General features: G+C 43.3%; 1 protein-coding gene across 2 annotated transcripts; it reads right to left on the bottom strand.

Annotated features, from left to right (window-relative positions):
* Positions 1–82,913: 82,913 nt before the first annotated feature.
* On the bottom strand, positions 82,914–143,489 carry ANAPC1 (anaphase promoting complex subunit 1). Of its 2 annotated transcripts, none has more exons than XM_056852624.1 (48): positions 143,408–143,489; positions 142,047–142,283; positions 141,486–141,647; positions 141,071–141,122; positions 140,799–140,902; positions 139,397–139,479; positions 138,174–138,247; positions 135,325–135,473; positions 132,092–132,312; positions 130,736–130,945; positions 130,082–130,177; positions 128,770–128,860; positions 128,003–128,068; positions 125,952–126,095; positions 124,054–124,194; positions 122,711–122,771; positions 122,037–122,224; positions 120,804–120,878; positions 120,050–120,315; positions 118,836–118,927; positions 117,702–117,850; positions 116,694–116,772; positions 116,555–116,591; positions 115,201–115,271; positions 114,549–114,727; positions 113,658–113,884; positions 112,376–112,494; positions 111,010–111,281; positions 109,655–109,889; positions 107,492–107,583; positions 106,884–107,018; positions 106,491–106,573; positions 105,785–105,863; positions 104,992–105,066; positions 103,201–103,277; positions 102,078–102,168; positions 101,009–101,062; positions 98,623–98,816; positions 96,918–97,004; positions 96,623–96,740; positions 95,129–95,206; positions 92,995–93,062; positions 89,967–90,105; positions 88,091–88,177; positions 85,669–85,764; positions 84,979–85,177; positions 83,753–83,887; positions 82,914–83,286 (listed from the first exon to the last, which is right to left on the bottom strand). In XM_056852624.1, exons 2-48 carry the CDS (start codon positions 142,257–142,259, stop codon positions 83,171–83,173), a joined length of 5,859 nt encoding a protein of 1,952 aa, XP_056708602.1. In that variant the 5' UTR covers positions 142,260–142,283; positions 143,408–143,489; the 3' UTR covers positions 82,914–83,170. The 2 variants fall into 2 exon arrangements, with proteins under 2 accessions (XP_056708602.1, XP_056708603.1); XM_056852625.1 differs by having other exon boundaries at positions 135,325–135,470.
* Between the last annotated feature and the right edge of the window lie 690 nt (positions 143,490–144,179).

Raw genomic sequence — 144,179 nt, 5'->3', positions numbered from 1 at the left:
AACCGGGTTTGAGTCCCCACTCCTCCAGATGAAACCTGCTGGGTGACCTTGGGCCAGTTACAGTTCTCTCAGAACTCTCTCAGCCCCACCTACCTCACAGCATGTCTGTTGCGGAAAGGAGAAGGGAAGGTGATTGTAAGCCCCTTTGAGACTCCTAACAGTAGAGAAAAGTGGGGTATAAAAATTAACTCTTCTTCTGTTTTGTGAGCTAGCTAGTTCATGTTTGCAAACACAACATAGAAACATATAGTTGGAAGGGATCCAAAGGGTCATCTAGTCCAGCCCCCTGCTCAACACAAAAAATTCACAGCCCCCCCACTCCCCCAGTGACCTCTGCTCTATGCCCAAACAAACAAACCCACTCTAAGTTTAATTTAGTTACAATTTCATTCAAGCGTTTCAAATGTGCAAAGAAGCAAGAGGAGTAACCTACCCTACCACCTAAACTGTGTATTTCCTTTCTCTTGGTGCTTCAACAGTATAGTATAAGAGTGTCAGTCTAGGACCTGGAAGATCCAGATTCAAATCCCTACTCTGTTTGAAGCTTGCTAGGTGCCCATGGGCAGGGCCATCTTAATGCATGGGCCCCATGGGCACTCGCCCAGGGGCCCCACGAGCATAGGGGCCCTATGCTAATCTGTGTATGTTAAGTGACTTGCCATATATACTAAACTATAAAATAATATTTGCTGCAATGTTATTGTGTTACAAATGGACATTGTGATTTGTCTCTGATTTAGTATCCCTGGGTTAGTATTGCAGTCACCTCTGCCACAGTGCCACCTCACTTGTATGTAGGCCTATGTGTATGGATCTCGTGCTGTATAACTTAATTTAGTATATATGTTACGTCATTTAAACTCAGTTGACATTACTAACATTAGACCTACTGTAGTACTATTAATAGCAATGACATGATTATTGGATATATTTATACATTTTATATGAACCCAGGTATAGGGCTATGCATAGATTATTAGTGATTGAACCTGAGATTCAATCACAACATTGAACACTTGTACGGTAATCATGTAGTGGTTATTTAAGATTATGAATTTATTATGCACTACTAATAACCAGGTATTGATAGTTTGTGAATATATGAATGGATAAGCTTTTTAATTGTGCAAGTTGGGGAAATTGTTGAATGTAGTCTGGTAGACCTATACATAGATGAGGCTAGATCAGTGCCAGACACCCTACTAGATCTAGGTCTTGTCCAGCAGTTCTGTGAATCAGCACACAGTAGAGAGTTTGTATTAAGAATAAAGACTGTTCGTACAATTAAAGCAGGGGTGGGGAACCTCAGGCCCGGGGGCCGTATGTGGCCCCTGAGGACATTTTTTGTGGCCCTCGGGAGCTCCGGGGCCCTGCTGCAGAGGCGGGGCGCAGGGTGGCCCTCCCAGAGAGTGTTCCTGGCGCCATGGCTTACAGTGATGCTGCGGCGCCCTTGGACCTCCTCTCGCCGACTGTCGGCTGTTGAGCAGCGAGAGGGAGGGGGAAAGAGGCTGGTGGATCCCGGCGGCAGAGCATGCATGCAGGAGCCGATTGGGCTTCAGGGGGGCCCTTTTGTGGACTCTGGGGAGGAGAGGGCATGGAGACTGGGCCCGGTCACGCGGGGCTCTGTGAGCCGCTGTGTGTGTGTGTGTGTGTGTGTGTGTGTGTGTGTGTGTGTGTGTGTGCAGGGGAGGCTGGGGCCGGTCGCGCGGGGCCAGCGGGTGTGTGTGTGTGGGGGGGAAGGCTTTTCTCTCTTTTCTTCCTCTTTTTCTGTCACTCTTTCTCTCCCTCTCTTTCTCCCTCTTTTTGTCTCTTTGTCTTCCTCCGTCCTTTTCTTTGTCTCCCTTCGTCCTTTTCTTTCTTTCTCCCTCTCTCTCCATTTCTTTCTCCCTTTCTCCCTCCCTCCTCCTCTTTCTCTGTTTTCATTCCTCCCTTGCTGATCGACTGTGGGCTGCGCCCCCCTGGCACCTCGTTTGCTCGGGCCCACTGCTGGCTGCCCTTCGGCCTGGGAGGGGGAGTGGGGGCACCCTGTAAGCCTTCTCTGTGTGGCCTCCCCTGGGGTTGCCAACCTCCAGGTGGTGGCTGGAGACCTGGCAAACCTAGCCTCTTCCCCCCCCCACTGGGAGATCTACACCTGGTATGGCCCCTGAATGATGTCATAAATGTGCAAATGGCCCTTGGCAGGAAAAAGGTTCCCCACCCCTGAATTAAAGGAATGACACGTTCATTATGGAAGCAGAATGTTTAAATATTTAGGTCTTGTTGCAAGCACACATATAATATAACCCTACATCGGACTGGTGTGGGACTAAATACTAAATATTTAAGATATATATTTCCAGGTGAATAACCGTTTCAGCAGAAATGAAACGTAATGTTTTGAGTGGAGCACAGAAGAGGAAGAGAGCTGCAGAGGAGAAGGAGAAAATAGGAAAACTTCCAAAATTAACATCGTGGCTCAACACAGGTGCAACGACAGCCACTCATACCATTCCTTCAGATATAGTATCCACATCTACATCCATTCCTGCTACCAATCATCCAGTTTCAGCAGACATACCATCATGCCTGTTGCTGCTGGTGGTGACATTTTACAAGAGGAAATACCCAAATCTGTAACAGTAAAGGAGTTTGCAATCCAAGACACAGATCCGGGGTTCTGGAACATTAATGATACTAACACAATAGATTACTGGATTTGTAGTGGGCCCTCATCATGTCAGAATCATGATAGCAACCTTTCAAATTCACGCAGAGTGTATAAAACAGCTGGAGTAGAGAATATGAAGGCAAGGTATTTATCAAACGATGTGTTCAAATGTGAACTGCGGAATGGCGAGTGTGTAAAACGTGAATTCACCATCCCAAGGTCGCTTGTACTGCTTTGTAAGTTGCCTATTGTCCAAGAAAGAATCTCCCTTTGCTACATCGGGGTTCAATGACTGGAAGCACAGCAATGTTGTTGTAGAATATGAAAATGGAGAAGAACATTGAAGGTGCATGACAGCATATTTGATAAGGCATAAAGAAACTGGAAGTGTAGATACTTTATTACTTGAGCAACATTGCTCAGAGCAGGAATATTGGCATAAAGTGTTGACGTGTAGTTTCTGTAATTTGCTTTCTTGCCTCCAGAGGTTTGCCATTTCGTGGAGAAAATCAGATTATTGGGTCAGCAAAAAATGGCAACTATTTAGCTATACTAGAGCTGCTGAGTGATTTTGACCCTTTCTTGGAAGAACATCTCAAAATGTATGGAAATCCTGGAAAAGGGAATCCGTCATATTTATCTGCAAATATTTGTGAGGAATTTATTGAATTAATAGGACAACAGGTTCTTTGTACTATTCTTGAAGAAGTAAAAGAGTCAAAGTAGTATTCAATAAGTGTAGATTCCACTCCAGACATCTCACACACAGATCAACTGACATTTACTGTCCGATACATTAAAGGCTGTGAGCCTGTGGAACATTTCTTGATGTTCATCCCCATCTTTTCTCATGGAGCAAAGGATCTAACAGACACTATTGTGGATTTTCTTAATGAGAACAACATTCCACTATCAAACTGCCGTGGTCAGTCATACGATAATGCCTCAAATATGTCTGGACGATATACTGGATTGCAAACACGGATTCATCAACTCAATGAGTTTGCCATCTATGTCCCCTGTGCTGGACACAGCCTGAACTTGGTGGGAGTAAAAGCAGCAGAGTGTTGTCTACAGACTGTAAAATTCTTTGACTTTGTTCAGCATCTGTATTCATTTTTTGCTGGTTCTACTCATCGCTGGAATATATTGACATCATCTGTAGGAAAAGATTTTGTGGTCAAGCGTCTGTCTGACACACGATGGTCAGCACATTTTGATGCTGTTCATGCTCTGTATGGGGGTTTCGAGAAAATAAAACATGCACTGGATTCTCTATCAGCTGACAATGAACAGCAAGTGAATACAAGGTGAGAGACAGAAGGATTGAGCAAAAAAATGGAAAACCTGGAAACAATTTTTCTCACAATTCTTTGGAATGACATGCTAGAAAGAATAAACAAAGCAAGCAAGGTCCTGCAATCACAGGATGTGAACATCCTTGTTGCCACGAATCTTTTTGAGTCTATGAAAACCTATCTTCTGGAAACAAGAGACAAATTTAGTGAATATGAATTCAAAGCCAGGAGTATGTGCCCAGATACAGATTACAGTGATGGGAAAAAATGGGAACGAAAACAAAGTTTGCGTCTTAGTAGATATGATGGATCAGAAGAGGTACTTCTCAGTAAAACCGAAAAGTTCAGGGTGGAAACTTTCCTCCCTATTCTGGACACTCTAATCTTTGAATTGACAAAACGTGCACAGGCTTATTCACAGATTGGAAATCTGTTTTCTTTCTTCAGTGAATTGAAAACCATTGCCTCTGATGCACTAAAGAAAAAGTGTGAACATCTGGCTAATATGTATCACAAAGACCTGAATTATGATTACCTTTTAAATGAATGTGAGCATCTCAAGCACTACATGGGTCTTGATGAAAATTGTGAGACTCTCCCTGCACTGTACAGAAAAATAATTTCGGACAATTTGAAATCTGTATTCCCGAATGTTGAAATTGCACTCAGAGTGTTCATGTGCATGATGGTGACCAACTGTACAGGAGAACGTTCTTTTTCAAGACTGAAACTTATAAAAAATCTGCTTCGTAGCACAATGGGGCAGCATCGTTTGAACTGGCTTTCACTCATGTGCATGGAAAATGACATCCTGAAGACCATTGACTTCAAGCCAATAATAAAGCAATTCTCTGAAAAGAAATGCCGCAAATGCTTGTTATAATAAGAAGTTCATAGTAATTTCATACTCTAATCTGTGTGGTTTATTGAGCATTATTGTGTTTTCAAGCCTTATGTATTGTTCAAATGTTTATCCTGTTGATTAGTTGCTGCTGTACAGCATGTTTTTAATGTTTTAACACCAGTTTTGTTGAAGTGCCAATAAAATAAATATATGTTTAATATTATCGACCATTTACTTTTCATTCCTGTGAGTGGTTGTCATAGGGGCCCCAGCACACTGGTTTGCCCAGGGGCCCATAATGCTGTTAAGACAGCCCTGCCCATGGGCCATTATCTCTCAACCTAACCTCCTTCACGAGATTGTTGTGAAGATAAAATAGAGGAAGAGAAAAATGTATGCCATCCTTAGCTGTTCGGAGGGAGGGCAGTATAAAAGTGTACTAAATAACAATACTGGTTCTGTGGGATAGCTTCTGAAGTTATTGAACACAATCTTTCAGAAGCAAAACACAACACTCTGCTCTCCTGTTCTGATAACAAGTGTGAACATTACAGTACAGGAATAAAGCACGCATTCCTGAATAACACCAACAAAAGCATCTCACACTATTCTCTTACGTTCATGTGAAAGCACAAAGAATTCTATTGTGTATTCTAATTTAAAATGCAAGAATTAAAACAAACTTTCAATAGTAGATTATATTGTTCTTGAGTATACGTGTGTGTGTGACAGGTTTTTCTCTAGCAAAAGTGTTCTTAATCATTCAAACTATCCTAAGTATCAAGTATTTTTGACTGAATTTTATCACGAGATAAATCACCTGGGGAAATCTTGCATAATTTACTTCATGAGACACAGAAAATTCTGCATTTATTATCACGAAAAAATCTCATGCTGGAGTTTAAAATGTGCTAGATTTTTTCCTGGATACGGCTTTCTCTGTACAAAACATACGTTCTTGTGATTTCATCATTTGTTACAAGGAAACACCATTATAAAGTTACAATGAGGATTTATCCGTCAGCTATTGGGCCAGATTGAAACATGGAAACTATACCTTTTACAGATTGATATGCCCAAAGTAGTTCGGCAGATAATTACACATTTTACCCTCAAAATGCCAGATGCATTAACGTTATGTAAATCATGCTGAGTTCCTCAGAAGGATATAATCAACGACATTAGATGGGTTGATAAAAATAGGTTTATTTAAAATGTGATTAATTGTTTAGTTGCACAAGCAATTTTAAACATCTAGCTGCTCATGCAGAAGGCAGATAATGATCACTGTAAGGTGAGTAAGCAACCATATACCAGCCTGGAGAGGTTTTTAATTCCACTATGATAAAGGAAAAAGTCAGACATTTGCAACTCCCTCTATGCCAGCCTTGCAAAAACAGAAAAACTGTGCTGGCTGGACACTTCGTGTTTCAGATGTCTTAAAGTGATAGAAGCTCTCAGGGTTTTTTTTTTAAAAACTGGCTATGAATAAACTAGACTAAAATAAAATGATTGGAATAGTGGTTAGAGGTTAAACTATGCTATGGGAGACCCAAGTTGGAATCTCCACTCTGCCATGGAAGCCTGTTGAGTGACCTACCTCACATGGTTGTTGTGAGGATAAAATGAAGGAAAGGGAAGTGATGTTGTAAGGTGCTTTGTGTTCCCATTGGGGAGAAAAGCAGGATATATGTAAATATCTAAATACATTAATAAAATTCCATTAAAATTTAAAATCCACTTTAATATTAAGTTGTTATTTTTAAACTACCACACTGCAATGCGGGATTAATGCACATTAATAGAAAGTTATTTGCCATTTGCTTACCTTTAATTTCCTTTCTGCAGCTCCCATCAACATTATTGCAGGTCAATCACAATACAACTGCAAAGTCAACCACTTGTCCTGGGAAGGATAACCATATGAGGTCCCATGTGAATCTGCCAAAATAAGGGGGGAATGAGGAGATAAAGGAATAACATTTCCCCACACTTTATAGTCATTTACTGTTTCAGTCTCCCTTTAAACAGACAAACATTTGTCTTCATAAGGGAAGCTGCTGAAGAAAATTACAAACTGGGATTAAAACTAGGTCTTAAAAAAAGAGGAGGGGTAATGAGTAAACAAATTGATAAAAATAACTCAAAAGTATGTCTCTGCTTTCCAGTGAACTTTGAGACCCTTGCAGAACAGAGGCCTGAGAAAAAAATGTCTGTCATGGGAACACTGAGAATCAATGTTTCCCACATGAAATTTAGCATCACAACTGCTACTGACTTTTGAGGAATCTAGAACTGGACCTGATTTAGGGAAATTAATCCATGTAACTATGAATATATAAAATGTATAATTGCAAACATTACAAGCACACCCCAAATAAAACCAAAGGCATAACTAATTAAATGTATGCAACTGGACATCCCAGTGAATGCCGAGCACTACCATTACAACTGCCAGCAACTGAACAGCGACTGAGGAAATCTTTGGTTCAAACCTTGCCTCTGTGATTAACTCACAGAGGGCCTAGATATGCTATATATTGTTTATGGGTCCACCTGGTGTGTGCTCCATATCCTGTCAAACAGATGTGTGGTGCAAGTTACAGACTAAATCTTAATTCTCAGGCATGCAGTGATCCAATTGGGACTGTGGTGCACAGGGAGAAGGGGGGGGGAATTAAGCCTCCCCTTGCAATGGTTTCCCAACCAAATAGAGTAATTAACAAATAAATAATAAATTAAAAACTAAAAATATGATAGATGAAGAGTGAGTAAAGAAATTGCTATTCTGTGAGGTGGGGGTGGAAATTATTGACAGACACTAAGAAATCGTTTCATAGACCCAATTATTATGAATTTTCCTGGCCCAGCGAAGAGGACTACCCAACTCTTATTTGCTGATAAGTGCCCCAACTCGACTGAAGCAGTCGCTGAATATTTGGCAAAAATATTAACCATGGATCCTTGTATTGACAAGTAATAGCTTTGCCAATTGTATGTGTTACTTTGGTGTTTATAATGAATTTTACTACTGTATTATACTGAACTCGATAAGTACTGTATTACCCTAACCTGCTTCTTTTATGCCATTAAAAGTTTTGATATTGATACTGATTGACAGACACCCCTACATTGAAGAAGAAAAAAAATAGTGGTATTAAAAAAGCTTATTCATACACTTTTATGTTTTTAGTGGACTAATATTAACTGGCTGGTAACTGAAAAAGTGAATTCTGAGTGTCAGCAATCCATACATAATGATACCCAGAATTCACATTTTCAGTTACCAGCTGGTAATATTAGCCCAATAAAGACATAAAAGTGTATGAATATAAATAGGATTGAGAAAACCTCATGAATATTTCTAAAATATTTTCAAAGGATATTTGAAAATACAGTATCAAGACACAAAAAAATACCAACAATAGGGTTGGAGCCTACCAGCTTTTTTGCTTAATGTCCTCCCTTACTCCAGCCCCTGTCATGTGAGTCCCCTGACAGCCTTTCTGGTGGCCAAAAAGGGTCTCTCTCCCTCCTCTTTACCTAGCAGAAAAGCTGCTAGGATCCAACCCCCAATATAGAAGGCTTGTAAAGTTTTCAGAAGTAAAGGGAAGAACTGTAAAAAATATCATTAAAAGAGGTGGGGAAAATACATGAAGCAAAGCATAAGCAAAGTTTAAAGGGAAAAAACGTGGGACCTCATAGCAAGGGAAGTTGTAAGGAATAAAAAAACTGTATTATTAACATTTCAAAATTACAGGGACACGAAGATAGCCGCAAAAATATTTAAGTAGGGAAGGGAAACTGGGGGGGGGGGACTTGAAACTAACGCCATTTATGCACAGCTGTTTCTTCCTGGTCACACACACACACACACTACTTTGGGGGTTTTCTTTGATTATGCATGTATTTTCCAGCTGTCACAAGACAGCTCGCTCTCCCTGCGCATTTTGCCCAGGTTTTCTGGATGCTGGATAAACATGTACCCAGAAAATGTGGGCAAAATGCAGGGAAATGCAAGGGTAGAGTGATGCAACATCTGAGGTTTGGAAAATACATGCATAATCGAGGCAAAGCCCCCGAAGTAGTCGGCGGGGTTACCGGAGGAAACAGCCATGCATAAATGGCCTGTGTTTTCCTACAGATAGTAAAGAAAGGGAGAAGAAGGAAAGTTGGTTTTTATATGCCAACTTTCTCTACCACTTAAGGGAGAATCAAACCGGCTTACAATCACCTTCCCTTCCCCTCCCCACAACAGACACCCTGTGAGGTAGGTGGGGCTGAGAGAGCTCTAAGAGCGCTGTGACTAGCCCAAGGTCACCTAGCTGGCTTCATGTGGAGAAGTGGGGAAACAAATCCAGTTCACCAGATTAGCCTCCGCCGCTCATGTGGAGGAGTGGGGAATCAAACCTGGTTCTCCAGCTGAGACTCCACCACTCCAAACCACCGCTCTTAACCACGACACCATGCTGGCTCTCCATTACACAAAATTTGAATACGATTGAGGGTAATTAGGGAGTGTAAGTGAATTATATCTCGAAAGCAGAACTTTTTTTTAACGCTGGGAAAGTGCCAAAAGCAAAGAAGATAGCACATCCATGCCACATATGTGTAACACCTGTTAACAGAGCAGGACAGCAGAAGCAATATAAGCTAAATCAAATTTACTACAGAAAAGTGAATAAGCAAGCAGACTGAAGAGGTTGTGTTTGTGGAGCAGAAAACAAAAACAAACAAAATGTAGAAAACAGCAGTGTGATGTGTTAAACACACCCAGAGCCCCTCAGAGTGCCTGCTTCAGAATCTGTGGGGGGGGGGTTGAGGTGGGGCTGGGCTTTCCTCTCTCCTGCGATTCTTCACAGGCCACCTGCTTGGTATAATCTGCATTGCAGATGTGAGAGGCTGAAAGATGGTGGTTTGTGTAGGACAACATCGGAAGCGGAGACCTCCACGCTCATGCAACACCTGCTTACCCAGTGCCCTCGACCAGTGCTCTGAGCATGCCTCTTCTACTAATAAACTCTTCAAGGCAAAAATCGTATCTAGGTGCTATAGTGTAATTGTGCCCTATTTTAGTATGGAACAAAAACCAAGATACAGATGGCTTCAGTCTCTCCATTAATAGCATTGTCCTCTAGGCAGAAGATGATGTGAGTTTTTCAAAACACAAATGTAGCATTGACCATAATCATATCAGGCTCTTTCCCTCAGCAAGACAACTAATTCTGTTCTACTAGTTTCAAAGTGTAGCTGCCTCTTCAGATGTGTAGGGTTTCTCTTTTCCCCCCGTTATCCTGGCAGTTACCACATGACGTGACTCTTAAAAACTGTATAAACTTGGCTAGATAAGCCTCTTTTTTGCTGCTTTCTAGGAATTTCTTGTGAATCCTGAGGTAAGCGACTTTGTGATTTATCTTACAGTACCACACACATTTATCTTCTTCTGGCTAGGATCCATATATTGGTCTGGTTCTAGCTGAGAAGGCTTGTTTGATAAAGTGTGGCACCATGTACCTCCTTCCCGTGGCCTTCAACTGTGGCGCCCCTTGGCAGAAAGATTTAAATGCATTTCTTGTTATTTTATTTCCAGCATTTCCAGCCCATCCTTCAATGATAAAGATGTTCAAGGAGGTTCACCGTGAAAATCAAATACAAAACAATTACACCCAATCAGATTAACAACAATTGTCTAATAATAGCTCATAATATCTTAAAGCCAGCAAAAGCTCTAGGAATTTGGACTGCAATTCAAACACCAGGAAGAATAGAAAAGTTTCACCTGCCTTTGAAAAGAAGGAAGGGAAGGAGACAGGTGAAGCTCTAGGAGAAGTTCATTCCTCAATATTAGCATGCCTATTGAACACGCCCTATGCTTGGCAGATTCCAGTCTTGCCTCCCTCTGAAATGGCTTCTTGAACAAACTCTCAGTGGCAGATTTTCAAATGTAGAAGGGTTTCAAATGGTGGTCTGAGACTAACAGTGCATTCCTAAGGAGAGTTACTCCAGTCTAACTCTCCTTAGGAATGCACTGTAAGAATCCCTGTGGTTGACTGTTAAGATGGCTGACAGAGTTGTTGCAGTTAGGGCCACTAGGCCCTATAATAAATCCAGCAGCATAAAAACAGAGGAGTAGAAATTTAAAAAAAAAATTAAAACACTAAAATGTAAAAAGCAGCAATCACAATAGCAAAAACGCTCAGTTTCAACACATTGCTAAATATTACATTATCCACTGATAAACATTAATACCAGCAAAGAAAAGGAAGGGAAGCATAAACATATTTTCACCTGGAAAGACAGCAGTTTTTGTAGCTTATGAACCAGGGTGCCAAGATCCTGGAAGGAAGTTCCAGGGTCTTGGCACCACAACAGAATGTGTTGTTGCAGATTATAGCTTTGCTCATGTTCCCATCTTTCTTGAAAAGTAATATGAGCATTAATGCAATCGGGGTGGGGAGGGGTTCAGGGACACACACACACACAATCTCCAAAGAGCATTCCAGGCAACACTGTTTAGCATCACTATTATTCAGGGAACCTAAACTTCTCTCAAGCAAGTGCTTCTGTAGTAGGAAAATTGCACATTCTGAGCAACCAATCTGGTCTTTTCTTGTGGGTAAAATGTGAGTGTTCTCCCTTAGGGCGATGGATCTGTTCTTGCATTCCATGTGCAACAGGGACCCGTAGAAAGTTACACAACTGTACCTTACTGTATGCAGAACAAGATCACTGGTCTGAGAAACTTTGACATTAAGTAAAAACGGGTCATTCCTATGATTTCAGCACTACCAGGAGTTTATATTAGCATTTTCTTTAAGCTAATATAATTTTCTCCATAGAGATTTTTTTCCATGAGTTGTGGCAAGCATACATTCTTTTCATAAATTAATTTGTCCTTGCAAAGCAAAATGTCAGCATCTTTTTATTCCCCTTTGTGCCTGACATTTAATAGGTTTTTGTTTTCCATGGCAAAAGATACCGCTCTGTTATTTAGGTAGTACAGGAGGAGAGGAGAAGGTTAAGCCAAAAGCAATAAAAAAAAAGCATAACCGCAATTAAATGTCAGCTGATCAGCTTTTTAGAAAACAGTCGGCTCCTTCTCTCCCCTTCTCCACTCTCCTGAAAGCCAAAGTAGCAAATGAAGCACTTGTTTCATGTAGCCAGCTTTTAGCAATGTGTTATTGGTTATTCAAAGGCAAAATGAGATGTGAAACATGAACTGTCTCTCCTCCCCACTGTGGGTCCATTAAATTAGAGAGACAATACTGTAGTGCTTAGTTGGCATCTTTATTGCAAGATGTATCTCATTATTATATACTAGAGAAATGAGTGTTTGTAATGAACCAATTAGGCAAAGAGACAGCTGTTCAATTTGGATTATTATCCTCCCATTTTATAGTTAGGTAAGTAGATCCTTCCCAAGGTCGTACAGTCATGGCAGAGCTCAAAGAGGGCCTCTGGAACATGCCACCATATGCAAATGAGAAGCTTTCATTTTGGAGGCGCAAGCTTTGGACACAGCAGAAGAGGTATGTTTTTTCTTGCTAACACTGCGCCATAAGATGGCATTCAAATGCTCAAAGTATCCACACATAAACAATGTTTATCACTCAATTGCAAGACAGATGTGTTTGAATGTTCATGGTGAATGGGTAAAATAAGGTTGTATTCTACATTACTGCTGGCTGGCAGAGGCACCAGCCTGTGATGCAAGATACTCAAAGAGCTAGGAGAACACACCTGCAGGTCCCATCCCATTATTACATGCATATAGCGATCGATCGATCGATAGATAGATATCTGTGCAGAGAGGAGAACAAACTCAGAGAGCTGTTATTCAGCTGCGGCTCACTAGCTGGCAAGTAGAATGGCCATGATTCCTTCCCTGTGCGTGTGCCTAACAAAAGTGAATACAGTTGCTGGAGTGGGCTTGAACCAGCATCTATAGCGCTCCATGGCACATCTTTATGCTGTGGTCATGCCACAGCACTACTCACAGTGGGCAGGATGGGATGCTGTGTTAACTTTGTTCCTCCACTAGCTGTGTCCTGTGTAGGCTCAGGCTGAGAAGCAGAGTGGTGCAGAGGTTCAACTCCCCACCATGCCATGGAAACTTGTTGGGTGATCTCGGGTACTCTCTTAGCCTTACAGGGTTGTTGTGAGGATGAAATGGGAAAGAGAGGACCACATGTGCTGTCCCAGTCTCTGTTGAAGAAAACAAGATTAAAAGCTACTAGACTGACGAGGAGACGTAGGTGCAATGCATGCACTGGCTGGCTGCTTCCATCTCTGGGCCAAAGTATGTGTTTTTTGGTACATTGAGTCAGGGTCGCTTTCCCTGCAGCCACAGAGCAGCTGCGGGAATATCATTTAAAAAAATTAGTGGGAGCCTGGGTAGGCTCAGAACAACAGCACAGGGCAGGAGGGACTCCTGCTCCCCCCCATGCAATTTTCCCAAGCCCCACACTGCAGTTCCAAGCCAAATCAGCCCCCCCCCCAGATTTAAAGGATGACATTCCCCACAGCTGCTGTGTGGCTGCAGGGAAAGAGAGTCAAAAAGAGAGCAAAAAAGTATTATGTGGTTTGGCCCGAAGCCATAGTAATGTTTTTGGCACACTGTGCTGAAATGCGGGGGTTGGGGTGGTGGGATTGACATGGACCCTTGTGTAATTGCTCTTCTCTCTCCTCAATATAGACATATATTGGGGAAGGGACTTTCTCTCACACATTTTTCCCTATGCAAGGAAGGGATACTGATTAATGGTATCAGCATTGTGCTAGTGATGCATAGGGGTCTTAAGATGAGGCTATAGATTAACAGACCATTTCACCTTGATATAGAATTTTTTAATGAAAAATGGAGAACCAGAATCCATTCTGCTTTGTTTTTCCACAACCAGGGATTATACATGCAGTGTTTAATGTGCTCATGTTTGCTGCCCTGGGGACCCTATGTCGGTGGAAAGGAGGCATAAAGTGCTTCAAACAAACAAACAAACAAGCATGGTGTGTGATATAGTGGTTAGAGTTGGACTAGGATCTGGGAAATCCCAAGGCTCAGATCCAAATTCTGCTATAGAAGTTTGCTGAGTGACCTTGGGCCAGGGGTTCTCTCTCTCTCTCTCTCTCTCTCTCCCTCTCTCTCTCTCTCAACCTAGCCTACCTAACAGGGTTGTTGTGAGGACCAAACGGAAGAGAGGAGGACGATGCTGTATGCTGCTTTGAGTCCCCATTGTGGAGAAAAGCAGGGTATAAATATCCATGTAAAATTCAGCCTTATATTATACAGCATGCCTCTCTCTCTCTCTCCGCCCCCCACCCCTTATCAATGTATATTTAACACCATTCTGTTGCTGGATCAGCACTAGTATTACTATGGGTGAAGTTGCTCAGAAAGTAAAATTAGCTGTTCTGGATAAATTCTTAGCCAATAGTAGTTCTGTTTTTATTCTTGCCCCTATTGCACTTGACATAATGTGGGCAGTTCACACATAACCAAGCCAGATGGATGTGATACTCTTTTTTTGCAGGTGCTTTGACCAAGAGATGCCAAGAAAATCTGGATCACAAAACATCAGTCTTTTTCCAAGTTTTATAAAGAACTGAAGCATATGTGGCTCAGCATCACATGGTATATTTGACTTCACTACAAAAAAAATAAATCCTTCGAACCACACTCAAAAATCAAACTAAAACAGGAATTTATACAGTACAACTGCAAAATATTAGAGGAGCTGGCTAATGAAGACTACTGCTTTCTATATATCTTTATTTTTTTAAAAAAATGTTCTTGTGCTTTGCTTTTTGAGAGAAACCACATCCTTTGTTTCAATATATTGGCATGGAAATTCATATGCATAATATGGAGATATATTTCAAACAGCTTTTTTATTTCCTATCCAGTGCTATCCTATCCAATTTCCTGTCCATGGCTCTATCATATCCTCTGAATCTGTTTCAAATGAAATTAGGTGCACAGAGCTGCCTTCCACACAGTCAGGATTCTGTTATGTTTTAATTGCCACAGCAAGTGCAGAGAGGCATGTGCATGCGCAACCGAGCCTCCACACAGTTTTCTGCACACTTTCTCCATCAGACCCCTCATGGTAGCCATTTTCCTTGCGTTTTCCCCTACCGCCAGCAAGCTTTTGGTGGGCTCGTTTAAAAAAATGGTAATTGCTATAGCACTCTAGTAATATACCTAGTAATGTAATGCCCAGATGTAAGGGCTGGTTTAGAATACTATGTATTCATACGCACACACATGGAAGCTTTGGGAACGTTGGCATCCACAACTATAAGAGGCCAACAGATTACATTGCTTGCCTGGTACGGCCTTTCACCAGCAGAGAAAACAGATGATTACCTTCATCTTTAGGAATGTGGTTTCTAGTTACTAAGATCACAAGACCTAGCACTTGCTTAGAGACGCCTCTGGGCAATATCTGTAGGCTATGCTAATTAGAGTGGAGTAGACACCTAATGTGCATTGGTGCTTTTGTGTATCAATCTGCTTGTCAGCAGCCATGGGCCTGCCCCATGCGAATGCATAAATGATACTAAGCTTCCTTTGTTTCTCTGGTGAGTAACTCTGCATCTTATTTGTGGGTTATTTCACCCCAGGTCTGTGTTTAGCTAAATAAAGAACTATTGCTTTTAACCTCCTCCTAGTTGTCTTTATTGGACTCTATAAGACAACCAGGCACTTCAGTAATAGCACTCTAGTAATATACCTAGTAATAACCCCCTGGCGCAGAGTGGTAAGCTGCAGTACTGCAGTCCCAAGCTCTGCTCACGACCTGAGTTCGATCCCAACGGAAGTCGGTTTCAGGTAGCCGTCTCAAGGTTGACTCAGCCTTCCATTCTTCCGAGGTCGGTCAAATGAGTACCCAGCTTGCTGGAGGTAAAGGGAAGATGACTGGGGAAGGCACTGGCAAACCACCCCATAAACACAGTCTGCCTAGTAAACGTCGGGATGTGACGTCACCCCATGGGTCAGGAGTGACCCAGTGCTTGCACAGGGGACCTTTTAACTTTACCTTACCTAGTAATATAGCGCTAAAGCAATTACTGTTGTTGTTTTGGGGGGGTTGTGTAAAGCCCCCCCAAAACCTGCAGGTGCTACAGCAAGGGAAATGGGTGTGGCAAACAGCAGTGAAATGACAACACTGCAGGCAGGACCTTTGCAGAGCTAGAAAATGTGCACCTCCCCATCAAGATGGTCTGATAACACTCTGGGACTGTGCTTTTTCCAAAAGAGTTGGCAAATTGCAGGGTTTGAAAAAGAACATACTGAGATTAGGGAAAGGGCAATTAGAGAATGATCAAAGCTCTATGTTGAGCAAAAAAAAGTTTTTAAAAAGTTCTGAAGTTTGGAAGCCAAAGCAGAGAAAAAATCTTTGAGTGGAAGCAGCCTTAGTTTTCATGAAGCAGCACTGTAAATTACATATTGCAGTAACAAATGATTCACACCTGGAATCAGCTACAGCAGTTAGGGGCCCCCACTGTTTATACAGAAGATACATTGATTTGCAAAAGGACTCATGTGCAGATGGCAATGAAAAGCACTGAGGAATGTCTCTGGTGCACTAGAAAAAATGCACACAGAAGCCCAACTGCTTTCCAAAGAAAGAAGGGGGCAAAAACTGGGGAGGATCCCACCTAGTTTTCCACGGGTGCAAGGAGGGAGCAATTTTCATCAATTCCCCACTTCCACAGCAACCCAAAACAAACTCCTGAAATGCTGCTCCTGGGGAACAGGGTACCCCCAGGAATAGCTTAGGAGGGGAACTTGTGGTCTTCCACAGGAGGGAGTGAGGAATGAAAACTGCCCCCCCCCCGCTCCTTGTATCCAGGGAAATCTAGGTGGGATCCAGCCACTATCTATCATGTTCCAGACTCTTTTTAGCACACAGTGATTATCCTGAAGAAAACTTTGTTGCTTGCAGGGCACACAACACCAAACTGTGCTTTTAGTGGGCTTTTGGAATCTGAAGTACCCAGTCTGGAATACAACATTTTAAGAACAATGCTGACAAACTGGAGCAGGCTCAGAACAGAACAACAGAAGAAAAGTCATGCCAAATGCATTATTCTTCCTACTCTCTAATTTTGGATTATGTCAGTGGTTTATTCCAGGTGTGGTGAAATGTCGTACACCCCAGAATTTACATCAAAGTTGACAACAGTTGAGTCTGCACTCTGCATGGGATCAGGGGCTACAAAGCGCCTTTTACAAGCTGACAGGTTTACAAAGGGAAAGTGGGGTGGGTACAACTCCTCTCACAGCACAAGAGCCATCAAGTTCCATAAATATGCAGATTGCCCTGGCTGGGAAGAACAAAAGACAGAAAAGTCACACTTAACCCACAGAGCATGGGAGAGCAAAATGAGAAAGAACAAAATGGGGACAGGAATAGAAAGATGACCCACAATTAGGGTTGCCAGCTCTGGGCTGGGAAATAACTGGAGATGTGGAGGGTGGACCCTGAGGAGGGCAGGGTTTGAGGAGGAGAGTCCACCTTCCTAAGTGGCCATTTTCTCCAGGTGAACTGATCTCTTTGCCTAGAGATCAGTTGTAATAGCGGGAGGTCCCCAGCCACCACCTGGAGGTTGGCATCTCTACCCACAAGATGTGGGCAAAGGGGAGATCATAAAACCCCTGGACAAGAGGAAGAAGCACTCTTAACTCTCTTAAACATCTTACCTTTATTACTGGGAGTGTCTCACACCAGAGAGCCACTGCAATAGGGCCCATGCATTGAACAAAGGGGAGAATCCCCACTCCATGAAATAGGTACTTCAAGAATTAAATATCCTATCCATCTTTTAGGGTTCATAAGAACTAGGGTCAGAGGACTGTGTTTAACTCACTTTCTTCAGATCTTTGCTCATCCTGTTGTGGTTTCAAAATGCCATCTGCACCTGTTCTTTATTAGGTTTCTTCATGTTCTGAACATTGGTAGACTGATCTCTGTACCCACATCAAGCCCAATTGATGGCCACACTATGTGTTTGGGTATTTTAAGCATGGGGCCTGGGTTTCCTGCAGCCCCACAAGGATGGGTACTTTTTTTTAAAAAAGGAGAGCTCCTGCCCACCCCCTGAGCCTACGGGCTTGTTTCCCCATTTTTGCTGCTCTAAACGTAGTATTCTGTGCAGTTCACCAGCAGTAAGAAGGTCTGGGGGGGTAGCGCTACTAGATTTAGCTTCCCTTGGATAGGAACACCTTAGACTTGTGGTGTCTTTTCTAATATTTGCTTTGCCCCCACCTCAGATATACATACAGAGCATAAATGGGTGGCAAACAGGTAATCCCACGCAGCAGCAGGATTAGTATCCTGTGTGAGGTGCATAGAGAGACACAGTGAACCCCAAGGTACTTCAGCTCCTACCTCACAGATCTCAATGGGTTGGATCCAGACTAAATTGGCAATTTCCGCCAATGTTCCTTTCCCACAGTAAACTTCCCCTCATGTCAGTTGTCAGGTTCCCCTGTCTCCAGGAGCAGCATTTTGCTGAGATCAGTGGGTTGCAGTGGGAGGGGGAGACAGGAAAGTTCCATTCCGCCAGTGGGAAATTTCATCTGGGTCGGAGACTGTGTCTCCAAATTTTTTAAAACCCTGCAAATCTGTTGTTTTGCACACACGGTGTGTCAATCACTCATTCCTGCAGGTGAATTGTCATTTCGGATACCCTCAGGCAGCAAGAGTCCCATGGCGCAGAGTGGTATGATGCAGTACTGCAGTCCAAGCTCTGCTCACAACCTGAGTTCGATCCCGACGGAAGTTGGTTTCAGGTAGCCGGTTCAAGGTGGACTCAGCCTTCCATCCTTCCGAGGTTGGTCAAATGAGTACCCAGCTTGCTGGGGGTAAAGGGAAGATGACTGGGGAAGGCACTGACAAACCCCCTCCTCGTAAACAAAGTCTGCCTAGTAAACGTTGGGATGTGACGCCACCCCATGGGTCCGGAATGACTCGGTGCTTGCACAGGGAACCTTTACTTTTACAGGCAGCAGGATGGACTCTACCGTCTGATGCTGGCAGTGGTGGGTTACAGCTTTAGATGTTCCTTCATATTGCAAATTTAATAGAAATAGAAACAAGCACACAAGGTGAAAAAGGTTCTACCCACCTGTGGGTGTCCATGTTTATGTGTTTAATTTAATTGTTTTAAATATTGTACATATGTTTATCTGTACTTTAAAATCACTTTGATTGTTCGCTGCCATGGAGACCCTAGGTTGGGTGGAAAGGCAGCATACACATATTTTAAATAGATTATTTTTTAAACATTCTAGCTGTGCTTATTTTTTATCCGCAGTGAGTTTTTAGCAGAGGGCATTGGTCCAAAATGTGATCCTCCACCTGCCATCTGAAGTAGTGTAGCCCATTCTATTACCTCATGCCATTTCATTCTCCTGCACAAATTCACCAAGGCCTTCTTCTAGGGAAAACCATAGCAACACTCTAGAAATGACCCGTTCCAGAATAAGTAGCTGTAAAAGCTGCTGCTGAAAAGGAAAGCCCTATGGACATTTGTAAAATGTCTTTGCAAGCCTACACTGCAGGAAATGACTAACTATACAGTGGAATGGGTCTTAACATATGCCAAGATTCATCAGGGCTCAACAAGCACTTGTCTTCAATGTCACCTGTAATATCAAGAAGGAAAAAACTGGAACATGCACTAAAAAGGAAGCCAGGGCATCTGCTGGCAAGTGTTCCCTTGGGCAGCTGGGAGAATTCAAGGAAGGAGCCAAAACCCAAACTTTCCTTTGCTGCACAATACTCAAGAGACTTGCTCCCTGGAAATGTAAGGCCCCTAACAATGTACAAGGTATCTATCAAAATGCTGTGAGTATGCAAAAGTGATGTAACTTCTTTCTTCTTCTTTTTAAGCCTCTTGTGACAATTAATACTGTGGTGATATTCTAAATGGTTATAGTAAAACTGTCTCATGCTTATCATCTGTACCGGTGTTGGTCTCTGCTGTAATTGTATTTATTTATTTGTTTGATTTCTAGTCCGCCCTCATCTCCAACGGAAGTCGGGCACAGGGTGGGTTACAACAATTCATACAATAAAACAATTAAAATCTATTGTCTATTAATTAAAATATTAAGCAATAAAAATAACTAATCTAGGTACACAGATGGCACTCAATCAGCAGCAATTGCTGGAAAATTTAAAACAACATTAAGAACCCACGTCAGCATATCAGAGTGTGGGAGAGGCAGGGGGAAGTGGGAGGCCAGCAGTGATGACAACTCGCGGCTGCCCTCAATCATAGCTCTGGCTTATAGGCCCTGCAGAACTCTTTAAGGTCCCACAGGGCCCTCAATGTCATTAAGAAGGGTGTTCCACCAGGCCGGGGCCAAGGTTGAAAAAGCCCTGGCCCTTGTCGAGGACAGCCACACACTCCTAGGGTCGGGGACCACTAACAAGCTGGTATTAGCAGAACGCAATGTTCTTTGGGGGGGGTGATACCAGGAGAGATGGTCCCGAATGTATGAAGGTCGCACCCAAAGAGTGCTTGTAAATGGTTCCTCATCTACTTGGAGAAAAGTGGCTAGTGGAGTGCCTCAGGGATCAGTCCTGGGCCCTGTGTTGTTCAATATCTTTATAAATGATTTGGATGAAGGAATAGAAGGGATGCTTGGACACACCTGGCCAGTGTGTCCAGGGCGGATTCCGGATGGCTGTCCATCCACAGATAAAGCTGGGTGTCATCAGTGTACTGATGACAACCCAGCCCGAAACTCCTGACAAGCTGAGCGAGGGGGCGCATATAGATATTAAATAACATAGGTGAAACCATCACACCCTGAGGCACCACACACACCAAAGGGTGCCACCGCGACACCTCTTCCCTAAGCGCCACCCTCTGTCCCCGAACCTGGAGAAAGGAGTGCAACCACTGAAGGGCTGTGCCCCGAACTCCTATGTCAGTGAGGCAGTAGTCTAAAAGATCGTGGTCGACCATGTCGAAGGCTGCCGATACGGCTAAAAGTATCAGCAGCCCCAACCCACCTTGATCCAGCTGCCGACAGAAATCGTTGGTGAGGGTGGGTTTAAATTGCGGGAGGAAAGGTACTGGCTGGATATTAGGTGTTTTTTTTTACATTAAGAGTTGTTCAACAGTGGCATCAGCTACCTAGGGAGGTGGTGAGCTCCCCTCACTGGCAGTTTTTAAGCAGAGGCTGGACAAACACTTGTCAGGGATGCTCTGGGCTGATCCTGCATTAAGCAGGGGTTTGGACTAGATGACCTCTATGGACCCTTCCAACTCTGATTCTATATATAAACCTCTTTCATGTTACTCATCTGTTACATAATTTATTAATACGGTCACTGACCAGCAAAAACAACAACAGCCACAACGCATAATAAGAGAACTGCAGCAACAGCTACTACTGCTACTACAAATAATCTAAGCCTAAAAATTACATATTACATGTATGAATAACATTTATATAAACATTGTATAACTTGGTGTGACCTCCTTAATATTTTGAGTAATAAAGTATTTCTGTTACTGTTATCCTTTCAGGGCATGATGTAATTTAATAGCTGCAGCTCAGAATTTAGCAGTCAAGAGTGTAAACTGATTTTTCATCAGTTAGGAGCTTCTTAGCCAGAAACTCATCTGGTTGGTCAGGGAAAGTGTTAAGAAAAGGGGAAAGAACCTTTGTGCGGACTTCTTGGTAGAACGAACAGTGGATCAATACATGTTCTGAAGTTTCTATATCCACATATCCTAAAGTTTCTATATACCCACAAGGGCAAAGCCTTTCTGCTATAGGGACCCTCTTATATCTTCCCTCCAATACTGCCGATGGTAAGACCTGGCACCTAGCGAGGGTGAAAGCTTTCCTATGATTAATAAATTCTAATTGGAAAAGATATGCTGCGGGGGAGACTATGTACCTAGATTTTTCAGGTGATAGGAAAAGCTCATCTGTTAATTAGTTATATAGCACATTGGTTTACCAAAATTAAAAAAAAAACAAGAAAAACCTTTTTAGTATTGTTCAGGGTGGTTTTTTTTTTTTTTTTACCAAAATAAAATTTTGTGGCAATGAAGGGAGCCGGAAAAAGCGGATTCCGAATAATGCCAAATTTGGCCCCACCACCATTTCCCCCCTCTCGTTTTTCCTCCCCTCTTACTTACCTGCCTCTGACAGAAATCCAACCTGGACCGCTTCTCTGGACTCCAGAGAAGCAGCGCGGGCTGGATTGCTCTTGGATCCCCACCCCTGCTGAGCTTCTCTGAACCCCAGAGAAACCCACCGGGGGTGGGGTCTGACTGAAATCCAGCCTGCACCATTTCTCTGGACTGGGGCTTCCAGATTTTTCCAATATTTCCGGGTTTGATAAACCTGAACTCAAAAATTACCGATTTTTTTTTTTTTGCACAGCCCTACTTAGTTATAATTTCTCTAAACTAAAAAAGCCTTGTGTTTTGCTCCCACAGGAAGATTTCCTACAACCTTAGTTGTTCTTTTTTGTACTTTCTCCAGCTCTACAAGGTATATTTTTGAGATGGGTGACAACTCTTCCATTGTCCCAACACTTGTAAAAATAAAAAAAGTTAATTCAAATGATTTGGAAATTTGGAAGTATTCGATAATTTATTCTAGTTACAGAATTTGGTTTTCTTTTAATCTTTCTTGCGCAAACTAAACACACAGCCCAGTTTAGGAGACACGCAGAGAGACCTATAAGGCACACATCGTGTTCAAAAGCAAACACAAACTGCGTTCACGGTTGCCTCAGTGTGGTCTGTGACTCCTGGAGGACATGTCCCAACATGCCCAACAATATGACTGAGAAGTGGTTTCTTGGTAATTTCAAAATATTCCTCACTGTTCTGTGAAACAGAGATAAGGGGACTGGTTTAACCAGAACAGCCACCGAGTCTGTGGTTCTCTATCAACAATGATAGACTCTGACCGATTAGGCAGCCCTGAGTTAAAGTCCTCAGCTCAGGATTTACAAAGGACTGGTTTTTAAAAATGGCTTCCTAGCACCTTGCTGCATTCTTGGGGTGGGGGTGGGGGTGAGGACTCAAGGCAGAGCACAATGTTTTAAATTAGAAAATAGACAGATTCCAGGCAGTTAGATGTGTTGGTCTCTTGCAATGAATGCAAGACCAAGTCGTGTGGGTATCAAGTCACAACCATGCCCTTTCTCCAGGGCTTTCTGGACTGACTAGACATTTGAAGTGGAATATTGCTGCTTATGTTTTTGCTGGCTTTCCTGATTCTGTGTCATTGCTGTTCAGTAGTTTTGTTGGTTGCTACACACTGTGATATTGTTATCACATATTGTGGTTTTAAGGTTATTGTTAGCCTTCTTGTGGATCCATATGGATCAAACAGTTGGGATATAAAAATGCAATCCTAAACCCAGTTATTTCCTTGATTTCTGGTCTGCCTGCCATTGTTCTGTCAAGGAGCACTTCTCAGCCGGTCTACTCAGAAGTAAATCTAATATTATTCAGTGGAGCTTTCTCCCAGGAAAGTGTTCTCAGGAAAGACAGCACTAAAATGTCTTAAATAAACTACAAAGATAGATTTGCCAGGTTGCACACTGTGGCAAGCAATCTCTTCCTCCTTGCTTCTGGCCCCACCCTTGTTCAATGGAGCAGTGGGAGCCAAAATGGGGGTGGGGGACAACACAGTCTCCATAGAGATTGGGGGAATTCCTAGAGCATTTCATGACAATGTTTTCTCGCCAACCCCCAAGTGTTCCCAACTGTCAACCTTATATACAGAAGTCAACTTCAGGAAGTATTGATAAATTACTCTCTTATTGAGGAAATACAAAAGAATCCTTAGCAGGGATTCAGCCTATGCAAAACAAGCTTCCTATGACTAAAGAGGAAACTTCAGGGGAAATTATTGTCGAAGGCTTTCACGGTCAGAGTTCATTGGTTCTTGTAGGTTATCCGGGCTGTGTAACCGTGGTCTTGGAATTTTCTTTCCTGACGTTTCGCCAGCAACTGTGGCAGGCATCTTCAGAGTAGTAACACTGAAGGACAGTGTCTCTCAGTGTCAAGGGTGTAGGAAGAGTAATATATAGTCAGAAAGGGGTTGGGTTTGAGCTGAGTATTGTCCTGCAAAAGTATTGTCCTGTAAGTATCAAGATAATGTGCTAATGAGGGTATGGTATGTTAATATGGAACCATTGTATCCTGAAGTGATCTGTTAATGTGTGTAATCCAAAACTAATCTGTATGGCTATTGTTGAATGTTGTCTTTGTCTGGAGGTTTTTCAGGGCAGGAAGCCAAGCCTTATTCATTCTTAAACTCTCCTCTTTTCTGTTAAAGTTGTGCTGATGTTTATGAATTTCAATGGCTTCTCTGTGCAATCTGACAAAATAGTTGGTAGAATTGTCCAGTCTTTCAGTGTCTTGGAATAAGACCCTGTGTCCTGTTTGTGTCAGTCCATGTTCAGCCACTGCTGATTTCTCAGGTTGGCCAAGTCTGCAGTATCTTTCATGTTCTTTTATCCTTGTTTGTATGCTGCGTTTTGTGGTCCCGATGTAAACTTCTCCACAGCTGTGGAGAAGTTTACATCGGGACCACAAAATGCAGCATACAAACAAGGATAAAAGAACATGAAAGATACTGCAGACTTGGCCAACCTGAGAAATCAGCAGTGGCTGAACATGGACTGACACAAACAGGACACAGGGTCTTATTCCAAGACACTGAAAGACTGGACAATTCTACCAACTATTTTGTCAGATTGCACAGAGAAGCCATTGAAATTCATAAACATCAGCACAACTTTAACAGAAAAGAGGAGAGTTTAAGAATGAATAAGGCTTGGCTTCCTGCCCTGAAAAACCTCCAGACAAAGACAACATTCAACAATAGCCATACAGATTAGTTTTGGATTACACACATTAACAGATCACTTCAGGATACAATGGTTCCATATTAACATACCATACCCTCATTAGCACATTATCTTGATACTTACAGGACAATACTTTTGCAGGACAATACTCAGCTCAAACCCAACCCCTTTCTGACTATATATTACTCTTCCTACACCCTTGACACTGAGAGACACTGTCCTTCAGTGTTACTACTCTGAAGATGCCTGCCACAGTTGCTGGCGAAACGTCAGGAAAGAAAATTTCAGGGGAAATTATTCAGATCTCAAGAACACAATAGGCCAAAGTGGATCACATGGTATACCCTAATCTGTATAAAAGCTTCTTGATCAAGATTGCTATTCTGGCCTGGGGTTATGAGGGAATGCTATTACTATGGGCTTGCCCTGCCCCACACATTTTATTTCCTTAATTGTAATACATATTTGTCAAGCAATTCTAGCTTTTAAACAGCTTACCAAATACATATTAATTCATTTGTACCCCACTTTTCTCCCCAATGTGGGCCCAAAGCGGCTTACATTGTTTTCCTCTCCTTCATTTTATCCCCACATCATCCTTGTGAGGTAGGTTAGACTGAAAGAATATGACCAGCCCAAGCTCATCCAGCGATCTTCCATAACACGAGTGGGGATCTGAACCTGTGCCTCCCAGATATCCAACGCTCTTAACCACTACACCACATTTTTTTGCTTCAATTTATTTTGACAGCCTTCCACCATGAAAGTTCCTTCTGGAGGAAAACTCTTCTTAAAAACAAAAAAAAACCACGGCTGTTACACATCCATCCTCCATTCATACCTCCATACCCACAGAGATAATCAAATAAGCACGAATCCTGAATGAGAAAATGTGGGGAGAAGAAAAGAACATGAAAAAAATATTCTTGATATACAGTGCAATCCTAAAAGCACTTTACTGGGAATAAGACCCATTGAATAGATCTGCTCAGAATTGCTCTCAAAATCTTTATTAGACTGTGCATATAATTTCTCCCTATTTCTTTGTGCATCTCTTTCATATTTGGATTTTCATAAGTGTCCTTGTCAGTGAATTCCATTCTAACACTCAGGTATCTGATTTAGTTTTAGCTCTCCTTTTACACACAGTGGGATGTATCCAGACTGGCAGTTCTCCTTTCCTGCTGCAGACGCCTCTCATGTCATTGCTCAGGGTCCCCTATCTCCAGGAGCAGCACTTCATAGAGGTGAGTTGGCTTCAGTTGGAAGTGGGGAGGCACAAATCAGCTCCCCACTGTCTTGAACGCTACACAGTCTTCTTCCAGCAGCCAAGACTTACTGTAATGGCTGAGATCTGGTTCTGTCAAAGGGATTGGCTGCAGGGGTTGGTCTCCAAACCAATCTCTGTTTTGGCCTGTCCTGGCTACCAAAGAAGCACTTACTTAAGTAATCAGACAAGCACACGATGGAGAACAACCCTAGCAGTTGCTTTCCTTTGCACGGGGACACCCATGCTAGAATGGACCTCTGGTTGCTGTCACCACTGCCTTGTCTTGGCTGGTGGAAGAAGATAACCTGCTACCTTCATCTGGTAGTGAAGATAAGCAGTGTTGATACCAGCAAAGAACTTGTTCCTTGTATTCCTTCCATTAAACGTGCAGCTACTGAAATGCTCTTCTTAAAGGGTAGCAGGTTATCACCTAGTGTCTGTTAATATTCCATCTAATGCACTTTGTGTGGAAAATACGTGGCTGATTCACTTTGCCATTTTCTCTACATTGTGAAACAAGCACACATTGCCATTTTTGGTGTGACAAGTAAGTTTTATGAATGCTACAACATACACTAAGGACTGTGACTCACCATCAGCTCCTGGATCAACCCATATTTCAAAGCTTTCCTGGACTGTGGCAAACCATGATCCAGGAAAAAAAATTAGGAGTAAAGATTGTTCCAACATCTGTGCTGCAAACAAAGAATTAATTGATATTTTCTGTGAGCAACCTGTTGTCCCTGTGTTTTATTTGAACCGATATCAACCACAGTTAGCTTACAGCTTCAAACCCTGGTTAAGGTGGTCGTCTTGGTTATTGTTGATCAGAGCCAGAGCCAGGGCCAGTGCAGATGCAATGCTACACCATGGTTAAAAATGGCAAGGGAACAAACAAGAATTCACACCAAACTGAGGAAGAGGAAGGGAGAAAATAGCAAGCATGCTTCTCATCACTTTAAAAAGGAAAAGGTCCCCTGTACAAGCACCGGGTCACTCCTGACCTATGGGGTGACATCACATCCCGACATTTATTAGGCAGACTTTGTTTATGGGGTGGTTTTCCAGTGCCTTCCCCAGTAATCTTCCCTTTACCCCCAGCAAGCTGAGTACTCATCTGACTGACCTCGGAAGGATGGAAGGCTGAGTCAACCTTGAGCTGGCTACCTGAAACCAACTTCGGTTGGGATCGAACTCAGGTCGTGAGCAGAGCTTGGACTGCAATACTGCAGCTTACCACTCTGTGCCACGGGGCTCTCTTCTCATCACTTTACCATTTGTTAATTAGGAAATAATTAAAAACAACTCACGTCTGAAGAAATCAAAATATTCAATCACGCAGATTGCCAAGAATGTACTGAACAGGGTTAATGCTACAGCCTCACTATTCTTGCTTACGTGCACGACAGATGACCAAACAAAAATCCCAAGCCTCTCAAATTCACGTATGCATGGATAACATACCATCACAAAACAACATTTTAATGTTCCACCTTATCATAACCAAAGACTGTACAGCAAAACAGTGACTAATACATTTAAACATAAATAAAATATAAATAGATATAAATTCTGCTCCCTTTAAAAAAAAAAACTAAGCTGCTACAAATGCTTTGCTCAGATAATGACTTGGAATCTAGAGCACTCAGCGCAATTGAGTTGGATCACAACATCACTGGCAGGACAAGTTATACAAGCGTTGCCAAAGTTCAAGAAGAGGACAAGAGCCCTTCCTGTCTCTGCCAGCAGGTAGTACCCACCCAGGCTGTTATAAATACTTCACCCAGCATTCCCAGGACTGCTCGGTACATAACGTCAGTCTTTACAAGCTATTATCATACATTATCAGTCATTACCACCTGTCATTCTGAGAGAAATAATCTGTTTAGCCTTGTTGATGTAATACCTTTGTTCTTCCCTGCTTTGCCAATTGTGAATTTGGCAGACGTGACTTCTAGTCGATTAGATATCTAGACTCTTAAAGGGTGATTACTGTGGGGCTACTAATGGTGAGGTTCTTGCAAGGGGAAAAAGAGTCAACATACCTGCTCTTTGTGAAAATAATAATAGTAAAAGAGAAACTAGGCATCATCTTGGCTGCAAATGTATCTGGAATCTCAAAACATATTTTAGGTGAATTTGTTCAACTCAGTTGAGCAAGTTTTGCAACAGTTACCAAAGTTCAAGGAAAGGACAGAAGGCTCCTGCCTCCCTCCACAACAGGTACAACCTCTCAGGATTGCTCAATATGGCCCATATAAAGGCAAGAAAGGGGGTGCCAGTGACAAATTCTTGTGCAAACCATTTAGCTGCTTTTAAACCCAGTTGAGGGGTCAAAAGAGAAGTCAGGAGTGTTGCTTCAACACTCAGGAAAACAACAGACAGAAACACAGTTTCAGCGTATCTGATGTGCTTATGCAGAAGGTAGCAAACTTTACATTTAACATACTAGCTTAAAGCCTCAGTAAATATGAATCTGGGAAGAAACAGAGGAGAACACAAGAGTGTTATTTCCTTAATGTGCTAGAAAAGTCACACGATCAAAGGGAAACAGACAGAATGCCTGCCTGATGAGATTAGGAAAGCTCCCACTCTCCCAGCTTTCCACATACAGTGAAGTGAATTATTCAGGAGGGTTTTTCTACACAGGTAGTAGGACTGCACTGTAATGAAATGTTCGAGAAAGATTCTTTGGTAAAGAGATAGGGACTATATATATACTGTGTATTATCTGTTGCTGTAAGAATGTTCCTGCTAGGTAATTTCTGTATCATTTAACATGATACATGTTAAAACGTTGAAACGCTTATGCCTTGTTTCCACATCGTTTCAGACTGGTATCAGATTTCTGCATGTTTTCAAGTTTCTGCAATCCAAGCATATTGCATTTTTTTTAATTTGATGTCCCAGCCTATTGGTCATTTTGACTTACATTGGGTAATCCATCTTGAGCAGCATTGAGAAAGGGGGCCTAGAAATAATGTAAATAAATAACTAAATAATATGCTCAGAGGTCTATTTCCTATGTGTGTATAAAGTGCCGTCAAGTCGCAGCCGACTTATGGCAACCCCTTTTTGGGTTTTCATGGCAAGAGACTAACAGAGGTGGTTTGCCAGTGCCTTCCTCTGCACAGCAACCCTGGTATTCCTTGGTGGTCTCCCATCCAAATACTAACCAGGGCTGACCCTGCTTAGCTTCTGAGATCTGACGAGATCAGGCTAGCCTGGGCCATCCAGGTCAGGGCCTATTTCCGATAGAAGCGATAAAATCAGTGCCTGTGCTGCACCATTTCCTCCATTTAATAAATATTCCCTGAATGCAGAAAAATAGTGTATCAGGGAGGTTAGGCCAGAATTCTTCTTGCTAACATCCTGTTTTCTACGTGGAAGGAACTTTTGTATAAGGAGCATACAACCATGAGAAGTATAAGAATCCAACACTATAAATGCTTTAAGTGCAATTAAATGCTTTAAGGATTATGACCCTGACTCTGATGCAGGGAGTAGTTTCATTAAGGACAAGCATAACACATCCGAGAAGGAAACATACCACACTGTTTACTAAAGGATTGTTCTTATAAAGAACTTTCAAAATAGAAAGGCAGGTCATGGCAGTTCACAAACAAAGGTCAATGTGGTGATAAGGAACACTCTATAAATTAGGCAATACATTTAAAGGTCAGTTTATCCTGCCACATTTTGCTCACTTTTACCCAGTCCCTCCTTAATCTTGGTTATGTATCACTATCAATGTGGTATTCAGCTCCTCCAGTCTATAGTGCTTCTTGCTGTATGTCAGGTGCCCATGGTCTCAAACTAGAGACTCTACCTGTAGAACCCAGGTACCAGAGAAGGAGCTGCTGGCCTGCTCTCAAGTGCACTGTGGCACCACCAATTAAGATGGACAGAAGCAGTATTGCAGCAAACAAGTCACCAGAGATCACAGGGCAAAAGTGTCCTATCACGTTCCTCTGGGTCCTACAAAACAGTACCTCCTCTGCCTTGGATGCATGCTGGGGGACCTTGGACCAGTCACTCTCTCTCAGCCTAATCTACCTTGTAGGGTTGTTGTGAGGATAAAACGGAGGAGAGGAGAATGTAATGTAAGCAGCTTTGGGTCCCTATTGGGCAAAAAAGTGGGGTATACATGAAGTAAATAAATAAAACTGAAGGTGTTGTATAAACAATGCCAGAAAAATGAAACAACTGAATCCGACTGAAACAACTGAAAGTAAAAACTTTCCTTCCTTTGTTCCTGTTTCAGCTACACTTGGGAAAATAAGGATCCTTTGATAAGAGAAGAGGTGATAGCATCAGCAACTATAGGAGCTCAATGAAAGTGGATTGTTTGGAATCATGGGATGGGAGATGGGGTGAAGCGAGGAAGAAATAGGAAGTCTAAACAGGAAGAAAGGCTAGTAGGTACAGAAGAGTGGTAGGTAGGCACAGAGGAAGAGGGGAATTTCTCCAGCCTACAAGGAAAGGTGCTATTGCAGAAAGTGGCACAGAGGTACAGGTGAGCAATACTGAGAATAGGAGAAGGAGCCATAGAAGGAATGGAGAGACAACTGATGGGGAGAAGAGAGAAAAGAGGAATAGCAGAGATTGTTAAAAGGTAGGCCAGATGGTTTGGGGGGAGATAAGGTAGCAATGAGGAGGGGGAGGTAGTGTTTTGTGGCACTATGTCACATGAAGATTTTGGTTTGCAGCTCTTAAATTTACAGATTTTGGCAATCCCAGCTGCATCTGATTTATATGATCGGTGCTTCAGACAAAACAATATATATGTGGGTTAACTCTGAAGACACGTTGGCCTTACTTAAATTCACTAACCTTGTGGTTCCAAAGGGAACACAAATTACTGATGACATCCAAGAAACAGAATAGTTTAGGCCATATTCATAAGATGCCTGGCAAATCGGGAGTGTGTTCTTTTCTTTGGACAATAAATTTATGTATGCTCAGCCATATAAACACTGACGTTTTTATGCTTGCTCATACAGACCCAAGTCCCAGTTCACCTGCAGTTCTGGTGGTTTCACTTTCTGATCATCATTTCCCACAATGATAGTATGTCAAAAGCAAACAGGCTGAGGACTTAGATTAGAGGGCTGACCCTGTAAAAGGCACACAGGATCCCTGTGGTGCTTGCTCCTGGGGCTTGCGAACAGTGCTTCAAAAAGGGGAGTTCAGCGTGGGAGTTCAGCACGGGAGGTCAAAGGGAGCAGCTGAGAACCCCACTAGGCCAAGTTTCCTGAGAAGGGACATACAAGCTCCGCATCAGCAAGGAGGGTGGTGTGCTGCTGTATCCTTCCTGCTATGGAAATCAGCACAAGTTCAGGTAAGCACCTTATTTCACTCTAAAATACTTTTGGCTCTCAGGGAGCAGGTTTATTAACTTGAGGCTAGCGTTGCCAACTTTGAGAAGCTGAGGCAGAGAGAGAGGTTTGGGGACGAGACCTTCAGGGACTTACCAGAACAATCCCACTCCTGTGCCGACACCTCTTCTGCTATTGTGGAGAGTGAGAGTCTCAAGGTCGGAAGATGTCACTCTGAGGAGGAGGGATGTGATCCCTTAAAAGGTACCCCTTCCTTGGATGATGGACCAAGGATACCCCTCTGCAGTTGGAGAGGCTTTTGATAGTGGGTGATTCGATTACTATACTAAAGAGAATGGGGTCTATGACAGGCATTTTGACCGCATGATGACTTGTCTGCCTGGTGAGAAGATTGCAGCTAGGTAGAAAGTTAAAGGCCAGGATGTCAAGGGTAGCATTCTCAGAAATACTTCCTGTTCCACTTGCAGGGCCAACTAAGCTGGCACAGATCAGGTGTGGAGGAGAAAGTAGTGCCGAGATTAATAGTTTAGATATGTTAGGCACTGGGGAACATTTTGGGACAAGCCAAACCTGTACAAACAAGTCAGGTTTAACTTGAATCAAAAGGGAACCAGGCTGCTGGTGATTAATATCAAACAGGTGTACAAGCAGCTTTTAAACTAATCCCAGGGGGAAAACCAGCAGGAGCTGGGGAGCCTCCAGTTCAGGGCAAGTCAGTCCAAAGGGATGATTGAGTAAACAGGATAATACTGATAGGAGCATAATAGAACTTGGGAGTGAGAGTAGGATGGTAATGGAGGACCATGTGTGGAGGCAAAAGGGTCAAGGTGAGGGTTGCTGGAGATGGAAACACATTATAGGTGTCTATATGCCAGTGCTAGATATCTCCAAGCTAAGATGGGGAAACTGGAGTGCTTGGTGCTCAATGACAATTTAGATATAGCAGGTATCTCAGAAACATGATGGAGTGGGGGAAATCTATGGGATGCAGTCATCCCTGGGTATGAACTTTATAGGCAGGACAGAGAGGGATGGGTTGGTGGAGGTGTTGCATTGTACATCAAAGAGGGCATAGAATCAAATAAGTTCGAAAATATCAGGGGAATTGACTCCTCAACAGAAGCGATATGAGTGGAAATACTAGGCCCTAAGGGTTACTCAAAAGTGGGGATATACTATTGCCCACCTGATCAAACCCTTGAGACTAATCTTGATATAGAAAAGGAAATATGGGAGATGACTAAAACAGATGATGTTATGAGAGACTTCAACTACCCTCACACTGACTGCGTAAACATGGGCTGTAGTCATGCTGTAAAGATTAGATTTCTAGAAATCAAAAATGGCTGCGCACTGAAACAGTTAGTCACAGAACCAACCAGAGGAATAGTGATCTTGGACTTGATTTTGAGCAGGGCTTAAGACCTGGTGAGAGATGTAGAGGTTGTTGCACCATTTGAGAACCGTGACCACAATGCCATTAAGTTCAGTATTCATGTCAATAGAAAGTAACCCCTAAGTCCAAAACTGTAACATTTGATTTCAAAAGAGGGAATGTTACAAAAATGAGAGGAATAGTTAAAATTAAGCTGAAAGTGAAACATAAGGGAGTCAAATCCCTAGAGGATGCTGGGAAGCTATTTAAATCCACACTAATTGAAGCCAGATAGAATGCATTGTACGTGTCAGGAAAGACAGGATGGATTAAAAATTGGCTAAATAGTGGGAAGAAAAAAACAGGAATAAATGAACAGTTCTCACAATGTAGGCAAGTAAGCAGTGAGGTCCCACAAGGATCGGTATTGGGGTCAGTACTATTTAATTTGTTTGTGAATGATCTGGAACTAGGGGTGAGTAGTATAGTGGCCAAGTTTGCAGATGGCAGAAAATTATTCAGGATGGTGAAAACCAAGGATGATTGTGAATAGCTCCAGGAAGATCTCCACAACTTGGGCAACAATGCGGCAAATTAAGTTCAATGTTGGTAACTATAAGGCAATGCACATTGTGACCAAAAATCCTAGCTTCAAGTAGAGTCTAAAGGGGTCTGAACTTGTTGAGACTGAGAGGGGAAAAGATCTTGGGGTTGTAGTAGATAGGTCAGTGAAAGTGTCGACCCAGTGTGCTGCAGCGGTGAAAAAGGCAAATTCTGTGTCAGGGATTATTAGGAATGGGATTGAAAATAAAATGGCCAATATTATAATGCTCCAGTATAGATCTATGGTGCGGCCTCATTTGGAGTACTGTATACAGTACTGGCCGCTGTATCTCGAAAAGGACATCACAGAGGTGGAAAAAGTACAGAAGAGGGCAACCGAGATGATTAGGGGTTTGGAGCACTTTCCCTATGAGGAAAGGCTGAAGAGTCTGGGACTTTTCAGTTTAGAAAAGAGACAACTAGGGGAGGCCATGATAGAGATTTACAAAATTATGCTAGGGGTGGACAGAGTTGACAAAGAGAACATTTTCTCCCTCTCCCAGAATACTAGAACTTGAGGGCATTCGATGAAGCTGATAAGAAGTAGATTCAGGACAGACAAAAGGAAATACTTCTTTACACAATGAGTGATTAAAATGTAGAATTCACCACCAGAGAATGTAGTGATGGCCATAGGCAAGTGTGTATGTCAAGTGCCATCAAGTTGCAGCTGACCTATGACAACCCAGTAGGCAAGAGACATTCAGAGGTGGTTTGCCATTGCCTTACTCTGCATAGCAACTGTGGTATTCCTTGGTAGTCTCCCATCTAAGTACTAGCCAGAACTGACCGTGCTTAGCTTCTGAGATCTGACGAGATATGGGGAGCCTGGGTCATCAAGGTCAGGACACCACAGGCATAGATAAATTTAAAAGGGGATTAGACAGATTCATGGTCTATCACTAGATAGTAGCCATGTGGACTAAAGGAAGCCTCCACATTCAGAGGCAGAATCTTATGAATACCAGCGCCAGGAGGCAACATCAGGGAAAGGCCTCGGCCTCTATGCTCTGTTGTTGGCTCTCCAGAGGAACTGGTTGGCCACTGTGTGAGACAGGATGCTGGACTAGATGGACCACAGGTCTGATCCAGCAAGACTCTTCTTATGTTCTTATGACTTTGCAGTTTGATTTCACTTTTCTTCTGGATGCTTTGGGTTTTCTAACATTATCTAGAAGCGTAAAGGTTTTTAAAAAGGCATTTCATTTGGAGATTCCCCCCTCCCCTTTGCTTTCCATTTTGAATTAACCCTAAAATCAGACTCCGCTGAAAAAAATGTATAGCACCATTTAGTTACGTCGTATTACAATTAGACAAATGGCCTAAGGCCAACAGTCTGGCCAACTTGTGTACCATATCTCCAGACTGGGGAAAAAACTGGATGCTTGGGAGATGCAGAGCAGGGACAAAATGTGTGTTGTGTAGCTACTTCTACAACTGTGTCCTAGAATTACAAGTTGCTAGAAGCCTCTCACACCACCAGTTTGTAACACCAGTGGCACGCCACGTTGTTCCACACTTGCAATATTAGTTCTTAAAGAGGTAGCTCTGCCTTGTTTCAGCAAGGTGCATTAGTTCTACGAATGATGTGAGGCTTCCTCGAAGCAATGGCAGAGGTGACCTTTTAATCTATGCCAAGAACAAGCCCTGGTTAGTGCTGTAAATCTCCAGCACTCTAGTGCCTTCTGTAGAGCAACCCTAAATCACAGCAGCCACAGGTCTGCCTCCCTCTGTGCCATCTGGGGCCATTTTGGCCTTTAAGGTCACCACAGGAAGATTCATGTTGCTACTTAAGCTTGGGATCTTGAATTTCCCGAGCCTGCTGGAGAAACCTCCACAGACATCATGAAGGTTAGGCCCCCACTGTAAATCTGCAAGTGACAACCACAAAGTTGCCAAATGGCTGGAAAGACTGTAAGGATTCTCTTAATCCGCCACACTGTCTTTTTCTGGCTTCCCACTCCAAAGAAACAGGAAAATGTCCCTTCTTCATAATTGTTTCAATATGTGAGTAAATGAAACCTTACACCGGCACTGGCAGGCTATGTTGTGGCCAACTTGGCCAGCTTTCAAGGAAAACTGGTGTGTGTGCGTGCGTGCGTGCACGTGCGCGCAGAATCAAACTGAGCACAGAACCTGTTTGTGTAAAAGGCATTCAAGTGCAATTCCACCTGTTTGCCCTTGTAATTTGCATGCCACTTTTCTGGGACGGATTCTGCCAACTTTACTCATCATAAACAGCACTTTTACACCCTTCTGTATAACTGTTACCTAAAGCCCAAAGGCACTTGCATACTGAAAACAACCATGTACTTAAACGGTACCACGTGTAAGGAAGCAACAGCTGCTCTTTTCCTTGCAGGGCTCTAATAATCACTCAGCAAATCAACTGGTCACTGCATCACTGTGAGGGAATATAACACCTCTTAGATTCCACCTTTCACAGGGAGAAGAGCCCTGAAAGAAGGCAAAACCTTTAGCAATCCTAATGGCAGGTAAATGATTCTTGTTTTTCATGGTCAAGCCCCTCGCTATGTGCTATTTAAATAAGGCTGAAACAATTTGGGGTAGGTAACTCATGATTTTTTAAAAAATTAAAAAAATTCAACATTAGATTCCCCCCCCATTTTCCTATGTTCTCCTTTTAAAAATAATACTGTCAGAATATTAATACTTAAAGGCCACAAAGTTAAGCATGCTTCAGTGCCTAACTACATATTACAAAGTCCTTAGGACATGTGTGAGTCCATCAGAGGGACTTTCACTGATACATGAGTTGGGAGCTCCTCGCTGAGAACAAAATTCCCAGGTACATGGGGGCCTGATTCAAATCCAGACTATGGCACAAGGGGAGAAAGCCTTCCCCGTTTTTCCAACCTTACAGGGCCTGGAGCTGCTATTTTCCCTGTTGGGGGCCCCAGGTACAGACGGCATGAAGGTTTATAGTATATTGTATTCCATTTTTTCCCCTGATAGGGATCCAAAGTGGCTCACAAAAACTGACATAAACATAGTATAAAACACAACAAAAGACAAAAAGTAGGTGGGATATCCTGTGTTGGTGTCCACCCGGTTAATTGATCTGGATAAGGCGTGGGCTGTGATCCATGGGCTAAGAGCCAAGGGCCAAGAGCTGTTAGGCTCCTGCCCTTCAGCTTACACCCTTGGCCATGCTCAGGCTAAATTCCTGCAGCAGTAGGGACAGAACACTCTTAGATGTTTCAAGCTAGCCACCACCTTCCCTCAATTCCTGCTCCTGCTATATACTTAAGTAAGAATCCAAAGAGCTCTGAAGGCACACATCAGTATTTCTAAGTGTACAACAAGCCTCTCCTAGTTTCTTTCAATGAAACTGAAGATTCCTGAAAAGACTGCTTACTCCCTTATGAACTTGCCTGACCACTATGGTGATCTTCAGTGGTCCTGCATTTGGTTGCCCTCGCCTTCTGAGATTAGGCGGGTGGTAACCCAGGAGAGGCCCTTCTCAAGTCAATCTCCCCAGGAAGAGTCATGTGTCCTCTTCTGTTGCCACCTTCCACCAGTGGGTGAAGACTTGTTTTTGTTTGGCATTCCCTAGGCGATTCCTCCTTCCTGACCAGTTTTTATGTCTTTGTACGTATTTTAGCACTGTTTTTAATTCTTTTAATGATGTGTGTGTGTGTGTGTGTGTGTGTGTGTTTTTCTGGGGGAGGGGGTGATTTTAAAGTTTTTAGAATGTGACTTTATCATGTATGTTTTAATTTGTTAGTCTCCTCGGTGGCCCTTGTAAGGGCAGAAAGGCAGGATACGGATTTTGTAAAATAAATAAAAATCTTAAAAAATTAGTAGCCTACCAGGAACTTTTCGGTAAGGTTAGGACCAGTATCCCCCTGTGTTATCACCTGTGAACATCTAGACCTTAAGCTGTTGTTAAAAGAATGGGACTCGGAGCTTCCTGGCCACCGTTTCTCTCTAAACTGCATATGTAATCCATTATCAAACATATTAAGTAAATGGCTCGAGGGGGAAACATTTGACTCTTAAAGGTAAATAATAAACATAACACAACATTACATATTATATTTTATTGTGGCAAATCATCAAACAACATTTTTTTTCTTTCTCATGGATAATTTCCCCCCTGTTGATAACTAAAATTGCCTTAATTTATATCAACCTATCCTGGGAAACATGATCTTTTTGGGAGCTGGTTCGATTTCTTTATTTAAAAAATGCTGCTTTTGCCAAACAGATTTTTTAGGGAGTGAGAAATCAAAATTAAAGCTGTCAACACAGTAGAGAGCTGTCTCTTCACTATCATAAGGCCTAATTGGTTGAGCCAGAAGAGATACAAAAAGTACCAGTCAATGTATGTGTAAGAATGGCCATGGGGTATTTATTCAGCTTCAGAAAGTATCCATGAAGTGTTACTCTTTCTTCTTAAGATTCTTGAGCTAACAGCACCAACTAACTTTTAGACCCAAAAAGTGGATGGCAGCATGCATGCTCTGTTTTAATCGCTTTCTCTTGTTAAGATCATATTGAAGAACTGTTTGTAGGCAATTCTAGGTGAATCATTTGCCAAGTGGTAACTTACCACAGTGTTGCATAATGGTTAGAGTATTGGATTAGGGTTCGGGGCACCCAGATTCAAATCCTCACACTGCTTTGAAGCTTGCTTGGTGACTTTGGGGCAAACTCAGTCTGACTGTTTGATTTGAATTCTTTTAACCGCCTTGAGCCGAAAGGAAATGTGGGGCATAAATGCATTAATAATAAATAAATAAATAACACTTCACAGGGTTTCAGAGGACAGCTGTGCTGGCCTGCAGTAGAATAGCTAGATCCCACTCCTTTAGCTCAGAGGGGCCCTGACCTGGATAGCCCAGGATAGTCTGATCTCGTCAGATCTCGGTTGCTAAGCAGAGTTGGCCCTGGGAATATCAGGGTCTCTATGCAGAGGCAGGCAATGGCAAATTTCTCAATATCTCTTGCCTTGAAAACCCCACCAGGGGTTGCCATAAGTCAGCTGTGACTTGAGGGCAAAAAAAAAAGAGTCACAGGGTAGTTGTTGTGAAGATAAAATCGGCCAAGGAGAGCCAGTAGACTGCTCATTGGAGGTAAGAGGGAAGAGTCATGTAAAGAGTCTTACCGCACTTCGATTAGAAGCCAGAGACAGGGGGAGTGGTAAGAATCTCATCACCTGACAGAAGTCCTCTGCATCCCGTGTGCCTTGCCACAAAGATGTGGGATGGGAACTGAAAGCATTCTGTTACACCCTAAGCAGCTTCAGACAAGTCAACAGGCAAAGGAAGAAGGAAGGAAAATGAGGCAGCAGACAGAGCTGAGGGACCCAAGGAGGGGAGAGAAGAGGGAGGAAGGAAAAAAGGGGGGAAAGAAGTGTCTAAAAATCATCCTGCACATATCCACCCATTCCACCATCACCCAACTTTAGGGCCTCATTTTCATATACATTCGCATTTTCTTACCATTTGACAGACATTTCACTAGTCTAGCGTATATCTACAAGTGGGCAGCTGGAAAGGTGGGAGGGGAAATGGCCTTTTTATTGCCTTCCTCCTGCAATGAATGTTCTTTGGAGGTGAGAAAGCTTTGTCTGAGCCAAATCGCTTCCCAACAATCTCTTTGGGGGGAGGGGGCTCAGCCATCCTGTTGTTTCTAAAATGATCACTGGCAAAGGGAATTGGGCTCCAGGAAAGGATAGTTGAGAGAACCCCATGGAGCCTAGCCCCACGCCCTGGCAGTTTCCCAGATGCAGCAACAGGGCAGGAGAGGAAGTGAGGAAGATCTCACTGGCTTGCTGGCAGCAGCTGAGTTCCACATGGGCAGAGTTTGTTCTTCTCTCCTTGCAGGTACTTAGCCTTGTTGGCCCATGGCTTGCAACATGGGGCCTGCCCCCGGCTGTTTGGCTGGCCAGGACCAGCCCAGACATACTTGTGCCTTCTTCCATGTGTTTTAGTTGTTTAAACCATTTTATAGTTTAGAATTTTCTGTATGCCACTGTTGGTGCCTTCAGGGAGAAAAGCAGCATAGAAATGCTCCAATAGATAAAATAATCAGTAAGTTTTATTTCCAAGTACACGTTTTTAGGATGAAAACAGAAGATTTATAGGTTTTAATTTACCAGTGAAACAGTGAGAATGCCCTCTAGTGGCCACAGAAACAAAGACACCTGTGGAATCTTAAAAACGAACAAAGTAGAGGCCACAAAACTCTTTGTTGTTTTCACCGCTAGAGAATGAAACAGCTACATTTGGGAATCTGCTTCTAGCAGCCAAAGAAATTCCATGGGTGTGAATAGTGAAAAAACACACAAGAAACTTGTTTGCTTCGTATTCAGAGTTTTCGAGAGGACGTAGGTTTGGGGAGGATTCCTAGGGTTCATGCTTCCAAATACTACCCCACTAGGAAGTCCTGACTACAATATCAGGTAGCTTAAAGCCTGCAGTTGGCAAGAGGCACAAGCAGGGGAGAGAACTGGGAACATCTGACCCAGCTGCAAAAGACCTTGGCTGCATATCTGCCCCTCCCATTTGGCAGGCGACTCAAAACCTGAGTTTAGCCAAAGATCTTGTGGCCTCGGCTTTTAACCTGTGGCTTCCAGACTGTGGCCCTGTGTGAGCAGAATGTGCTCCTTATGGCTCATCATCTCTTAAAGTTTAACAGAGGGTGGAGGGGGGGGTCTCTTGGGTTATTGTTCAGTTTTTCTTCATTTAAATGTGTGCCCCGTAACTCATTTTGAGCCCATAGTGTGGGAGGAAAAGGGGGGGGTAAAAACATTAAAAAACATTTAAACAAATAAATATAAATTAGTAGTGCAACAGGCTGGAATGGCTGCAGTCTGCTGCTGTCACCTTCAGAGCTTGAAGTAAACTGAGAGGAGGCTTGAAGTGTCTGGTGATCAAGAAGAAATAGGATGGGGTGGGATGGTGACTGAAGGGGAAGAGTATGGCCTTATGAGGGAATAGGGGACTTTCCCTGTTCCCAAAAGCTTATAATTCTCTCCAGCACACTCTGTTACAGGATGAGGATGTAATCCATCATCTAATAATATCTACATATCTAATTCTGAACATAGTCCCAGAGGGTATTTCAAAGTACAGAAAGGGGAGATATTTATGCTGAAAACACCCCCCAAAAATTTAAAAATGGAAAGGAGGGGGTTAAAACCTCCCAAAATAAATGCTGAACAAGCTTTCACAAGATTATGGTGACCTAGATCTCAATCACCATTTTGAACTTGCCACACAACCCCATGTGACAGTGGCCCCTTGGTGGGGGGAGCAGCAACACTACGTGCTGTTTTTCCTCGCTCCAGCCCACCAGTCCCGCCCAGGAAGGTGTACCTCCTCCTTTGGCACTCCTGCTGGCTCCAATGAGGGGGTTGTGAGGAGGCCAGGGGGGATCCTTGAGTCCTCCCAGGTATCTTTCACCCCAGTCCCCAGGGCAGAGGGCACATCAGGCATGCTCTCAGAGGACTAAAAATGAATGGAAGAGGGTTGGGCATTCTCCCCTTTTCAGCCATCCTTGGAGCAGTGAGAATGAGCCTCCTGGGATGGCCCCAGCTGCTCCAGACTCAGCCCCAAGGATGCCTGCAAAGGGGGTAACAGGTAGTTTTTATCTTTCTCAAGAGTGGCTGCAGAACTGTGCTATTCTCACATTTACGGCCAACCTTAGGTAACCTAAAAAACAATCTGCATTTTTTTTCTGTGGGTTCACAGTTGCCTGTTTTAATAACATACTGGCTGGCCCCTGTGTCACTGATGAAAGCAATATAATTGGGATACCCACAAAAAAACAGTGGTCTTTACATATCTGGGAGACTCCCCAAGTATGCAGAAAAGTAGGACTTCATCAGTTAGCCAACATAAATAAACAAATCCCTGAAAAAAACCAGCCTGATGAGGATTGAATATGCTCTGGAGAATGTGGAGGTTGGCTTCCTGTCAGTTCAAGCAAAGGAGTGTGTGGGAGAAAAATCAGCCGGCTTAAACTCCTGAGTCTACAGAATCCTGTGGGGAGGAGATCCTGAAGGGCAAGAATGAGATTTCCAACCCCACCACCACCAAGATTCTTTACAGGGGCCCAGTTGGTTGTCTTCTGTTGGGCAAATTAACCAACTGCTAATTACCCTAGTCAAGCATGGCCAAAATAACACGACACAGTCAGGTGTTTGTGATGTTGGCTGCTTTCTACACACCATCTTCTTTTGGGTCAGGTGCTCACCACCCTGCTACCTGATTACTGCAGCCTTCTATTCTCTGGCCTTCTGTGACCACAAGATTCGCCCGGCAAAATCATGTGTTCCTCTTTCAGTCAGACCACGAGATGCCCCTCCTTAAATCCTTTACACTGCCCCCCCATCCCTTTCTGCATCAACCACCCAGACCAGGAGGCTTTAAATTTTGATCTGCCTTTGATTTCTGATGGCCACCAATTTGCTGAGCGGGAAAGCACAAGATCCTGGTCTCTAACATCAAACTGAATTTCAGAAGTGCTTGGAGGGTGTTCAAAGCCCAGTGTAAATGCAGGACTGAGTCCTTGCTGCCCTCCTCATCTCTGTAGCCCAACTTTCTGATCTTATTTTGCCAATATATGCCTAACCATAACCTGTGGTTCCTCAAAATCAATCAACCTCACAACCTTGGGGTCTCATAAATGACTGCTTATTTCCCCCTGCGGCCCATTACTCTTGGAATCCCCTGTCAGAATGCTTGTGTGGCACTATCTCGCTGTCTTTGCTGCACTTCCTCCACAAAACCTAACTCTTCTGCAAAGCCTTTGCTTCATTTCGCAGTCTTCACCCCCAGCCACTGCAAAGTCTAGACCTAGGGCCAAACTACACAATGCACTTGCCTCATAATTGCCAAGGGGACTTGCAGCAAGGCACCAGGTGTGAGTTCCCCGTGGGTAGTCAATTTAGAAGTGACACAGGAACCCTCTGTGCCATTTCCCTAACTCAAAATGGCACTGGCGAGGTGTTATTTACAAGTGCAAAGATTCAATGCATGTTTAGGCCCCGCCCCCCGGATGGGGCAAACATTGCTGCAAGGAATCTGTGTATTCTGATTAGCTTTGCAGAAGCATTTGATTATGCTCAAATGGAGTGTGGCCATTTTTTCGGCTTCTGAGAGACGAGTAGCCTTCATTGCATCAAAAACATGCTTGGACCCAACACCATGTAATCCAACTGAGTCTGCAACACAGTCTATCTTCTATTTCAAACTGCTCCACTTTTACTGTGTACCAAATAGCCAGGCTGAAAAAGAGATCTGACGAACTGAAAGTTCACACACCCTTTTGCGATGCGTTGGTTAGTCCCAATGAATATGTTGTATACAACTTTGGTTCTTAGAATTTTTCTGTGGACCAACACAGCTCCCTTACAAATGTAGGCTAAGTAAATGTATTTACCTGCATTCATCCCTACTTAAACTTACCTCTCCCGTCCCACTCCCTGTACCACAATTTGAAAAGTTAGGCACGAAAAAAAACTTGCTTCTCTTTGGGGCAAAGAGCACCTTTTTTTTATGAAACATACAACATTTCACTTTTAATACCAGTAGCCATCCTAGAGGGCAATTCATAACTGTTGCTTCCTACATTAATCATGGGAATCTGGAGCCTCTATAAGTGACTGAAGATGACAAGACCTGTTTTGTTTTTTAATCACTCCATTCTTTTACAACTGAAATCATTAATCTAATAATCAGGTTTGTGAACACGGACAGCTTGTGGAAATGTAATGAAAATCCAGGAGCCATTCAAACAAACATCTGGAAAAGGCATTTGCGCAGCTAATAAAATAAGTGCATTTTAGAATTGATGCCAGGATGCTTTGTCTCCTCGTAGGGCTTTTTCTTCGCCCTCCCTTTTGTCTTGTTCAGTTCCTGCTGAATGTGAGATCTTGGGAAGATGCACTTTCACACTATTAGCAATCTCCAAAGGGACCCTGGCAGCCAATTAGAGAGGCCAGTGGGGGGAAAGGACAAAAGAACCCAATGCAGAAATCAATATCAATATGAACTATCTGTGCCCTTCTGGCCCAAGTCTTGCAACCCACAGCCTTGCATTTCTTAAGGGATTAGGATACACTTACGAGAAACTCTCCAGTAAACTAAAGATGGGGATGTCTGCGGAAGGCTTTTTGAATTTTAATGAGCAATGTGATCTTTTTACAAGGAAGATTTTCCCGATTGCCTCATTGATACACAGCTATCTTAAGAACAGCCACATTTCTGCCATAGTATTTGGTCCATACATGCTGGGAAAGGAAGAAACAAAACAAAAAACCCTCTCTCTGTTTTCTTCCTTTCTCCCCCTTTTTCAGATTTCCTGTCTTATACCAAAAGCAGTAAACAATCTGCTAAGCTAAGGTTACCCTTCCAATCAGTCTGAATTATTGACTTCTGCTATGAACTATTTACTACAGTTCTTGGTGGATGGTTGGAGACAGACCAAAGCTCTTCTGGGGGTAAATGAAAAACGCAAGTTATCGTTCAAGTTATTGTTGCAAAAAAGCTATTCATCATTGACTCAACAATGCTGCTGATAATTTGTACTTAGCCCTTGTGAGTCCAGACCCCCTGCGTCGTCACTAAACACATGAAAAGTCAAGAGGGGAATTCAGGTGCACCAAGGAAGGATGGAAGACTTTTAAAACAGCAAGAGCAGCTGCTCTTTTCCAGACCTGTACCAAATTAACAAAAGGTGAGGTCTTATATTTTTGCAATGCTTTGCCTTTAGGTGATTTATAGCACATCTCAAGAAGTGTTGAACCAGGGATGGCCAAATCCCATATCCTCTATCACCCAGACACTTGCCCAGAAAGCTTTGAATATGGAGTTGGATCCAGTCAGTTGTTTCATCCAATCTTGCTTAATTCCCTTTCTTTCTTCTGCCCCCATCCCACATGACATTTGTCCATGCAGGTCCCATGATCCCCAGCATAGCCTTTTTGGTGGTCAAAGAGGAACCCTTTCAGGAGGTAGCCGTGCTGGTCTGCTGTAGAACAGTTAGAGTCCAGTAACACCTTAGATACCAACAAGAGTTTCAGAGTATAAGCTTTTGAGAGCCAACGCTCCTTTCGACAAAGAGGATTCCTTCATTCCTATTTCACCGGTGGAAAAGATGGTTGCCTCTAACCCCATGGTAAGGATCCACTGGAACAAATTTTCTGGATTATTAGTGCAAAACTAAAGGCCTGCTTGGGGTACCCTAGGGATATTTATGGAGAATCCTTTGACAGTGGGGTGTATCCAACCCTCTGCAGACTTTGTGGAGCAGGACATTCCCTCTTTCCTCTCCTGCTGCAGTCCACTACACCTCCCACATGTTTAGTTCCTGGGGGTCAGCATACCCACCGGAACAGCACTGGGGGCAAAGTGAGGGTCTGCAATGGGAGAGGGGAATAAGCAAAAGTATGCCCCCCCCATCTTCCAAAGACTTAAGTGCCATTGAATCTTTGGAATACCATGGGTAAATACATCTCAATATATTTATCCTCCTGCTCTTTTCATTAACATGACAATCATAGGGATTTGGTTTTTTTTAATCACTAATTAAGACCTTTGTCTCTGAAAACTATTACATTCAGAAAATCTCAGGTGAATAGACATAAATCCAGGAAAGGTAAGAATTTATTGCACCCAGATATTAGGGACTTTTTCTAGGTGGAATAAAATATGAGTCCAGCCGCACCTTAAATAATTAAATTTATTCCAGCATAAGCTCTTACTCTACTGCTGTTGACCAACATGGGCTACCTGTCTGAAACTTTCTTCTGAAAAGGTCACTTGCCCAACTCACTGCTCAGGCTTCCATATGACATTTAGATGTGTACAAGGCAGGAACATAAACAGTTGAGGGGAGCGGGAGGAGAAAGGTAGGGGTCCTCAGATTTTGGCTGGCATTGGTAGCTAGCCATTATTTGTGGCCAATGGACATGCCTGAAGAATTGGGAGTGAGAAAGGTTTGGCATCCGACCACCCCAGGCCTTCCAGCCATGTAGAAGAAGCACATCTTTCTGCTTCTCAGGGTCTGCAAATCCTAGTGTGAAGTGAGTGAATGACCTGGACCTTTCCTGAGGATGCAGAGAAGTGGGCAGTTCTCTCCCTGCGTACTAGGCTTTGCAGGATTTCTCACTACTACATAACATACAGAACTCTTTAGGGTCCCACAGGGCCTGCAAGACAGAGCTATTCTGCCAGGCCTATAGTTGAGGGCAGCTGCGGGTATCATCTTTGCTGGCCTCCCTACCCCCACCCCCCACCCCATGTTATGTTGTATGTCACCTTGAGGGGCCAACCTGCTGCTGTCTTGGGCAATATGAGTGTAATTTGGTGCCATCTTGAGTTTTGAATTTGAGGTATTTTAATTGGGATTGTACTGTTTTAAAACTTAGAATTTATTGTTAATTTTATTGTTTATTATTGTCAATGTATTTTAAATGATGTTACCCGCCCTGAGCCTGGCCTTGGCTGGGGAGGGCAGGTTATAAGTCGCAAAAACAAATAAATAAAAATATTATTTAGTGCCTTCAAATCCTGACAAAATGAGAGGCAGACCCCAAATCTACACAAACCAGAGGGCTTGGGGGAAGGAGAAAAGTCAGTGTCTCACACCTGGCACCAAACAAAAGAATTCTTCCTCAGGGGAGGAGAAATGTCTCTCATGCCATGCTGGGACTAGGCAGGTGGTCATCAGGAAGTCATTCATGGTCACTAATGTTGACATAAGAGACTGCTTTGGGGGACTCTGAGGGCTAGCTTATACATTCAGAGTAAACAAATGGTAGAGCTTTTTTTTCATTACTAATAAAGTTAATTGGTAAAAAAAAGATCAGCATCACAAATATAATGCCCATTAAGAAATGCCTCACAAATTACAGCTTAGCAGGTACCATGCAATGCTCTTTTTCTCTCTCCTATATGCATCAATTATACACCATGTGCATACATATGGCAGGGAGTGGGTTATGTTTCCCCACTACCAGATGTGATGGGGCAAAAGCAAATGTATCCACACACTACAGAATATATTGCAAATGCCCACAATAGCCTTGTTCAGATGTTTAAAATCACTATGCACATAGGAGGAATAGAGTTTATGCCTGCTGGACCCATTCCAGAGGTCTGTTGCATTCTGAACATCTGCAGCAAGCCATGTGTGTACATGGTACCAAGAATGCTGCAAAAAAAACCCCAAAAAAACAGGGTCCATATTGCATGCACAAAGTCTTGTATGTACTCACTGGTGATGTTCAATGGTATGTGTAGACATTAGGGTTGCCAGATCCCTCTCTGCCACCGGCGGGAGATTTTTGGGGCAGAGCCTGAGGAGGGCAGGGTTTGGGGAGGGACTTCAATGCCATACAGTCCAATGGCCTAAGTGGCCATTTTCTCCAGGAGAAATGTTCTCTATCAACTGGAGATCAGTTGTAATAGCAGGAAGTCTCCAGCTAGTACCTGGAGGTTGGCAGTCCAAGTAGACATCCAAGAGAAAGGCCAGTGGACATGATCCCACTAACCTCTATGCACATAAGCAATTCTGAGTGCTTGAACGGAGTGGATTATAGATCAGTTCTGTATTGAAAAATCTGCCAGTTTGTTTCCAGGTGCCATTCAGGTCATTAACGCATGGCTGTTTTGTCCGGGGAAACTCACAGGCATGCAGCGAATCAACCATGTCAACATGCATGGCCGTCTCCGGCCTGCGCGTTCGACCCAGCCCAGCCTGGAGCTTCCCCAAGTTTTTAAGTCGCTCTGATATTGCAACTTTAACCCAAGCCCCACTACAAATGCGAGAGCTTACCAGAGCATATAGTTTCCAGGTTGACTCACAGCCGCTGGCTTCCCCTCACCTCCGGTGGGTTGGCATGCTGGAGGAGCATGGAGCCATGCTGCTACCCGCCTCCGGCTTCCTCTCACCTCCTGAGGGTTGGCATGCTGGAGGAGCATGGAGCCATGCCACCACCTCCACCCAGCCCCGCCCTCTCTGTCTCCCCAGTAGCGTGCCTTATCGGTCCATGTGTTCAACTTTTTGAATGTGTGATCGATAGGGGAACTACAGAGGAGGGTCAAATAATTCAAAAATGGACCATACACACACGAAAAATACTTTATTGGTATTTGCCAGATATATTTGGGTGTCTGGATGGTATTCAGGATTTTCCAGAATACCAGGAAATGGGTCCTGAAAAATCCTGGCAATATTCGGGAATAACCAGGAACATCAGGAGCCAGCGTTTTAAGGCTCCCAGTACTGGGTTTTAATTTAATTTTAATTTCTGTGTCTTCCTGGGGTTTGGTATTAGCTTGTCATGTTGTTTTGGCTTTGATTGTGTCCTCTGAAATTGCTTTTGTCAGTCTTGTGATATTGTGTTCTTTGCACGAGTTGGTTTGTGTCTGGTTTGTGGTGGATTCTCGGGTTGGACATTGCCTTAGATTCTTGGGTTGTGTAGTGGCTGCATTTTCTGATTTTACTTTTGTGGGGCTTGCAACAGCATTCACACAGTGGCCAATCAGGTGCCTCTAGGAAGCCCCCACACACGACAACTGCAGCAGCATTGTCCTGCCACAGCACCTAATATAACAGGCATGCTCATCTGATCCTGGAGATAATATGAATGAATCATGACTAGTATCCATGAATAGCCCTCTCCTCCATGAACATGTCCACTCCCCTCTTAAAGTCTTCCAAGTTGGCAGCCATCACCACATCCTGGGGCAGGGAGTTCCACAATTTAACTATGTGTTGTTTGAAGAAATACTTCCTTTTATCTGTTTTTACTTTCTCACCCTCCAGCTTCAGCAGATGACCCCACATTCTAGTATTATGACACAGAGAGAAAAGCATCTCCCTGTCCACTCTCCATGCATAAATGTGTTAGATGTTGGTTGTGCTTTTTCTGGAAGGATAAGAAAGCTGCCGAAGCAAACAACTAGGCTCCATAGGGCAGGACTGCTTCTCCTAAAACTAAGATGATACAGAAGTGTGATTAGGGAACCATGGAAACAGCAGCATAATTACAGCCTGGAGCCCATTCAGGGGCACCAGAGCCCTTTGATCTGTCAGAGGTCTTTTGGTCTCTTCCCTGCCTTCCACCCCCCCCCCAACACACACCTCATTTTGTGAAGCATGTATGTCTATGAAAGGGTATTTGTTTGTGGTGGTTTACTTAGTTGGCACCCTTGCTGCTATTGCAGGGTTACTACCCTTGGCTGGTGTTGCAAGTTGGGAATGGACTTCCGTTTACTGTTGTTCAGAACAATCCCTTCTCACTTTCCGTATTACAAATCCACAGAGTCAATCACATAACCCCTTAGTCAAAAGGGAACAGAGCAAGTAGTTATCCTACCAGATGATACATTTTTGTAACCTAATATAACTTCAGGACTCTGAGACAGAAACTTCTTTTGAACAAAGTAAACTTAAAAAAAACACCCTATTCCCTTGCCTCCCTTTATAATTCTAAAGTAGGAGGATCAGAGACTAAAACTAGTCATGATGCATACCTATTCTCTCCAGGATCAGAGGAGCATGCCTATTATCTTAGGTGCTGTGGAACACAGGCAGGACGGTGCTGCTGCAGTCGTCTTGTTTGGGGGCTTCCTAGAGGCACCTGGTTGGCCACTGTGTGAGCAGACTGCTGGACTTGATGGGCCTTGGTCTGATCCAGCAGGGCTTTTCTTACATTCTTAAAATAGGTAATGTAACCGCTTCTCTCTGGAAGTTTGAAATTCTTTATGGGTATGGTGATTTCTGATGGTGATTGAACCAGCTGCGATCAAAATAATACTCTCTTAATTGGTTTGCAAATAGGCAGAGCCCAGCCAAATAACTACAAGGCAAATGTTCTAAATGCCGCAGAAACATGTGGGAGAGAGAGAGGGACTGCTATTAAATGTAAACAAACAGTGCACAAGTGGAACTGTTAGAAATATCTAAGACCAGGGGGACGGGGGACAGTAGGATGCACCAAACCTGGGTATTTGGCAGACCACATTTAAAAGCAGACTTTAAATTGCCCCTATTCTAAGCAATAAGGAGCCCAGTGGCACAGAGTGGTAAGGTACAGTAGTGCAGTCCTGAGTTTGATCCTGACGAAGTTGGTTTCAGGTAGCTGTCTCAAGGTTGACTCAGCCTTCCATCCTTCCGAGGTTGGTAAAATGAGTACCCAGCTTGCTAGGGGTAAAGGGAAGATGACTGGGAAAGCCACTGGCAAAGCACCCTGTAAACAAAGTCTGCCTAGTAAATGTCGGGATGTGACGTCACCCTTTGGGTCAGGAATGACCCTGTGCTTGCACAGGGGACCTTTACCTTTTTTTATTCTAAGCAATACGCTATAGATTCAACCCCACAGGCAGGTTTCTCTCTCCCGTACACACTGCACAGCATATCTGGAGTGCTGCTCATTATAACAAGTGAGAAAGGAAGTTAGAGGGCAGGGCCAGGGAGGGAAATGGCAGGAGCAGCAGTGGCTGCTGGGTTGGGAGCCACACTGCTTGCAGCTCCTAGCGCCTTCTCAGTCTGACAGAACCCTCCATCCAGCTGGAGGGGGTGGGGGGACAACCCTAGGACTCCAGAAGCTGTCTGAGGCTGGCAGAGGAGGGAAGGAATAGGAGGGTGGGGTTGGAGAGAACCAGGTGGTGACTAGAGAAGGTGGGGATCATGGAAGATAAACAAAAAAGTGGGGGAACTGCCTGTGATGTGGTGGAGTCCCTAGTGCTTCCCTGCCATGAGGAGCAATCGAGGATTGGGGGTGTTCAGAGAGCAGGTGCTGAGCTGAGATTGTGACCTCTGAGGCAGTTGGGGAAAGCCCACACGCATCGGTGCCACCTGATCTCCTGTTGGATTTCGCAGGCATTTTCCAGATTGCATCTTGGCATGAAAGATTATGGACAAATTTAAATAATAAAGAACATGGCTTCCCTTCAAGGTGTTTCACATATGTCTCAGTAATTTTAGAAACACCCCTGTAAAGCAGGCCACTATTAGGCACCTAACACTGTGTCTCCAAGGCAAGAAGAAGGGAAAGGGCGTAGAAAGCTTTCTGAGGTCGGTCTGTCGGTCTATATGTGGCTTTCAAGAGTTAAGATAGCACAATACTGCAGAATAGTTACAGAAAACCATCCGTGACCCTAATGTATTTTTTCCTTCTAAGAGGCTGCCTTCTTGGCAAGCTCAGTCACCATGGGTTGCAGGAACAGTAGCAGCCCTGTTACAAAATACTGTTTTGCACCAACACACAAAACACCTGCTTTCTTGTTAAAGTAAAAACAAGCCAATAGTCATAGCAAAACCATGAACGAAAAACCACAAGTGACCAAGCACTTCTGAGTCATCCCCCCCACACCTCCCCTCATACATTGTGACATTCCTCTAAAAAAACCTCTCAGCCACCTGCAGCCTGCACAAAAAGTGCTGATCAGCAAGTCTTTTGTTTGCCTTAAACACCGGTATAATTACATGTCCGTATACTGCCCAGATGGCTGGAGCCTTCTTCAGAAAACAGTCACCCATAAGCCTTAATGATTAAGGAAAACTGGCAGGGGCCTTTTCCCCCCAGGCGGAATTCTGGAACAGCTCCCGCAAAACCATTTTAGCTTTTCGGTCTTCTTTTTTGAAAGATAAACAAGAGCTCTGTGGCCATAACCAAAGTTTTCGGAAAGAAGAACCCACCGCTGAGAAGCTTCCTTCTTCGGAAATGTGCATAGCTGATTCTCCTGAAAAAATTTCTTTCCTCGTCAGACTGTTCGTGTTGCTATAAAGGCCAACTGAAGGGTTTCCAATGATCCTTAAACCTCCAGTGCTTTTGTATTCTTGCTGGAAACTGCGGGAAGGAAATCTGGGCTCCTCTGTGGCACAAAGTTTGGTGTTCAGGGGATGGTATTTTGGAATGGTTCGATGAGTGTGTGCACTCATAAAAGCTAATCTGCAACAGATTACCCGCTGAAATTTTCCAGAGAAGATCCTTTTAACAGAATCCTATGTTCCTGTTAGGTGTTAAATTTATGGTTTTGTCACTGGAAAAGTGGATACAATTTCAATGTACAAAATTTTTCCATCAGTATGTGCTCATCAGCTTACTTCTAGGAGACATAACCCTACTGTGGCAACTGACTTGTCACCAATTAAAACATGCAGAAACTTTGAGTGGGGTAGGAAATTGCATATTTGAAAGCACCCTGACATAGCTATATTCCCTGCATAGAGAAAGCTAGCATTCAGGGAGCTGGCTAACAGGCAAACTACATATTATACACAGCCTGTGATCCTGACACCACTTTTTAAAATGCAAAGCACCTTTGACAATTGAGAGAGAATGGGGGAGGAAGTGGGGTGCTTAACCCTTTTCCTGCCTGTTCTTTTTCTACTCCCAATCACCCTTCACTCCACTTTCGCTTCCCTGCTCTAAACTATTACATGCCTGATTTTTATGGATACCTTGATGGCATGAATTATGAAAATTCTTCAGTTTGAAAAGTATTGATAATTTCTGAGTGAGATAATCTTGGTGTGTAGTTACTAAATACGTTTTTACCTATTGTGAGAACATGTTCAGTCTCAGGCAGTGATCTTTTCTAAGCCTGCTACACAAGATCCTTTCACTACAGATGCTGAAGATTGAACCTGAGACCTTATATATGCAAAATATGTGCATTCTTTCGCGCACACACATATTTAGGGTACTTAAAGCAATGCAAAATCCTACTGAAGCCACATGTAGGCAATGCTTCTCTCATCCCAGCTTTGTTCATGGCCTCTTGTTGATTATTTATTGAGATTTTAACTGGTGGTTTTAGGGGGGAAAAGCAAGCCACATTCAAAGCCATTGGCTAAGAGTTATTTTATATTTTTGCCATCAAGTCACCGCTGACTTATGGCAACCCCTGGTGGGATTTTTAAGCCAAGAGACTTTCAGAGGTGGTTTGTCATTGCCTGCCTCCACATCACACCCCTGGAATCCCTTGAGGGTCTCCCATCCAAATACTAGCCAGGGTCAGGGCTGAGTGTGACTGGCCCAAAGTCAACCAGCCAGCTTCCATGGTGCGAGTGGGGATTTGAACCTGGGTTTCCCAGGTCCCAGTCCAACACCTTAACCACTCTACCACACCAGTTCTCAATTGTTAGGGTATCGTATTTTAAGTTTTAAAACTGAGTGTTTGTGATGGCATTTTTATGAAGGGCATTTTGTACAGATATGTTTGCCGACATTTTAGAAGAGCTTTATTGTATTTATTGATTTCATCATATTTATTTTGTTTTTATTGTATAGTTTTAAATTTTTGTAATCTAACTCAAATCACTAGAAAAATAAATTTATATAACAATTAAAAAAATTAAACAACGGAAAAGTAAAATGTTCATAAATGTGCTTTTGTTTTATAGTTGCAAAGAGGGCAATGTTCAAAAAGACATAAGGGGATATTCCTGATGCCTTCTCTTCGGTTTTCCCAGAAATCCTTGCAAGATCAGTCCAACTACAAATTCTCCATACATTATCTCAGCAAGTAAACATCCTCTCTAGGGAACACAGAAAAAGAGGGTGGGGGAGATACAAGGCTCTAGTCTGGTAATGTTCTTAAGAACAAGGCTTTTAGACACAGAAATATGTAAACAGTCCTGCTGCCCCCTCACTTTAACTATTCGCCCCCACCCCAGCAAGAACAGGAGAGGAGTTAAAGAGTATATTAAGGGTTTATTAAACTGTGAAGCAATTCTTCATAATAACTAGGTCAAAGTCTATTGACTTTGGCTTTTATTGGCAACATGGATTTACATCCGCAGGGGGAGGGATTCTTTTCTCTGGAATGGCAGCTTTCACTGAATTGTCTGGACAATATGGCAGTTGCTTTGTGGACTCTACATTCCCAAGGGTGTTCCTTATGCGCGCGCCCTGGGCATTATTTGAACTTCGATGTGACCTTGTTACTAATTTAGACCCCTTGTCTTTCATGCTTCACAGCTGCACAACTCTTTGATGTAGTGACTTGAATTTCTGGTTGAAGACTGTCCAAGTGACTCAAGATCGTTCCCCCTTTTTTTCCACTATACAATGGAGGGTAATTACAGTTCCAAGCAACCCAGAGCTATACTGGAACAAGACCATCTGTGCTCTTGGCCTTGGACATACAGTACTTTAGTCTCAAAAACATGAAACCAGTTGGTTTTATGCTATCTGATCCTTTCTGCTTCATGCACCTTTTATGAAAGGTATCAGGGTCATGGACTGGGCATGGGAGAACTGTGGTACAGACACCCTTCAGTACACGTCTCAATGGCTGTAATTTCAGGGACAGTTTATAAATACAGGTGCTCATGTCCCAGATTGGCTTCATCCATGTAATAAATTCTGTGGATATAAATAACACGGCATAAGTGTCCCTCCAGGATGGATAGCTGGAAGATGTCAGGATCCAGTGAATGCATGCAGCATGCAAAAGGATCCTAGGAATCTAGCCAGTTGAGAGTATTATAGCAACCCACTAGAAGTCCAGCAAAGAAGCAGTTAATACAAGTCAAACAGCACTATGATGGCTACCTGCTCAGAAGGTTAATTCTAGCCTGGAATAAAACTAGCATTCTGAAGAGCTGAGATAATGAAGGAAGTGGCACAAGCGATTGTGGATTTGCCACTAAGGCTGCATCTTATGTTTGGGGGTGGATTTTTTGGTGCAAAAAAAGGGCTTTGGAGAGCCCTGAGATTTCTTGGAAGATCCCCTAAAACTTTCTTTGTGTTTGTGTGTGCATTCATGAGCAGGGTGTCCATCAGTTGGTTTTATATTACCCTTTTGCTTAGTGATAGCAAACCCATAATGTAATCAATCATATTTGCTGATGTCACTAGAATGAAGCAGGACTGTTTTCAAAGAAAAAGTGATGCCAACGCTGTAGATGATCACAGCTGAGAAGAACCCACTTGTACCAGGAGGGAGGCACTTGGAGGGAGTGCCAGACATCACCAACTCAATGTGTTTTGGGGCATGCGCCTGTGTTCAGAAACCTTTGCCCTCCTATCTCAAATAATCAGCTCAGTGGTACTTGACATCAGCAGTCTTTCTAGTGCTGCAGCTTAGGTCTGCACTATGGCACCACCTGCTGGTGAGCAAAACCCCTGAGCCCCTGATCCTTTTGACAATCGCTCTACTACATTCTAGACGAGCCTTACAGCCACACATCTCCCACTCATGTGTTTTCGTGATGCTACTTCATTAGGGGGCTGAGTTCCAATGGGCTGTGGCATGGAGGATGCAGGATACTGGGGGATAAAATCCATGGTCCCCTGTGTCAATAGCGGGCGATTTTGTGCAGATATTCAATGTTTGTGCAGCATCTCTATCCTGTTATGTCTCTGCCTCTAATAGGGCAGAGTCTTTGGAGACCAGTTTCCAAGGACATTTGGGGTCCTGCTTCAGGATTAGGCTAGCTCCGTGTTGGCGAACCTATGGCACGCGTGCCACTTCCGGCATGCGTAGCCCTCTTTGCCGGCACACGTGGGTGAGCTCCAAAAGGCCTCCTGGGTCGTCTGTGCCCCTCCCTCTCTCAGCTGAGCTCCCCCCCCCACCGTGAGTGCGTCGGCGGGTCAGCTTCCTGCCTCGCACGCACGCAGCTGGCTTCTTCCTCTTCCCCCCCTCTTGCCCCGCAACAGCTGATAGGCGGCGGGGAGGCCAGCAGCAACGAGGCGGGGCCTCCTCCTCTAGGCTCCAGCAGCAGCTCCTCCTCACCGCCTTCCTCCTCCTTGTCCCCCTCAGGCGGCTCCCAGCAGTCCAGCTCCAGGCTGCCGCCGCCATCGTCCTCCTCAGGCGCCTCTCCCCCTGCCGTTTTCGCCCGCCTCCTCCTCCTCCGGGCGCTCGTGGAGGGCCAGGCGGCCCCTCAACAGCCGCGCGTTCACCGGAGAAAGGCCTGCCATCTCCCGCCATCCTCCCCCTCTCCCCCGTTCCCGCTCGTCCCTGACTCCTGCGGTAAGCTTGTGGGATAGCCGGAGCCACCCTCGAGTCCTCCGGCTTGGGTGTGGCTGAGTGGCCTCAGCCTTCTCCCTCCCCGCCCCCTAAGGTCGCCCGCAGGCTGGCGGGGTCGCAAGTGTTGGTGCACTCGCCCTCGCTCTCGCCACCCCCTCCTCCCCTGCCCCCGACAGCAGGTGCCCAATGCCGCCGCGCCGGGGCCCAACGTCTCCGCCGTCCTGCGCCGTCGCCTCGCCGCCTCCCCAGAGCTACTGGTAAGGGGGGGGAGAACTTCGGGTGTGCATCCTGGAGCAAGTCCTGGGTGGGGCTTGAGGCCCGACCCAGGACACTTTCTTCCTTCCTTACATCCTTTCTTCCCCAGTTCCTTCCTTCTCTTTCCTTTTCCAGTTCCTTCCTTCCTACCTTCCTCTTTCTTTCTTTCTTTCTTTCTTTCTTTCTTTTTTTCTTTTCATTCTTCCTTCCTTCCCTAGTTCCTTCATTCTCTTTCCTCTCCCAGTTCCTTCCTTTCTCCATCCCTCCCCCTTCCCCTACTAGGTGGTGGCTGGAGACCTGGCAACCCTAGCAATAATGTCCAGTATTCAGGTTAAATTGCTGTATTGGCACTTGGCGATAACTAAGTGGGTTTTGGGTTGCAGTTTGGGCACTCGGTCTCTAAAAGGTTCGCCATCACTGGGCTAGCTGGTTATGTGTGGTCTGCCCTTGTCATCGCCCCCCCTTGACCATTCAGAGGGACTAGCCATTGATGTGCAGGCCCCTGGTTGGCTTCTTGACTTGAGCAGAGGAGTGTGTGTGGGTTTATGGGGGGGAGTAGGTCTCTGCCCCCCTCAATAGTTCCTACCCTCCTGGACTTGCAATAGAGCACCTGGCTAGAAGTGTGGGAATCTTCACTCTGAATGTACCCTTATCCTTTGGAGTTGTACCCAACTTTTAATCCTTTTGCCATCCCAAGGTGTTGTTTTTTTTAAACTGCCAGAGCTCGTTTATAGTTATTGATAGTTAAAAAAACGTATTTTTAAAGCATGCGATGTGCTTTTAAAATTGCTGGCTAAGGGTTCCAAGTAGACCTATCTGAAACCCACAAGCAAAATTCAATTTACAGTTTTGTTTTCCCAGCTCCAAGAAGCATATTTCCGTTGCAAATCTGAGGTTTGGCTCTTTCATTTTGCACTGCTGATACTTTAATATTATCAACTGCTCTCCAGAACTGAAGGTATATTTGTACACACAGTAACGTCACTTGTGATTGCACTGCACTGTGAATGTTGCATTCTCAAAGCAATTAACTATTCTTTCAACATTATGCATAATTTCACTCTGAAGAATGATGGCTTTTCATGAAAGAGTTAAAATATAACAACACAGATAGTTTGTTGCTGAAATATAAAGATGAGAACATATAAAGCTCTTTCGCGTAAGCACAACTGGTAAGTAGAACCATCAGAATCTTGTAGAGGCTTTAAAAGCGATGAAATTGGACTTGTACCTTCTATCCCTTACATTGGGGCACCCCAGCCTTACCTTGATCAGGATAGTGCAGGGCTGGTGAAATGCGTATGTGTGGGGAGAGCACACAGATACTCACTACATCTCCAACAATCCTAGCTGTAAGCCTGCCCTCACATACACAGCTGCTAATGACTGGCACTTGGCTAATATTTTAATAACTGGCACTATCCAGACACAATTGAACACTCTAAAATCCTACTGATTTCAATCGGAATGGTAAATGAGAATTTAACCTACCAATGGCACACATGGCGTTAACAATTATAGAATCAAATACATTAATAATTGTATCTAATTTTAAATCACTCTTGCCTGATATTTTAAGTGTGTCCATCGTAAATGGGAAAATCAGCCTGAGCTGGTATACTGGCTAAGAGAATGAGCTAAGATCTAGGAGGGTTTTGGTTCCAATCTCATCTCAGCCACTTAATTATTGGGTAGCCATAGAACTCCCATGCTCTGTCAACATCAGTCTCCTATCTGCAATATGGAAGTAATCATGCTGTCCTACCTTAGAGGGCTGTTTGCAAGGAATACTGTGATAATAGTATAATAAGTGCTTTGAATAGTATAAGCTGAGTATTATTTCTTTTGCTGATGACTTTAAAAAAAATCTTTACAACTGTTAAAGATTGAGTGACATGTGCCATAAGGAAGTTACGGTATTCTTCTATTGCTTAGAATTTGGCTTGATGAAGATATCCACCAGACTCAAAACATGCATACTTCTATACCACCTGAAGTCAGTCTAATTGTCAGACTGTAGTTATCATTTTGCCCCCCTCATCCTTACAGCCCAACACATCCTCTTCTGCCTGCTGAAGAACAAGATGGGTGAATGCAGTTTTACTATTTGGGATCATCCCCAACAGATCTGACAGCTGATCAGATGCTGAAGTACAAAAAGAATCAGGGCAGGTCCATTTTCCCCTCAAAAGATTTCAAGGCACTTGACATAGGCCAAAAAATACCCAACAACCCTGGTTCCCGAAAATATTTTCCTGCCTCAAGTCCTAGTTTCTAAGAAGGATAGAGATTCTGCAGCAGGATTCCTACTGCCTTCTTCTTAGCAAATTATTTCCTCTCATTGTAAACACACTGGGCTGCCAGCTCCCAGACACACTAGAGATAAGGCCCCCTCTCCAGATAAGCTCTGTCTTATTCAGCCCTTTTTTTATTGGTTTGACTGCTGTTGGCAGATAAGAGCCTCCGGATTGTTATTCTGGGCCTGACGGAGAGGAGGGAGTAGCCTGCCTAGAGGAGCCAACAACTCACATTTGTGAGAGAAGCAAGGAGGAGAGGGAGAGGACTCTTTGTTTTTGTAGAGATCAGGTTTCTCTACCCATTCACAGTCGGGAGAGACACTAATCTCCCTGTGGAAGGGGACAGCGGGCTGTGTGTGCTGAGATCATCGAGGGACAAGAAGCAAGACTTGGCGAAACAGATTTCTTGAGGCTGCACACACTCGAGCAAGGCTGGGCAGGTTTAACACAGTGCTTGACCAAGAAAAGTGCCCAGCAGAATAAGAAGGACTTAAAGCTAGCAGATTTCCAGACGTAACCCCCTGCAAGCTAACTCACTATTCTTCCTGGTTTCTTTAGCAGCATCCACAAATGAGGTGATGCTTTAGAAGAGAAAGACAGCCCGCTGCCTGGCCTTTAAAGCACGGAATGGTTTAAATAGTCATTTAAAAAAGGAGTAAGCTTCTTTGCTTCGATTCCACAAAGCGAGAATCTATCCCACCCAGACTTCTTTTGAGTTGAAACAGGACACCCTCCAAAAAAAACCTCTACCTGGTTTAATGCTACTTTAAAAACAACACCTCAGAGAGTAATTTTTGCATTTTAAACTTTCAGTGGCACACTTTGCCAAATGTAGGGGAAATGTATGCATATGCCTACAGCATCAGAAATTGTTCCTTACCTCTGGCCTAATAGCTAGATGCAGGTTTGTGTGTGCATGTTTTATCATTCAGTGACTGCAACAGCGTGATGACCAGTCTGTGACACCACAGATCAAAGAGCTTTCAGATAATTTCACATCACCTCAGGCACCGGAGGCTGAGGAGGGGCTGTGGCTCAGTGGGAGAGGATCTGCTCGGCATGCATAGGGCTCCCGCTTCTAATACCTGGCATCTCCAGCTAAAAGGATCAGGTAGTGTGTAATATGAAAGACCTTTGCCTGAGACCCTGGAGAGCCGCTGCCAATCAGACTAGACAATACTGATCTTGATAGACCAATGGTCAGATTCAGTATAAGGCAGCATGTAAAGTCCCCAGGGCCGGGGCTACGACACCCAGGCATTCCATCCTCCTCCAGTTTCTCCAATAAAGGGCAGGCATGGGGGGTGGGGTGGCAGCTACAGTTGCATTTTATTGCCTAGTTGGCTCACAATGACATAGCCCTGGGTTCAAATGTTCAACCACAGCCTGGAGGTCTACTTATTAAGAACATAAGAAAGGCCATGCTAGATCAGACCAAGGTCCATCAAGTCCAGCAGTCTGTTTACACAGTGGCCAGCCAGGTGCCTCTAAGAAGCCCAAAAACAAGATGACTGCAGCAGCGTTATACTGCTTGTGTTCCACAGAACCTAAGATAATAGGCATGCTCCTCTGATCCTGGAGATAATAGGTATGCATCATGACTACTATCCATTTTGATTAGTAGCCCTTTCCTCCATGAACATGTCCACTCCCCTCTTAAAGCCTTCCAAGTTGGCAGCCATCACCACATCTTGGGGCAAGGAGTTCCACAATTTAACTATGTTAAGGACCAATACTAAGTCATAGCAACAATCTTTTTTTTTTTTTTTTGAAAAATTAAATCTAAGGCCATGGGCTTTGGATTCCTGATTAGAGGGGGGAGGGGCTACACACCAGGGTGGGGAGGGGCAGGGGGCAGTTCGTCTCACACACACCCTCCTCAGCTCAGTGGCCATACAGAGAAGGGGAGCAAAGCAGCCTCCGCCCCAGAGACCCCCCCCGCTCCACTTCCAGACCTGTGCCGGGGGGGGGGGAGCCACTCACTCGCTTGCCTCTCCACCTCCCTCAGATGCCTTCACCCATCACTATCGAGGCTCTGATCCTGCTCCCAGGATCCCATCATTGCTGCCTCGGCACCCTTACCACAGAATTAAGCTTTGGGGTGGGTAGGCAGGTCTCAAAAGAGTAACCTTTTCACCAAACCTGTAATCCGCCTTGGGTCCCAGTGAGAACGGTAGGCTGTAAATGAAAATAACCACTGCCGCCTGCTGGAGAAAGAGCAGTTGTCCTGCAAGATCAGCAGTGACAGCTCTAAACAACGATCACCTTCATTGACCATGATGGAACTCAGACTGGAGGCTCTTTGCCTTGCTCCTTCATGGTCAGCAGGCAGCGTCCTTTGCTGCCCCAAGCAGACTTCTCTTTCCAGTCAGCAGGCTCTGTCCATGTAACAAGGCCTCTCTATTGCTTGCCTTGATCCTGATGACTCTACATGACTTGCGGCACGCTCCTCATCCCACTCTCATCGCTTGTTACTCTCCCCAGAACTCTCCTGGCCTTCCTTTTGGGAAGTGACCACAGCTTGCCTCCAAACTATAATTTTCCCTCGCCTGATAATCAGATGTTTCGGGCCAACGAGATTGCTGAAAAAGGCCCAGCACTGCACAGATCTAAATCCTCCTCCTGTCTTCAAGAGGTCATGACTTGGCAGAGGTATGCAAGACTGCTCTGGTGTGCAACAGTGGTGCCTCTTCCATGAGGGACTTCCTGTTTTGCTTCCAACTGCATGACTACTGTTGCTAGGGAAGCTTGCATCTGGAGTTTCCGTAAAAGTCTCCAGACAGAACCTTCTGGTGTACTGAAATGTTCTAAGCCCACCCTAGGTCTGAGGTTATCAATCTGTTTATTAACTAAAAACTGGGGGCAGGGGAGTCACAAACATTTTGATCTTCTGTGAAAAACATCCCCTCTTCTGGACATTTTTCAAAGGGGTACAACATTTATTTATTTCCTTCATTTATACACTGCCTTTCTCCCCAATGGGGGACACAAAGCAGTTTACATCAGCAGGTCATCGAAATAAATGCGGTCATAAATATTCTTATCCCCAGGTCATGAAATGGTTGCATTCATCAACTCAGAGCAGACTGTGCTTATTAGGAAAACACTAAAAGGCAAACTAATTTTTTAAAACTTGACACATTAAATATTTTAGACTACCGGTATTTATTAAGCTGCCAGTATGGTGAATGTGTATTAAACATTAGCAGCAGCAACCCATTTGTATATCTTGAGCATCTGCCTTTAAGGGATTTTGCACTTCTGATTTTTAAATGTCAAATCCATTAGAGAAGCCAAACGCTAACCTTAATCCTTGGTATTGTGAAAAATATGTCAGTTCAATGTTAGGTACTTCTACTGAATTAGTTGGACCACTACATTGCAAACTTCCTTGACAATAAAGCAAGTTAAACATGACATTTAAAAAAATGTTCTTTTCTATAATATAACTAAGGGCTGGAAAAATCCCAGGTGTTTAGTTATGTATGTACCTAAGATGATGAAACTTGATTCTGAGACATAGGTCTTTTATGCATGACTTTTTCACTCGCCATCACCCTTCGGGTCTTTGTCTGGATTATGCATGCTGTTTCCGACCGTCAGAGGTCGCCTCGCTCTCCCCCTGCGTTTCCCCATGTTTCGCCTGCATTTTGATGGACCTGTTTTATCTCGAACTTGAAAACGTGGGCAAAACGTGGGGAAACGCAGGCAAAACGTGGGGAAACACGGGGAGAGCGAGGCGACCACTGACGGTCGGAAACGGCATGCATAATCCAGACAAAGACCTGAAGTCGTCGGAGGGGTGATGGTGAGTGAATCAGCCATGCATAAAAGACCATAGAATGAGACATATTAGAATTTCTTCCAGCTTTCCAATATAGTGAGATGGTATCTTACAATACAGTTAAGACAGACAATTGTAGAGGATACACAGTTCTATATATATATAATAAGACACTACCTTTCAGTTGGGTTAACTAAGATTCATATATATTCAGTGGATACAGACAACTGTAGAAGGTGTTCCTATTACCGTGATCAAGCTGACGTTTAGCTTAGCCAGCATAGTATGATTGCCTCAACAAGAGGTGGTTCACTCCCCTACACCAATTTAGCGTGAAGAGAAAGCATTAGCTTCATCCGGTCAGCTCAGTAACACTGCCAAACCTGATTGGCTATGTAGTGCTAAGACCTCACTGCATACCCTGCACGATCCCTGATTGGCTAAGATTACTCAGGGCAAGAAGACAGCTGGGGTTGGGTGTGGAAGTATAGTACCAAAATATCAGCAGACAGGGAAAACAGCTGTTGCAAGCTGTGGAAGATAACGTACAGTGAAAAGGGGTGGTGGTGGGGTGCCTCATGCACCCTTTTGTTCTGAAAACTGTTTTAGGCTCAAGTTCCCATATTCCAAAACAAAACACTGATATTTCCAGCAACACAAAGCGGTGGGGTGTGTGTCATGATGCCCTAATTCTACATATTTCTTTCTAGTCCTCCTTAAAGATTGTATAATTGACTTACTACCAAAAAATTCAATTGGCTCACTGGAAGCCTCTGTGATTAAATATTTACAAAAAGGCGCTATCAGGATTACTCACCAGTTGCGCCACTTCTGTTTACATGAGTCATGGAGGCTGACTGCAAAGCTCTTAAATTAGAGCCCCAGCGAGTTTTTTTAATTTTTTTCCCCTCTCCACTTGTCCTCAGAAGACCTTTTGGTAAACTGTTCTGTGGTTCTGATCAGAAATGGCAGCTGCTCTTTGGCCTGTGTGTTTACAGACATACCAGGAGATGATTGTGTGTGTGTGTGTGTGTGTGCGCGCGTATTTAAATGTGACTGTGTTTTGGTCTTAAAATATACGCCTTCCTCACGCAAGGAAAAACCAGGACATCACCATTCACATCAGCAGTCATGTGCCGCTAGCACCATCTACTGCTGACAAATGTAACTGTGATACTACTTTGGAGCAATTCCATTTCCACGTTCCCATTTACTGCCCCCATGCTCTAATCAAGCTAATTTATATGCACATTGTACCTTTGCATCCTGAGTTCCTTCTTTGCAATACCCCCCTCCACCTTCTGACGATGGGATATAAGCAAAAATCTCCATTCCAACTCATATCTGACGATGGGAGCTTTGACTCTCGAAAGCTTATACCTGAAAAAATCTTGTTGGTCTCTAAGGAGCTATTAATCTCTTGTTCCTAGTTTATCATGAATACATTTCATAGATCATGGGAGAAAAAACACCTGACAGATCAAGAGCTACGAACTGATCTAATTGAAGCCGGAGGCTGGTGGAAAGAATGTTACTGTACTTTGCATAAACGAAGGGAATTTCACTGAACACTAAAAGAGCATTTGAACTTCTTTTGTGCAATGGGTACACATGTGTTTACGTTGCTAATGCAGCACGGTAGAATGGAGACAAGTACTACTTTTAAAAAGAGGGCTGAAAGGTGCTCGACAGTCCAGATACCTGTCAGAGTTGTACATATGTAGCTCCATACGGACATTCAATGGTACATGCCTAGGTTGGGGTGGGGCCTACCTCCACAATCCTGCTTGCCAACCCACGCACATTTCCTCATCCCAAATATGATATCGGAGGAAGACACTACTTCCCAGACACTGGTACGTATGGCCAAACAGTTATTCAAACCCTATAAAAATATGCAATACCAGAGGTAAAGGAAAGGGAGAGGTTAATATACAGACAACAAGTGGGAATTCCTCCTTCAAAGCCAACTACAGTTCTCAAGGGTGTGTGTGTGATTCTCCAGGCTTTAGGAGAATTTGTGAGATTTTCTTTTTAAAAACGTAATGTGCATTCTAGTCAATATAGATCTCATTACAGGCTGGTCAAATGACCGTAATAAATTGAATCGATCTCATTACAGATGGATATAATGGAAGAACAACGATGTAAGCTGCTTTGAGTCCCCACTGAGAAGAAAGGCACGGTATAAATGAAGCAAATAAAAAACTAATAAATATTTAAATGTTCCGCACATAAAATCTCTATGGTCCTTTCTTGTTTTTAGCTGCCTTGGCTTTCTCCAGCAGATGGCGCTGCTGTAGAAGAGACAAACATATTGCCATGAAACTGTACTGAGAAAAGAAAATTGAAAGTATGACATATACGATGTGGCAATTTATACAACATCTCAAAAACACAGCCTTACTCATATGGTGCCAACCTTACAGCACAGTTAATATCCCATGTCTCAGGAAGGAAAAGAAGCAGCAATACAGCACCAGATTCAGGTTATGAACTTTGGTGGCTCATAATCCTTGCCTTCAAATTAAAACTAGCAGTATGGTCACAAAAGCCCTTCTTGGGAGGAAAAGATCCGTCCCCTGTGGTGCATGCACTGGTAGCATCTAGATTAGATGACTGCAATGCATGCCATGTGGGCTGCCCTTGAAGACTGTCTGGAAGCTATAGTTGGTTCAGAATGGTGCCACCAGACTGTTGATTGGCGTGGGCTGTTGGGACCATATCACTTCAGTCTTTTTCCATCTATGTTGGCTCTTGGTTCGCTTCCAGGCCCAATTCAAGGTGCTGGTACTGACCTTTAAAGCCCTATATGGCTTGGGGCTAGCATACCTTAAGGACCGCCTTCTCCCATATGAACCTATAATCCATCCCTGCACCTCTCCCTCCTGTCTTCCCCTTTATCCCACAGCAGTGGCAAAAAAAGTCACTCCTGAGCCCTTGAACACCATTAAGGCAGCATTCCAAATGCCAGGTTCCTGGGGAAATATCATTTTCTCAAGACACCTGACTTCTACAAAGACTTTGCCACCCTGGGAACCATCCCCAGAGCCCCTGACATCTGAGAAGTTGCACTAGCAGTATTCAGGGTAACTGGGAAAGACTGGCTGTTGTTGCAGCTACAGAAAAGTGAACAGGGAATGGGGGTAGCAAGCCAAAAGGGGGCTATCAAAGGTCAAGAGATCACACAGGGAAGTTAGAAGCATGGATTCAGACCTAACTGCGCTCCTGCTGATGTCCGTGAGACCACAGCAGGGTGCAGAACTTGAAACTGATCTCAGAAAAGACAAGGCTCCTTTCTGATTCTGGAGGGGAAATGCCAAGGTTCACTAAGCTCAGTTACAAATTAAGCTGGGGAAAGTATGACCATGATTTAGGGGAAAGTGCCAGCCCAAGGATTTGGGGGCCCTTCAGCAAGACCCCCACAGTGGCCTTCTACAACAGGTGGAAAATTCATTCCATGCCTTCCTTCAGGCAGCCCTGTTAGTGCCGTGGGTCCTTTGCCAGTCTTACAAAGATCTGACTTTGCCTTCCTCTGGAGCCAGAAATAAGGGGGAATGAATTACATAGTCAAAGGGCAAATGCTGATATTCCTAGCAGCACCAAAAGGGTTACAACCTTGTCTTATCAAACCATGGTGAGACAGAATGCAACCTTTTTACAGACAGACGGTAAAGTAGAAACCCACTGTGAACTCAGGGAGCTTACAGCTCACTTTACCAAAATGAGCTAATATTTCTGCTGCTTCGGGTTATGCATAGCACAAACTCAAGAGACTGTGGTTCCTGAAGCAACCATCCAATAGGCAATTTTTCACCCTTTGGGGAGGGCCACAGCTCCGTGGAGGAGCATGAGCTTTGAATGCAGAAAGTCACCGGCCTGAGACCCTGGGAGAGCCGTTGTCGGTCAGAGTTGACAAGGCTAACCTGGAGGGACTAAGGGCCTGATAAGGCAGCTTCATGTGTTCATTGGATCCTCCAAGTCTGGCAGCTGAGTCCTCACACTAACTCATCGGACATTTGGGCCAATCTACACTATACAGCTTTCTAACAAGTTAGGTTGGGGTTTCCCTAATCCAACTTGCTTCCACTGCCCCCACAAGGCAGCTGCAGGGAACTCACCACCACCACCGCTGCAGGGCCTGGTTCGGGTTAGGGTGACTGCACCAGGGGAGGAGGGGTCTCTGCCTCCACCCACATCATTTTCTTCAGTCAAAACAGCCAGGGGGCGGGCTTATCTGCCCCACTGCAGGGCTGCACATGCACTGAATATTGCATGGGCAGACCCACAACAGAGCCAAAAGCTGGGACCTGAATCATTCGAAAACACATCAGCCCTCAATTGCTACCCTGCCCAGACGACCCTCCCAAACAGAGTTACACTCTTCTAAGCCTATTGACCTCAGTGGATTTAAGAGGGTATAACTCTGCTTAGGATGGCACTGTCAGTCACTTTTGAAGAGCAGCCTCAACGTTTTCACTGCAGGCATATGTAACATTTCCCCAAGGACTGCTCTCCCCTTGCAACACGCCCATGAGAGGAGACCATGAAGGGAAGGGGGAGCTTAATTTGCCAGCCACTTTTGCCCTGAAACTCCCCCCACCTTCAGCAGCTGCTCCCCTCCAAAGGGTCTCACACCTATGTTTACCTCACAAGCGTAGGTGTGAATACAGGGGTGGGGTGGGGTGTTAGGGAGTTTCAGCACAAAAGTGACTGACTAGGAAAGCTGTGAGCACCCATCTCCCTTCCCATTCCTTACAAAATAACCATCATCTATGGGGCACATTACAAGCAGGAAAACACCCCCTGGGCCAATGTTCAATGCAGTTGAAGCGCATTCTTCCACGGGTATAAGCCACAATGACTAAATGGAACCTCCTTGTTCAATGGCAGTGTATCTCTGAATAGCACCTGCTGGAGTAACAGCAGGAGATGGCTATAGCCTTCATGCCTGACTTGCAGGTTTCACCAAAGTTACTGGTTGGCTTCTGTGGGCCCCAATATGCTGGACTACATGGTCCTTACATTTGACCCAGCAAAGCCCTTTGCATACTTAAAACATTAACTTTTGGCCTTCAGCCCCTTGACAGTAACCCGCTGAGATCTCTTCCATTCAAATCAACAGGATGTCAAAGTGCTTGACCATGGCTGGATCATACCCCAAATTGTTCCCCAAAGGAAAATATATATTTATAACTTCAGTAACTACCACGCTAGGCTGAGATGCATTGAAGATGCATGGTGCTTCCCCACTGCCTACCCTTGGTCACAAGGAAGGAACTGGGAAAAGCCCTATGTGTGCAGATGCCCACACACAGCTACACAGACTTGGTATTCAAACTGCTTTTCTAAAAAGTACTAGATGGACAAATTGACTCATTATGACAGTATCGAGGAACTTAGCTAAGTTCCTCCATTTGCCACCTGACCTTCTTTTCACAGAGACAGACAGGATCATTAAAGTACCTATCTATCTGACCCATTTTTATTCTGCCCTTCCTTGAAGGAGCTCAAGGAGGCATATATATTCCTCCCCTCCTCTACTTTATCCTCCCAACAACCCTGTGAGGTAGCGTTAGACTGAAAGAAAAAGAGGTGTGAGGCTGGTGGAAAGAATGTGAGGTCACCCAGCAAGTTTCCGGGCTGAGTACAGATTGCAAGCCGGGTCTCCTAAATTCCTGTCTGTCGATCTAACCACTACAGACAGACACATAAGAAGTCATTTTATTATACTGGTCATTTGTGTTATCAGTTTATGATGCGTGTATCGTATCTACTTCAAAACAATCATTCCTCCCCCCTCCCCTTCTTTATGATTTAATTAATTTATTATTTATTGTATTTCTGTAAGAAAAAATCTTGGAAAATCCAAATAGTATTAGATGACTATATGAAGGACAGGTCTATCAGTATGTGTGTTACAAGTCGCTTCCAACTCATGGTGACCCTATGAATTAATGACCTTCAAAGGTCCTATTGTTAACAGCCTTGCTCAGGGCTTGCAAACCAATGGCCATGGCTTCCTTGATTGAGTCCATCCATCTCATATTGGGTCTTCCTTTTTTCCTGCTGCCTTCAACTTCTCCTAGCATTATTGTCTTTTCCAGTGAGTCTTGTCTTCTCATAATGTGACCAAAGTATGATAGCCTCAGTTTAGTCATTTTAGCTTCTAGGGAGAATTCACAGCCAGTAGTACTGTCAGAGCCAGAAGTCTGGGGCCCTGACTCGTGGGCTCAGCAAGAGCAGGGAGGAGCAAAAGCAGAGTGTAGCTTCGCGTTCAAAATATACATCATCATCAAGGAGGGCCAGGGAGGCATAAGGTCTAAAATTATCTAACGGCATGCCCGGATATAGCTTAAACCAAATGAGTTTCAGAACTAATACATCAGATAATGGATAAAATAAAATAATAGCCTTGTAAAACAAGCACCTTGAAGACTAACCATGTTTATTTCAGCATGAGTTTTCATGAGTCAGACCTTCAGATACACAGGAGACGGACCGGGGCAGGGTTGAACTTGGCAGCCTCTGAGTACCACTAATCTGTTAGGCAAAGAGACCTCATGTCAGGGCTCCTTTTCGAAAACAAAAACAAAGCAGCGCAAGGCAACCCTTATGTGGCTGCAGCAGCACACTTTAAAAAAAAAACCATCATCTAGCTTACGAATCAGCAAGGAAAGTTATGAAAGAGCGTGCAATTAAAGTGTTGAGGTTACTATTGCGACAGTTGCTGTTTGACTGGCAAAAGGAATTGTATTGTTTATATCGTAATGCAGAACAATGAGAATAGCCTCTAAGTTTCTATTTTCACTGGCAATATTTTTATTTAAATCTTTTTATGCTACTTTTTCACTCAACTAGAATCTCCAAGGCATCAAACAAAAAATTTCAACATTAAAAAACAACATTTAAAATAAATTGTGTATGAATGGATGGATAGCTGGATAGAGATAAATAATTCAATAATATATTCTAATAGTGAAGTTGGCCAAATCTGAGGATACTTAAATCCAGTGACTGGAGCTGTAACGGGCAAGAGAGATCTTTCTACAAACCTGAAAAGGGCCCCAGGTTTGCAGAAAAATGTGAAAATCCCAAAAAATAGATTGGAGAATTTAAAAAACCCAAAATGATAAATGGAGTGCCTGTAACTTTAAGCAATGGAATACCTCAGTGACTGTTGTTAGGCAACCACAGATTCCAGGATGCTGAGCATAAAGCATTTATTCTTTCCTTGATGCATCCCCACCTTTTTTTTTCCTTACTGGAGTTAACATGTTGGAATAGGCACTGTCTGGTGTACAAAGAAGAAAAGAAGGCCCTGAAGGGAGCAGCAAGAGGATAGACAGGATGGTAAGCTCAGCACCTTCTCTCCTGTAAAGTGCCCTTCCTTGTCTATCTCCAGATTGCTATTCTTAGGGCAATATCCTGCTTCTTCTTGGAAGTTCCACAGTCACTCTCACACACACACTCTCAGCTAGTGATGTAGCCAGGAACCTCTCTCTGTCTCCAGCATGGTGTAGTGGTTAAGAGTAGTGGTTTGGAGCGGTGGACTTTGATCTGGAGAACTGGGTTTGATTCCCCACTCCTCCACATGAGTGGCGGAGGTTAATCTGGTGAACTGGGTTCGTTTCCCCACTCCTCCACATGAAGCCAGCTGAGTGACCTTGGGCTAGTCACAGCTCTCTTAGAGCTCTCTCAGCCACACCTACCTCACAGGGTTGTGAGGAGGGGAAGGGAAGGTGATTGTAAATCGGTTTGATTCTTCCTTAAGTGGTAGAAAAAGTCAGCATATAAAAACCAACTCTTCTTCTTCCCTTATCTATCAAGTATGTTAGTTCCTGAATAACGCTTTATCTACACTTTGATCAGTTTGTGCAGCTCTGTTGCATTAATTACTCTGCCAACATAATAGGCCCCATGGGAACCACATGGAATTAACAAAACGCTTGTGACCACGTAGTCCTGAAATTATCAATCCCAACTGAAAGCCACCATTTGCAGGGCCGACCGCAATATGGACAGAGACACTCTACTCTCACATCTCTATGGTGCTCTGTCCTATTTGACTACCATTGCTTAATTTGCATTCTTTGATGACATTCATTCACGCAACAGCTTACAGTGCTGGAAATGGAATCCTTTGGCCTGCACTGCCTAGCACCGCATCACCTGACTAAGTCTTGCTTGCTTGCCTTGCTGAGAAAACTGTTCTGTCCTTCAGAAATTTTGTCCACTATAATTCATTCTTCACACTTGATGCCCGCATCTTGTCAAAGAGCCATAGCTGTATATGCTGCTGACATCGCATTCCAGCTACCTAGACAATTGGCCATGAAATTACTTATATACTCATTATCAGGGGTGGGTAACTTGCTCAGCACACACAGCTTTGGGAGGCGATTGCTTTTTATTTCTTAACACTTTACAGAGAAATCTTATAGATGTGTTGCTATATTTTCTTGTAGTGTAGCACAGAAAGTTGTTCCAACAAACGTTAACTCAACTAATATAAATCTGTGTATTTACTTTACATGTTTTAGAGCGCCAGCTTCTCCAAACGACAGTCGAAGTAACCCCAAGAGAATATACTTTCCTCATTAACGTGCCTGACTCTGAAATCATGAATATTAATATGGCATCTATCTATAATTGGGGGGGGGAACCACTTTTAAATGTGAAGACCCAAGTTCCTACCTATTCAGCTATAACATTAAAAAGGGATACTGATTTTTGTGCTTGTATAAAAAAGCACACTGTTTTGCACACCCATGTGAGTGCTGTTACTGTTAGAAAAACATCCAGAATCTATCTCAGAGTATGAAGTGCTTCCAAAATTAAAACTGAGGAGAAACCTCAAGCCTATATTTATTGTGTGTGAAGTGTGATGTTGCCATAGAGATGCCCCACATTTTGCTTATTTTGTGTCTCCTGTTCAAGCGCCACATGTGTGTGTGTGTAAAGTGCCATCAAGTCGCAGCCGATTTATGGCGACCCCTTTTGGGGTTTTCATGGCAAGAGACTAACAGAGGTGGTTTGCCAGTGCCTTCCTCTGAATAGCAACCCTGGTGTTCCTTGGTGGTCTCCCATCCAAATACTAACCAGGGCTGACCCTGCTTAGCTTCTGAGATCTGAGAGATCAGGCTAGCCTGGGCCATCCAGGTCAGGGCTCAAGCGCCACATAGATGCCAGCTTTTACGCTTCACAGAGCACTTCTTCAGGAGAAGACAGAAAGACCTGATTCCCTTTACAAGAAAGTTCAACGCGAGCTTAAATTCAATTGCTATTTGGATTTGCCTATATCTATTTGTGTGGTGTGTCAACTTAATATATATGTCTGCCTCTCCTTAGTGTTTAGGGAGGCTAGCACTAATTTACAGCCCAATTCTCTGTAGGTTTAATTCAGAATTAAATCCCGACTTCAGTGGACCTTTATTCCAAAGGAAGTGTTCAAAAGACGAACCACAGCTGGCTGCAGGCATAATGTTCATGTGCATGCTCCATTCACAGCCAACCTGGGGAGGGAGGCCTTCAAAATGGCAGGCCTAAGCACTACATCCCCTTCCTCCCCTTTAAACTCTTGGGGCTTTCCCCCCTGTTCCCAAATGAGCCTCAGAGCATTTTTAACCAAGGCTGAGCTGGGAAAGGGGAGCTGTCTGGGAAAGGGGAGCATGGGGGGGGCCAGTGGTCATTGCAACAACAGTTCTGTACCAATACAACGGAGGGGCAGGGGGGTGGAGAGGGAGGCAGTGGCAAGAAGCACTGCCAGGGCTGCAACCATCTGGAGGGGGAAAATGTCCCATTTCTTTAAAAGATGCTTAGAATCATAGAGTTGGAAGGGACCACCAGGGTCATCTAGTCCAACCCCCTGCACAATGCAGGAATTTTACAACTACCCCCCCACACACACACACAGTGACCCATACTTCATGCTCAGAAGATGGCCAAGATGCCCTCCCTCTCATGATCTGCTTAAGGTCATAGAATCAGCATTGCTGACAGATGGCCATCTAGCCTCTTCTTAAAAACCTCCAGGGAAGGTGACCTTACCACCTCCCAAGGAAGCCTGTTCCACTGAGAAACCGCTCTAACTGTTAGAAAATTCTTCCTAATGACTAGACAGAAACTCTTTTGATTTAATTTCAGCCCGTTGATTCTGGTCCAACCTTCTGGGGCAACAGAAAACAACTTGGCACCATCCTCTACATGACAGCCCTTCAAGTACTTGAAGATGGTTATCATATCACATCTCAGTCTTCTCTGCAGGCTAAACATACACAGTTCCTTCAACCTTTCCTTATAGGATTTGGTCTCCAGACCCCTCACCATCTTTGTTCCCCTCTTCTGGACACATTCCAGCTTGTCTTTGTCCTTTTTAAATTGCGGTGCCCAGAACTGAACACAATACTCTAAGTGAGGTCTAAACAGAGCAGAGTAAAGCGATACCATCACTTCGCGTGATTTGGACACTATACTTCTGTTGCTACAGCCCAAGATTGCATTTGCCTTTTTAGCTTCATGTGAAGAAATGGGAAGGTTAAGCTTTTCACAGTATGCAGGTAAATAACATTCATTTATTTGAAAATATAAAGCCAGCACAAGTAAAGAAAGTAAAACCTTTCTTGCTGCTGTGCTAGTTTAAGAACATAACCACAGTCCTGCTGCATCAGACTAATGGTCCATCTAGTCCTGCATCTTGTTTCATACAGTGGCCAGCCAGACACCACTGGGAGGCACAGGGCCCTGGGATTTAGAGGGTTACATGCCTCTAAATATGGAGGTTTCGTTCCGTCACTGTGGGGTGCATCCTTCGTGAATTTGTCTAATCCCCCATTAAAGCCAACTAAACTATTGGATAGCAGTACCATCACAGTTGGAAAAGCCAGATCACAAAACGTGGGGTGAAAGCAGCAGGCTCACACGCTCATTCCCATAAACAGACCAATTAAACCAAACATGTTGTAACGTAACTTCATTGCTCTCATCACTTGTGTCATTGTAAACTTTCACGAATAAATGTTTAGAAACTCTTAAGTGGATAATTGAACGAGGCTGAGAAGAATGGCACATTTTCAGAAAAGCAGAAAACGAGAAGAACAAGCAGTGATGTGCAGTCTAAAAGAGTCCATTAATCTAGAAAAGAACAGGGAAATTCAGCAGCTCTGGGGAACTGCATGCTCACTGAGGGGAGCATTTCAGTGCCCTAACACGTATTGAGCCCATCCAAATACAAGGAGTCTCCTGGGGCTTTCCCTTTGGAGCGGATCAAAGGAAAAAACCCTAACTCTACAAGGAAAACTACTCCTGGGCATCTAACAGCAGTTTAACCTGCAGCCATCAGCAAGCAAAGATGTTTCGTGCCAAGCTTTGGGAACATTCATCTGCTGATTTCTGCAGAACAAGATGCTCCTAAATGCACAACAACCAGCCAGGTCGTTTTTTTCTAGCCATCTGACGACACTAAACGAGCCAATCGACCCCAAAAGGTCAAACCATGAGAACAACAAAACCAACGGGCAGCCGGTACGGCCTTACAACTGCTCCTACTTACTAACAGGCCTGGCAAAGGCACTTCACTACACACTGAAATGAGGAAGGATGCCAGAGGAAGTAAGCAGAGGCCCAAGCCTTTCCTCATTTTGCCATATATGGTTATCTATTACCTCATTTTCATCAGGTGAGCTTGAAGTTTTTGTCACCACAGAATTGTAAGCCTATAGCCCGTCCTGAAGGTCATTTCAAGGTCAAGCCTCCTCAAGAGAGGCTGATAGGGCTGTCCTTGAATAGGATATGATTTACCAGCTCTATGCCATTTCTACCCATTAAGCCTCTATTAAAGGGACAGGATAGTTTTAATCTACAACCCAGTTGACACTGCAATTCGTATTAGAACACACAGTCCAGTTATAGTAGCAGCATTTATCACACTGGGTAACAGTTACTTCTGTTAAAAAACAAACAAAAAACCCCATCTAATAATAAAAGACACACACAAAAAACCCTCCAGTGGAGATGCCATGTTAAGACAGTCTGGTTTAGAGTTCAGACAAATTATAGGAAGGGGAAGAAACAAGAAATTTTGTAACTGACGTGGAGGCTTTTTGCTAGGCAACACATAAGAACATAAGGCCCTGCTGGATCAGGCCAAGGCCCATCAAGTCCAGCAGTCTGTTCACACAGTGGCCAACCAGGTGCCTCTAGGAAGCCACGAACAAGACGAGTGCAGCAGCATTATCCTGCCTGTGTTCCTCCGCACCCAAAATAATAGGCATGCTCCTCTGATACTAAAGAGAATAGGTATGCAGCATGACTAGTATCCATTCTAACTAATAGCCATGAATACCCCTCTCCTCCATGAATATGTCCACTCCCCTCTTAAAGCCCTCCAAGCTGGCAGCCATCACCACATCCTGGGGCAGGGAGTTCCACAATTTAACTATGCGTTGTGTGAAAAAATACTTCCTTTTATCTGTTTTTAATCTCTCACCCTCCAGCTTCAGCAGATGACCCCGTGTTCTAGTATTATGGGAGAGGGAGAAAAACATCTCCCTGTCCACTCTCTCCAAACCATGCATCATTTTATAGACCTCTATCATGTCTCCCCTTAGCCGCCTTCTTTCCAAGCTGAACAGCCCTAAGTGTCTTAACCGCTCCCCATAGGACAGTTGCTCTAGTCCCCTAATAATTTTGGTTGCTCTTTTCTGCACCTTCTCAAGCTCTGTAATATCCTTTTTTAGGTGTGGTGACCAGAACTGTACACAGTATTCCAAGTGTGGTCTCACAATAGATTTGTACAAGGGCAGTATGATATCAGCAATTTTATTCTCTATTCCTCGTCTAATTATGGCCAGCATGGAATTTGCCTTTTTTACAGCAGCCACACACTGGGTTGACATCTTCATTGAGCTATCCACTACCACCCCAAGATCCGTTTCTTGGTCTGTCGCTGCCAGCACAGATCCCATCAGTGTATATGTGAAGTTGGGATTTTTTGCCCCAATATGCATCACTTTACACTTACTCACATTGAATCTCATTTGCTATTTTAATGCCCATTCTTCCAGTATGTAGAGATCCTTTTGGAGCTCTTCACAGTCCGATTTCATTTTAACCACCCTAAATAATTTGGTGTCATCTGCAAACTTGGCTACTTCACTGTTTAACCCCAACTCCAGGTCATTGATGAACAGGTTGAAAAGCACCGGTCCCAACACAGATCCCTGAGGCATCCCACTGCTCACATCCCACCACTGTAAGAACTGACCATTGATTCCTACTCTCTGCTTCCTATTTTTTAGCCAGCTCTCAATCCATAAGAGGACTTGTCCTCTTATCCCATGACTATGAAGTTTGCTTAGCAGTCTTTGGTGGGGGACTTTGTCAAAAGCTTCACCACTTCTGGCCCTGCTGCGCTTGGCAGGCAGAGAGATTTTACCCCAATTTTTTGGGTGCAGCAAGGTAATGTGCCTCAGACATGTCAGAAAGAGCATTTAAGGTGTCAGGAGATCAGATACCTACAACCTGCACTGGTCCCCTGCCTGGCCAGGTATAGCAGCAGAAGAAGAAGAGTTGGTTTTTATATGCCGTCTTTCTCTACCACTTAAGGAGGAATCAAACCAGCTTACCTTACCCTCCCCACAACAGACACCCTGTGAGGTAGGTGGGACTGAGAGAGTGTGACTTGCCCAAGGTCACCCAGCTGGCTTCGTGTGTAGGCGTGGGGAAACAAATCCAGTTCACCAGATTAGCGTCCGCCGCTCATGTGGAGGAGTGGGGAATCAAATCTGGTTCTCCAGATCAGAGCCCACCGCTCCAAACCACCACTCTTAACCACTATACCATGCTGGCTCTCAGCAGCAGCTAGCCTTGGCATGCAGCATGGATAAGAATTTAAGAGGACTAATAATGAAAATAACAAAACCAAATAACTTCTTTTGAAATGAAACAAAACAATTTTTGCATACAATGATACTGCTTATTGCTCACCTTTGTACAATATGCTCAAATTGCCTCATTGGTTGCTAGGCAGCTTCTTAAAGTAAAACTAGCTAGTGGCTTCTTAAAGTAAAACAATGATATACTCCTGTGCGATTCCAAGGGGAAAAGATCATTTAATGAGTTTTCCTCCAAATGAGAGGCTGCCTTCCTCTGACTCTAAGTTTTCTAACAGCACCTCTCCCACAAAAATCAGGAGGCGAATTAATGATTTGGAAGGGGAATGTGGACAAACGTATTTAAAAGCCTGCAGGCTTGGGCTGAAGCAATCCTATGTAGGCAGATTGGTAAGCAGTCAATACTTTCCACAAGATAGCATGCACTCAAGTGTAGCAATTATTGATTTAATCCGTTCCACTTTGCATAGATTTTCCAGTTCATGAGTTACTCTTTATTATTTTCCATTAAACTGTATATCAGTCCTCCCCATCTTGTTCCACTGCCCCTTGACTCATGCTGACAGTGGGAAGCCAATATGGTGTAGCGGTGGAAGTGAAGGTTTTAGTTGCAGGAAACCCAAGGTTCATATCCCTGTTTAGCTAGAAGGTGTTGCGCAAGCCTGCAATCTCTCAACCTAACTGCTCTGAGCTTCTTGGAGGAAGGGCAAGTCGTGAATCTAGAATCTGAGCACACCAAGTTGCCCTACTCTCAATCAGCTCATTGCTCTGTCTGTTCTGACTGGCAGTAACTCGGGCAAAGGTCTTCTCAGCCCTGCTACCCAAGAAACAGGCCTTTCCCATCCATTAAGACAATGATCTCAAGTGCATTGTGGAAGAAAAACACATGCTTACTTATTTATTTCATTTATTGACCACATTTCTCGCAGAGACTCAATATGGATTTCAATCTTTGTGACTCTGCTCTGTTTTACAAAGTTTATCTTACTTCCCCCCTCCCCATTCCCATAGAAGTTAAAGTTTTGAAAAATCTATATAGCCAGACAATCTTTAAAAAGCCAATTATTAGAAAAACAAAACCGGACTTTGTTTTTATCAGGGGCTGAAGTTTTTGGTGTGCAGAAGAGCAGGGGCTTGCTTCTTGACTTCATTTCACTCTAGCCGAGACGGTGCCTGCAAAGCTTCCACTGCAATCGTAAACAGAGTTACACCATCTTCAACCCTCTGACTTCAACCAATTAAGAAGCGTGCAATTTTGCTTATGACGGCACTGTTAGTGTATTTTCGTTGCCCACAACTCTGGAAGTGACAGGTCCTATTCCAGCCTAGCCTTTCTGTCTCCAAATCTAGAAATGTATTCCAAACTCCAATCGAGCCCTCCTCTTGGTTTTATTTGTCCACGCTTGACTTTTCGCCAGTCCAAAAAAAAAAACACCACAAAATTTGAGAAGCATTTATTTTGAACCTTTTTTGTATGTGCTGCTTGCTGAACCTGTAACACATATCGCCACCGTGTTTTTTCAAGCGCAAGAACCATGAAAGCTGGAAATACAATTTATATTTGAAGCTAATCTCTTCTGTCCCACCATAGCGCAAGATCAAGAAATAGAACTTAGGCCCAGGCTATGCAAATAAGAGCTGGTGGGATTCTCAGTGGCTGGGGTCACTGTGGGCAGGAAGCAAGCGTCACCTTCTCTGCCTCCCCAGCAGTGCCCCCTTTTACTTTCTCCTATGCAAATAAATGGCTGCCATTTACTCTTATAGGGAAAATAAACAATGGATTTGTCTGCACCCCAAACGAGACTCCTCCACCTATGATACTGGATGCCCTCACACCGACATATACTGGACAGCTATAAGGCCTTGATTTATAACAAACCCCCCCACGCACACACACACATTCCAGCTGTTATTGTGACATTTGAGATGCCCCCCCCCCCAAGCATTTCACATGCTCACAAGCAGTAGAAAAGAGCAGGAGTCCAGTAGCACCTTAAAGACTAACAAAAATTCTGGCAGGGCAGGAGCATTCGTGAGCCACAGAATTCTTGTTAGTCTTTAAGGTGCTACTGGACTCCTGCTCTTTTCTACTGCTTGTGACAGACTAACACAGCTACCCATCGTGATCTACATGCTCACAAGATCCAACTTTTCTCTCCAATACATTTCCCTCCTTTGGTTAACGTATGTATAAATGCCAGCAAACTGCTAGCACAGCTAAAATTAGGCCATGCGAACTGCCATAGTTTTTCTCACATCTGAAGGCTCAAGCCTTCTCCAGTTCAGAATCTCACTCTGTAGCCTCCAATCTATTATGGCACCTCCAGCCTTCAAGCCAAAGGCAGATGTTAATAGGTTAAATTATCATTACAAGCACTGTAGCTCAGAGGAAAACAGTCTTATCTGTAGGTGGGCTTTCAAAGCCCAAAATAACAATGACTTTTATCAACAGAGTCCCAGAAGATGGATTGTTTTATGGAGTGTATACCGGTATAGATAGGGTACTTTCCGGATTTAAAATTCATTTTTAAAGCCAGGCTTCATCCCTGAAACATATAAGGTAAGACATGCCCCTGAGCTACTGCAGAATGCATTTCCCCCCATAACCGTATTAACTACCTACAGCCCCACATATCTGCTACCCAGAGGGTAGCATTTCCAGAGACACCAACCCCAGTACCTATTCCACACACACCCTTAGGCACAGAGGGCAAAGAACAGTGGAGTGTCACATGTTTCATGAAGCTGCCTTATACTGAATCAGTAGAAAAGAGCAAGAGTCCAGTAGCACCTTAAAGACTAACAAAAATATTTTCTGGCAGGGTATGAGCTTTCGTGAGCCACAGCTCACTTCTTCAGAACGGTGGCTCACGAAAGCCAGAAAATAGTTTTGTTAGCCTTTAAGGTGCTACTGGACTCTTGCTCTTTTCTACTACTGCAGACAGACTAACACGGCTACCCACTGTGAATTATACTGAATCAGACCCTTGGTCCATCAAAATCAGTATCGTCTACTCAGACCGGCAGCAGCTCTCCAGGGTCTCAGGCAGGGGTCTTTCACATCACCTACCTGTCTGGTCCCTTTAACTGGAGAGGCCGGGGATTGAACCGGGGACCTTCCGCAGGCCCAAGGAAAGGCTCTACCTCTGAGCCACAGCCCCTTCCCTGAGTCACCTGCCAGGCCCTTAGGCCTGCATGGGCTGGCTGGCGTTGGCCCCGCAGTCTCCGAGGGGGTGCTTTGGGCGCTCCTGGCTCCATAGGGGTATCAAAGCAACCGCACCCAGCGACTGGTTGGGCTCTCTGCCTGCGGGGGGCTGAGAAGGAGGACCCGGCCGGCTGTTCCCCAACGCGTCGCTGCCCAGCTGCTCTTGGAGCAGGGAGGCGCCTCTTACCAAGGGATCTCGCGGCTTGCCGAGGGGTTTCGCGGCGAGGGCCCGACAGCTGACAGCCCGTGCGGCGCAGGAGGCGCCTCCACGTGTGCGGAGGGAAGCGTGCCCAAACGCAGCGTTTGTAACGGGCGCCAGAAACGAAACTCGCCGTCCTGGGCCCCGATCATTGGTCCGGGTCACGTTGCCGGCTGATTTCAAATTTGGTTGCAGCTCTGCCTTCTCTCTCTTGCGCGCACACGCAGAAGGAAACAGGAAGCGCCTTTTTCTCGGAACTCGCTGCACGCCGCGCAACCCGGCCTTTGCACTTCGGGGCGCTTCCTCCAGCCCCATGCCGTTAATGGGCGAAAGCGCGCGGTCGCTTGAGCCTCCTTTCTTCCCTGTTCCAGCCAGGATTCAGCCAGGATCGAACGCACGAACGTTCTTGGATCGAACGCACGGACGTTCTTCCCTGTTCCAGCCAGGATTCAGCCAGGATCGAACGCACGAACGTTCTTGGATCGAACGCACGGACGTTCTTCCCTGTTCCAGCCAGGATTCAGCCAGGATCGAACGCACGTTCGTGCGTTCGATCCTGGCTGAATCCTGGCTGGAACAGGGAAGAAAGGAGAATCAAACGACCGCGCGCTTTCGCCCTTAAGAATCAACTGGCAGGCGGAGGAATCGGCCGACCTCTTTTTCGATTCCCGGCGGGTTTCGTTTACCGTAAGCCCCTAACCTGAGCATCCTTCGCCTCGGCGTTTCACAGCAAGAACGAGAACGCACGTGTCTAGGTATTACTTTTATATATATATATATAAATTTTTATTATTTCCTTCATTCAATATATCAACATATAAATCAACATCTCTCTCAAAATTGATAAAAATGATAAAAAAATAATAATAGCAATTTAAACATAAGATGACTTCCCACTCACTCTCTTCCATCTAAAAATAAATTGTTTATACTTTTGTTAACCAAATTAGTCCCTATATTATTCAATTAATATATGCTTACCTTATCTTATGAAAATTTGTTAATTTAATACCTTAATATAACCATAATACAAAATATCTATAAGGGATTAAAACAAAGAGTATCCTTTAAATGGTCCCATTAAAAATTGATTTTCACAGTAAATTCTCCATTCCTCCCATTCCCCCCAAAATTGTACATTATCATTCTGATTCATCAAAGCTGTAAGCTTCGCCATCTCTGTCAATTCCAGCATCTTGTTTATCCAGTCATTTTTAGTCGGTATCTCGCTAGTGTCTAGGTATTACTTGTGGCTGTGCGTACGATACCAGACGCTGCTTGGGGCTTCGGTAATTCATTAAATGGGTTGAAATTAAATCAACAGAGTTTCCATCTAGACACTAGGAAGAATTTTCTAACCGTTACAGCAGTTCCTCAGTGGAACAGGCTTCCTCGGGGGGTGGTGAGCTCTCCTTCTCTGGAGGTTTTTAAGAAGAGGCTGGATGGCCGTCTGTCAGCAATGCTGATTCTATGATCTTAGGCAGATGATGAAAGGGCCATTTTCTGGGCATGGAGTAGGGGGTCACTGGGGGTGTAGGGGGGAGGTGGTTGTGGGTTTCCTGCATTGTGCAGGGGGTTGGACTAGATGCCCCTGGTGGTCCCAACTCTGATTCTATGAAACTACCAAAATTGGGGGTTCCACTTCCTTTCTCCAGTTCACATACAGATGAAACAGATGTGTCTTAAATGTTAAGCGATGACTCCCTCTTCCCTCTGCAGATCTGGTCAGTTTTTAAACCACAAAGATTTGCAACTGCCTTGGGAATGTGTGTTTAAATAATTGTGAATAAAGTATCTCAGGCAGACTCCTGGAAAAGAAACAGATTGATAAGAATGAAAAGCTTGCTGAGGTGACCAGTTGGGGTATGTATCCTATTCATTACATGTTGCGTGCTACAATGAATTCTCCTTGCTCTGTTTTGCCTTCCACTTCCATCCCTAGACAAATGCTACCACTACTTGCATTTTTCCAGCAGGGACACATGTCAGGAGCCTACTGAAAGCTCCCCTTCCTCTCAACAAGGTTTAATAAAACAACTTAGATGATGCATTTGGAGCACCCTGCACAGATTTTTGTAACTAACACAGTTGCATTTGAAGCTAATCATACTTCTGACTGCCACATTTCCCCTCCCACAATCTAAATCAAGCGTGTGAGGATAGGTTCCCCTGGCCACTGGTGGGGAATGGGAGGGGGGTAGGGTTACCAGATCAAGGCTGAGATTTGGGGATGGAGCCTGGAGCGGACAGGGATCTCAGTGGGGTACAATGCCATGGAGTCCACCCTCCAAAGTATCCATTTTCTCCAGGGGAACTGATCTCTGTAGTCTGGAGATGAGCTGTTATTCCGGGGTCCCACCTGGAGGTCCCACCTGGAGGCTGGCATCCCTAATTTGAACCTGGGTTTCCACTGCACACACTGGCTCTCTAAGACAACTAAAAAGGTCCAGGAATTCAAGAGATAAAATGTTTATTAAAAAGTGGAACTGTGTGCTTTCTGAGTGAGCCAAGGCAGAGCTGTACCCCTTTCAGTCCGCCCAGCGCAGTTCCTACCCCTACCTGTTCTATCAGCTACTGAAACAATTGGATCCATTCTCTACTTGTTACAAACAACTCCCACTGTGAATCCAACCCCATTGATTTCCACCTCCTAAATGCAAGAATTGCCTAGGCCAATTGGCTGTGGTAGGCCCTAGCCATTGGAGAAGTCAGGAGTTACAAAGTAGGTCAGACTATTGGACCATCTCTTTCAGTACTGTCTACAATGATTGATCTCTCCAGGAACTCCAGCTAAGGACTTTCCCAATGGTTGCTATCTGAGATGTCAGAGACGGAACTGTTATTTTATGTGTAATTCAGTTGTGAAATTCATAGCCAGTGGAAACAGTGATGGCTGCAAGCATAGATGGCTTTAAGATGATTATGCAGGTTCGTGGAGGAGAGGTCCGTCGATGTATCCTAGCCTCGGTGACTAAAAGGAAACTTCTACATTAAGAGGCAGTGAACTTTTGAATACCAATGCCAGGATGCAACCTCAGCCAATGTTGACAAAGAACAGGAGAATACATACAGCAGTGACATGGATAAGTTCTACGGGACTGGGAGGGGGGGGTTCAGTGCACAGCTGCCTTTTTCAGTGGCATCCCTGTGAGGGTTATTTTTGTTAACAGTTCTACCCTGAAAGGACTAGTTATCCAGGAGGATGGTAACTAGAATATGCTTCTCTCCATCTCCAGAGGCCCATTCCACAGAGCCCTAATGGAAACAGCCAAGTCCCTTTCCCAATGAGTCGCCTGCCATTCTCTTATACCGAAGCAATCTTGGTCGCTTATGCATGGGAGTTTTACCTGAGGTCTGTTACTCGCTGGACCCACACTTTCTTCTCGCGAAGCTATGCACCAGTAGTCTCCAAGTTCAAAACAAGAAGCCCCTTGAAATGTAGCTTTGTAATTGGCTGTAGCGCTTATAAGTCCCCCCCCCCCACCCTGAAACCCAAGTGGCGGGTCAAAAAGCATTTTCAAAACCAAAATGGAGCTCCCTTAAAGGAATGGGAGGGAGGGGAGAAACTCAAAGCCTCGTAGTTCTTTGAAACGTTCCTCTGCCAAGCTTCCTTGTCCCGCGCTTTGCCTTATGCATGGGGATTTCACCCGGGCTGAGCTCAGGAGAGATGGAAGAATCGGGTTAATAGAGGGACGGGAAGTCCCAGGATTTGTGAGGGCTGGCAGCGAGGTCATCTCTAATGGACAGAAAACTCATAACTTCAAGGAACAACCGAGACCGACTGGGGGCGAACGTGAGTGAACCCATGCGTAACTGACCACAGACAGAAAGATCGCACAGTAGGACCACAACATTCCTTATATTATCTTTCGTCTTAATTTAAGGAATTCCAGTTGCTGGAGAGTTACTTGTAAATAAGCCTTGAGAGAAGGAGCTGAGCTTGGCTTTGGTTGTGTCTGAAGGCTTTGAATTAACTATCTCCCTTTTGCAGTCTTTGTTACCATTAGAAGCAATTAATCAAGTGCCAAAGGAAGCCGTTGTTGACAAATTACTTCCAGATGGCTTATTTGCCCAATTCATCAGCAGAGTCTTTGTTTGTTTTTTTGCAAACAAGCTTTATTTACAAAAATTAAATGTATTAATTTGCATGGACACGTTGATCATTCAACAATATATAAACCTCTTCCTGTCACTCTCAGAACATATAAAGGGAATGAAAAAGATGTATTAGCTATGGTCTGTGAGCTCAGACACATCTTCCATTCAAGGTTGAATACTGCACTGGTACTGGCATTTTGGTTACTTGGTTGTGCTAAATTCACGCACTTTCTTTCACAAAACCATGGACTGTGGATTTCCCAGCAGCAGAGGAGCAAGTCTTAGCAGCGCACAGACTGGCAATTTCAAGGGCTTGAATTTCAACAGCAATTCAGAAAAGCTTGTACTACCTAGACGAATAAAAGGAGGCAAAGTCATCGCACCTCTAAGTACAAGGCAAATTCTGAAACACTACGGCTGCTTCCAAATACCCCATGGTGCTCTCGTTGCCACTACAGATGCAACTGCAGTCACAGAAGCAAGAAGAGCATCCAGAAACGTTTTCTGAAAGACTGTACTAAAACAGGTTTAGGAAACAGTGGAGAAAACCATGGAAGGAGCCAGAAGGAGAATAGATGTATGACATACAGTCATACAGAAGCTCCAATAAAAATCACAGCAGTTTGGGAGGCAAGTCATAGCTTTAAGCCGGTGTATAAGCTCCCTATATTTTGAAAGCAGAGTGAGAGCTTTGACACAGTTTGGGGTTTTCTAGCATGTGGATAAAATATACGACTACACAACCAACACAATGGGGGAAAATCCCTATGTTGTCTGTTAAGCTGCAGTGTATAGAGTGTTGATATTTAATCCTACCTTCCAAACCTCCAGCCAAGAGCTGCCCTGGAGTTGGGACAGAGTGGTATACGAGGAAGCAGGCTAACATACTGAGCTGAGACTCATCAGTCGGCTGCCCGCTTAAATAGGAGTGCAAACAGACATCACCTCCAGCTGCAATACAAGAGAGAGGCACGCTGAGGATTAGAGGCGATTTCTTCACTTGCTAAATAATAATCTGAATGGAAGTACAGAAGGCGTTAAGAGGCACTAACTGACTTATCAAATATCAAGCCAATTACTGTTACTGTGACGATCTCTGTCTTTTTTGTGAACACAGTTGAATTTGACTTAATTACACCTTCATCTTGCACTTCCTGCATTTCACAGCCTCTTGACCTTGCTATTTATAACTTTCCCTCTCCTAATCGCACATGTATGTGCACACATGTATGCTATGTGAAGACCCTCCTCATGCGCCTGATGAAGTGGGTTCTAGTCCATGAAAGCTTATGCTAGAGTAAAAACTTTTAAATCTTCAAAGTGCCACAAGACACCTGTTTATTTTGCTGCAACTGACTAACACAGCTGCTCCTTAGAAGGTATTTCAGTCACTCAGTTATCCCCAAGCACTCGTCCAAACCTCCCACCACCAGCATTCTCAAAGCACAAGATATTCCCTGGACAGCTGCACAAAGCAACTCCAAACAAAAGCTCACCAGTAATCCCTTCATGGCACATTCAGGGCCCTTGCCCCTTTGATTCCCCTGCACATTGAGATTTACATTATGCTGTGTGAACTACAGATACAGCTCTAAGTGAACTGGTAAAAATATTTTTTTAGATTTTTAGAATGGTTTGAAATAGTGATATGAACATGGCTGGCTTGCTTTTTAAAATCTCCAGCTTTGCATAAACACTTGTAAAATGTAATAACTCCAGTAGAGGGGCTGTGGTTGGGGAGGGGCTGTGGCTCAGTGGTAGAGCATCTGTTTGGCATGCAGAAGGTCCCAGGTTCTATCCCCGGCATCTTCAGTTAAAGGCACTAGGCAAGTAGGTGATATGAAAGACCCCTGCCTGAGACCCTGGAGAGCCGCTTTTGGTCTGGGTAGACAATACTGACTTTGATGGACAAAGGGTCTGATTCAGTATAAGGCAGCTTCATGTGTTCATGCTCTTGATTTAGTTGTGTGGACATTCCAGAGGAGAGTCATGGCTAATACCTCAACTGTGCCAAACTCATCTAAGCACTGACTGTTTTTTACCTTGAAGCCACTGGTCTAAGGCATTATCAATAGAACACTTCATCACCGGTAAAAACTCAGAGTTCATGAAAAGCCCTCGGTGTGGGTTCTTCCTCACTCTCTCCTGGTGACTTCTGGAATTAAAAAATTCTAGAACCAACTTTATCTGCCACAAATCAAACGTCTCAGATATTTCTCTTCTTTCTAATCTTCTCACAGCCTAGTAGAAAAATAAATAGAGATGGAATAAACGGGAGAAGCAAACAAACTTTTTCCTGCAGATATAACTTTTAAAACTATAAAATCCTCTTTCTTGGATTTGCTGCTTCCTAATAATCTTTAAATGGGAGGAAACTTAGAGGTGAATTGATTGATTCAGTATCACAATTCCCTGTTATAATTCTGCAATTCCTTATTCATACAAATGGGTCTCTCCTACAATGCTAGTCAAAAAATTTATTTGAAAAATGGTATATAGATTTTGTAAATAGAATAAAGCAACTGCAATAAAGAAGCAACATTTCTCTGTAAAAATTTATTCCATAAGCTCACTCTTCAAGGAAGACTTCCAAACCTCAATTTGAAACAAATCAGCTCCTTTACGTTTTATGAGAGATTCATTTAGGCTTGTTTTCACAGAAATCAGCAATAGTAAAGAAAGCAGCCACATGCACAAGCACAGCTATTGAGGGCAAAAATGGAATCGTTTACCTGGTCAATTGCTATGTAAGCTGGGAGCATCTCTGGATTCTCCTGAGTTACACACTCGTACAGGATAGATGAGAAGAGATCAAACACCTCCACTTTCTGAAAAGAGACCCGATTTACAAAGTGCACACTCTGAACGGCATCTGGCTTGTTTGGAATGTTTAATACTGTTGGGTGGAATTCATGCATGTATGTGCATCCCCACACTCATACTAACTAGTTTTTAAACCTATGAAAACCAAGGATACCCTAGCCTTCCATTTGTACAGTAGAGTTGAGTCTTCACTCTCAAATGGGTTCTCATCATCTTTAGATTGGAGGGAATTTTCTGTTATGCAGCAACATTTAATCCAATTTTAAACAATGATTTAAGGCAAAATGATGAATCTTCCAATATGTATTAAATGGATGTATTGCAATACTGACTCAGGTAAAGATAACAAATGGGTCTTCAAACTCAAATGGATGTAATTTTAAATATTCCTTTCATCAGCTACAAGAAGTTCAGAAAATAGTATTTTAGGCAGCAGCCAAGCACATTCTTCCAGCTGAGGGCACCCTTTCCTATCATTTTTTATTTATTTAAAATATTTATGGGCTGCCCTCCAAGCAAGTTCACAGCAGCTCACAAGAATAATTAAAACAGACAGACTTTACAGTACCAATATCTATTAAAAATTTTGGCACAGAAATTAAACTTCAGAAAGTTAAACACATACTCCAACTTCCACTCAACCGTAAAAATCAGAACCACCAGGAAAAAGGACTCTGGAAAAGCCAGGTTGTGCAAGCTTATCCAAAAGCCAAGGTGGTGGGAAGCTGATGCATCAGAAAGGATGCTGCAGGGGGGAAAAAGGGGTGGGGGAGACAGAAAAAACTATTTTCTGAACGAAAATTGACAGACTGTCAGCAGGAATTTCTGAACTGATCTCAGTATATACAAAGCTTGATACCCTTGTTAGTTTACCTGTTAAAAAAAAAACAGTAAACTGCTGTGACAACATTTATGTTGAAAAAAAACAAAAAACAAAAAAACAGTAAACTGCTGTGACAACATTTGTGTTGAAAAGCATACTATCTCTATATCTACTTCTGAACATGGCCCCAGAGTATAGATCAAAAAATCCATATACTGGGGCAAAGGTACAGAAAGGGAAAATGTTTCTACAGATCTGGAGGAAACTCCAGGTTTGAAAAAGAAGAGAGAAGGGCATAAAATACCATTAAAAGTTTAAAAATACTGAGATTTTGCAGGATTACCTCAGAAGATCTCAGCAACCATTCTGAATTACCTAGACAACTGCACAACTGCCTAGGTAATCCAAAATGACTGTTGCAGTTTTACTTTGAAACTTTAGGTGAGTGGGCAGGGAGGTGGAGAATGAGTGTGCAGGCAGGAAAGGCAAGAAGAAATGACAAGGATGAATCAAAGCCAGAATGGAGGAAAGAAACGTTGAGCAGAAGGGAGAGAAGGAATCAGGGAACTGGGAGAAGCTGCAAGAAGCAGAGAAGGAAGGGAGCAGGGAAAGAAGTGGCTGTGAGAAGCAGGGAAGGTGCTTGTGAGTCCACTTGTAAATACTACAAATGATCTTATGGGACAGAGCAGTGCACACATTCAGTTAAATGAACAAACAACTAGGGTGGTGGTGGTGGACAGCAGTTATACATCAGCAGGGATTTGGAAAAAAATGTTTGCAGACAGTCAATATGGGACTACAGAGAAAGGCAGACAACTAAAGATCAGTTCACGTTATTGTCTCATCTAGTGTCCTTCATGTGAGTATCTGCAGGCTCATACTTGTTTGCATGGAGGAAATAACATGTAAACTAGAAGTATACTGCACAACTGCAGTTATCCCAGCAGTCTTTTTTAAAGCTGCTGTGACTAAGTGTATTGCTGCAGTTTGTACATAACTGGGTATGCACAGTTCTTTACCGTTCACGTGGTCCATCCATCCTCCATGGAAACAGGCAAGAATATTTGTATAGAGGACATTCAACAGAGCTTCCTCAAATATGAATGGGCTATTAATCGTTTAGCCTATAAAAAATCAGGGTGATGGGAACTGCGCTTTATACCACACAGATTCCCGTATGTATGTATGTATGTATGTATGTATGTATGTATGTTCCTCCCCTCCCCCCTCTCTCCCCCTCTCCCCTCCCTCCCTCTCTCTCTCTCTATATATATATATACACTCTCTGGAGGAGCATTTAATGTTTGTCAGTCAGTCTTCCTTCCTCCCCCTTCCATACACACAGAGAGAGAGAGAGAAATAGAGAGAGGGAGAGTTTTTCGCACATTAAATGCTCCTACACATCTTGCTTTGATGACATGTATTCTATTTCCTAGAATGTTCTGCCAATTTTAAATCTGTTTCCTAATAAAGGACACAATTTTTTAAAAGCAAGATTTTACACGTACCTGCCCCATATTTGTAGCTGGTTTGCAAAAGTAGTCGGCAAATGAAAGCAATGCAGGATCAGATGTGAAAGCAGAAATGGCTTCTGGCTGAAAATAAAGTGGCATTTTAAATTCATTATTATTTCCTCTTCTTTATGGGAAACCCCACACAAGATAACCCTTTTCCAGTACAACCTTCCACTTTCTTGACACAAAATGATCAATAGCCATCTGAAACAGTGGACAGAAGTTACTACTAAACTACTCCTTAAGCAAAAGATCTGGTTTGAAGAAGGACTGTATGTGGCTCACATGCTTGCTATTCTACCAATGCAGCCAATCAAATCATAACAATTTGAAACTCTTCAGATGACTGGTTTCCCTCTGAAATTTGAACACTGTGGGACCAGATTCACACATGTATCCCAGTGACCTCCAGTGAAATCATGAAATCAATATATGTCATATGACATATCTGAGAAAGTGAGTTGTGACTCATGAAAGCTCATATTGAAATAAATGTTTTTAGTCTTTAAGGTACCACTGGGCCTATTGTTTTATTTTGCCATGACAGACTAACATTACTACCCTTTGCAATCAGCTGGGCTGGTAGCTACTATCAGTGCATGCTCAGAACTTGATTTTTTAAAAACTTCTTAATCAGTTTTCATCAGAAACTGTCCTTCCTACCTGGTAGCTCCAATTGATATGGGGTTTTTACAAAGGCACATTGAAAAACACGTTTTGAAATGTATATAAGTGGCTGCCTTATACTGAATCAGACCATTGGTTCATCAAGGTCAGTACTGTCTAGTCAGACTGGCAGCAGCAGTGGCTCAGGCAGATGTCTTCCACTTCACCTACTGCCTGGTCCTTTTTTAACTGGAGATGCCAGGGACTGAACCTGGGACCTTCTGCATGCCGAGCAGATGCTCTACCACTGAGCCACAGCCTCCCCCGCCCAATGTTGTTAGTCTTTAAAGTGCCACTGGACTATGTTTTATTTTACCAGCCCAGCCACCTGGTCGGAAGAATACCAGTTATGCAGCCCAAAAGCAGAACATCAGCTGAAAACACATCATCATATTAATTACAGATTATGAATTCAGGGTAAGAGTGATCATTTTGCACTAGTCATGACAAGTATAGGCAGAGTTTATTATTTTCATAACATATTATGAAAGTAACACAGGCCAAACAGTGGAATACCATGCAAACTTACTTTACCAACTGCCAGAAAGCCATGACAACTAAGGCCAGGAAACTCAGAGGGAAATTGAAAATGCACTTGGTGATTTGCCACATACAATTTTCACCTGAATATACTACATGCAGATTCAAGCACTGTTTGCACCTATTTGGTTTCAGCTGTGGTATCCCTCAGTTTATTCTATAATACTGTGGTTCTGACTAGACATTTTTCCACAACTTCTGCCCATGGAAACATTCTTTTGAGTCCAACCCTTTGATATATAGAAATTCCAAGAGCTGAACAATGAATCTGGGCTTAACGCCATTTTGTAATTCTTACAAACACACTCCTAGCCTCTTTTCTGCTGCCATGGAAGTTAAAATTTCAATTTAATTTTTGAATGATAACTTGGATTTTGAGCATTCCAGCAAAAGAACAAATCATGAGCACTCAAGGTGTTTAGGGGGCACCAGATATGAACTGCATCCTGTCTTAGCTACCCTATATTGGTTTTCCAGCATACGCCTGACTTCACAACCCAATGAAAAATTCAACTTCCTAAGTACTGTTTCGTTTTACATTCTAGCTCAAATGCACGTGGGATGTTTTAATGTATTGCTGCAGTGGGCAGTACAGCTAGTAAGATCAGAAAGCAACACAGACTCACTTTCAGCTTTCTTTGCTGCACGGCTGCACATTGATTACCTTGAAAGCACGAGCATCTGCATTCCGGTGAGTGACGGTCTGTGCCAGCAGACTACGCCAACCCATGGGATCCTCCTTGTATGAAAGCTGCCCAGCTCTCAATTTGACATAGAGGACACCATCCTTGGAAAGAATTGATCTGGAAAAGAAATTAAGAGTAGAAGACAAAACATTCATTTTCAGGTTAATATGCAATCAACTGGAGTACAAGTTGATAACATTCCTTACCATGAAAATACTTTGTTGCACTGTTAAGCTCAACAGCAGCTTTGTTAAGCATGACAAGTACCGTATATACTCGCGTATAAGCAGAGTTTTTCAGCCCAAAAAAAGGGCTGAAAAAGCCGGCCTCGGCTTATACGCGGGACAATACGGTAGAGGGGGGAGGGAGGAGGGAGGGGGGAACTTACCGCCGCCATCTTTTCTCTGCCGGGAGCGGCCTCCAGAGCCCCCCTGCGGCCGCGGGGAGGGCGCTCCGCCACCCCCGCCGCCTTCTCCCGGCCGGGAGAGGCCTCCAGAGCCCCCCTGCGGCCGCGGGGAGGGCGCTCCGCCGCCCCCGCCGCCTTTTCTTGGCCGGGAGAGGCCTTCAGAGGCCCCCTGCGGCCGCGGGGAGGGCGCTCCACCGCCCCCGCCGGCTTCTCCCGGCCGGGAGAGGCCTTCAGAGGCCCCCTGCGGCCGCGGGGAGGGCGCTCCACCACCCCCGCCGCCTTTTCTTGGCCGGGAGAGGCCTTCAGAGGCCCCCTGCGGCCGCGGGGAGGGCGCTCCACCGCCCCCGCCGCCTTTTCTCGGCCGGGAGCGGCCTCCAAAGGCCCCCTACGGCCGCGGGGAGGCTGCTCCGCTGCCCCCGCCGGGCCGCACCACTTCCCGCCGCCAGGAGCGGCCTGGGGGGGTCTCCTGCAGCTGCAGGAAGGCCACCCCCGCCGGATCCACCGCTTTTGCCACCAGGAGCCCAGAAGGTAAGTCTGCGGGGGGGAGGGGTTATAAGCCGACCCTCGGCTTATACGCGGGTGCCTAATTTTTCCCCATTTTGGGGGAGAAATTAGGCACCTCGGCTTATACACGGGTATATACGGTATTCTCCATCCTACCTATTTGCCTATGTGAAACATGGTTATTTGTATCCATGGATTCTACTGAAAAGGAGATCTGCAAATATGCCTTTCTTTATCTTGTACACAAAGGGGAAAGTGGGAGAATGTGACAAAAGGGGTGAAGGCTGCATGATGATATAATCTAAAACTATATCATCATGCAGCAACTTTGGTTTGGATTAAGGACTGGATAATTCATCCAAACAATAAGAGTACTAAATTAGAACTAACTGACTGGCAAGTGGGACCACATCAAATTTTATAGGGGGAAAATCCCAAAAAACAGCTGGAAGAAAAGAGAGATCACCCGATTGTGGACAACATGATTACTGTGTGGAAGAAATTAAAATCAAGACTAAGTCCCAATCCCCCGTTAACGATGGTTCCATTCAGTGTTTATGGTTCTCTAATGGATAGAAAAAAGTATGGATCCATTAGATATAGAGACATAATAAAAAAAGATGGAACATTTAAAACATTAACGGAAATTCAGGAAGACCACCCACAGATGTCTTGGATGACATATCATCAACTAATGTCGAGAGTCATGGAGGACTGTACAGTCAGAGGTAAAATCAGAAAAGAGACGGAATTTGAACAACTAATGAGCAAACCAGTACAACATCTTCTAGGAAAGATCTATAAACTCCTAATATCGTTCGATACAGAGGAAGAACAAGTTAAAGTCTGCCAAATCAAATGGATGGAGAACTTAAATGAAACAATAATGATAGAAGAATGGGAACAGATCTTTCGGAAAAATTCTAAGTTTACTTTATGTCAAAGTATTCAGGAAAATTGCCTTAAGATGCTGCACAGATGGTATATAACTCCTAGCGATATTCAGAATATGAACAGCAAAGCTTCGGGACTCTGTTGAAAATGTCATCAAATCAGAGGCACTTTTTTCCACTTGGTGGACATGTGAAGTCGTGCAGAAATATTGGGAAAAAATTCATAAGAACCTCGAAGGCATCGTAGGACAGAGCATAAAATATGATCCCAAACTCTTTCTTCTGAATAAATCACCAGATACCATAAATGAGGACCAACAGATCGTATTAAAATATCTTGTAACAGCGGCGAGAGTAGTCCTGGCATCACTTTGGAAAACAAATAAGATCCCAAAACTTCAACCATGGTTAGATAAGTCCCTAGAATATATTACTATGGCACAATTAACAGAATATATTAAAGATAATACACGAGAACAGAATCATGAGAGATGGAAATCATTTTATGAATATATTAAAAGCACCAGATAAAAGATCTAGTCAAATCAAATTATATTATGTTAAGAAAATATGGAAGACGGTATTATAAAGAGGGGTAGAGATTGTTAGATACCAACAAAATTATATGTAAATAATATCTTCCCTTTCCCTATTTTTTCCCTCTGTATATCTACTTATTAATGAAAAAATAACAAAAATATGCAATAAAAAAGGGGTGAAGGCTATCTGTAGACTTTCCAGAAGGGAAACCTTAATTCCTGAAAGGCTTTTAGGGGATCTGTATCTTAGTACAATTAGTAAATTTTGGATGAAAGGAACAACTCTTTGGGGAGGGTTGTATCCTGGATGCTTCCATATATAAGGTTCACTTTTCATATAGTCAATATTAGTATGTTTCAAGGGCAAAGATACAAGGGTTTGGGGTTTCTATTATTTGGATTTTCATTCTGCACAAATCTTGATCTGCCCATCTGCACTAGATTCTTTCATTATGTACATGCCGTTGGATCCCAACATGGGTTTCCATGTGCAGAAGACAAAATTCAACATGTACTTACCCCTGATAGTACTTACACCTGCAAGCAAAAAGGGGTTCCCCCCCACAAAAAAAAAATTGCAGGAACAGCTCTGATTTGGACACTGTGCCACCATACTTGTGATGCACTGAGCTACTACGGAACAGCTGCCATCATGAATACTCACTTCAAATGATGCACACCTTTGCTTAAATCTATCAGCAGTTCCCAGTACCGTGGACCTTTCACTCGGATCTGGAAACATACAATATTTCAGCTGTTAGCTACAGGTCAGAAAAATAAATATAATGGGTTCACATCTAACACACAAAGGCCTTCCACACACACTTCAGTAATTTATTTTAAATATATATACATCTTACCTTTCCAAGAGCTTGAGTTGGCTTATAAATAAATCCATCAAGACTCCATTAAGAAAGTACAAAATGACTCAAAAATCACAACTAGAGAAACCACCCTGCTTCAAAAAAATTCAACAGCAGTCCCCAGAAATCCCTCTGGAATAAAACCAGAATAAACACAACTGTGGGCCGATGCTAGAACAAGCTCAGCTACTTGCTGAGTACCTGCTATTAGCTGGGTGGAAGGGACAATCAATAGAGATGGCTGAGCAGATTAAAGAGACAACCTCCAAAAAAGGCATCCTCAAGACTGAACACCTCCTGGGGTTGTACCCTTATGAAGCGCAAGGGATATTTTCCCTGGGAGAAAATATCCCCTCTTCCCCTGACCTAGTGCAGAAACCACTTTCCACTAGTGCATAGGAAAGGCATGTGCCATTTTACATAACATGTATTTGTTATCATGATCATGAAGCTCCATAAACAGACAATAATGCTTGAAAAGTTGAAACCAGCAGAAAAAGAAGAAGGCCCAACATGAGTGGATTGACTCTATAAAGGAAGCCCTGGCCCTCAGTTTGCAAGACCTGAAAAGGGATGTTAACGATAGAGATGGCTGAGCAGATTAAAGAGACAACCTCCAAAAAAGGCATCCTCAAGACTGAACACCTCCTGGGGTTGTACCCTTATGAAGCGCAAGGGATATTTTCCCTGGGAGAAAATATCCCCTCTTCCCCTGACCTAGTGCAGAAACCACTTTCCACTAGTGCATAGGAAAGGCATGTGCCATTTTACATAACATGTATTTATCATGATCATGAAGCTCCATAAACAGACAATAATGCTTGAAAAGTTGAAACCAGCAGAAAAAGAAGAAGGCCCAACATGAGTGGATTGACTCTATAAAGGAAGCCCTGGCCCTCAGTTTGCAAGACCTGAAAAGGGATGTTAACGATAAGACACTTTGGAGGACATTATTCGTAGGGTTGCCATAAGTTGGAAGCAACTTGACAGCACTTAACACACACACAAGCTCTACAAAATAAGTACGCTGAATTTTCTGGCAGTTCTGTATAAACAAAGAAAACCATTTCTCTTCCTTATCCAGCTGCTTCCATCTTAATTTGGTGTGGTGAAACAAGGAGAATATCTGTAGAAAAGAAATTTACTAATATGCAAAAAATGTACAATTAGCTGGAAACTGAAAAAAGATTAAGCTATGATTACTCCCCCACACACAAACATACACAACAGTACCATATCAACTCTGCCAAATTGACACAAGCTTAAACTACTTTAGGTTGTAACAATACATTCTAAACGTAGCACATAGACCCTGGATTTGCTAGCCATAAATTGGAAATAGGTATTTTAATAAATAAATTTGAATTTTTAAAAAGTTGGAAATGAAAGAAATGTTTGTTAATAGTGTATTTATTTAAAACATTTATTAGCCGCCTTCCTCCCTTGCAGAACTCAAGGCAGCTTATAATATAAATAAAATTATTATGAAAACACCTCAAAGGTCACAGTTTCAATTTTAAAAAATCCAATTAGGACTGCCAATAAGTAAAAACCAAATCAGTCAAATGCAGTCCTAATTAAAACTGTCTTCAATTTCCTCCTGAAGATCAACAGTGAGGGGGCCAGGCACACCTCCACGAGGAGACTGCTCCGCCATTGTGGGGCTGCCATTCAAAAGGTCCTTTCTCATGTGCCCACCAGACGAGCTTCTTTGACTGGTGGGTCATTCGGGAGGGCCTCTCCCTGTGATCTTAATTCCAGAGCAGGAACGTATGGGAGTATCAACACATTAAAATTATTCCCCTCTTTAGAAAGAAGGCCAGCATTTGATACACAAAACAAACAAGCAATATTTTCCATACCACATTCTTGATTCTTCCTAGGTTAAATGGCTTGTTTAGATCAGCAGCCCACACATTGAGTTCTGTTATATACCTGCTTCAACAGATGAAGTTCCGGGAGAAGGGTAGGTGCCATTAGCTCTTCAGTTGTTTCTTCGTACCACTGAGTTCCCTTGAAAATACAGGAAAAAAACTTTGGAACACTTTTTGTTTAGCATGAAATTCATCACCACCACCAACAAAAAGATCCACAAAACAACAATACTATATATAGCTTTTGTTATTTAGGACAAGCAGTATAGAAAGTGTTTCATCTCCTCTGATTTAGGGAATATAAATATTTCAAAGAGGAAGAAGAGTTGGTTTTTATATGCCGACTTTCTCTACCACTTAAGGGAAAACAAACTGGCTTACAATCACCTTCCCTTCCCCTGCCCACAACAGTCACCCTGTGAGGTAGGTGGGGCTGAGAGAGCTCTACGAGAGCTGTGACTAGCCCAAGGTCACCCAGCTGGCTTCACGTGAAAGAATGGGGAAACCAACCCGGTTCACCAGATTACAGTCCACCGCTCATGTGTAGGAGTGGGGAATCAAACCCGGTTCTCCAGATCAGAGTCCACCGCTCCAAACCACTGCTCTTAACTACTACACCACGCTGGAAGCCATTCTAGATCATCACATATCCATGCAGATAAAACGTGAAGTGATTTTATCCAGCATTGCTGATGTTCCCTGCCAATTAGTGCTTTTGTCCCTGGAAGGCGATGGCCATGGCATGCAGCTTCTTCTCTATAAAAATTTTCCTCAGTGCTATAAAATGACAAGCTCAATCTGTGGACAACCCTTCTTAACTCTTTCCCTTAGTTTTACACATTCAGCTGGGTGTGGTGCTGAAATAACACAATGAAGGAAGGACGCAAGAACCTTCCAATCCAGGCCCTCCGAGGCACCCATCTAAATCATGGGAAAGTCCAGTTAGGCACGATTCTCCAAATGTTTCTGAAGGGGGAAACGAGTCATGCAATCTCAGCCTTTGAACGACTGAGCCCTTGCATAGAATGCATTTTACACCAACACCATTTCCTACTTTCAAAACTTTGCAATGGTTCTGCAAAGCAGATAAAAGCACAAGTTATATGCTGGAAATCTCCATTTCAAACCTCATGCTTTGAGCCAGCAGCTGTGATCCACCATTCCACCCACCAGGGAACAAGCTGAGCAGCCTGGCTCTCTCAAGGGCAGCTACAGCACACAGCCAGGTGGACTGTCATGATGCATACCTATTCTCTCCAGGATCAGAGGAGCATGCCTATTATATTAGGTGCTGTGGAACACTGCAAGGACAATGCTGCTGAAGTCGTCTTGTTTGTGGGCTTCCTAGAAGCACCTGGTTGCCCACTGTGTGAACAGACTGCTGGACTTGATGGTCTGATCCAGCATGGCTTTTTTATGTTCTTATGACCACTAGAAAGACACTACTTAGAGGAGGGGACAGCTTCCTTGTGCAAACCCACCCCACTAAACACAATGCGCCTTTTGCCATCTCTTCCTTTCATGACACCCCTTATATCTCTCAGGATCCATCTACCTTGTAAGTAACCTCTAGCAGAGCATAGCAAGGGGTGTCTGTATCCACATCCATGGGCACAAGGAGCCTGGGCTCTGCTGCCAGCACATACAAATGCCGCAAGGCCTGCAGGTGATACCTGTGTAAAAGATAAACATGTAAGGAACACCTTTTTCCATCCACCTTTTGAGATCAATAGAAAAGGCCCAGAATAAAAGTCCTGCCCCTTAAAAAATGAGATGCATGCAGATTGCCAAAAGGCAAAAAGGTATTTGTCCACTAAGGGATTTGGAGGCAATAATGGTTAAAACCTTACCTGTTATCAGTACTGTGAACTGGAAAGTGAGGATACAGAGCACAAAGAAGAGCAGCAATTGAAGAATTTGAAGTGCTAAGAGAATACCTGCAACAACAACAAAATCCCTGCAGTTTTTATCTGGAGGCAATGAAGAACATTAAGTATCTCAAGAAATTGCAACCTATCATTGTAAAGCAGAAAACAAGGATGAGGCATTAAAGTATATGAGGCATGAAAAAACTTCAGCATAGTCAAGGACACATGCATCCAAATTCTACATCAAGGTGATAACAATGACGTGCCAATGAAAGAATACAAGGAGATGCCCAATACAGAATCAGACATTGTTCCATCAAGACCATCACTGTTGACTCCAACAGGCAGATCTCCAACATCTCAGAAATGGGGTCTTAACCCAGCTCTGCTACCAGATATCCTGTTAACTGGAGATACCAGGGACTGAAACTGGTGCCTTGTGCTCAACCTTTGAGCTACCGTGCCTCCCCACTGGCAACATATATTTATACAAATATATAAATATTAATTAACAATATACCTTCGTTGGCCTCCTATCTCCTCCTTTCTCAGCCAAAAATAATTTCAAGTTCTTTATGTGCCTAGATCATGGGAAGAATTATGCAAACCACACTCATGCAAATCAGTATAGTTTGCATAATTCATTCTTCTCCCATGATCTATGTACATAAAGAATTTGTAATTATTTTTGGCTGAGAACTAAAGAAATACAGGGAAAGAACAGTTTAAAATTGGAGAAACATGGCCTGTAGGGAGTGTATGAGAGCAAGAAAAGGAGTGTCACACCAAGGACAGAGCAAAAAACAAGAAACAGTTGGTGCAGTTGGAGAATTAATTTTTATTTACTGTGAGGCCCCTACACATTTCACAAACACTTCATCAGGGGAATCGGAAGTAAATACAAGTCAGCAAGGACTGAGCATATGCAGAAAATAAATAGTTTCAAATATCAAAGCAAATAATATTGGGCTCAGATAATTCTTTTACAAACACAATACAGAGGCAGTTTGTACATTTAGACATAATTAAGAACAACAAGGTTTTCTAAAACCTATAACTACATTGATGTAGTATAAGTGACCTGTAAAATATTATAGTCTGGGCACTTCCCACAGCAACAGTGGGAAACAGTGAATTAAAATTAATTCTCCTGCTGCACCGACTCTGGTTTTTTGCTCTTATTGCCACAGGTGTGTACTAGAGCAATCAATAGTCACAGCAGGAAACGTGGAACTGTGCTGGACAATGAGGCACTGTTTCCACCACAACTTCTGCCCAGATTTTACAAGCCTGTGTTTTCTATTTCCTTCTGAGCCGTAAGGATTGAAAACTTGCTATTCAAAGGCACAGAAATTGACCTCCTCACAAAGAGGGCTCTCCAAATACCAATTTCTATGATTGCACAGCCTATTTAGCTGATACATTTATACCCAGCCCTTCCTCCAAGAAACTCATGATTCTCTCTTCTTTATTTTACCCTCACAACAACCAAGAGAGAAAGAGCAAATGGCCAAAGGTCACCCAGCAAGGTCCATGGCTGAATGGCAATTGGAACCTCCCAGTCCTAGTCCAGCCCTCAACCCACTACATCACAACGGCTCTCTCCTTAGTCATTAGAGCAGCCTTTTACATTGTGCAACCTAGAAATAAATAAATTATATAAATAAATAGTAAAATAATAGGTTACCTTCCTCCTCCCAAAAAAAGGAGTCCAAGGGCCATGTGATGTGCCATGTGGAATCCATAGTTCATCTCCCCACCGGTCTTCTTGTGCATAAAACGACAGAGTTGGAGGACCTTCAAGTTTCCGGATCCTGCCATGACCATTGCCAAGGAGAGCAACACCACACTCAGACAAGTTTCCAGGTTATAATGACCTGCCTTATATAGATATTAAGGAAACCATTTGTCAGTTTCATTTTTATACCTTTTAAATAAGCTTATCCTTAGGGACCAGTTTCAACATATCTAACTATGCCAATAAATTCAGCATCATATAAACCACCCCATACGTTCCTTATGGTCACTCGATAGAGTCCGAAATGAACATTTCTAAAAATAAACAGAAGGTACCATACGATTGCAAAAGTAATGACTACAGGAGAATTACACAACTTTAAGTTGACAATGAGGAAATTGAAATTGTTCAAGACTTTCTAATCCTTGGCCCCACCATCAACCAAAAGGGAGACTGCAGCCAAGAAATTAGAAGGAGATTGAGACTGGGAAGGGCAGCCATGAAGGAGCTAGAAAAGATTTTGAAGTGTAAGGATGTGACTCTGGCCACCAAGACTAGATTAATTCATGCCATCATATTCCCTATTACTATGTATGGGTGTGAAAGCTGGACAGTGAAGAAAGCTGATAGGAAGAAAATAGATTCCTTTGAAATGTGGTGTTGGAGGAGAGTGTTACGGATTCCGTGGACTGCCAAAAAAACAAATCAGTGGGTTATAGATCAAATCAGGCCTGAACTGACCCTAGAAGCTAAAATGACTAAACTGAGGCTATCGTATTTTGGTCACGTCATGAGACGACAAGAGTCACTGGAAAAGACTGTCATGATAGGAAAAGTTGAGGGCAGCAGGAAAAGAGGAAAACCCAACAAGAGATGGATTGACTCACTAAAGGAAGCCACAGCCTTCAATTTGCAAGATCTGAGCATGGCTGTCAAAGATAGGACATTTCAGAGGACTTTCATTCATAGGGTCGCCATGAGTCGGAAGCGACTTGATGGCACTTAACACACACACACCATACGATTAAGAGAACTGGTGTAACCAACTGGTCATCCCTATAAAAGTCTAGCTCTTTCAGTTGATGCCCTCCAAAGTCCTGAGAGTTAGTATTTCCAAAAAGCACTGTAAGACTTAAAAAAAAAAAAACTTGAGAAAACTTTCAATGATTGGTTTAAGCCCGCTCTGAGCCTGGCTTGCTGGGAATGAGGGCTATAAATACATGAATAAATAATATGAACAATGCCGTCAAGTTGCAGCTGACTTATGGCAACTCAGTAGGGTTTTCAAGGCAAGAGGCTAACAGAGGTTGTTTGCCATAAAGGCATAAATTAGCACCTTTGAATTAATACTCTTCCCCTCACATGCACACTGTACACCATGCAGAATTTTCCTAGAAACCCAGCTCCCATCTTCTCTTCTTTCATGCACAGAGATTAACACTAATGCAACAGCCATGCATATCCATTGCTACACACGCACTGAATTGTGTCCTGAGTGCTAGATCTTATAGACAGAAAGACAGAATGGTTGTTTTGACTCTCTGTGCTTAATGCACTAAGCAAAAATCTAACTAGGCAAATTACTAAGCCATAACAAGGTGGAATTAATTTTTGCACTTATAACAATTAGCGAACATTTTTAACTTGCAATTTTTCTTCATTTATATACTACTTTTCTCCCTGATAGGGACTCAAATTGGCTCACACTGTTCTTCTCTCCTTCATTTTATCCTCGCAACAGCCCTGATGAGGCTGAGAGTGACTGGCCCAAGGCTGCCCAACAAGCTTTCATGGCAGTGTGGGGATTTGAACCTGGGTCTCCCAGATTTCAGTCCAACATTCTAACCACTATAAACACACTGACTTAACACCTTATTCATGGGACTGTTCAGTAATACTACTTTTAAGGCTTCCACCTAGTTAAAGGATAAAAAATCTAGTTTACTATAAAATGTTCTGACAACACATACAGTACAGAAATATTGACTCATATGAGCCTTGAGGTTTCAGGATGTGGATCCCACGGATTATGTCCCAAGGGCTACTGCTGGCAGAACAATCCACATCCACCAGTCCCAGTTAACACAAATAATGGGAGCTCTGATTCGATGGTCCACAAGTGCAGCGGAAGACAGATGTCCTTCCCCTATAACTGGGGCAAGCTCAGTACAAGCACTTCATCCTACCTTCCAAACAATACAATGAGCTGGAGTAATGGCCTAGTGCTGCAGCACTTGGGGATGTAGGTTGGGCTGATGAGCACAATAAAATTCAACCAAACAGTATCATGAAATCAAGTCTGATGGGTTCTAACAGTAAAATTATTGGCACTTACTATGGAAGCTGTAGCAGAGGACAAGCACTTCATGAAATCCTTTGCAAACGTGTACTAGAAAGAGGAATGCAAAATAAAAGACATGCTAAGACAGTGGATGAGAAGGTTACACCATATACCAAGCATCTCAGTCTGGAGTTGTATACATGCAAAACATGCACCCTACTACTTTGATACAGTCCCTCTCATGATAAAACACCTGCATCCTTATTTCATAGGATCATGAAGTTATAAGATACTAAAAACCACCCAGGCCCTGAAGCAGGAACCGCCAAACATTTGATCTAGAGATAAGAAGCAGGGCCTCCTCAGTTACAGCCCCAGAACTGCACTGATGTTCCCTCTTCAAACAGGCCTCCTGTGGTTTCATATTACAAGTATTCAGGAAACTGTTTTTTTTTCTTTCAAATTTATAACCCGCCCTCATCCCCAGCGAGCCAGCAAAATGTTTGTTCACCCATTTTAAGTAAAGAACTGAAATGGACATCCAAATATTTGCTTCCTATAAATTATAGCAAGGATGATGTGGGTTAATCATCTTTCTCTGTATTACACTTCATAACTTCAAGGCACTCAGGGCAAGATCAAATGTTCTCTCCTGTCCCATTTTATCTTTATCCTGTGAGGCACATTTGGTGGAGACCGAATGATTAGCCCAAGGTCACCCAGGGAGTTTCATGGCTTGATTGGGGGATTCCAACCCAGGTTCCCTGAGGCTTGGTCTGATACTAACTTCTGCACTAGGTCACCTGCAAAAAGGATGAGCAAACAAGTTGTCCAAGACACAAGATGTCCAAATGTCTCATTACTACTTTTGTACAACTTTCCATGCAGCTCAAGCAAGCAAGCCAAGCCACAAGCTGTAAAAGAACTGGCCTGTGGGAAAGTCCTTTCCAACCACCTCCTCAGCTTTAAGAATGTACTGAAGCTGTGATCTCATAGATAAACCTGCAGTCATGAGGACTGGAAACTCACTTAAACAGAAATGAAAGAAAACTGGGATTCTCCAAGAAATGCCCTAAGACTGCATATTTCCCAGCCCTGTTTAACTGGCTACCAAACTACTTACCAAGCAATTAAACGCAGCCAGGTTTTCAGAACCAGCAAACCGAAACCCCAAAGACAAACAGGCCCCAGCAGTTATGTAGACATGAGCCTGCCTAAAAAGAAAGACCTGGCATGAAAGTTTTCCAAATAGCATGGAAGACATATCAGAACAAAGTGACTTTCATTTCCCCTCCAATTAAAAGAAAGAAAAAAACAACATGCAGTGGTTTGAGTTCCTTCTGCAACAGCCTAGCTGCATCCTTCTAAAAGGCCCCAGAGATGACATCAGATGAATAAGTCAACCAGCCAAATGAAAATCCCACTGAAAATCTCAGTCACTGAAAATGCTGTTGTTGCTACCTCCAGCCATGAAATGGTACAAGTCACATGTTGTTCAGGCCTCAGTTAATTTGGCTATTATGATAATATTTTGCCTAGTGCATTTCTGTTCCACCCTCCCTTCAAGGAGCTCAGGATGACACACACAATTCTCTGTTCCCTATTTTAACCTCACAACAACCCTGTTTTGTAGGCAAGGTGAGAGAATAGACTGGCCCAACATCACCCAACCAGCTTCATGGCACCATGGGGATGTGGATCCTGGGTCTCCCACATTCCAGTCTGACACTCTAACTGCTACACACAACACTGCCTATCCATAGCTCAGCATAACATTGATGGAATCTACTATACTGCTGGTTCTTTATTTATTCAGCCAATTGCTGATTATATACTGGTTTATTTTTACTCTGTCTGTTTTAGATTGATTATTTTAATAAAGCAAGCCAATTTTTTTGGGGGGGGGAGTGGGTCTTAAGGCCAAAGAAAACTGTTAGAAATTTTCAAAATAAAGAAAGAGTGGTCTTTGACACTAAGTTGTTTTTCCTTGATTCTGACCAGGCAATGATTTCATTCAAAGGGCCTGAACAATAGGCCCTGCCCACACAGCTGAAGTCTAAACATTACAGTCATACCATGGGATGAGCCCATGGGAAAAAAATAGTTCCCATGGCGTGACTGCAATATTGGGGGAGGGGGTTTCTATGTTTTTGGTTGAAAGGTGTATTCAAAGCCCTTTGGGACTAAAAGACTAAACAGAGGTATATTATAAAGACTAAACCAAGCAGGCAACAGCAACCACTTACGCCAGAGTCTCCAGGTTCAGATCTTCTGATGAAGGCATTTCAGTTGCATGAAGGGATACGCTGTTCTCCCTTACGATCTGTAGGAAACATAAGAGAAACACCAAGATGCAACTGTCAAGCTTCAAATTTGCAAACACCGCCAGTTTTAGGAAAGAAAAGACAAATAAGAGTCTTCTTTTTATCAGTGATGCTCTAACTCCTTCTTTTAATGTTTTCTTATTAGTACACCAACAGACTGCAACTTTAGGTCAGGACTCTAGCAGCAGTTCAGGATTTCCCTCTTTCCTGCCCTATATTTTAATTGTTGTTTTAATGTTTCTGCATGTGTATTCTAGTGTGGTTTTAATTGTTTTAATGATGTGTTTGGTGTTGATGGTTTTTAAGATGTGTTTTTATTAGGTATGTTTTTAATCTGTTAACTGCATTCCAGAAGTGTTCCTTGTCTAAAGAGCTTTTTAATGTGTCACTGACACAGAAACTAATCAAAATTGCAGTGGATCCTACATGTATATACTTGGAAGTCCAACAACGGACAAGTAAGTGGATTTGAGGAGCAGATTAAAAGCATCAAGACAATAGACATTTCTTCAAATATATTCAGAACAGGAAACCAGCCAGAGAAGCAGTTGGGCCTTTAGATGACCAAGGAATGAAGGGATTGCTAAAAGGAAGATGGGAATGTGGCAGACAAACTTAGTGAACTTTTTGCATCTGTGTTCACTGTGGAAAATATGGGGAATGTACCCATAGCACAGCTACTATTTTCAGGAAGGGAGACTGAAGAACTGAGCCAAATTGAGGTGATGAGAGATGGTGATCTAGACCTATTGGGGAAATTAAAAAGCAATAAGTCTCCAGGTCCTGATAGCATATACCCGAGAGTTCTTAGGGAACTGAAATGTGAGATTGTTGATCTACAACCCGCATACGTAACTTAATATGTAACTTATCGATAAAGTCAGCCATTGTACCAGAAGAGTGGAGAGTCGCAAATGTTACACTGATTTTTAAAAAGGGATCCAGAGAAGAACTAGGAAATTACAGGCCAGTTAGCCCAACCTCTGGTCCCAGGCAAATTAGCAGAAACCTGAGCTTCTCCTGCACATAGAGTAGTAGTGATTTTCAAACAGCATTCAAGAAAATTCTGGGATCTCTTGGAAGTTCATCAGGGATTAGTCAAGAAGGATCAAACTAGATGCGATGGCAGCAGACCCATGAACTTAAGCCTGGATGGCCACAACTGAATAGAAAGAACAGAGGTGGGATGGTCCAATTTTAAGTAAACAAAAGGTACGCAAAGATGTGTACCCCTTCCGTCTTTCCAGCACTTTTCCTTGCAGCCCATTTCCCCAGGGACTCTCCTACCAGCTACTTTTCGACACTGGAACTGAATGTGGCCAAGGGAAAAGTGCGGGGGAGGGGGGAGAGGAGGAGACAGCTCAGTCTTACAATGGACCCCTCATCCTCATGCGACCCTCACTTTCCACGTGACTGTGACAGATCCATGTTCAACAAACACAGGTCTACTTCAGTCACATCTACTTCAGCTGCACGAGGACAGGTAGTGGTAGATTCTCACTTCATGCACGGTGACAGTGAGGGCAAACAGGTCTGGACAGTGCCCCTCAGGAACATGTTCCTGTGAATACACCTGGCTCAGACTCCTTTGGAAAACATGGCATTCCATGGCAGACATGGAGGGGATCTTCAGCAGACAAATAGATGTGGAGAGAACACTCTGAACACAGAAATTGCTAGTGACTCAGTGTAACAGGCTCATATGCTACTTACTTGAGGCACGTTGCTGTCAATCCACTTAGAGCTGGGCAGTATGTCATCCCACAAAATCAAGCACCGAGCCAGCGTCTTCGAACAAAACAAACAGAAAATCGGAATAGAGTCATATTGGCAACAAGTTCAGAAACGGTAGAACTGGACAGGTATGACATTGCCATTTTAAATGTAGACCTGAAAAATGCTTTGGACTCTTGAACTCTATGTGAGTAGGATTTAAATCCTATTTCTAAACACATAGACCATGTCAATGCACCACTTTGCAAACATCCATCATCAATTTGCTGGTTTATTTATGTTCTGTTGGGTTTGATCCAGCCATCGGTCAGCAGAAGATCTTCCTTACTTTACCTTCCCTTGCCTCAAACCCATTTCTGAAGCTGGATTCTGGGCTGCGGGGTCCACGTGGAGCAATAGCCATGTGGGTCGGTGGACTGCAGTGAGGAAGGAGACGAGGATGATGCTACCCATTCCTGCCCCTTGCATCATTGGAGCTCCACTAACAAAAGAAGGCAGCAGTGAGTTTGTCCTCTTTACTCACTGCAAAGGACAGCTGGGGAGCAAATTTTAACAGGTATAACAGGGCCCTACACTGTGTTAGGATATACTGCTTGTGGCCAGAAGAAAGCACTGCAAACAAAAAGGTTTAGAGTGAAGCATATAAAAGGAACTCATGGGAATTACAGTTAAAAGGATGCAGAGTGCAGCACTTCTATTAAAGGCTGTACACCTTTCCATTTTGAGCAACTTGCACTGCAATACAAGAACAAAATCAAAGCATAAACCATACCCGTAATAAAAGGAATTCTGGTTTCACAAAATCCAATAAATACATTGTGTCTGGAGCTCGAAGCCAGTCAGCAATGGACCTAGCAAAATACAAGAATAAGTACAGTTCGTGAATTGTAATGGCTTGTTTATAGCAGCGTGAGGATTTACTTCCCCAAAGCATTCCTGACGGTGGAATTTGCATGCAGCCTTCCCTTTTTAATCCCCAAAGGCCCAATCCTTATCCATTTTCACAGGACTTGGCAGAAGTACAACAGCCACTGCTTACTTGTGTCTGCACAAGTTCCTTCCATTTACATGGAGGCCATTGCAACAGTTACCCAAGGCAGTATTTTGAAATTGGTGTTAGAGAAGGAATAGCCACAAAGGCAGTACACATGAAGCTACCTTATACTGAATCAGACCCTTGATCCATCAAAGTCAGTATTGTCTACTCAGACCAGCAGCGGCTCTCCAGGGTCTCAGGCAGAGGTCTTCCACATCACCTACCTGCCTAGTCCCTTTAACTGGAGATGCCAGGGATTGAACCTGGGACCTTCTGCATGCCAAGCAGATGCTCTACCACAGAGCCACGGCCACTCCCCAGAGTTAGCATTAACCTCAGTGCTGATTTACCACTAACCATAGTTATCTCATGAGTTGGAAGTGACTTGACAACCCTTTTCCAATACTGTCATTTGAAATTTTATAAATGCAAAACCCAGTACCTGTTGTTAGTCTTTAAGTAGATCATCGCTAGTGCTAGAGTTGCACCTGGACAAGTCACGTCCACATTTATGGTATCTCCCTCCTGTCAAGATAGGAGTACACATTTTAACTGATGTAGGCTTTACTAGCCATGGGTATTACACATTGCTGGTTCGGAACAGACCTGCACTGTGTAGCAACCGAGGTGAGAGAATGTTCTGACAGTGTCTGACAAGAGTCCCCTCTTTGAAAGTTAGCAGGTCTGAGCCTGAGAGTGGGAGATCACTTCACATATGTTGGTCAGCACTGGGTAACAACAAATAGCAACCTATTCTTTACAAAACAATACACAAACAGTAGCACATAAAGGATCTTTTCCCCACAAACATTTTTAAACAAAAAAGAATGATCACCTTAATTTGGTAACTCGGAGACTTGTGTTTTTCACGATGCATCCCTGCTTGGAAACGCCTGTGGCCTCCAACCATGTACTGGTAAAGCTGCTCAGGCACATTGAGGTCTGACATCCCTATCAAGTTGCTGCCGTGCTGAGGGAAGGATGAACAAAATAGGATTAAACGGTTTGCTCATAATCTGCAAAAAAAACAACAACAAGAAGTCATGAGTTGAATCTGGACTAAACTTTCAGTTCTGTCAGTGGATCAGAATGTTCCTGTCTCCCTCCTCACCCACCCACCCCCCGCCCACAACCCAATGATCTCTCCAAAATGCTGCTCTGGGGGAAAGGGGGGCCCTTAGGAACAGCATGAGGTGCAAATTGGGGGTTTGCAGCAGGAAAGGGAAATTTGATGGAAATTACTCCATTCCTTCCACTAGTGAAAAAGTTAGTCTGAATCCAACCCCATGAATGGACTGTGGTCTCAGCCAAACCTATGTATTTGTGGCCAGGGAGATTGAAACAGATGGTTGTTCAGCCCACAGACTGGTGTTGCCTTGGAATAAATACCTGGAAAACAATCTGATATCACACAAACGCTAACAAGAAGAGAACTGCACTTACCCCCAGACAAACCATGCCCAAAGCTAAGCCAGCAGCTAGTGAATAGGACTCTCTATCAGTGCAATATTCCATTTCTGGTCCTGGGGGACGCCCTTATTTTTAAAAAAAAAAAAAGGAGAGGGATGCATAACAGAAAGCTAATAAATGAAAATAAGAGGCAACATTAAATGTGACACCAACTTCTAACAGAGACATCAGCAACCAATTCAAACAATATCAAAAAGGTTTTTAGCTGTTGACAAGTCATACAAATGTTTTATCTCCCTTTCTTCTTCAAAACATCTCATGTTGAGATCTCTATGGACAGCTGTCTTGTGAGTGTATCTAAAACATTCCTGGCACCTTTGAGATTTTCCAAGTGTTTGATGTGCACCGACTGACTTGACTTTATGGATAGAACCAATGGCAAGTATCCTGTGGTCCACTTCCACTAGTGTAGCAGTTATGTTAGTGGACTTTTTTAAAAAAAAGTTGCAGTATGATGAGATGGACAAGAGTCACTGGAAAAGACAGTCATGCTAGGAAAAGTTGAGGGCAGCAGGAAAAGAGGAAGACCCAACAAGAAATGGATTGACTCAATAAAGGAAGCCATAGCCCTCAATTTGCAAGATCTGAGCAAGGCTGTCAAAGATAGGACATTTTGGAGGACTTTCATTCATAGGGTTGCCATGAGTCAGAAGCGACTTGATGGCACTTAACACACACTTAACACACACGTGATGGGATGGATCCATCCTCCAAGATGCCTTCCTCCAACTTAAGTGGCTCCAATGGAAGAGTCACTTAAATTGGAGGAATGCTTTAAATTTTGTTCAGTGGAAGGGTAGGATACTAGTCATGATGTATACCTATTCTCTCCAGTATCAGAGAAGCATGCCTATTATATTAGGTGCTGATGAATACCAGCAGGATAATGCTGCTTGTTTGTGGGCTTCCTAGAGGTACCTGGTTGGGCGCTGTGTGAACAGATTGCTGGACTTGATGGGTCTTGGTCAGATCCAGCATGGCTTTTCTTATGTTCTTGATTCACCCCACTGTTACACAAAGAAAACCCCATTGTATCCTAAGAGCTACTTATCATTAGTACTAGAATGTTAGTCTAAATGTTTAAGATTTTTGATTTAATAACACAATTAAACAATGGTACTTCAAAGCAGGAAATGGTAAGCGCTCATGTTTGCACAAAGATTGTGCCATGTCTATTGGATCCAAGACATAAACTAAGATATTTGGTTAAGGCTGGAATCCTATGCACACTTACTGGGAGTTAAGTCCTACTGAACAAGGTGGGACTTACTTCCAAGTAAACAAGCATAGGATCTTGCAATAAATTGGTTTAATTCCTTGACTTCAGTGGGACTAAGTCATGTTAATTCCAAAATACCAATTGAAAGAGTTTGAGAATGAGGCTGTGAAAGTTTCCCCAAACATAGGTCACTATTAAGAGTAGGGTGGAAACAGATGTAGTCATCCAGTTGGAGAGGGAGAATGATTCAAATCTAATGTCTTTCAGAATATATCTGCTGTTCTACTCACTAGGACACTAATTAATTAGATGACATGCTCAGTTGTCCCGTCTGACTGGTGTTATGTATATGTGGCTCCAAAGCAAGAGGAGCGCCTGGGCAACTAACACACAAGAAAGGAGGGCAGAGGGGGGCATTTTTCCTTCCTCTGGTCACAAAGTGGGAGCAAGAGAGGCTTACAATAAGGGACCAATGAAAACAGAGAGGACAGAATGGGGGGAGGTGAAAGGGGGTAATCCAGCCATAGCTGGACCCCTGTATAAAAGGCCCCCAGAGTCATGAGGTAGGCGGGTGAGAGAAGGAGCAGGTTGACTAGGAAAAAAAGGGGGAAATTAAGGATAGCTAGGAAGCAGTGTATTGGAAGGGAAGGGAATGGAAAAGAATAGAAGGAACATGGAACTCATAGCAGCAAAGGTTGTTTAAATGAAAATAGGTATTGAAGCTATTATGGGATTATTGAGAGAATGAGGGAAGTACCACAGCTAAAGACATACAGGAGGTGGAACAACCTGTTGCCTTCAGCCATTTGGAGCGCTTAAACTTATGAAATGTGGTCATCTCTTAACTATAAGAAGTTATTCATAGCAAACAGATGCTTAAAACACAAAAAAGAAGGGGTTCCCTTGTAGCGTGTTACCTATTTCTGACAGCAGAACTTCAGCGGTGTGTCTGTGAGCCGTTCCTTGGTACACCAGGCCTATCCCTATCACAGCTGCCACTTGCACGTTGTGAGGAACATCCAGCTCAGTGGAGGTTGGTGGCAACAGAGCAGGTATGTGGATGCTGAGAAGACGAGTGATCGACATGTCCATCGTGCCAAGCTTGGCAGCAGAAACCCCAAGCAACAGCCCAATGCTCGTCATCTCGTGGCCCTGATATTGCAAACAAAAGACAGTAGTCAAAAGCCTTGGACAGGAACATTTGCGAGATACATTTCAAATGTAAAAGCATGCCTAGAGAATTTTAGTATGTATTTTAAATATATATAATTAAACTCATGCAACTTTTAATCAGTAGGTTAATCAACTGAAGTTTAGTTAATTAATCAGTAAGAGCAGATTGTAATTAGTAAACGGTAAAGGTAAAGGTCCCCTGGGCAAGCACTGGGTCATTACTGACCCATGGTGTGACATCACATCCCAACGTTTACTAGGCAGACTATGTTTACGGGGTGGTTTGCCATTGCCTTCCCCAGTCGTCTACACTTTACCCCCCAGCAAGCTGGGTACTCATTTTACCGACCTCGGAAGGATGGAAGGCTGAGTCAGCCTTGAGCCAGCTACCTGAAACCAACTTCTGTCGGGATCGAACTCAGGTCATGAGCAGAGCTTTTGACTGCAGTACTGCAGCTTACCACTCTGCGCCATGGGGCTCTTCTTGTCATTAGTAAGGTGCAGAATTAATGGTATATTTGGTTATTTATCAGGCCATTTTGTTTCTGGTGTGTTACTGTATTAGGAAATAAAAGAAAAAGAAGCTCCTAACTTTGATTAGCATATACTGAATTTTATATTTCCATCAATATTTCAAAACGGCACCTATAATGAATTTTTGGCAATATCTGTATATTTAATTGTCAACATGGCCCTAACTACAGATGCTTAAATCCACCGATGGTTGCCATGTAGAAATAAAAGAGAGATTTCTACAAACCAGGGGGGAGGCCCAGGTTTGCAGTAAAAAAATTTAAAAACCCAAATACAGAACAGTGGGAATATTCTATGCACATAGAGTGGCAAAAACAGGGGGACCCTCCCACTGCTGTTTCCGTGTGGTAAAACAACTGAGGGGGGAGGCAGGGGCCATTTGGGATCTCCTTTATTTTTTAAAAAGCTGTTCCCCGCAGCTGCTGTGTGGTTGCAAGGAACTCAGAACTAACTCATTAAAAACCCAAACCTGTAGTCTGGTCCTACCTCAGCATGGAGAAGGCAACACAGGCCGTGGCATAAAGAAAACCATCCTCCACCTCCTTGTTGTGAGCGAAGTCCTCACCTTGGTCAAGTAGTCGTGGATGTTGAGTGTTGCAAGCTTGGTGAGGTGGCCGTTCAAGCCCAGCGCCATAAGGAAGCCTGCATACTCATTGGCTAGTTCCGCATTTTTGGGTTTGTTGTAGACAATCCACGCGGAGTCTATTTGGGAAGCCGGTGCTATCTTCAGCCCAGCGGCGACACCATTGTGAAAGTTTGCCCAACAAGCCATGTTAGGAGGCACGTCTATGTTCCCACTATTAAGATCCACTGTAGTATTCCTGGGAGGAGCCCGGCCTAAAAGGGATACAGGAAAGGGGAAAGGGGAAAAAGGTAAAACATATTTCATCCTCCAAGCCTCAACATAAACTGAACTTAGAAAGAAAAAGGGGAAAAAATTAAACATCTTAAATCTCATTTAACATTTTCTTGTAATAAATCATAGAAGGGTTGCCATTTTAACACAAATTCATCTATTGATTTCATGTTAATCTGGCCATCATTGCAAAGTCAGAAAGTTTGTTATTCCATTCTGTAATATTGGGAATTGTACTGGACTTCCAATACCTATCATAGACAATTATGGAAGCAGCAATTAACATGTTTTAGAAACAGCTTTTAAACTGAACTTTTTACTTTAAGTGTCTGCACCTCAAAGACTGTGCTTCACTTTTGTGCCAGAGGAATCCTCCAGAAAGTTATTGTGCTGTCTGAAAATGCCAGGAAGAAATAATTCACACACTTTACTACCATAGAGAAAGACATGGAAAAGCTCAGAAAGTGATATTCACTGCAGAATTTAATTGCGACACCTGACACTCATTTTTTAAATGTTTCTAAGCTCTTTATGGCTGAAAAGATAGTTTAACACATACGGGAATGCTGCTTGCAACCCCAGAATAAATTGTGCAAAATAAGAGAAAAAATGTGCAAAATAAGAAAAAAACTTGCTCTATTTTAGATTTGTCCAGTACACACAGCCTCAGCCTTGGGTCATGATGAGCTGCTCCTAAAACCATCAGAAACAACTGGGTAATGTAGCATTCACTACATTAAAATAATGTTTGAGAGGGTTTTTTGTTGTAGTTGCTCTAAAGGGGTTAATGCTTTAAAAATACGTGACCAGTATTTGCCAGGTCAGTTGAACACATCTTTTTTTGACTGGTCAAATGCTCAATCCTAGTGGTTATTGGGACTTTAAAGATTCGTAACTCTTGCCCTCCCCTCTCAGTTTGAACTGCAGCCTTCAGCCTGCCTACTCCAGAGGAGAGTCACTCACTTCAACAGAGCTGCCTGAGAAGAGTCAATCTGAAGCCTTCCACCACTGCTAAACATCAATGCATTTTTCTTACAGTAAATTTGGCTATCTTGCTACATGTGGCAGCACTCACCTGTCAGGTTCAACTTTGGAATGGGCAACGGCTCTGTTGGAACGGGGTGATGGGAGAACAAAGTGAACATCCCTCTTCCCAGGGGCAGCGCCATGGTCCGCTGGCACAGTTGCAGCAACCTGGTGGAGGAAATCAAATTAACTGTACTCAACCATTAAAAAAAAATGAGTCCTGGGCGGCTTAAAATGAATAAATACAACTTGCTCACTTCAGACAGCATGCCAAGCTATAGGTAAGGAACTTTATAGTTTGGCATGATATCTGAATTGACGGACCGCCATTTGTGATCTGCTGGCAAACCAGAATCAGACAGGTAATTTTGGTTTGGTGCAAGGTCTGAACTAACAAACCATGGTTATTGTACTTGAGCTGCCTCTAGTTGTTGTTGCACTGTGGAAAACAGAAGTGAATTTATGAATCTGCAAAGCTGGGCGCTTGAGAGGATGGAAAATGAAAACAGACAAGCAGCTCTAAATTGGGGTTATGCTGATTTGTGCTGCAAGATCAAACCCTGGTTTTGGTTCCAAACTTAGTGCAAACCATGGCTTGATATGATGTTTGAATTGAGCCATAAATGTGAACTCATGTTACACTTGATGCTTTCCATTTTAAAGCAGTAAGAGAGAAGAGCAAATGTCCTAACCAAAAGGAGGTGTTCTAAAGGCATCAAGTAGTTCAAAAGTCTAACATTCAAAATATATGGGCAACTTGCAAGTCTGTAGGCTGGAATGCACATTTGTGCATTTGATTTCTCTATACTTTATTACTGATGACTGTGAGCTGAATGTGTAAGCTGACAAACTTTGTGTATGCCATATGGTTAGAATGTTGGATTAGGGTCTGGGCCCAAATCCCCACTCTGCATGAAGCTCGCTGAGGTTTCCTTGGGCCAGTCACTCTTTCTCAGCCTAACCTACATCACAGAGTGGTTTATGAGAATAAAATGGAGAACGGGAGAACTGTGTATAGAGCCCCGAACACCTTGAAGGAAAGACAGGATAACAAACATACTCAAAAATAAAATGTCTGTAGCATTTTACCTATCTATAGCACTGTCTCAATGATAACCCACTCACACACACAAGTCATCAAGTGACAACCCTATAATTGTAAACGGCCCTGTGTGGCAGTACATCTGTCACAGCACAGAGATGCTCTAGGCTGATCCTGCTTTGAGCAGGAGGTTGGACCAGAAGGCCTATTTGGCCCCTTCTAATTCTATGATTCTATGTTTCTTGTATGGCACTGATAAAACAAGCTGCCAGGAACATGGAGGATTTACCGGTTTTCTTTTTCTTCTATGTATTCATGGTCACTGACTTCCGGCATCTGAACAACATTGACGCGGACAGGATGGGCACTCTGGAGAAGCCTGCACACCTCTTGCACTCTCAAATCTTCACTCCAGATTAGCGACATCACTTCCTGGTTCATATCGTTCATGCCATCGTCCTCCTCTTCTGACTCTGTTGTGGAGGGCACATCCGAGGAGAGCACCTGGGTGTCAGACTTTAGGAGGAAAAGGAAGGGGAAGGTAAAAAAACCACAACAGCAAATTTAAATTTAGAAGTACTTAACAAATACATGAACACTGTGGCAGTCATGAAATGTATGTGTCATCTACTGCTTCTTTGTTTAGGTCCTTGTACTTTTGCCTAAATTGTAAGTTTAAAAAGTTTTTAGAGGGCCACTGTATGTGATTGTCACTAGGATAACTAGTGTGACTAGGATTATGCTATACTGTAGAGGTAGTGTGGCGTGAAGCTGCTTTATAGTGAGTCAGGCCATTCATCTACCCAGGTCCATCTGGTCAACTCAGAATAGCATGCCAGAGTCTCAGTAGAGGTTTTATGAATCACCAACTACCTGATCCTTGAAACTGGAGAAACTGGGGAACCTGGGACCTTCGGCATGCAAAGCAGATGCTCCACCAGAGTCCCAGCCCCACTTCTGGTAGCACAGGGCTACAAGGCAGCAGCCAAAGTGTTGGACTTAGACTGAAAAGACCTGGGCCTGAACCCCACTGGGGTGCTCTTCTTTCTGCAAAGATGCATTCTGTTAAAACTGGAAAACTTAATTTATTTAAGTTTAAAACTATGGAAAATCATTACAAGCATCACTTCTAAATAAATTATTTTGAAGAATCTCCCCTGCCTTTTCCTTTGATACTTACAGTTTTACACTTTGGCAAGTTCCCTTCACAAGCTTGCTTGGACAGATCTTGACGGCCAATTAGAAGACAGACGGCTTCTGGCCAGTCAGAGGCAGGCTGCTGCCGGCAGTGATATATTGCATCTCTAATGGGAAGAGCAACTCCAAATGGCAAAGACTCCAGATCTCTTAAGGTGAATCCTAGCATTAGAAATGGTGCAACCATTGGAATTATTTTACATACAAATGTCTACAGCTCCATCCAATGCCCATGCATATACCGTTATTGTCAGCATGCACAAAAACAGAGCTGTGCATATCCTCCATGTGCATATTGTGGCACGAGTTCAAGAACCTGCAGCAGAATACCAAGCTGGAAACAAACAATTGTTTTAAACGAGCTGAAAGGGGTCAGAGTACATCACTGCTTTCCACAGGGTTTACGCAGATTTCTTTGCCTGTGACCATACATACTGTTGGGGCTTTTTTAAAACACAAAGCTCAGCAAAATTCACCAGTGACAACACTGGGATGTGTAAAAACCACAAGCAGCAACCCCTCTTTTCTTAACATCCCTCAATTCTCTGAAAAATATTATTGTCCATCTCTGAGAAACCTCAGCTTGGGGACTCTGTTTTGGTCCATACTGCACCCCCATCTCAAGATCTCCTTACCTACATTAGTCATCCAGATAACTAACTTTTCAGCAAGGCTGGAGGTAGACGTACTGTGCCTCAAACTGCATCTGCACCACAACAGAAAGGCAAATTAAAGTAACATCACATAATCAATACTGTTTTATGCATTCTGAGCACTAGGTGCATACTAAGTGCTATACACAGAAGGGTCAAGATTCCTTACAATTTACATTATATGGTCAGGCGAGCTGGGGACGAAGAGGTCAGGTATTGACAAAGCTCCAGCAGGGGAAAGTACCATTTATGTATGTATACCCCACTGTTCTGCCCAAACAGGGACTCCTCATTTGTATCCTCAAAACAAACAACTCTGTGAGGTAGGTTAAGCAGAGTGACTGGCCCAAGGTCACCCTGCAAGCTTCCATGGCAGAGTGGGGATTCAAACCTGGGTCTCCCAGATCCTTGGCTGACACTCCAGCTACAACAGTGGTTCTCCAATGATAGCCAAGGAGCAAGTGTCATGATTCTAGAACAGGTGTGCAAAAATCTAGGTGTCCCCAAACTCTGGGCTTGTTCACTGGTTGCTGGCAAGGGCAGGAAGTAAGTTTCTCCTCCTCCTTCTCCCATCTGTGCTGCTGACATAGCAGTGGCTTCCCTTAGTCCCTATTTCACTCAGCAAGAGTGGCTGTGCACATAAACAGAGTTCTTCCCTCCTAAGTAATTGCAACTAGAAGCTGCTGTTTGGAGAAAAGACTCCTAAATCAATGGCTGTGGCTTGAATCCCACCCAACACTTCTGTTGATGAAAACATTTATGTCAGCAAAGGGAATCTTCCTTGCTTCCTCACTCCCCCCTTAAATACGGCTCCTGGAGGATGGGGGACCCCCAGGAACAGAGTGAAGGGACGGGAGACAGGTGAAAATCGCTCCTCCACACTCCATCAGTGGATATCCTCCGTGGATATCCTCCATGGATATCCACTGCTTTTATTTTCTAGGTGGGCTGAAGTCCTGACACCTCTTGCAGTCTGAGAAAAAGGCAGCGGTAGCAGGTATGCTTGTCCAGACCAGAAAATATCAATGAGAAGAGGATCCTTCCTCTCAATGCTGTGTTCAGGTCCACCTCTCCTTCATCTGACATAAAACCTTGCTGGTTCCTTTATTTTACAGAGCAAGACGAAGGAGATGGGAGCCAGCTTAAGGAGTTAGGGGCTCTAAGGAAGATATTATCAGTGGGTTCATTCTACCAGTGAAGAATGGTGCAAGGTGAGGCAAGCAAAGTGAGAATACCCCTCAAATCCCTCTGGGGTTGGCTCAAAACGAACCTTTCTACAGGATTGCAATTTTCCCACCTCCCCCTGCCCAAGGTAGCCCAAAATGCATCAACTTACCCATATTCTTCTTGTTCAGTTTGCTGTTTCCGCTGCCCTAAAAAGAGAAAGGCAGAGAGAAAGACAGAATGAAAACAGACAGTTCCCATGTTTACTTAGGAAGGCAAGCAAGAAGCAGCAGGTTTCAAAGTCATGTTACCTGAAGTTATTTTAGTCAAATAGTTCGAAGCTTCATTTGATACGGCTCTTTCGTCACCAAATATGTACAGCACAACACTCTGCTCACAAAAAAAGAATCTGGTATTACCGTTTACATAATGAACAGGAACCCACAAATTCATCTTAGCTGAAAAGGGAAAGCAACTTTGATTTGAAAATTACTCGAGGCCTTCACTGAATTTTCATGAGGATATACTTTTAAAATGAGAGTCTATGAAGCCAGCAAAAGCAATGCTGCCTGGAACCTGGGGTGCAGCTTCAGCCAGGAGGGAAAAAGAGAGATCCTGATTGCTAACTAACATGTACCTTTTGCTATGGATCATGTGGAGTCATTTTACCGGTTAAGGCAAGCATGAGGGGACAGAACCATTTCTGATAGTTTATTTCTTTGACTACAGTTTAGTGTTTTATTAATAAATCTAACTTGTCATTCAAACGAATGCTGTGTTCAGATTGTGGGGAGGGGATTTCTACTTAAGCTCACCTTAATCCACATTCTTTTTCTGGTCCTCTGAGCTACATTACTCAAGAAGTGTCTGTAAACTTTTCAGATGAATGAGAGTTTGGAAAGGATTACTAGTACCACCGTAAGTCCTACTTCAGATTAGGAGGTGGTGGCAACTATTGATTCTGTGAGTACTCTGAGATGGATTTAGACTCAAGCAGAGGTATTTGGACACCTGTGGGATCTCGTTTTACAAGTGACCCCCTAGCATGCTGGAGTAAGCACTCTCTAGAGGATCCCAGGATATCATTACATTTAAGCATAAGGAATAAGCATCTGAATGCCTTCTGAAACTTTTAACAATGTTCTTTGTTCAGTTTTAAGATAAGTTCCGATGGGTTACTAACACATGCTGCGAGTTTCAATTTGTTACTAAAGTCTAACTTATATCAATAATATATATATTTATGTTTAACTCTTGTAAGCAGCCTTTGGCCATATGCAATAAACTGAACCTGAAGCCACATGTAGTATAGTACATACCAGCACGAGTAGCTTGCTCCTTTCACAGATTCCTGGTAAGTAAGGATAAGGTGGTACACTTTCTCCCTTCAGGCATGAGCTTAGCCACTGAAATATACTTGGAGGCTCGGCAGAAAAAAATGTAGGATGGTGCATGAAACCTGTTTGGGCTTACACATATTAAATGTCAGTAATACATATCATACTAAAATATTAAAACTGCTTCAACACCTGAGAAAAATAACAAAACAGAATTCACATTATTCAGCCACTCCAGGCCTGTTGACACATAACTGTCCTCCTATCCACAAAAAGCATCCTGCACTCCCCAACTACAGCCAGGTCTACATCTGCATGAAGTAGTACAAGTATGAAATGGGTGGTATGCATATAGAGGCTGCAGGAAAGGCCTCTACTGAGGCAGAACCTCACTGCTTCCATCATAAGAACCTGCTATGTGGGTGTTTGAATGGCGTCACAACTGTAACTATGCTGTGCTGTGTGTAAGCCACTTCGTGCACTTCTTGAACTGGAAAGTCAAGGTATAAATAACCTAAATAAATAACAGGTGGACCTGTGAGTCAGTCTCAGTTGGTTTCATTTAAGTTAACAAAATATGTTCCTGCAGGAAGCAAAGAGTAACACCAAGCATACTTCAAAAAAGAACTATTAGGGGACAAGCCGTTTCTGAAGAAATCCAGCACACAGTGTTCAGCATCGCCAGCCTGAAAACAGAGGTCACTATAAAAGATAATAAAGGTCTATAATGACAATTAGGCATTACTGATCTGCTTGCCAAAATCTGCAGGAAATTTCAAACACAACAGTGTTACTGATTCTTGGCCGCATTAAGGCCCTTGATGCTGTGCTCACTGCATTACATGATGGATGCAGCGAACAAGTGATGTTTAACTTGCCAGTCTGTGAGCACTCATAAATTGCTGCACCCACGCTTTAGATCAGCTCGCTGGGTATGGTACAGAAAGTTCCCAAACTCACTCTCTCTATTTCATAAGAGATGCAAAGGAGAATTATTCACACAAGGCCACGGATGGCACCTGGGAGCAGGGCTTCAAGCCCTTTTAATGACTCTATTAATAATCTGATTTTTAAAATGTCCTCCCAAAGAATTCAAGCATTTCCCTTGAAACTTACCAGGATCAATTATGCAAGTCTGCCGGGAAGTCTTTACAAGTACTGGATAGTCCCGGTAGTAATAATCGAGATAAGCTTCCAGTTTTAAATCCCTAGAAAAGAGGAATATGTGAAAAGCATGTAAACATAAAAACCTGTAAGACAGCATGCAATTAATAATTAAACTTTTAAGGGTATGAACAGGATGAGGAAGCATGACAGGGACTGGCTGATTTTTAACCCTCCAGTTCAAATGGTTCTAAAGAAAGGTCTGCTGTGGGGAAGGGGAAGCCATGCAAGCCATCGGTACCCAAAGAGCTCACCACAAAATAAGAGCCACCATGCCCGAGCTAGCTGAAGACAGATAGTTTATTTGTGGCTCTTGGCCAGATAAAACAAGATACATGGACTAAAATGGTCTGCTAGCTGAAGACATTCTGAGACAGAAAACCCAAACAATGCTCTCACAGTGATAAACAGATAATAATGAACTAAACCACTGTTATTTATGTCACCCCTTAGTGGTACATCAAAATCTGCCACCACCTGGGCTGGCAGAAACCCTGGCCCACTGAGTGTGATTGAAAAGGGACTCCATAACACAGCTGTAATGTGTAAACTGGCCCTAAGATTAAAGTTCCTGAAGCACCGTTATGAGTGCTAAGTATCCTTTATTAAGAAGTACTTCTACGCAGCCAGACATTATGAGCATCTGTAGCTGCCTGATACCAAGTTTAGCCACTGGTTCATCTAATTCACTGATGCCTACTCTGACTAGCAGGAGCTCTCAGGCAGAAAAGGGTCTTCCCTAACACTTGCTACCTGAAATTCTTTACCTGCAGATGCTAGGGAGTAAGCCAGGCCCTTCTGCATGTAAAGCAGGAGTTCTGCCACCCGGCCATGGCCCCTCTCCATTCTTTGCTCATTTCCAATACTATACCATACATTGCTAGCGCAACTTCTTGAAGTGGTTTACAATATAGAAGATATTATACAACAACATGTTCACAGTAAAAATGGACAATGTCAATTACAACAATGGACCAGCAAGCCAAATCTAAAGAATATTAAAAAGGCAAAAGGAAACAGGGTTTCTCCTGGACAGAAGATGGTCCAGTTCATTCGTCTGCTCACTCTACTTAATGAAATCTGTAAAATAAATTGGATCTATTTTCATATCAGAGACCAACCACCAAACAACACAACCAGCTTGATTTAGTTGATTTAGGACATACCGTGCCAGTTGAACCAGCAGAACAACAAGGGAACGAATTCCTTCGCCCATCAAGCAATTCAGCTTGAGTTCCTCATAGATGAGATGGAGCACACAGAAGATGGCTGGGATATGGGGGAAGAGAAGAGTAGAGGAATCCAGGCAGTGGCTGGGCGAAAGGCTGTCCTTGGGGAATTTCACCTCCAGTGAATCCAGCTGCAGTGCTTTGGCCAAAGGGTGAGACTCAACATTTTTATGGTAATCTGAATTTAGCAGATATTCCCAATCCTACAAAAACAGAAAGATAATTTGGGATTATTGTTTACCCTGGATTGTTTGTACTACTTTTTCTTTAAGAAAATGAAAATTTAAACCAGCGAATTAAAAAAGAATTTTCCAAAATGACTTTAAAGGTTCTTTAAAGATGCATATTAAGATGAACCACTTTATTTAAAAAAATAAATAAATATTCCCTAACCTACTTCAGGAGACAAACAATTCCATATTTGACATCCTCAAGAACACTCAGGTGTACACCATCCAGATCCAACAGATTCTTAGTTTTTAATTTGTCATTTAGCCCTAGACCTTCGTCTCTTGTCACGTCTATATGATTCAGCTCTTCAAAGACCACCACTGAAAACAGTGGCTCCAGGGTGGGTAATGGTCCCATATCTTCCACAGTCTGCAAGCCTAGAGAAATAACATCTCCCAAATAGGATGATTTTGTAGTCTCTACTCTGGGGGAATCACCACTTAATTCATTCTCCCCTTACTTCATCAGATCCTGTCTCTGAGGGCCGGGCTTTCTTCGGAGCAATGACTGGAGAAAGGGAGCCTTCGAAATCAAGCTAAAAGTGAAAAAGAAAGAAAAGAATTGTAAAGACAACTGAATTTTTTTAAAAAACCCAAATCATGGGAACAAATCTGTAAAAAGTCAAGGTGACATGAAGCACTTCCACACACAATAGATATTTTTTACATAGCCCAGGATAGCTGGATCTCATCAGATCACAGAAGCTAAGCAGTGTAAGACCTGGTTAGAATTTGGATGAGTCCAGGATTTTGGGGGGGGGGGGATTTAAGCACCCTGATCCTTATTTAAAGGACAGTCTAGCTGTTTTCAATGAAACCTATTTATAAATGAAGAGACAGCTTAAGATCATAGCCTAAGGCCCATCTGGCCCTGAGATATTCTCATGGCCCATGGAAGACCTACCAAATATGAATCATGTCACAGTAGAAAGGTTTTGCATTGTTTCCGTAAAAAGGAAAAGAGAAACCATTTCAAATGGTAAGGAACAGATACTCCACACTTGTCTGTGTTGTGGATTTTGTATATTAACACATCTGTAATATATAAATGTATGCATCTGTGAGAAATGCTATGTACCAACCCATGTACTTCACACCTTTGAAGCCCTCATGGATAAATGGCACCAATTTAATTATGGCTTCTGCCCATTCACAATTTGTTTGGCAAAATACACATCCAGTCCCCAAATCATCATCTAACAATCATAGCAAACCCTGAGAATAAAGAAGTTATTTCAGTTAGTTAATGCAACGTCAAGCTAAATCACTGATGTCATCGTCAAGTACCACAAACAGAAATTCCCAATTTACAACTGTAGAGTGTGTGTAGATATTTTATTCTACGATCTATAGTCATCCACACAAAGCCAAGGAACTTACAGTGCCATCCTAAGGAGAGTTACTGACTTCAAGAGACTTGGAAAGGTGTAAACTCTGCTTAGGATAGCACTGTGGGTTGCCTTCTGCAGTCACACCTCATACACATTCTAACCAGGCGAGAGATGTGGCAAACCAAATTTTCGGGATGAAGTCTAACACAATCTCCATTGTTACCAGCAATAAGGTCTGTCTGCTGCACAGCCAAAGCTATTTGGATCAACTGACCAAACTTGAGGGGAAATTACTGCTATTTCAAGAGATGACTTAAAGAGCAACAGCTAGAAGTTCAGTGGTGATGCTGCAGGTTTGCTTACATTCTGGGTCCATGCCACTCGATCTGTGTTGTAACCCATCATGTTCATGAGACAGGTGACAAATAAGTTCCACTCAGAGTAATAACTTGGTCCTCCTGGAGCATTGTAGGCATTATACCACCTGACGAGCATCTGCACCGCCACCTCTTTTGGCAGGATATACTTAATGCCTTGCAAACATCTTTTAACTGTTTAGAGAAGGAAAAACAACTGTTAACTTCTTCTTTTTGCCAGTGAGCAGTTCAAATCCACTCTGCCGCTTCTAATCAATTTGAACTAGCCTCAGAATGGGCAGCTGTCACCTCAGTGATCTCCTAAGAGGTTAAAGGAGCAGGCTAGGGGATCACGTTCTCCCTCCCCAAAAACTATTCTTCCTACAGGCAGTTCAGGCCGCCTCATAAACAGGGCTTGCTAACCAGCTTCACCACCCTTTAGAAATAAAGGGAAGCCTAGTTGAGTTTCAATCATGTTCTAATACTTAACTATGATTCTGCTAAGCAGAGGGAGCTTGCACAAGAGAGGGGAGGGGAGGTATGGAAAGCAGTGCAGCCTGCTCACCAGTTCATTAGTTAAGAGATAGACATGTGCAGTTCCTGGGAATAGGCCCTATTCAAGACACCCAAGTAGTTTTCTGAGTAGAGACTAAATTCTATTTACTGGATTTCAAATCATACCTAATTCTGAAGTTGCAGTTTCAGGAATGGTAATTCTAACCATTGAGCCATTACTAAGGTCCTGCGAGGGAAAAAAAAAACAAGTCTCAAGCTAAGAGCAACAGTGTTCCAGAAAGAATTAATTCGAGTTCTATAGCCCACATCACAATATAAATGATTATTTATACCAAGATATAGGTATCTTCAAAGTCTATACTCTCTTTCCAAAATTCATTCAAAGCAGCAAGGATGAAAATCAATTTTTAAAATGATGGACAACAACCGGTCACGTTTGATAAAGCCAAATACAAAATTACAGGACAATAAAAATACTTAGACCAGTCATTGAGTTTAAAAAAATCCTCAATAAGTTACCTAATAAAATACTGCCAGCAGAACCTAAGAAGTGATGACTTCCCCAGCTCTGTAAAAAAATCTTGCCTTTATGATTTAGCAAAACCACCATGCTCCCGATGGCTTCATCACTTGCACAATGGACCAATCACCACTGCTCCAGTTTACCCACGAAGCCTTCAACTCCGCCCCACACCACTCTCCCTCAACCTTTTCTAATAGTGAAGAAAATAGCAGCAAGGTCTCTCTCCAAAGGCCTCTGCTGTGCTCCCTCAGTGCCTACAATGCTGCGTAGTGACCCAGGCCAAGGGAACTCTGGGAAATGCAGTTGTTCAGGGCACCCTTGAGTCCAGAGGGAGAGAAGAAGAGACAGCATGAGGAGGCAAAGACCTCCTGATATAGACCTTGTCCCTATTGCTCCTACCCCCCCTTTACAGGTAAATTTAGGTGAAGGGAAGGGGGTGGCTGAGTGGGGGGATGGGTTCTTCTCAGACTCAAGTTATGATCCATGGCACCGAAGAACTCACACGTTCTTAATGTTTGTATCAGAGCTGCCATTATAAACGGCAAAAGTTTGTGTTCCAAATTAGGTAATTACAACCTCAGAGGCAGCTCTGATTAAAATCTAAAAACTAACAGTGCATTCCTAAGGAGAGTTACTCCGGTCTAAGCCCACTGAAATGAATGGGCTTAGACTGGAGTAACTCTCTTTAGGAATGCACTGTAAGAAACAAATTAGCCTCCTTATATAAGGTACTCCAGAGTTTTGGAGCACCTACCCTTCCACCCAGTAACAGACATTTTTTCCTCAGTCATGATGGGTAGATGGATACATTCCTCCCTCCAAAGGGCTTTAGCCTTACTATGTTGAGAAACAGTGACTTGCCCAAGGCAGGTTCACAGAGGATCAACAATCTGAGAGGAGGCTACACATATTCCAAATACAAACTATCACATTACATTGGAGTGTGACTGGTGTAGGCTTACCTGATCTATACCACAACACTTACCAGAGTTACTCTGTTCTGGACAGGATCTCTCACAGAATGAATAAACACTGCAAGCTGCTGGAAAGTGCAGTCGTCAATATAAGAGGAGTCTTGAAGTTTGGAAGAATCCCTCAGTTCTGGAACAGGAGACAACACCCCCTGCTGAAAGGGGGACAATTTTTGAAATAATGTTTAGCATTATTCTCAACAGTCCTCAGAGGTCCAGATTCAGGATTGAATAAAGCATTTTATAACCATTTTCAGAGAGATAATAATCCAGATGTGACTGCCAGCCATATGTAGAAACCCAAGAAACATCTGCACAAACCTGAGGACTCTCAGCAGAATGCCCACTGTTTCTTGACAAACCAAAAATAACCCAAAAAGCCATTTCAGCTTATTTCAGATTTTCAGCTGAATATCAAAATCGGAAATTGCAGCAATGCCGGATACCTGATAGCCGAAAAGCCCAATTACTATTCAGCTTTCGGCTTTTCCCACAGCTTTTCCCATTGAAAACAATAGGTAGACCTGGTCTCTGGACTTGGAGGCCAGGTCTACTTGTTGCTTTGCATGGGCCCATTCCAAGCAATTATGGGAAACGTCATTTTTCCACAGAATCTCTGCTTGGCTGTGAATACGGCCATTATAGCCTATGGGAATTTTTTTTTGTGGGGCTCCAGGTGCGCTTTTCAAGGTAGAGTCATCAAATTTGCAGCATAGCTGCAAGGGATTCTCCTTAGACGAACCCCAAAGTTTAGTTACGTTTGGGTCATGGGGTCCAATTTTATGGGTTCCTGAAGGGGTTGCCCCATCCTCCATTGGAAACAATTGTAAACACCAATGGAGGATAGGGGAAAACCCTTCGGGGGCCCATAAAATTGGATCCCCTGACCCAAACTTAACCAAACTTTGGGGTTTGTCTACGGAGTGTCCCTTGCAGCTATGCTGCAAATTTGGTGACACTACCTTGAAAAAGTCCCCCTTCCAGAGCCTCAAAAAAATTCCCATAGGCTATAATGGTGCGAATTTTTTTGGAAACCCAAAAAAAGCTGAAATACCCATTTACTGGTATGGGTACATGGCTTAGTTCGGGTTTCCGAAAAAAATTGGTTCCAATAAACCTGAACCCAAAAAACACAGGGAAAAACTCTGCCCACCCCTACAAGAGACGTTCGGAGGTGGTTTGCCATTGCCTACCTCCATGTCACGACCCTGATATTCCTTGGAGGTCTACTAGCCAGGGCCAGGGCTGAGAGTGTGTGACTAGCCCAAGGTCACTCTGCAAGCCTCCATGGCATGAGTAGGGATTTGAACCTGGGGTTCCCAGGTCCTAGTCTGACAACCACCACACTATGCTGGCTCTCCTCTATCTAGTACATCATCTAAATTAATCTCCAGTTTTCTTAATACAAGGACCACCATGTTTCTCCTCTTCTCTCAGCCTTTTAATGGACCAGTGCATACTGTATTGTGCTGCAGATGCACTAGCTTTATCATTGGCTTTTAAATTCTCAAACAGAAACTACCATTACCTCCTCCTTCTCCCCAGAAAGTTCTGGTGCTGCTTTAAACTAGTTACACTCAACACCACCTCACTAAGTCTGTAAAACATCCTGAACAAGCTGAAGACCAGAGGCCTTTCCCCCCACCCCTTTTTCAACCTTCCAGTCTGATAGAGTTCAGAAGAACTTGAAATTGCAAACACATCTTCTGTTAGTGGCCAAGAAGCAAACTCTAATGTGCAAAACAGAATTCCTGAACCATGCTGTGTTTAACTTTGAACCACAAGAGAACCGTAATTTTGTCGCCTGCATGCACGTATGCCCCTGCAGTCCCTCTTGCTTCTCTCACACTCACACATGTACTCTCAGAAAGATAGCAGAGTGACACAAAAAAGAAGTCTTCACATCCCTTACCTCATCAAAGGGACCAAGGTGCTTATTCAAAGGCTTGGAAGGAGTGTTGATATTGTCCAAAGGAGTACTTGGGCACGGCATTTGGCTTGAAATGGACAATGACAGGGATGGAGCAGGAAGACCGGGGATGAAAACCTTTCCCACCTTGTGATGGACAAGAAACAGAAAAGCTGTGTAAAGTTTCATGGGAGCAGTGAGCACAGTTTCAACACTGTCAATGTTCAAGCCATGGTAACTTCCATAGGATGACAAGTCCCTGAGCTTTCCTCACTGCTGATTCAGTGCAGCGGCAACAACGCTTCAGCATGGTGGGTTGGTCCGCATTTTCCCTGCACTGGTGGCAGCCATTTTGCACCCCTGAGCCACTGGGGGGATTTCTTGAGGGTGGGTCAGTAATTGATTAAAATAAGTAAACCATCATAACACCATAACAATTTGTTAATTACTGATTATTTTAAACTCAAAAAGAAGAGCATTTGTGTATGCGATCTTTTGGGGAGAGTGATAGATAGAAACATAGAATTGGAAGGGCCATACAGACCATGTAGTACAACCCCTTGCTCAATGCAGGATCAGCCTAGAGCATCCCTGACAAGTGTTTGTCCAGCCACTGCTTGAAGACTGCCAGAGAGGGGGAGCTCATCACCTCCCTAGGCAGCCGATTCCACTGTTGAACAACACTGTTGATAGAAGTGTGATTGATACCTAGTTTTGCTGTTTAAAGATGACAACGTAACGGCTTGGATCCATCAGAGTGTTTCCGTGGAAGGAAGAATTTCCGCCTGCAGAGCAAGACTTTCATAGAAATGCTCTGGTGGATCCAAGCCACTGTTGTTCTTCACTCAGGGACAAGAATGAGTAATTTCCCCTATTGAAGCTGCCAGTACATCACAACAGCAGTTGGGACCCCCTATGGCAGGTCTCCCTGCTCCAGTCCCTCAACAGCAGCCATCCCCCTGCCCTGAACCAACAGGGCTTTTTCTTTTTAATCAGCAATTGAATATCGTTACATTGATGTAATGTTATGACACAATGTGTAACAAGTTCTCTGGATTTCCAGCTTCCATTTTAAAAACCCCAAGTCTCTAGCATCTTTCATTGCAGAGACATAAGGAGAAAGACATACCTCTACAATGAAAATGGGCCCTTTCTAAAGAACATAAAGAACTTACGAAGAGCCCTGCTGGATCCGACCAGCGGTCCATCTACTCCAGCACCGTGTCTTACACAGTGGCCAACCGGTTCCCGAGCAGTTTAAAAGGAGTCTCACAGAATAGTTCAGGCTAGAGGCAGGCCATAAAAACAATGCCAAAAGAGCAACCTCGTCATTTAAAGAGTGGGTCAAAAGACGTTTTTCGGCCTGGTGGCTAAAGAAGAGTAGGGGAGGCCCCAGGCACGGCTCAAAGGGGAGAGAATTCCCCAGGCAAGCCCAGGCTCCTCCAGCAGGGAGATACGACCACAGTCTGTTGAGGGTTTCCGGCCAATAAAGAAGTAATCATCCCAGGCAGCAGAGTAAACAGGATGGAAATGAACTGGCTATGCTTTGCTAATGAGATTGCAGTAAAGCCAAAACAAAAATTTTTAAAAATGGCTATTGATAGCAGGAATAACTTTAACTGTGGGGGGCGGGGGGAAACATTCACAGGGAATACAGCTTTATACAGCTGTGAAGCATGGAGGGGTCTGAAATGTGGTTTTGGGGGAGCACGTATCAAGGGAACTGAGCAAAAAGGAAAGTTAACAGAGAAGCACTGGACAGGATTCAAGAAAGATGAGAACAGATGCAAAGTGAGAAAGAGACCATCACGAACGACGAGACCCATTCTGAGAAATGGGAAATGAGTCCAAGATAAAAGTAAAAAAAGGAGGGGAGAGAACAAATCCTAAACACAAATGTATAGATAGAACATTAAAGAGGTGAATGAATGGGTAGGAACATATGTGACTCTCATCCTAGAAAGGCTCATACAAGACAGAAAAGCCTACAGATACCTCAAAGACCACACAAGAAAATATTAAAGACTATTAACTGAAAACAATGCTGTACATACCCGAACCACTCCAGTATACAGAATTAAATTCCCATTGCATTCCAGAACCAGCATTGTGTCAACACTCTGTAAATATAAAAAAAGGCTATGAAACAGCCGGCACCTGACCAAATGCTGCCAATAGGCATCAAGGTCAGTGAGGCTCCCCCGGCCCCTGGGATGGTCTCCCTGCCTATCTCCATCCCACCACCAAAGAGGGCAAGTGGCCCACCAGACTCAGAATTGGGAAGGAGAGGGGGTTCCGGCACCTGGGTCCTCTTCCTTCCCCAGGCTGGCACTGGCACCCTGGTCTGTGCACAGTCTGTTGCTTCCTCCCTGGCCAGTTGTGGTGCCTTCCCTTTATAGGATTCCCTGGTCCCACCCTCACCTGGCCTGTCTCCGAGCCCCTTCCACCTGCTGGACCTGGGAGACTATAAAAGGAAAGGGAAGCTGTCCCTGTCTCGTCCTCCTGTTGCCTGCCTCGCTCCTTCCCAGCAAAGAGGCTGCTCAGGGCTGCCTCTTAGCCTCTCCCATTCCGTCCTTCCCCAAGTCCAAGCTCAGCCTTGCCCTTCTGACCATGCCCTTCCTGGCCACTTCCTGGCTCCCTGCCTTGTCCTCGGCTGTGTCAGAGTGATCTGCCTGGATCCCAGCCACCTTTTTCCTGCCCTTCCTCACAGGGGTGAATCTGGGCTCCAGCTATCCTCAGCTCAGGTGGCCAGGACAGGGCCGATTTGGGACTGGGTGTCAGATCCCGACAAAGTCATTTATATTCACTGTTCCATCCTTACTTCAACTGGAGCCGCATCCTTGGCCTGGATGTTGGTAACAGCACCGAAAATCAACTGTGACTTGTCGTTACTCTCTTGAAACTTCACACAACTAAGCACGAGGAAAGAAAATATTTCAGACAAAAAATTGTCTATGGTATGGTGAGAGAAGACTTACACTGCCACTTTTTTTAAAAAATCAAGATGACCAGTTTTGAGGACCCTTAATGGTCAAGTTTTTAACAAGAATTTATAAATGTACTCCATTGAACTCAAGCATCCTGTTACGACAGGACCTCAGTTCAGACAACTAACCAAACTATGGTTGAGGAAGTTTAGCTATGGCTCAGCAGGGCATCTGAATTAACAAAGCAAGGCTTGAAATTAACGTGCAAACCAGAATCAGAAAACTGGGCTTCAGAAATAAGGCTGGGGAAGAGTTGCTCCCACGGAAATTGACACAATGGAATTAACATGCTCCTCCCTTAGCAGCAAGACCCCTCCAATTAGCAGCAAGTATCCTTATCCACTGATGGAGAAACCATGGCTTGAAGTGAGTTTGCCACTCATTCTTTATGCTTACTACGAGTTTCGCATAATGTCTGAATTATGGTCCCTGTCCCACCTCTAGGCTTGAATCCAGCCTAGACATTTCCATAGAAGCACAAGCTCTGCCCACAGAATGCGATTTTTCCCATCTCCCCCCTACCACAGCAGCCCAAAATCCCCCCCCCCAAATCCTCATACTGGGGGAAAGGGGACCTGGCCAGGAGCATGACTGAGGGCCATTTTAGACTGGGGGAAGAAAGGGAAATTGCCCTCTATGGGCTGAAATCCTTATGCCTATGGAAATGTTAGTTTGGATTCAAACACTAGAGACCCCTGAACCTTAGAAATGCAAGTGCTGGGCAGATGGAAAATGAAAGCAATAGTAAACAATGGCATGCTGGTTGTAAATTTGGAAGTTCAAAGCATAGTTTGATTTAATGTCTGAATGGACAGATTTCCCACTGCAGATCAATTAACTGATTAAAAAAAACAATAATAATCAATGAATTGTTTTATCCAATGAGATCAGTCCTTAATTATACTTGTATACGAGAAGGTGCATCCTAACCCTCCAAGCTGGCAAGAAATGTTATACTGGGGATTGATGTGGGGGCAGGAACAGAAGCAGTAAACTTCACTTTACTGTTATCTCTCCATGAACACTGCAAAGCTTTACTAGGTGTGGGATAGAAACACTTCTGCTCCTTTTTATAATTGTTCCCATATTTACACAACAGGTAAAGACAGCCACAGAAGTAATTCTTGCCTATCTGACCATACTTACCGCAACTGGAGTTGGGATTCCACTAGGTAACACAAAAACCTTTGCCCACAAAGGTCAGTCGTAATAAATACTTTGGAGGCTTGAGAGTTTTTCTCCCTGTCAATATTCAAATAATAAGCCCATGACAATAACATTAAGATAAATCAAAAGAATTAGCCTCATACTGAAACAGAAAGAAGCTATCTGATGGTTAGGTATTTCCAATCTAACACATAAACCTTAAAGAAGTATTTAAAATCCATCAGGAAGAAGGAAAAAAAACTCTGGTGTACTCCAAGATGAAAACCTTAGATGACCCTCATGTTTATTATTATACAAGCTTATCCCCAACAAGCTACAGAACATGTCCTGGTTGTCCCTTCTCAGCTCTGCTACCAGAGATGTTTTTCCCAGGCACAGAACCTGTTATTTTTAACAAGCACAGCACATTCTTTTCTACATAGCAATGGAACTTCCTTTAAAAATACAACTCTAAAAAAATGACTCTAAAAGTAGTTATTTGGCTGTTCGAGATTATATACACAGCAATGAGTCCTGAAAGATGTACAGCTACTTAGCTCATCTATTCTAAACAAAGGACAGTCGTAGTTCAAGTAGAATTTCAATAGCAGAAAACCTTGTAAACACTTTCTATTAAGACTATTGTTTCCGAACCTCATGTTTGTGATGGCCTCCGTCCATAGGTGGTCTATGCAAAGCTCCGGCACAATCAGCTCAGTTTCTGGTGTAAAGATGGAGTCCGTGGAAGTGCTATTTGGAGACTGGCAAATGCTGTGCCTCTTTGGAGACTGTGTGTGGCTAGAAAAGTTGAATCTTTGCACTCCTGAGAAAGAATGCGCCCCTAAGGCAGGGGAATGAGACCGGCTGCAAACAGAGCGAGGATTATTTTTGCATGTACAGAACTGATATAGGTTCAAGATAGCAGAGCCTAGTCTTGCAGAATGAAAGCTGTCAGCTAGAAATCCCAATTTCTAATATCGGCTCTGCCTTAGACAAGCTACTGTCTTTCAAATTCAGATCTCACATAGATAACATGAGAATCATAATATTGGCCCACCGTACAATGTGTTGGCTCCAATGGATTATTCCATCTGCAGAGTGCAGCTTTCTCACTCCCCACCCCCACCCCACCAAAATGCTGCTGCTGGGATCAAGGGACACCCAGGAACAGTATCAGGAGGCATTTGGGACTACAGCTGGAGGGGGAGGGGGAGAAAGTCGCACTTGGTTGGATCCAACCCAATACGGTTATAAGTATTATTGATAAAAGGGCTGAATCCAGACTAAATTGCATCCACTGATTTCCCCTTACTGGTACAGATGCTGCTCATGTCATTACTGCTTCTAAGGGCTAGGGGGCCCTGAGCATTTCGTGGAGAGTGGTGGGCTGCAGTATGAGGGAGGAGGAAGGGAAGTTCCAATCTGCCACTGGAAAAAGTATTCTGAATCCAACCCAGTGTAGGTGAAAATTTATTTATTTATTTAATACATTTGTATGCCCCCTTCCCTCCCAATTCAGTGTCCTCAAGACAGTAAACAACCATAACTTAAGAGTTTTACAGCAAGAAAAGGAACCTTCCCCCACCCCCGTCCTTCCGTAACAGAAAGGTAAACAGCAGATATGGGCAACCCACATGAGACAGCCACCTAATCCTTGTTAGGGCCAAAGCAGACGATACCACATCCCTGAGTCTGCCATAGGGACATAGCGCCATTTTATATACTTTTTTTTAACTTTTAGAAATTCCATAGGGGCCTGCTACTGCAGGAAACCACAGCACTGGGGATGAGTGGTTACTGTCTCCCCCACCAGCACAGAGGGTGAAGACGGTAGCCCCTCATCCCCCTGTGCCATGGTCCCCAGCAGAAGTGGGCCCCCACAGCATTTTTTAAAAGGTGTTTTTTTAAAGATCTAAAATCGCACCACTTCCCTGTGGTGGACTCAGGGGTGTACTATCGTCTAGTTTAGCCCTACATCGAGACGTTAAACAATGCAAACTCACCACTTACCTAAGGGCTGCCATGTTGGATATGGAGGGTGAACGGGAATGAATACTGGGGGATGATGCTGACCGACTCTGACTGTGAATAGAAGAGTAATTCTGGAAAGGGGAAGCCACGGGCGAATCACCCTTCGACAGACTTCTGAGTTGAACCGTGAAAGAGCTGCTGGTGGCCGCATGCTGAGGGGTCCCTACTTGCTCTGAAAGCTTTAAGACTGCACTCCGCTCCTGAAAAGAGAAGTAATATATATATATATATATATATATATATATATATATATATATATATATATATATATATATATATGTATGTATATGTGTGTATGTATATGTGTGTGTGTATATATATATATGTATGTATATATATATGTATGTATATGTGTGTATGTATATGTGTGTGTGTATATATATATATGTATGTATATATATATGTATGTATATGTACATGTATATAAACAAAGCAACACACATTCCATATACCTTCTTAAGATACACTTTTAAAATTTGATATGTTCCTGGGTGCCTGGCTTTTAAGAGACACCTTGACTATAGTAGCATTGGCTACTGTCAAATAAGATCAGCAAGCTGGGAGATACCCAAAAAATAGCAACAAACCTTTATCAAGTGTCTAATTCATGCCTCTGTAGGTTCACTGTAAAAATGCAGAGATTATTATGAAGCATGGAATAAACTTTGGAACATTCATACCCACAGAATCTGATTGAGGGTGGAAATTTCTAATTACAGGAGTACAACCATTCAGGTATGAAACACCATGGCTAGCTTTTTTAAAAAAAGGATGATAAAAAGGAGGACATGACAGAGGTTTATAAAACTATTCATGCTGTAGAAAAAACAAAGAATTCAAGGTCAACCAATGGCATCAATGAGAACTTGATTCAGGACAGAAAAAGAGAAATATTGAGTTATGCAGGGCACAGCCACAAACTGTAGTGATGGCTACTAGCACTACAAAGTTCATGAAGGATAGGTCTGGCAATGGCTGCTAGCCACAGTTAAATTGTAACATCCATGTACAGAGGCAATGCACCACTATATCACCAGTTGCAGCAAGAGGCAGAAACATTTCTTTGAGGATTTCCTGAAGGTATTTGGCGGGACTGTGAGAAACAGGACATTGGACTAGATAAACCATTGATCTCATCCAGCAGGGATGTTCTTGTGCTCATGGATTATGGCTGGGCTTCTGCACCCTTCAACAGTTTGTTGCAATCAATTTATTCATTCATTTATTTATTTTTGGACTTCTACCCGCCCTCAATCCCCAGTAAGCTGGGTTTAGGGCAGGTGTTACTCCACTCTGCCTGTCCGCTTGTGGTAGCTGGACCTCGTCTCAGCAAAAGGAACCACTTTATGAACAAAGAAATAGATATTTTTCTCAGAGAAAATGGAAAAGTACAGCAGAAGCTGCTGTCTAGTAAAACCAATGAGACAATGGATAAGGACTCTACCATACGAGGAAATTATTTTAGCAACTGATAGGGATGGGATGATGAATTATATCAACTGCATTCCATAACACCCTAGCTAGAGCCTCCTCAAATTAGAAAACAGATTATGAAACCTTCCTTTCCAACTTGATTGGCTGGTTCCTTTTGCTAGGAGAAGGGCCATGGGGTTCACCCTACATAGGCAACAAGTACTGATGTTAGGTTAGCAAATCTTTGTGTTCATCCATCTTGTACGTGTTCATCTGTGTTTGAAACTTTCAGTATTGTGGGCACCTCCAGACTAGCTCTTCCCTTCCCTTCACTTGTGCAGAAGACAGCAGTCCCAGAAAGATGCCATTAGCAGCTTCTGATTGCAGATATCTTCATGAACTATTCTCTTCTTCTTCTTTTTTAATAATAATATTTTATTGGATTTTTGAGGGTACCGAAATAAAAGAATATGGGAAGAGGGGAAAAAGAATATACATCATTTCTTGCCATTCTCTAGCGCGACCACGGCCCGCATTGTTTCTTTGATTAGAACCCTATTTCTTTTCTTATATGAATCACTCACTATTCCCACTATAACTACTACATATATTCAGTTCTCGTTATCTACTGTAATAAATTGTGAATATCATAATTAAGCCTTTTAATTTCTAATTCTATTTCTACTACTTCAAAATATACTTTCGCTATCTTTTGTACTATTATTTTTTGTACTATTACATATAGTCAGAAAATAAACATTAGTCATGCAAATCTGTCATAAAAGGATTGCCATCTTTGTTTATGTTCATCGATCATCTTGTATTGAAGTAAGGTTGAGAGTCTTGACATGGATGCGTATTCATGCATTTTTGTAATCCACATTGTTAGATCACGTATCTCTCTGTCCTTCCATTTCATTGCAAACACAGTTCTCACTGCCATCATTGCATATTGATATAGCTCCTTGTGCTTCAATTGGATTTGAGTTGGAATTATTCCCAATAAAAAGTACTTTGGTTCTCATTCAAAATTCGTTTGCATCAACTCTTGTATCACTTTGTGTATTGACTTCCAATACTTTTGAGTTTTCTTACATGTCCACCACTGGTGGAAGAAAGTTCCTTCCGTCTCTGAGCATTTCTAGCAATTAGCTTGGTTGGATTTGTACATCTTCTGTTGGTCTTTCGGTACGTAATGCCATCTGTAAAACATTTTGTACCAGTTCTCCTTTACTGCTTGTGATCTCGAGAATTTGATTTCTACCTTCCAGATTCTTTCTCAAGTCTGCATTGAAATCATCTCTCAGACGTTCTGCATCCACTTCACCATACAGCTCTTCACTTGCTCTGGTGCAGTTTCTGAAGCCAACAACATTTTGTATATTTTTGACAAAAGATGGTCTTGTGTTTTGTTATCATAAGTTCAAATTCCGTAGGCTTTCTCTGCTTCGATCTTTGTATGTAGTCCGTTCTTAGAACGTGTGTTATTTGATGAAGTGTAAACCAAGAAATCTTAAAATTCTCTTCCTGTAGTTCCTTTAATGATTTTGTCTGCCCATCCTTCTTAATCAAATCATGAACTATTCTCAATAAACCTAGATCTTCACTTCATCCTTGCAACATGCAAAACCATGACGTATCACAGACTACAACATTAATGAACACATTAATCTGCCTTTAGTCTCAGCGAGAAAGGCAGACTATAAATAACATAAATGAATTAGCTTATTTGTTTTTAACATTACACTAACATTACATTAACATTATAGTTCAGTCTATGCATGCTGCCAGTTTCTTACCTCTGGTTTTACTCTACGAAGGGCCCAGATAGTATGCAAACTCTGAATGGAGTCATATGTCATTACGATGGAAGGCTCAGCATTGAGGAAAACAATTCTCATTGAGTAGTCAGCAACATATTGAACTCTGGCAGAACCGAACAAGCCTGCTAAGTAGATGAAAGATCTGATTAAGACTCCAAGAATACTGCAGAGCAGACATAATGCCAAAAGGAAGACAGATTGCCTACTTTTTCTGCAAATTAGGTAAAGGCAGCATATCACTATGGACTTCACCCCATAATATCTGTAGTAATCCCTGCAATCTATGGCTGCCAATGAGAACTGAAGCTCTAGTATTCAGAACTGTAATAAAAATTGACAATAGATGGAAACGAAGATGTCTGGTTCAGTAAGGATGGGTAGGTTTCTTCATTCATGGACAATAAATAGGTTAATTGCTCGTTAATTGTTTACAATTTTTACATCATTTTACGTTTTTATTAGACTTGGTAAGCTGCCTAAAGAACATTCTCTAGTAGGTGGCATAGAAATGTTCTAAATATATAATGCCGTAATCTAACCCATAATTCACCAAATGTGCATATTTATACCCCACTAAGTTAACAAGCCTTCCACTGATTTTAATGAAGCTGGACTGTATCCTGTGTGTGATCTAAATAGATTTGGAGGCCCTGAAGTATCTTAACAACTCTTCTATCCCCTCAAGTTTTTCCTCAAGCAGCACAGGGGTAGGTAAAGTCAATGGTCTTTGAAGTATTGTGTGTATTCCTTGTCCTGTCCCAGCCACTGTGAAGTCAATGGTACAAAGGAACAGAGTCGCTCTGTACTATTCTCATTTACTAGGCTTAGCTCTTAGATAAGAGAAAAACTAACTGTGGTGCTAGCAGCAGTGACCAGAAGGTAGATGAGACTACACAGGCAAAGGCACGAGGAAGTGCAGGGAAAGCTGATATGGACACTCACTTAGCTTTGGAGGAAGCACCTTTGGTTGTGTTAATTTCAACAAAAAAGATGAAAGAACTATTGCGATTATCACCTACCCTTTAAGGGGTGAGGAACCAATTTCAATAATGTATGACAAAGGGCCTATTCACACGTTACAGTGAATGTAACTATACTTGCAAGTATGTGTGTAAATCTCTAGGAAAGACTCAGCATATGTTCGCTTAACAAATGAAGCCAGGGACTAGTACCTAGGTAAATGTGGGGTTTAAACCACACATTCAGCTGTACAGGAGTAATTCTTATGTTACATTCAATGCAACACATGTATAAAGAAAAATAAAATGTACAGAAATTGTATGTGCATTCACTGTAACCTGTGAACAGGACTAAACAAATCAGTTCATTGGGACGCTGATGACAAACACCTCTCATTCTCCACACTGATTAAAGAGAGAACAGAATAAATCATTTGTATTGTATGAATATTTTCTTGTAACTTGCCTCAAATCAGCAGTAATGTAACTTAAGAAATTCTCATCACATGTGGGACTGCACATTAGAAGGATCCCTATAACGGATGCAATCGTTGATGTGATTTGCTTGCTTATAGTTTAAAGGAATTATGCTCACATTAAAGACTTTGATATTTTCCCCATAGCTTTTCTGAAGTGTTCCTTAAAACATATGCACATTTTGTAAATATAAATAAAGCCAATCTGTCTTTTTGTTTCCCCATCTTTTATGTCCATTGTAAGGTACGTGGACAAACTCACCACCAAGGCACCAAAGAATCCAAAAATTTTAATAAAATGTATACAACAGCTGCCTTTTTATTTTAACCTTCCATAAGGTAAAAGTTTAACCAAAAAAATTAAATCCTATAACTGTCATGGGCCCTGCCTTGGGAGCTGAGGACTCGGAGGACTCTGAAGCTGAAGTGGAGGAACAGGTTGCCTCTGGGCCTTCAGTACCTCCATTGCAGTCAGTAGCACAGGAGCCTGAAACAACTCAGCAGGAACCACAGCTAGGCAGAGAGATGGAACAAGGGCAGACAGACGCTACTCTTCCCCCAACCCCTGCAGCGGAAGCTGAGAATGGCAGCCCTCCAAGCTCACCTGAACCTGATAGGCATATCAGGACTCGGCAGCGTGTGATTTTGAAGGGTAAAAAGAGAAGTGCTCGCTTGGAGAGGCTAAGCAGACAGAGAACTGGTGCTGAATCGTTTCAGGATGAAGCCTAGCTTGGAAGTGCACTGACTGATAAAGGCAGGGCAGGCATGCTTTCACTTTGCGGAAGCAACCGTGCAGTTTCTCTGTGTTCCTGCTACCGCTCATGATTGATCTTTCCAGCCGTGGACTCCTGCCTGCTTTGACGACGCCTCTGACTTCTGACCTTGGTAGATAGCATAATCTTTGTTGCCTGCTCCAAAAGGGGCTAGATACCTCCCGCACGTCTGAGGACTGCGGGCACTGCCCAGCCCTTGGCCTACGCCGGCACAATAACCATGAGAAAATCCGAGAATTAATTAGTGCTCTAAATTCAATATTTCATATATGTATTTAAAAAAAAATTACTTTTTTTCCTTACAAAATATGAGAGTTACATTGTCTTTTATGATTATTTTCAAAAATGGAATTGTTTAGTCTGGAATAGAACCCATATAGAGTTCTGAAAGTTTTAGAAAAATAGTGGCTGATAATAGCTATTTTAATCCTTGTTGCAGTCAATCCAATACTGAACTGGGTAAACTGAATGTATGCAGATCCAATGCACATCATACAAATATGAATTCCATAATTCTAAATGCAATCAAAGCAGAGACCACCCAACATTTGACAAGCATTTCTAAATGCTGTTGGACCATGAGATTTTTCTTGTTTTTACAAAATGACATTATTTACCTCCAGATTTACAAACCATTGGTGTTATCTCATCTAATGGGTGCAGCATGCTGAACATGGTGGGCAAAGGTTCTCTAAAAAGAAAAGGGACAAAAGATATTAAGCGCTGCTGTAAGTGCTGAGATAAATACCTTGGTTAGTAGTGAAGGCCACAAGCCGAACATATCATTAACTGGAAGGAAACCCCTGCCTCGGGGTTCCCCAACGTGACACTCATAAACATCTGTCATGGTCTGTCCCAGAGGAACATGAGAAGATAAGTCCTCATCAGAGGAAAAGGAAGACGAAAACAAGCCCTGCCTTGGCAGACCCTTCCCATGAGGCCAGGTCTCAGGGTTTACTTGAAGGTACCCTGAGCCAGCACTGATACTGCCCCCTGAGCTAGCAGGGCCCTCAGGCCGGGAGGCCCCAACATGGACCTGCCCATGACCAGTCCCACCATGGTCTCCCAAAACACCTCAGGAGCAGAGGAGGTGAATGGCTAGGGCTGAGGCATGGACCAGGCACAGGAATATCTGCCTGGCAGCCCATAGCCTCCCCTCTACTAAGAAAACCCTGGAAGAGACCAGTAAATCATTACAGGATCTGGGCCCTAGTACTCCTCATGAGTAGAAGAGCTGAGTCAGCTTGCAGAGAAGAGTATCATGGAACCAGCAACACCTGTAGGGAAACTCCCTACATAAGGCTGCAGCCACTGTGAGATCACCTGATCTGCAGTTTTACAGACTACCCCACCGGTTGCCTGACCTGCTTTGTATCTACTTGCTACCTGACCCTTGGACTCCTTTTGACTCTGTTTTTTGAATATGAAACCTGACCCTTGGGCTGAGACCTTGGATTGCCTTCTAACTTTGCCTTGGATTGTGTTATTGGACCCTGGACTGTGACTTGGAAGAATGAAAAGTCAGTTTTAAGAGATGACTTTTAATGTGATTTTTAATGTGTTTAAGGGATGGCTTATGTTCCACTCACATATCATTTTCACACTACACTATTTTTAATGGATTTAAAACAAAGGCATAATTTTTTTCAACATAAATTGATTTGTATCTGCTCCGAGACCTACGAAATTATTCCACCAAAAACACGCCAAGACACAAAATGAAAGAGTACAGAAGTTCTAAATCATCATATTGACTGAGCACATTCATTCTAAAAGTTCCCTGAAGAAGTTGAGTTTCCTCTGCAATTGTACAGACGACAATCGCCCATGCTTCTTTTACCTGACTGGATTTAGAGGCACTTCATGTGAAGAACTACTGCGTTCAAACAACAAGCCATATTTCGTTGGCCAGACATTTGCTACCTATAAACAAGAAAAAGAGTGAGCCGTTAGATAACAACAAAACATTTACCCATCTGCATGACAACACAAAGAACACTGGCACATACATAGGACAAACTTGCTTCTCCACAACCAATGTTAGGTTGGATGCTGCCAAACATTTCCACGGGTGGAAGGGCTGCAGAAGGAAGGGGGGCTGCGAAAGTCATGCTGTTGACAAAAATCCTTCATATTCAGTAACTGTCAGCAGGTAAGGTGCTACTTCTTTATACCTGAGAGAATATCCAGGATTCAACTAAGTTAATATATTTGAGGGTGCAATCACATCCACATTTAACTGAGAGAAAGCACCACTGAATAAATTTTTAAGAAACTAATTTTAAGCAGCAAGTTAAGGAGTGGTGTGGTGTACTGATCTGAGTACTGGACTGGGACCTGGGATGACCAGGTTTGAATCCAACCATGGAAGCCTTCTACGTGACCTTGAGCATGTCACAATCTCTCAGTCTAACCTACTCGAACAATTGCAGACATGAGTAGAGGCTTACAGGGTATGCAACATAGGCCAGAACTGTGTTAGACCATATCAGCAAGGGAGCAACTTCCTTGTTGCTTCTTCCTACACCACACCAGTGACATCAAGATGGCAGAACAATGGGCAGGACAAATGATAAGGTTCCTTTATAAGCCATTCTGGGCCAGGGAGGAAGGCAAAAGCAAGCAGAAACATATACAGGATACAATGTACACGGAAAATGAGAGGGAATTTGTGTTACTAAGTAACAATTCAGGGCAGGTCAAACCTTTGTGCCCAGCAGCAAGGTTCCCCTGGGTGAGAAGGGTGGGACCAGGGGCAGAAGGGTGTAGTCAGGATAGCTCAGCAACAGGGGATCTTTGGCAGCCTGCCCCGGGGAGGAAGTGAGCAAGGCAGGATGGGAGAACAATGGTTCTCGGGGTCCAGGTGGTTTAAGGTAGGGCATCATTGGGAAGAGCAGGGGCTGACTAAGGAAGAGGAGGGCAGAGCTTAGCTCAAAGGCCAGGTGTGGATTATAAAAAGGAAGGAAGGGGAAATGGAAGGAGGGAGGCTAGAGAAGGGGGGAAAGAAGGAGGCAGGTTACAACATTGTGGCTGGTCCTCTATGTAATGCAGTGTAACACTGAGGTGGGAGAAGTTAACCACACCTTTAGGTGCATGGATTGGTGAAGAAAGCAATGTGCATAAGAAAACAGTAGCTGGACTGGTGATTTCAAGATCTCATGGACACCAAGTATGGTTCCCTTGCCATCAGAGGGTGCTACAGAATTGCATTTGTCTGACTTTTAAAAAACACATGCACCTACTTGAAAGGGCAAGGAAGCTATGTAATCCTTTCCTTCAATGCTGTGGATATTTATACAGGAGCTTTGTAATATGCAGATACACTTTTCAATTACTTCACCACTACCTGAAAAATCAGGAAAAAAACAAGCACAGCTGCCATCATTTTCCATTCCACTATACTACATACAAAACAAAACTAGTCTGTAAACTTTTTTTGCAAGATAATGCTTCTGAAATAAAGTGTATTTCAAATTCCAGATGTCAAGTAAAACAGCAGAAAAACCAAACTTACCTTCTGTTTTCTCAGACTTATCCTGAGGTACAAAGAAATCACACCACAGTGCCTGAAATCAAAATATTGAGTGATGATAAATTTTAGCAATGTTTTATGCATTTTGAAAAATGCTCTTCCTCCTCTACAACCCCAAAAAACTGAACAGAAGCCTTAACATTTTGAGACACTAGAATATACAAACATACTGGCTAAACACAACTGTGTGATGTTTTCAGAGAGCTGCATACTAAATGTTTATAATAGGGTCAAAGAGCTTTGGACTGCAATTCTCTGCTTATTTGAGCCAAAACTCTCACTCATCCCAGTGGGACATTCCCTAACAGAAGTGCATGGCCAGCAGCAGCCTAGCTTTCCCTCACCATTCTCTCAAAATACAATTACATAAGTTCTACCAAACTTTCAATTTCCACACCTGTAGAACAGGGCTGTCAACCGTGAAAGCTTTATAAACAGCAGAAGCTTGGCTTTTACTTCCTTTGCTCCATATGACCATATTTCCAGCTACATACAGTTCTTCGTCATAGTCTACTTCTTCTCCAACATCACTGATTCCCTTTCGTAACTGCCAACATTCCTGAAAGAAAACACAATGGTTAAGAATATTCTACACCTCAAGCTCCCATTAAGGCTCATTACTGTGAGCTTTATATGATTATCTAGGAGTGGCCACAGAATAGTCTGACATGATACTAATACGCTGCAGAAGTCTAGCAGGTCTTATTCTGCAGAATAAGTGCATGGGAGATTTCTTGGCCCCATGTAAATTGCCTTGAGTTCCCCAAAGTGCCAGGTAATAAAAGTTAGTTTTTAAAGCTACCAATTGTAGACCCTCTCTGAAAGGAGTCTAATGGTAAACAGCTTTAAGAGAAGTAGATGCTGCAATTAGTAACTAAATGTGTACTATTACTTCTGTAGCAAGGCCATAATAATTGTGTCTGCAGGTTTTCTAAACCTCAATAAAAGTAAGTTTTACCTTGTGTTTCTCATGGATTGTAACTTCCTGAAGGGATCCCACCAATCCAGCAGCTCCATCTGACGACCAAAGTTCTGAGGCTGGTTGCAGCTGCCGAAGTTGCAGGTTCAGTGCATTAGGATGGTGCTTGCAGTGGTCACGGCCAAAAGGGACAAACTCCTGCAAATCCCCTGCTGCAATCATTGTTACCCTCTCTTCATAGATGTTCGACATGAGTTCCAAATATCAACATTATTTCTGAAAAAAAGCAGAAATGTTACTTTTTTGTTGAGCAGACAATTGTTGTGGTTACTAATATTTTCTGCCCTCGTTTAACTCCACAATATCCATGCAAGGTAGGATATTTTGCCCAAGGCCATTCAGTAATCCTGGCAACAGAAGAAGGACTTGAACCTGGCTCTCCCACACCTAGACCTAATTGTCTTTTGAAATATCATAAAATGTGATGAAAACATTTGACTCAGCCACATTAGTGTAAATTTGTGCACTAATAATAGGGAGCCAGCTATTATAATGAAATAATACTGATGCTAACACACAGGGCAAAAACGCACGGTCGCTTTATCCTCCAGGATCGAACGCACATTAGGCAAAACGCATGCGTTCGATCCTGGCTGAAACAGGGATTAAAGGAGGATAAAGCGACCACGTGTTTTCGCCCTATCTAACTGAACACTCAATAGCTGATACTGAGTTAAATGAAATATTAAAGTAGATAATGTGCAGCTCATTGTGAGTGGAGAAACATCCTTTGAGCATATGTTAGGTAACCAAGAATATAAATGCTGGTAATTATTTTGTGTGCACACCAAAGATGAGTGACTGCTGATCCGTTGTTCTTTGATCTTCTTTAATCGCATATACACATACCCACATATACATTATATACCAGAATTTACGGGCTATTTTCAACAATATCAGCGGTGTGAATTGTTTTTATTCTGTACATTTTACAGTATTTACATGATATGCTCCTCACCCCTCACAATGCATGCGGTGGTGGTAACTTTTATTTTTTTTACCGCGCCTACGGTCCTCGTGGTTTGAAAATGCTTTTTAACGAACACACACAGGTACTACTTGTCAAGCTTGTACTTTATTTGGAGCACTGCGCTCTGGCAAGAGAGCTGGACAATGGGGGCTCATAATCTTTATTTCAAAAGTGAACGTCCGGAAACTTCGTTTTACTTGAGCGATGGCCGTGCGTATCGTTTGACAGCTGCTACTCCGGATTAACAAATGCGGAGTATACTCACACAGGGGAACCCTGGTCACCCAGCGTAAGCGATGGGCTGACTGAGCAAGGCGACAATCCAGAGGGAAGCAACGGGAGGTCGGAGGCCAGAGGGAAGCGCACGAACCTGAATGACACCGGAAAGCGCGATCGGCTGCGGGCCTGGGCTCCAGCGGCTCCTCTCCGTGCCTTGACCCGGACGACAGCAGGAGCAGCGCGGGTCCTCCTCCTGGCTCTCAGATGGGCGCAGCCATTTTGAGACTCCCATCACCCCCCGCGACAAGGCCAGGGGCGGGGCTAAAGCGGCGGTTGCCGCAACGGCTCGCCTCATCGCCTCCGCAGCAAGCGGGCCTGGAGAAAGAGGGTTGGGATGGAGCGAGGACCGTAGCGAGGACCGAAGGCAGGCCTGCCACCGTCGCCATGGCAACAGAGCAAGGGGGAAATGCGGCCTCGCTCCCGTTGCTGTGGCAACGAGGGAAGATGCCCTCGTCGCCCAGTGTTCCTATGGCAACCGCGGACAGCCACGCGAGCCTCGAGGCCCTGTTCCTGTTAGATCCCCCAGCTCTGGCAAGCAGCCAAGGGTGGAACCTTGTGGATCTAGGATCTAGAAATAGAGCACAGCGATTTCAGGCAGGTCCGTAGCGTCGTGAGTTCGGGGCTAGCCTGGAGGTACAGAAATGGCCTGTTCTCTGAAACGTGATGTACAGCTTTAAAAACAAAAGGCTGGCATCGATAAAACTGGCTTGTCCCTTGCTTTTCTAGCATCTGGCCCAAAAGCAACTTTTTGAAAATCCAGAAAATTATATTTGTGTGAGCCCTTGTCCCCGTGGTAATCCCACGGGATTCATTCCGCCCCTCCTATCCCATTCCTTTGATCTCGGATATCTTGGGACAATTAA

The sequence above is a fragment of the Euleptes europaea genome, chromosome 7 (assembly GCF_029931775.1).
Source record: "Euleptes europaea isolate rEulEur1 chromosome 7, rEulEur1.hap1, whole genome shotgun sequence".
Lineage (NCBI taxonomy): Eukaryota > Metazoa > Chordata > Lepidosauria > Squamata > Sphaerodactylidae > Euleptes > Euleptes europaea.
Note: the sequence above shows the minus strand (reverse complement) of the source record. Positions and strands in the feature narration are given on the sequence as shown.

What these genes read in the sequence shown, in the direction of transcription:
- ANAPC1 (XM_056852624.1), bottom strand. Translation starts at nt 142,259, where the DNA reads ATGTCGAACATCTATGAAGAGAGGGTAACAATGATTGCAGCAGGGGAT. An exon ending in AGGATGCGGCTCCAGTTGAA is followed by an intron (nt 128,069 to 128,769) that starts GTAAGGATGGAA and finishes TTATATTTACAG; the next exon opens with AGTGTTGACACAATGCTGGT. An exon ending in TCCACGACTACTTGACCAAG is followed by an intron (nt 109,890 to 111,009) that starts GTGAGGACTTCG and finishes TTGCAATATCAG; the next exon opens with GGCCACGAGATGACGAGCAT.